The sequence below is a fragment of the Acipenser ruthenus genome, chromosome 49 (assembly GCF_902713425.1).
Source record: "Acipenser ruthenus chromosome 49, fAciRut3.2 maternal haplotype, whole genome shotgun sequence".
Lineage (NCBI taxonomy): Eukaryota > Metazoa > Chordata > Actinopteri > Acipenseriformes > Acipenseridae > Acipenser > Acipenser ruthenus.
The window spans coordinates 4,254,128-4,394,502 of NC_081237.1; the positions used below are offsets into that span (position 1 = coordinate 4,254,128).

A 140,375-nucleotide genomic window follows, 5' to 3' on the forward strand; every position below is an offset into this window, starting at 1 on the left:
TTAGCACTACAATGTACTGTTGAAACTTCGGGCTAGTGTGTCTACAGCCTGCCTCAGACCTATAATGTGGGCTAGATCTGCCAGGTTGATATCAGTATGCACCAGCACCATCTAGTGCATAGCTCATGTATTACAAGCATAACTAAAAGGACATTTGATCCAAAGTGGCCAATCACTAGATGGCGCTGATCCTTGTTTCCATCAAACATGATGGCCGACCTTTATGGCAGGCCACTCAAACTGGAGAGCTTCTCCTGAACTCAGGGCAGAAGAGCTTAAAACAGACTGATCAACAATTCCTATTGAAACCAGTAACACAGGCCTGCCTTTGAATACACACATGTTTCCTAGCCTCAGGGTCGGGTTACAGTCCATACAGTGGGAAGGTGTCAGCACCAGACAAGCTGAGGTGACAGACAGTGAGAGACAAACTAACACAAGCTTAATTACATGGGGTTAAAGAATCAATTAACACAATACACAGATTCACACCAGCTGTGCTGTTGTAAGATGAGATCTGGACAATGGCTGAGGGAAACGTAGGTCTCTACAACAATTAGAAATCTTTTGCACTCTGTTTATTCATTTTTGCCATGCTTTTCCCCTGGTTACACGATGCATTTCCCATAGTTCATTCTGGATTATTAATGTGCTTTACCCTACCTCGTTATTCTTCACAATGCTTGCCTCTGCTTTACCATGCTTTCGCTGTGCTTTATTACACTTGAAGTGCTTTTACTGTGGTACCTCTGTATAAGGGAAGTGGTTCTTGAGATACACTGAAATCAATGTATTAAAAGATAAAGAAAAATAAAACCAATCACAGCAAATACAAGTTCCTTTTCCATTCACCCCCTATATTTTCCTGGGCACATTAATAACTCTTTTTCATCAGTTTTTTTGTTTGGTTTTTAATAATACTATTATTCATAATAAAATAACATACATTCCCCCATTGCACTTGTGGGCTTGATTATCAGAGCAAATTATAGGGCTCTGGACTCCTGACCAGAGGGTTGTAGGTTCAATCCCAGGTGGGGGACACTGCTGCTGTACCCTTGAGCAAGGTACTTTACCTAGATTGCTCCAGTAAAAACCCAACTGTATAAATGGGTAATTGTATGTAAAATTAATGTATAAAAAATAATGTAATTGTATGTAAAAATAATGTGATATCTTGTAACAATTGTAAGTCGCCCTGGATAAGGTCGTCTGCTAAGAAATAAATAATATATAGCGCCATCTGCTGGTTTAAAAAAATACAGGTCATGCACACAAGGGAGTTTGGTGCCATCTAGTGAATCAAAATGGAATGGCACTAATCCTTTGTAAACTGTAATTCCGGATTGCTTGAGCAACATTACGTCATCGAATTCAGTAACTTGCTTTTAATAACTTCAAAACACACAAAGACACAATAATAACAAAACCCACAGAATTAAAATGAAAATTGCAAAAGCATTTCCAATCTGCTCACTTCATCAGAAAAATATTTTTTGTTTTTTACAAGAATATTTTCAATATTATTTGAATGTACAGAAATTGATAGTTGGTCAGTTCTGTACTGTGGTGTACTCTTGAAGTAAAGTAACCCACTTCTTTTATTTTGTGGACTTTTACTAAGTTTCTATTTCAGAACTCAATCCTCTGGTTGCTGAAAAAAACGGAAAGCTTCACTTTCAGGACATTATATAGGGATGGAAATAAAGACTCCTATTGCACAGCAGTCTCAGTCATTCCAGGTTTTAATACATGCTTGATTAGCCCCACTATATAGGTAACAAGCTCAGGTGTGTCTTATTGAATTCATAGTCAAACTAGGAATGGATCAAACTTCAGAGAGTCTCATTTCCATCTCTGTTAAGTATCTGTATGGTATTGTCTAGTTGAGCCTCCACAGTGGACAGGGGCTTGTTATCGGGCTCAGAGCCCTGAGTTCTGGGCCCTGCCCTGCATCAGCTGCTCCAGTAACAAGGGGGACATACTGATAGATCCCTCCTCCTCCTCCTCAATGCCCTGGTCTGGGTCCTTCATATCAGGATACAACAGGCTTTGATAGGTCTTATTGAAGAGGTCTTGGGAGGGGGTTTGGACTCTGAGATCAGGGTTACAGGGTAGGAGGGCAAGCTTAGCTTGGGGTATTTGGGTATACCCGCCCGCGATGCCCATCACAGTGGAGTACTTCACAGAGCCCTGCTCAGCACAACTCCTCCCGGGAGTTTCTCTTACGTAGTCCTCGCCAGTGCAGTGCTGCAGGATCGCTGCGGTGCAGTAGGTTTGGAAGGGAATGGTCACTCCGCCCCCCAGGCTGGCAGGGTCCTGGCACTCTGGCCGGCTCAGCGAGGACAGCGTCTCCTGCACGGTGCCAGGCCGGGGTGCGGAGATGTCAACTTGTGCTTTGAGGCAGCGGTCACCCTGGTAGTCTCTGAAATCCTGAAAGCATGTTTACTTACAGCAGTGTTCTTTAAAAAGAAAAGTTTGTAACAGTGAAAGCACAGCAAAGTGGAATAAAACACACTGACAGCACAGTGACAGCACAGCGATGTCACAGCAAAGTGGAATAAAGCACAGTGACAGCACAGCGATGTCACAGCAAAGTGGAATAAAGCACAGTGACAGCACAGCGATGTCACAGCAAAGTGGAATAAAGCACAGTGACAGCACAGCGATGTCACAGCAAAGTGGAATAAAGCACAGTGACAGCACAGCAATGTCACAGCAAAGTGGAATAAAGCACAGTGACAGCACAGCGATGTCACAGCAAAGTGGAATAAAGCACAGTGACAGCACAGCGATGTCACAGCAAAGTGGAATAAAGCACAGTGACAGCACAGCGATGTCACAGCAAAGTGGAATAAAGCACAGTGACAGCACAGCGATGTCATAGCAAAGTAGAATAAAGCACAGTGATAGCATGGGAAAGCTACAAAATCACTGCAGATTTACTGTGGTAATCTGTTCAAAGGGTAACAGAGTGATGAGATCAAGCACAATCTACATAACAAAAAAAATCTCTCCCCTCTCCCCCCGCCCCCCATCAGGTACATGTTTTTACTATAGTGTGTACATCTTTCATAAATGTGAATGTGCTGGTAATTCACGTTAGCTGTGGTGCATTCCGCAGTTCAGGCAACGGGTTACAGCAAACTGAAGGTTGACATTTTTAAGCATTTAAGCTCAAGGCTGGTTAGACTGTGTTGTTCTTTGCTCACATTGCTTGAAATTGTTATTTGTAATAAGCTGCTTGAAAGCAGCCTGCAGCTCCATTGTGTTAAAAGGGGCCTGTCTGCCTGCCTGCCTGCCCGCCTGCCCGGCTCACAGCGACTGCTCTTACCATCCAGATCTTCTTGGGCATCCAGTTGGCCAGGCTGCTATCCGCAGGGTCTGGAATTGTCGGAAAGAAATGCTTCTTTATCCTGGACAACAGACAAACAAAAAAATCAGAGTCAGGCTGTGTTACTCTAATCTACTGTCCGTGCACAGTGCTCTGAACGCACAATGCTGCTGCTAGCTCTGTGGTTGACTGCATGTTGCTAACCACATAGCGTAGGTACATTCCTGCATTTAGTACGGAGCGGGCAATTTGCCTGCAGTTTGCCCACAGTGGAAGAAATATAGCCCACACAGTCCTTCCAGCCTGGGATGAGACGCGGTGCTGGCTGGCTGGCTAACAGTGGTTATTTACACCAGGGGTGTTCAATGGAGGACTCTGTCAATTCCAGGATTAACAGGTAAAATGAGATAAAGAACTACTTCTGGGTCTGGATGGAGGTTGAATTGGCTCAACAGGGCTGGAACAAAGACCAGGAGTGGAAGGGACCACTTTGGCCAGCGCTGGTTTTGAGGTTTGCTGGCTGGACTGTTGGAGCTGGTTGTGATCACTCTGAACGGTTGACCTTGCTGCCTGGTACCTACGCTTGCCTCTGTTGAACGCAGGCCAGGAGCATGATGATGGAGATCAGGGTGAGAAGAGCGGAGAGAGGGATCACCAGCAGCATGGTACCATCATCACCTGAGAGGGAGGGAGAGGGGGAGGAAGGGAGGGAGAGAGTTAGAGGGAGAAGGGAGAGAGTAGAGTGCACATTATTATTTGTGTTTTTTTCTCTTCTTTTAACACTGCTTGTGAATTTAGTGCTAAAAGAACTGAAGGAAGAAGATATGTCCATACCAAGTCTGGGGCTTACATTGAAAGAGCAGCTCAAGATATAACTAAACACATCTGAGACACAAGCGGACAGAAGCCCTTTGACCACGTCACGGCTGTGTACAGTGATGTCATTCACAGAACACACAGCACAATTCTAGAATTAAGAACCCAGCAGCAGCATGTTAATGCGAGGGCAGTGCTGTGTTATTCACTCGCATCACGGATTCTGTTCCCTGTCGGTGAGATGAGGTTAAAAGCTCTATATCCATGAATGCAGATGAGCCCGGCTCTCGCTCTTTTGCGGGGCGCACCACTTTGCGCCCATCCTCCACACAAAGCAGTTCATGAATCCGCGATGAATTGTAATAAATTACCATGTAAGGTGTCTCAGATGATGGGGGTCTAGTTGCTTGATCTACATACTGCCCTCGTTTAAATGCCGCTACCCCCAGTACTCACGGAGCGTCTGCACGTAGATGCCCGGCCCTGCAGCGCCCCCCTGGTCAGTCGAGGCCACGGCGTGGAGTTTGTACTCCTGGTCCGAGGAGAGACCGTCCAGCCGGAGTTGGTGCACAGAGCCGTTCACCACCACGACTGCAAGACAAGAGGGGCCCGTTACAGCCAATCAGAGCCCAGTACAGCACCTCACTCCGCCCTCTTTCACTGAATCGATTCACGTCCCTCCCCCTCCCCTGATCACAGCCTTATTATTCCAACCACATCTTGTTCAAACTGCCAGGCGATGGGCCCACAAACCAAGTGGAGACTTATATTATACAGTTATAGCCAAACATTTAGCATCACTATGTAGAATAAACAAATATTGCTTCATAAAGTCGAGTGAAACCTGCTGAATAATGTTACGTTGACATATTGAATTACCGCTTTGTAGTTTTCCATATACTTCACGAAAAACTAACAATCGAAACATGAGACATCTAACATGAAATACTGTGCTACTGTTACTTTTGCAATATCACATTGCACTTTCCTTGATTACATAATGTTAAATAAAAGATCTAAATTAATTCATAGTTTTTTTTTTTGTTTTTTTTTAATTATGTCTCAATCCTAAAATTCTAGGTGATGCAAAACATTTTTAGCCACAGTTGCATGTATTATATAGTGCTTGTATTATATATTGACTGACAGTGTTACTCACAGTCCGAGACCCCGCCTTCGCTCTGGTAGAAGATGGTGTAATTCTGGATGAACCCCCGGCGATCGTCCAGCGGGATGGGGTCCCACTCCAGCTGCAACCCAGTCTTCCAGGTGGTCTTGGGACGGAGCAAGGGGCCGCGGGAGGGAGCTGGGGGGGGGGCAGAGAGAGCCAGCATGAGGTACACAGCTGCGGTACAGCGTATGAACACTGTGTTAATGGTATGGGGTGCTTACCACCCTGCCTGGAGTAGGCTTGTACAGACACTGGATCCCCAGCCTCTCCCTCATCCAGCACGTAGGCAGAGACTCTGTATAGACGCTCGGGCTCAATGCTCTCTGAAATGACCGCGTCCCTGGAGTGACGGGGCAGTCGGTGCCAGTGCAGGACGCAGCCCTCCCTCTCGGACAGCACACACCACTCCAGGATGAAGCCGGACACAGAGGGCCTCTCCGGGGGCTTCCACTGGACCAGGAGGCTGTGGTCATCTGCAGGAGACGCGGCCAGGGTTGAGAGACCGGGCAGCGCTGCTTGACCGGCGGCTGAGATGGCGATGCTGGCCTGGGGGGACTGCCCTGCGGAGCTGTACGCAGATAGGGAGAGGACGCAGCGCTCGGCAGACAGAAGGACACTGCATTCAGGGCTGGCTAGAGGAGTGGTGCCGCCGCACTCGCTCAGCTCTGTCTTTTCTGGGGTACCCGGGTGCTGGCGGAATACCCTGTACCCCAGAATCCTGCCGTTGGCTTCGTGTCTTTGCAGCGGCTAAGAGAAGGGGTTAGAAAAGAGATTAGTCTGCAGAATAGCGGGGTTCAGAGGCTCTGATGATGGTCGGATTGGGAAGCCCTACCTTCCATAGGAGTGTGACAAGTCTTTCTCCCTCCGAATCGAGAGGCTCAATGCGTCTCCAAAGCTGGGGCTCTTTTGATGGAGCTGAAAATAAATAACAAAAGCTGTAAACTCTGGCTGTGTAGCCCAGCAGTCACAGTGAGCAGGGTTAGCTGTGTAGCCCAGCAGTCAGTGAGCAGGGTTAGCTGTGTAGCTCAGCAGTCACAGTGAGCAGGGTTAGCTGTGTAGCCCAGCAGTCACAGTGAGCAGGGTTAGCTGTGTAGCCCAGCAGTCACAGTGAGCAGGGTTAGCTGTGTAGCCCAGCAGTCACAGTGAGCAGGGTTAGCTGTGTAGCCCAGCAGTCACAGTGAGCAGGGTTAGCTGTGTAGCCCAGCAGTCACAGTGTGTACAGCTAGCTGTGTAGTTAGCTGCCTCTCTCACCTCTCTCTGGGGTCCTTGCCTCTCCCTTGTTGCTCCACTCACTCCAGTGGCTCATGTCGCTCTTGTATCTGCTCCTCAGTCTGAAAGTGTACTCTGTGAAGGCGGGGAGGTCACACAGCCTCACCGGTACAGGGCTGGCCTCTCTCACATCAATGAGAGACTGCATTAGACAGAGACAGAGGGACTCTCTTAAACATCTGGCAAAGCATGTCACTGTAGCTACTGATTCCATGGAGTGTATAGAATATTGGTTACTCAGAAGTACATGTTCAGATACATCCCTCTCTACCGTTTTCAGAAATGCACGAAAGAAATGCCCAAGAAAAGCTTGCTTTTCAATCTCAGATAAGTTTAGTTTGTTGCAGTAAGTGTGTGGTGCCACCTGTAACAAGCTATGAAAGCGAGCAGTGCTGCCTAACTGTTTAAAGCCAAGTATCTTGTTTTGCTCTGCATCTCCTGTGATTATTTCAAGCCTGCACACTGTGGTTGGGCTCACTTGCTTCCACAGCTTCTCCCCCCTTGCCCTGTACTGCAGCTCATAGAGAGCTGACGAGGCGTCGTATATCTCCGAGTAGTGCAGGTCCCAGATCACCGCCAGACAGTCCTCCCGTCCCGCTACAGCAGACACGCTCACAACCCTCGGGGGAGACAGCTTCACTGTGGGAGCAGAGAAAGAGTGTCAGAGATTGAGACAGCAGGCTGGTCTCGCTGGTAAGAACTGCTATCGGACAGGGAGTTCTTAGTTTTGTCCCAATGGAAATGTAATATTTTTAGCAGAACAGTTTCACTTTGGGGCGACCCTTATAAGTCTGGTTATACTATGCATATTCAATAGTATACCATGTTTTTTTTATATGCTATACCATACCTCTCTGTGCTTTACAATGCTTACCTATGATTGACCATGCTTCATTACACTGTGCTATGCTCTAGATGTATAGCAAACTCGAGGCAAGCAATCCTGTGAATTGATTAAATTAAACTACCAGAATGACACATTTCCCAGCTGTTACTCCGAGTGAAGGGAGTGTGGGGGGGCTCACCTGCATCCATTCCATACAGGCAGAGCACAGGGGAGGTCTGGTTGCCCAGCTCGTTCTCTGCCCTCACCGTCACGTTGTAGGAAGCGTACAGGTTCTTGGCGGGCACTGGGCACGACCTCGCACCCGGGGCAGCCCGGCACTCCAGGGGGTCTTTGAATTTGGAGCCACAGCGTCTCATCACCCTATAGGGACCAGCAAGAAGAAACAAGCTCAGCCTTGGAAGAAAGAGTGGTATCTCTGCAAGATTTCAAACACATGGGACCTCATGCACAAAACCTTTAAGGACTGTATTAAAAGGTGTTGCTTCGGGTTATTTCAATAAAGAACAGCAATCTGTCCAGGTGTGCAAATTCCTTGGTATGTTGGTCCACCGCCTCCCCTTCCATAAACTGAAAACAAGCTCCACTTAAGTCTGTGGTACAAAGGCCAATTAAGCAGTCATGGATCCGGAAGCACCTGCCAACCAAGCCCCAGCTATCCCAGGCCTCTACCGAAGCCGCTACTTGCTGTCCGATCAAGACTGACTTGCAAAAGGGAGTTTGATTACATCAGCTGGTTTGTTGCATCAGATTTCTGTGCAAAGATGCTTCCGCATTATCAGGGAAACTGTTCTAGTCAGATCAAGCCTGCACCCCAGACTCCTCGTACAAGAGATAAACCACAGAGGGTGCAGAGCTTCTCTCAGCCACACAAAGTAGATCAGGAGCACTCAGGTAACAACAGACTGGGGGGGCATGTGCTCAAGAGAGCCATCTCTCATCTCACCTGCTGACAAAACCATTAAAGTGACCGATCTTTCAAATGCTTAGACAGCCTGAACGGTTTAAAAAAAAGGGATCCTACTATAATCCCATTGCATACAGCATTGCTAGTAATGGCAACGCATGACATTTGCACAACTTGCCCAGACAGTGGTCTTGATGCTGCAGCACACTGTCTGTCTGCATTGCCAATGTAGTACCACTGTCTGTCGGCACTGACAACATGCCAACGTAGTGCCACTGTCTGTCTGCATTGGTCTGTAGTGCCACTGAGTCTGCATTGCCAATGACAAGTTGGGCATGGTTTGGTGGCAATGCTAAGCAGTGGTCTGGCAATGGATTACCACCGAGTCGACCATGGCGTTCCTGGACCACACAGAGGAGTGCAGGATACCCAGCCTGCCTGCCCCCTCCCTGCCTACTCACTCCATCACGCTCAGGGTGAAGCTGGTCCTCAGCAGAGTTTCGGGTCCAGGGTCCCAGGAGCAGCTGAGGTTGGCCAGATGAATGGAAATGCAGGACAGGATCTTGGGCTGTGCAGGGGCGGCTGTGAAGGGAGAGAGGAAACAGAGTGAAGAGTGGACAGGGACCTTGAGAGTTAGGGGCTGGGTAATCGGGTCAGAGATGAAGCCCTTAGGTCCAGACCTTACAAAAGCATTCAGGAAAAGACTCCTGAGAAAGACGTCTAGCAGAAGTCATTGAACTTCGATTTCGTTTAGTATTGGATCAAGCTGACAGCATTCAACACTGATGAAGGCACTAGCCGCAACATTTGCCTCCGTTTTGTCTTTTTTGACCTTAGAAAAACTATGGTAATAAGGGGCACATCTAACAATGGTCTTAGCAGACCATTTATATTACATACCAGTGATCTAACATAGTTACCATTGAGAAATCTGCAGACCCCAGAGTTGCAGGTGTTCCTACTGTACAAAATAGCCTCTCTATTAAAGAGTAAATGTCTTTTCTTTCTCATACTGCCTTTCCCTTGTCTTCTTGTGACGTTCAGAGAGTGTGTTCTGCGTTATTATCTCTCTCCTCAACACCTGCCTTTAGCTGGAGAGACTGCCCAGCACTGAACAGACTACCGCAATCCATTCAAACCATGCGACAACGTGACCTTTCAACTCTGCTAGCCCAAACCCACTCTACATAAAGAGGTGGTGAGTGAGTGGGACCAGACAGGTTCAAAGGTCAGCCTGTCACATGATTTGAATGGAACCACCAAGTCTGCTCAATCCTAGCCAGTTAGTATTTCCCAGACAAGCTCACAGACAGACAAAAATGACAATAATTCGCTATTGGATCAACAGGATCCAGAACCACCTGACAAACTGGAATTTCACAGTTGCCCACAATATTGTAAACGGCCACAGCAACTACTGTGCCAGGACCAAAACCACTGCAATGAAAAAAGAAACCAAACCCAAACTACTGTGCAGAGATCAAAACCACTGCAATGAAATAAGAAACCAAACTACTGTGCCGGGACCAAAACAAGATTCAAATAGTCCCTTCTAAACATTTTTACATCAATGTTGCAGTTTCCTCACCCCATGCTTCTCATGGTTAAACTGTGTATGTACCACAGTTTATCTTTTTTTAATATGCTTTACTATACCTCTCTGGGTTTTACAATGCTTTACCGTGCTCTATTACACTTTACTGTTCTTTCACGATGTTTTTATTTAGGTTGCTACTGTACTGCATTACAAACTCACAGGCCACTCTGATCTCTCTGCTCTGAAGCAGCGTGTCGGACCCTCCATAGCGGGCGTGGCAGCTCAGATTGGCCCCAGCCAGGGGGAGGGCTGGCAGGGTCACTGTGGAGACGGTGCTCCCGATAGAGCCGTACTGGTCTCTGGGGACCTCCTCTCCGTCCAGCCTCCACGCGACGTCCGCAGCGTTAACCCCGCGCTCCCGGGCACAGGCAGGGCTCAGCACACAGGACGCGCTCACGGCACTTCCTGGCCTGGCCACAGGGGGGCGCACCGTCAGGGTGCTGCAGTCCTGCCATGACGATTCTGCACCTAAGAAGAGAAACGCTGGGTTTTATTTTAGTGTAGCGCCCTGGGATGCTCGAACTTGAACACTATATATATGAAATTGGTACAGCATGGCATGGTAGAACCTTTGACTGTATGAGGTTCGCAATTCTATAAAAAATTGTTGCATGATTCGGTTATATTCTGTTTTTCTGAAAACAGAACACATAAAATGCGTTAACATCATGTTCTAGAACTTCAAAAGTACCACTCCGGAATGCCCCAACATTTCAATTAGACGTTATTTAAAAACTCAATCGCAATTGTAGAACTAATAATGACTAACCCTGTTGTCATCACTTTTTCGAAATTTTTCGTTGTGGTTTGTGGCACATTTCTCTCCCCTTCGTGAACCAATAGCATAGTCGTGATGCTAATCTGTGAATGTGCCAAGCACAGCAGCGATGCTAATCAGATGCCAGGGAGCCACCCCACACTGCAGCCTGATCAGCAGCTAGATAGGCAGAGTGAACCACAGAAAGGAACGAAGCACTGCAAGCGGGTCGGAACACAGCGCGGCACAGGAAGCTGTGTGTCAGCGCGGCTGAGGGAAGGTGTCGATACTACTTAAAACGTGAACTTTAATAATATTAGAACTGCAATTTTCAATTGCGTCAATTCACTGCAATCATGCAGATATTTCAAATCCAACGTGAACGTGACACCCTTCCCGTAGGTCTGGATAATAATCTGTTTCAACCGAAAGTCACTTTTTTTTATTGAATTTCTAAAATTTGCCACCCTTTGGTGTTTTATTTTATTTTATTTTTTAGTTATGGGTCAAATATATTTCAGGTCGGTTCACATGTCGATGGCCGATACCGAGCTATGGCCAAAGGTTTTGCATCACCGAATGAACAAATTTAACGTTATAAAGTTTAATAAAACCTGGTGAATAATGTTATCATATAGAATTATATACTGCTTTGCAGTTTCCAATATATTACGAAAAAACTGACATTTGAAAAACGTGACCTTTCAAAATTTAACATGAAATATACTATTATGGCTTCCGGTAGACTTTTGCGATACATTTTGTAAGTTAATTTGATTACACGATGTTAAATAAAAGATCTCAATTATATTAATACATTTTTTAATGTTGTATCAATCCTAAAGCTGCTTGATGAGATTCTGGGATCAATAAGCTACTAACAACCTAACGAGCAAGATGGGCCGAATGGCCTCCTCTCGTTTGTAAACTTTCTTATGTTCTTAACTGTAATTTCACACATTTTCAATAGGTGGACGTTTGAGTGTCTTAAAGTAATGATGGGATTTTAAAATGATTGCCGTTAAGCAAAAAAAAAAAAAAAAGGTTGTCCTGTTCTCATGTGTACTCAATAAAGGAGTTCCTTTTTGAATTATGGAACTTCATTTCACATTCTCTTCAGCTCCACAAAAACAATTCAGGACTGAAAGGGTTAATGATGGCGGTCCACGCTGCCCCCACGCAGTGATCTGTTACTGGTCACCTGGCCACTGGCTGGCTGCTTACTTGGTGTACAAGCTGCCTCACCTGCTTTCAAAGTGAGCCACAGCAGCGGGTAGAGCCAGCCTCTCTCCCAGTGTTTCTGCACAGACACCATCCTCTCAGTCACACTGGCCAAGCCTGGGGGAGAAACGCACACAGGGATCACCAAGCGCTCGCTGCTTCCCACTGATAAATTAATTCTATAAAAATTCAAGGAGAGGGACACCTGCTCCCAGTCCAGGTCAGATAAACAGAAGACAGCAGAAAACAAGTTTAGTGAACTGGAGTGTTATTCCACAGCATTAATAAAACCACATGTTCCTGGATATGCATTTTCATTCTGAGTGTTTGGCAGTGCTGCTGATTCATAGCAGACTCTGTTTAGCAATGTTCTTTTTTCTTGGTTGGGTTCTGAGTAAGAACTCCCCAGTGAGTTCTCTGTGTTGCTCTTAAACAACAGAGCAGGAGACAGAGAGATTGATTCCTGTTTAAGAACCGGCTCCACAAAGGAACACTCTACCATTTATTAAAACACCATCTTTGTGCGCCATACGATGCATGAAACAATTTGGGGCAACACCTTATATGAAGTGTCTTACTGTGGATTTACATAGTAAACACATGTGTGCTTGCACAGAATCACAATGTTATTATGCATAGTTACAATGCACTTAACGGGTCCATCTTTGCATGATATATGCAAGCACACAATTGCATCAGAAACGGGTTCGGGATATATCGTGCACAAAGATTTGCACATGAAGTACATTGTAGCTATGCATAATAACATTGCTATTATGTGGAAGCACACGTGTATCTACTAAGTAACTGCTATGTAAATACATAGTAATTACCGAGACACTTAATGTTACCCAATTTTGTATTTGCTCATTGTTTTGATTTGTCACAGAACTACAGAATGATCATGCTTTTCCCATGGTTATATTTACCATAGTTTACCCTGGTTTGTTTATTAATATGCTTTACAGTAAGCCTTTACCATACCTCTGCGCTTCAGCTAACCTGTGCTTAACCATGCTTTCCATATGCTTTATTACACTAAGCTATGACTTTGGGAAACTTTTATTCGGGATAACCTCAAGATATTGCACAAGCATGAATACCAAATGTAATAGAATCATAGAACACAGCAGAGCTTTAAATTCTGGTCCTGTAAGCCAAAAAAAGAGTCACACAAACACAATACGACAGCCCTATTAGATTGGAGGTCATCAGCACGTGTACCCTGGCAAATATGAAGCCTGTATCTCAGATAGTTTCTGAGCTGCATTTACTAAACCAGATCAGCATCTTGCACAATAAAGAGACACTTAAATAACACACGAAAGAACTCTGTTTTGAGAGATAAAAATCAGTTTTTTTCAAAAGGAAATCGTTTTTTTTTTTATATATATATATTTTGAAGGAAGTGGGAGGGCAGGGCACATTTCATCTGCTTTGATCGCACGTTCGGGGTGAATGTGCCTGAAATGTCAAGCCACAGCTGCCAGTAAAGTCTTTAAAAAGGTGCCAAATGCCTATATGATCAAGACTCCAAATAACACAGGGAAGGAAATAAGACTCCCATTGCATAGCAGTTTGATCCATTCCTGGTTTTACTACAAGTTTAATAAGACACACCTGAGTTTGCTAACTATACACTCTGGCTAATCAAGCTCGTATTAACACCTGGCATGGATGAAACTGCTATGCAATAGGAGTCTTATTTCCATCCCTGTATTATATACAGTTTCAGCTTTGGATATCCATTCTGAGGTGAGCTGCACTCAATTAAATACACATATTGAATCATTTCATAGACTTGTAAAATGCAGTACGTGGGAGAATTTAAAGTTGTTTTTTTTTTAATGCAAACTAAACTCAAAATGATCCGTCTTCAGGGGTGAACGTTCACAGTGATGTCACAATGGAAGCCTGTTTTTTTTTTTTTTTTTTAAATATATGCACCGTAGGGATGATAAGATGATTTATTGTAACCGGTCACCGCCATCACATCACACAGCTGGCAGTCCAATACAATCAGATACAACACAGGATGATCTGCAGCTCTGCAGTGTAGGATTCTCATTGAACTGTCATCTCTGGCTGCTCAAAGCAAATTGGCATCTCTCTTCCAATACAGACACTAAGCATGACGCATTCCTATTTAAATCATAAACACAAAGACTGTATTCAATAGAATTCAACCAGAACCATTCCAAGTTAACTGGCATTTATTAATATCGAGGCCTGTAACCAATTTCATGTCCTATTACTTAGAGAAAGGGAATACAGTATACTAAACACAAACTGAATGCAAAGTTACAATATGGAAAATGACCTGCGTGGGCTACCTGTCATCCCTTAAAAGGTTCCCATAGTAAAAGCATAGCAACGTGTAATAAAACGCTGTGAAAGCATGCTAGCAAGGCAAGCATTGTAAAAGCCGTATAGGCTGGTAAAGTGGATTAAGAAACATGGCAAATCATGGTAAACTATGGTAGCATTGCCATGCCAACATCACGAGGAGGAAACTGACCATTCGGATGACCAGATCCCACCGGTCAGTACATTTTAAACCCTGATCCGTGCACCTCATCGCAAAACTGAGAAGGCTAGTGTTGTATTTATCTGTGGAACACACATGTCCTTGTGCCTTACAAGGTTAAAAGGAAAGGTCTATTGTTATACCAGCTCAGTCTCTGCTCTGTGACAATGTGTTTCTGTAAAGCTTTCAATGGCAGGAAGCTGATGGCAGACATTGCTCGCTGTGTTAGATTTTGCTGCGCTGCTGTGATTCTCAGTACAGTAGAGCTAGAAGTGCATGAGAAATCCCCATGTACTCCACATGTGAATGGGAATATCAGGTCACTCCATTACAGTACTAGCCAGGGTTTTACCATTCATTATCCAACACCTTCCCTTGGAAAACATACCCCTTTACATTTGCATGGTATTCTATGCAGTTTCTCCCATGTTTTTCCCCCCATGGTTTTACTATGCATAGTTTACCCATGAAGTACCAGTTGAGTTTTTCTTTGAACAAAAATCAGAACGCAAGCTGTATTTATGTAATTTGATACATTTAGACTTTTGCAATTAACACAATTAGAGTTATCATAAAAATATAGTTCAAGAGAAAATTAAAATAAAAATGCTCCAAAGAATTACAAAAGTAGCCTGTCCTCAATTAAGGACAATGACACTTAAAGGGTTAATATGCTTTCCCATACCTCTCTGGGCTTTACAATGCTTACCTGTGCTTTAGCATGCTTTCACTGTGCGAAGGAAACAGTGGCATTCCTCTTATAAACGCATACTGTGTTATACCACAGCAAAAGCTTAGTTAAAGGAAGGTAAACCACAAAACTATGTGCAAATTGAGCACAATAAACATTTTATTTATACAGCAAACAGCAGGGGCTACATTTCCATATTAGATGAATGCAATTGGCAGCGATGATGATATTTATGAACAAGCTGTTATTTCACACAAAGAGGCAGCTTCAGTCGTTGTCCCTTCCAGCGTTTCAGGAGCAACGTGAAACATGAACAAAGCAATGAGCCTGGCCCGGTGCACAGCGCATTATATTATATTCAGATAACACACAATGTATTGTGTTCCCGGGAGAAGTGAACAGCTGTCTTACATGCATGTCCACAGGTCAGGAACCTGTTGTGCCCTAAAGCTGAAGAACACGGTAAGGGACACAGCACCGCATACATTTACTGCGTCTGTGATACTGACAAGGAAAAAAAAAGACCTAGTCTAGGCTACTTGCTCCTTTAATCAATGAGTGCTTCGCTTTATACTGTCATGATAAATATGTATTTCACCGGCTCAGGAATGAATTCATTAGCCACATCAACAGCCGTAGTCTTGATTTTAATTTGCCCTGAGGGGTGAAGCCGTGGGTATGATAATCCCACTTGATAAGGAGGTCATTTCCTAGGCAGAAAATAATACCAGGGTTCTGGGAAGTGGCACAGAACACATGCAAGAGAACACTTTGAACCCTGGCTTGCATGTACAGCAAGCAGGAAACAGAGGAGCTGTATTCTGCTGTTATTTATTTTGCTGTTGTTTATAATCTCTGATAACGGATATAGTCCGTCTGTCTTTTCAGGTGTGTTTTTTATGTCAGTTTCACCAATTGTATGGGGCTGCTATGCTTTCACAACACAGTTATTACACACTTTTTCCATTGTGGTTTGTTTTTTTCTTGCTATTGTTTATAAGCACTTATAACCATAACAGATCCCTAAATGAAAGTGTTACAGATTATCATTGCTTAGAATGGACCTTTAAACCAAAACCCAGAGGTGTCTACTAACCACAAACCTGTATGGTAACTTTTAGATAAATATAGACTTGTGAAATATTAACTGGTATCCTCAGATGTGAGTGTGCAGGTTTCCCGTAGCTTATCACCATATTTGCAAGAATTTACTGTGCTTTACCATGCTTATCTGTGATCTGCAATGCGTGCCTGTGGTTTATCACAAAGCCTTGCACTTTTACATTACTTCCATAACATGGTAAGCATTCAAAAGCAGAATCAGTGAAGCATTAATAAGACCGTGCAGACTGGGTGGGGCCAATTCCTGTTCCTTCATTCCAATTCCATTCCAATTCCTGTTCCTTCATTCCAATTCCATTCCAATTCCTGTTCCTTCATTCCAATTCCATTCCAATTCCAATTCCAATTCCATTCTAATTCCATTCCAATTCCCATTCCCTTTCATTCAACACATCACTGAACACCATTGCAATCAGCAATATTCTGTTAAAAGGTGCTTCTCTCAGTTAAATGACTTGAATTGAAGTCACTGTTAGTCAATTAAACTGGCTTCAAATGAACCCAATCTTGGCTGTAGATGTTGGGTATGTCCGAATACATTGATTCGAGTGAAAAAGACTAATTCTTAACGAAAAATAATTTATTTTAACAAACTGCTTCCATCATTCTTATATATTAGGTTTTCTCTTCACATTTTTTAGAAAGCGAAAAAACACAAACAAAATCTCAATGCGTTTCTACAGTCTTAATCATGAGTAGATTTAATTTGATAAATACGAGCGGTCTTTATTTTCTCAAGGGAATATCTGAATAAAACTGAAAAATCTGCGACTGTGTTAGAAGTGTGGATACTGCAGTAGGGGAGACCAGGGACAGTTGTAACAGTTTTTACATTCCGCGTCACTACTCAGAAACGAGGGTGGCCACACACACACACACACACACACACACACAAGGTGAACACATGTAAGGGAGCAGGCGTGGACACAAAAGACAAGCAAACACAACACACGCGTGTAACCGCACACACACGAAACAACACAATAAACGAGTCCAAAAATAAACTGTACAAGTCCCGCAAGGCCTGATGGGAATCTAGCCCCCTGCTTCTACTTAAACTATTTACGTTTGAATGTTCAACTAACTTAAAGTGGATGAGTGTTATGAATACAATTTGAATTGAAGTTAATGTAACTTGATTTAATTTATTTAGAATGACGTTGCGGACTCCAGAACACAAATCTGCAGCCTTCAGTAGCTAGTCTGCCCTTCTCCCCCCTGCTCCTCAGTGAAGACTCGAGTTGCACCAGCCTGTCAGGTAGTTTTCTAGATCCTTCCCCAGCTAACTTCTGGCCTTACAAAATCTGGACAATGTTACATGGCAAATATCAAATGATTTTTCCAGATCGCACTGGCTTTCCCTCATTCTGCACTCGGATGCCTTGTCATGGTACGCTCTCACTTGTCTAACTCTTAGCATACGGAAAGCAAAATAATATATACAGTAACGAGCTAGTGTTGTATGGAGTCAATTGCAACATTTGTTACAACTGGCCCCAACCCTGGGAGCCATTATTAAACGTCATGTTTTGACAAGAAACGACACAGCTAACATCAATCAACGCTGTCAATTATAAGTACACAGATTCATGTTAAATATATATGTATATATAGGTTTGGATTCGTGAACTCGGGAATATATCACAAAAATAAAGTCAGTGATAAAAATGTACTTCCCTACCTCAAAAATCGTTTTTTTTTTATAACATCTTATGATTTAAGCACAGGTAATTTCTTTACTAGAGTCAGGTAGGGTACCTAACAGAGCATGCGCACAGTGAGTTTCATCACTAGCTGGTTTCAGATTGGAGAAATTTGAAGTGTTACAATTGAACCCGTGTTACAACTCTCCCCGGTCTCCCCTACTGATAAAGTTTGTTGAAACACACCATGATAACACATACATACATACATACATACATACATACATACATACATACATAACAACGACAGTGAAATCACAGTGATGCGCAGGCATGGTCAATCTCAAGCTTCAGGTAAAGAATTGTGTACATCGTGGCAAGACAAAATACAATGGAAAACTCCAGGCTTATTTTGTAAAACTATAATGCTAAACATTAAACAGTGTCTTCTGCGATGCGCTTCACTATAGTTTTTACCGTTTGAGTAATAAACAGACACACTCACAGGTACACCGCAGACGCACATTTCTATACATTTTACCTTTGCGTTGGGTGGAGCGATATATCGCAGGGGATGAGAGAAAGAAAAGTCTTCTTCTTCTTCTTCTTCTTCTTCTTCTTCTTCTTCTTCTTCTTCTTCTTCTTCTTCTTCTTCTTCTTCTATCAATTAAGTTTTCATACTACGCTACAGCCAGGGAAACTATAATACATCCTTCCCCGCCTGCTATTTACGAGTGTGCTGCTCGGTGAGAGAACGGGAGGTGAGCGGCTGTTTTAAAGAGGAGGGGGGTGGAGGTGCTAGCCAATGGCTGGTCGGATTCTGTTTAGGAGACCCAAAAGGAAAATGCTGTGAATAATTCTGTGGTCTGAACTTGGGGAGTGGTATTTCAAAGTGATGTGTACACACGCTAACTGTCATGAAACCAGGTAGGATTAACTGAATACACTCCAGCACTATAGTAATCCTACCGCAGTTTACAATTATGTACGAAGGCTTTTTATGCACGATGATACACAATTTTACAGTGATGTTTTATCATTCGTTTAGGGTTCATAGCTTTACCGCGTCAGGCATACACGGGGCCAAAAACTATAGACATCTTAAAGGTGTTTCTTTCGAAGGAGCAGCGTTAGTATTGTAGCACTTATAGTAAGGAATTATAAGGAACAACACGTCGATGGTTGACAGTATCGCTGTTGGTTGCGCAATATCAGTCTGGATACACAGTGCTGTAATTAAATTCGGTTCACGCCTCCTAATCCAACACAGTCCAATGTATGTATATAATGTATGTGTTTTATAGAAATGGTTACAAATTGTGCCTACAGGGGTTACTGGGAAGGTAGCTCTCTATTAAGATTTAAGACTTAACTATTATCGTTTGGTTCATCCCCATATCACAATCCACTGTTTCATTATTTTGTTTATAGAATTGTACATCTTGATAGAGAAAAGTCACACATCCCCGTTTGAACTGTAACTTATGCGTCCAGATATGAAGTTACTGCAATTACAGTAATGTAATGTGTTAATATATCGTTTAGCCCTAGCAGATTAGTAAGCATTCCGATTTTGTGCTAATAATTACAGGTTTTATAAAATCGTTTAGAAAATCTGTATTTTTGACCATACCCTCCCAGCACAGCCGATCTGATTGAGATCAGTCGATTCAATGGGACGTTATCAAGCAAAAATCATCCCATAGGAATGGGCCAGTAGGTACCTACTAGCCTATTAACCCCTTAATCTACCCCCTACCCCTAAACCTAATGTCTACATTTAACCTAATCTCAACTCCTAAACCTATCTGTGTTACTACAGTATTAAAGTCATTTTTTACTATTATTTCAACACTGCTTTTTAGCGCCCTCTAGCGGCTACTGTGTCCGACGTCCATTAAAGCGCTTGATCCATATACTCGACCTGTTGGTTTATTACTCACTCGTTCGGGTAACAGAAATGCTCCTGTAATATAATTTTCTGATTTATTCCAGGGAAATTAATCAGTGTGTGAGTCAGGAGCAACAATGACATCTGTAGATAAAAAATACACTGGCAAGGTTTCGTTGTTTTGAAGGAGAGAGCGCTACACTCCTGCTTCACAGACTTATCTTCTGTTTCTTTTAATTCATAAATTTATTTTTTTAATACCAGTGGTTCGCTCTGCTGAATAAATAACACAATATCGCCTGGTGTAAAAACAAATGACAGATGGGATTATTCTCACCAAACTGGCCTCGCGTCTCAGCTGTAACCAGTAGCAGCGTCTGTACAGAGGCACAGGAGCAATGTGTCTTGAGGGGTAGCGCAACCTGCATTCAGCGCTGACGTCTAAAGAGGACTGTGAAATGAAAACCCTCAGTTTAATAAAAGTGACTCCCAATACAATTACTGTGTGATGACTGCCACGGTGCCATTATTGCTCGACGATTATTAGGCTGTAAGAGAAACCTCACTCGCGCGGAGTGTTTAAATTATCTTCACCCCCGTATTACCCCCCCGTTGAATTTTTCTACACTTTATAAGTTTCAACAAACACAAAACAATATATAATACATTTATTACAAAATAAAATAAAAAAAACTTAGAACTAGCGAAGACACAGCAGCTAATTACAGATATCAGGCTTAAAGAGCATGGAAAGCAATAGAGAACAGGTGTCTTGAGAGCTGATTTAAAGCGAGCGATGGTGGGAGCATCACGCAGCAAGGCCGGGAGAGAGTTCCAGAGAGTCGGGGACATGAAGCTAAACGAGCGCTCTCCGAGTGTGGTGTGCTTTTGGGATAACAAGCAGGCCAGAGTCGGAGGACCTCAGCTTGCGGGCGGGACACAGCGGGTCAGCAAGCTGAGGAGGTACTCGGGACCTGTGTGATGAAGGGCATTGTAGGTGAGCAGGAGAGTTTTGAAAGTATTCCTGAACTTTACAGGTAGCCAGTGCAGCTGGGCAAGACAGGGGGTGATGTGTTGTTGTTTTTACAATGATTGCCACAATTAAGCTGTTGACCAAGGAAGTGCAACACTGGCCGAAAACATGACTTGCAAACTGAGGCCTCTAATCTAGTGTACTACCAGATATCATTTTAAAAAAATCAAATTGCTGTTGCTATGAATGTGTTAAAAACCTTGGGGACCCATATACAGAATGGATGTGCAATGGATAAAGATTTATGAGATTATTTTGTTCGCTACAACTTTTTAATTGGATTCTATCCTCTAGCTGTTAGAATTAGAGGTAAATATGGAACAAGTAATGAATGCGGAAGCCAGCCCCCTTCCCTTCAATTACAATTGCGGCTAATTCAACAATATTAGATTTTCTTTTTCATTCCACTAATGAGCTTTAGAGAACTTCACCAGCTCTCTGTATTTCATGCGCGCTTCAGCGTGAGTATTTGAATATGAATTGAGAAGCGCGTAATTCTCACAGGCAGCCTCTATGCTTTGCTGCGATCACTTTCTTTAGGACTGCTTTGAGTACAGTTCTACTTTTCATTCAGAGATTTGAATCAGATGACTCAGTACTACTATGTGATTCAAAACCGTACTGAGACTGAGAAATAGAGACCAACGGGATTGGGATGGAGGTCCTTAGACAAAACTCATTTGAAAATCGTTTTTGTTATAGTGCAGTAAAGCGCGGCTAAGGCGTTCTGCTATCTTCCTACTTAGCATAATAAAGGTCACGAACTGTCATCTCAGCTATTAGGTTTAAACTTCCACTATTATCCATTTCTTAATATATACAAGCTTATACATGGCCTTCATGGAGCGCTGTGTTTATTTCACTCATTAGTATGGCTGCGAACAACTCTCTCGACCCGCTTCGGGGAGCTGTGGAAGATCGGCTCGTCCTCATTGGTGGAACCGCAGTGTTCCATGATCACGTGGCTCCCTCTTAATCCCGCCATTAGGACATTATTACCTGCCACAGGAAGTGAATCTGGAGTGTGGCGTCAGGATAAACGGGCGTATCATGATCCCAGTGGAAATGAAGTCTACAGGGAAAAAAATATGGTAAGCGAGTAAAGTTGTGCTGAAAAGGTTTAAGAACATGTTCGGTTCGTCCGTGCCCCTTTGAGAGCGGTTCTAGGGGAGAGTCAGTACCCTCCACAGTAAAAGGAACTCTCCGAGTTTGTTGTTATTTTACCCTCTGTTCTTTTAGAAAAAAAGCTGCTGTTTTTTATCACGGCATTTTTTTTCCTGCTATAATACATTGTGAAAGGGTAGCGTCGTGGGCCCAGATGTTATTCGGCAGGCAAAGAGACTCAGAGGCAAGGAAACTGCAGTTGAAGCGCTGCTGCGCGGTTTAATCAATAAACAGAAAATAAAAATACAAGATAAAACACTGCTCACCGATCAGAAATAAAAGGGCAAACAAAAACAAATCTCACACACAGTAAACACTCACAAAATAACCAGCGCAAGGGCCAAAACAAAAGTTTAAACAAAACTGTTCAGGCTGGGCAGAGCCTTCCCTGAACCTCGTACTTTGTACTTTGTCAAACAAAACATGCAGAAACACCGTGACAAACTGTAAACCCCCTCACCCCCTCACCCCCTCACCCCCTCACCCCCTCACCCCCTCACCCCCTCACCCCCTCACCCCCTCACCCCCTCCCACAAAATCCCACCACCAAACAAAGGATTTTCTCTTTTTATACCATGTGGCTGGAGCCTAATTATCAATTACTCAATTAGCTCCAGCCACATTCTCACATGTATTTTGGCAGGGATAGGAAATTAACCCCATCCCCGCCAACCACCACCAAAATCACCACACAATATTATTCTTTACAGGCAGGGCCCTGCCCTGCCACATACATACAGGGTAGCTTCTTGGGAAAGAAATGCCCTTGTAATGGAAATGCATGCATGTGTTACGGGCAGTGTTGTGTGATTCACTGTCCTAATGTCTTCTGTCCGGTGAGGTGAGATGAGGTTAACAGCTCTGGGTCTGCCTCTATAATCATCAACATGCCGCTGACTCATTTATGTTCAATGAAAGTGCTGGCTAACTCTCCTTTTCAGTTGAGGGTTTCTATTCGTATATGTTAAGAAGTATTTAACTCTGATTCGAGTGCGATTAACCAGTTAACCTTGTTATTATAAAATACAAATAAAACTACAGTATACTATTGTAACGACCCCGGGGTCTGCTGTGACCGCGTTCGGGAAGGTTCTGTGACACAGAGTCAAGTTCAACTGCAGCAGAGATGTCAGAGACGGGAGAATCGCCACCAATCAGAAGCTCGGCTTGTCTTGCGAGCGGGATCGATGTAACAATGAGGGGGTCGAGAGCGGGAAGCCGTGCATGCTTGGGATTGGTGGCTGGTGCACCGGGGGCGTGGCCTGGACGTTGGGATAAGTAGCGGGCTGCTGAGACGAACGAGGTGGCGTGAGACGACAGACTGCTGAAGAACAGAGAGACAATAGGAGAAGAAACAGCAAAAGAGCCAGAGAAAAGCAGGAATAAATGAACCAGAAAGAGAAACCGGAGACCTCACTTAGCTGGCTGTAACACGAGGCCAAAACAGCGTGCTGGACTTTTTTTTCTTTTCTTATTTTGTCACAGTCTCCGGAACACGGCTGTGGCTGTACCACTGGTTAAGTATAGATTTCCTGGTTAATAAATATCTGTGAGCCTGCTAGCATCACTATAATATTAACAGCGCCTTTTTTCTTACTTCTTCCTCCCACCTTCCTGGACAAAGCTGCTGCGTTCCCTCCGAGAGCGCTTCACAAGACGGATCGCAGACTGAGCTGCCCACATTGTTCCCTCTTGACTGAATGTTAAAACAATAACTCAGGTGCAACAGCCTTCAATAGGTAGCGGGAGGCATTGTGACGTTGAGAGGGAACGCCTCAAATGAAGAAAAGGAGCACCCACGCGACATTCTGCACGTAACACACACGCAGGCACAACTGAAGAGGAGTTATAGTTTGAAAACTGGCCAGCAAGCGTCGTGACTTTTGTGTTTCACAAATTGAAATGACAGCAGCAAGAAGTGAAAACAAAAGCCCAAAGGAGACAATACACTGCAAAACAGAAATAGGCCTATCTATACTGTAACAAAGGGCTGGCGCTGGGTCTTTGTGTGCGCGTCTGTGCTTGCACTGAACTATTCCGCTTTGTAGAGCTAAGTTGCACGGTCTGCAACGGTGCTTCCCGCGCGTAGGAGCCGTTTACCCTGCTGCAGACACCGTACCCCTGTACTGGACTTTTGGGACAGCCTTGCACCAGCACTGACCCCTACCAAGCGCGGGAAAGGGCTCCCGGGATCATTAGTGCACCTGGCAGGAGGCAGGGGGAGTGGGGCGGCTGATAGCGGACACTGATTGGTCGGGGTTAACCTACACTGTTGTAAGGGTTGTGGGATAAAGCGGCAGTCTGCGTGCTGTGGGGGTGGAGAGTGGGAGAAGTACCCGTGTAACCTGCATTGCTGACCTGCGTATCCGGGGCTTATGCAAAGTAAAAGTGATTGCTGCTTTTGAAGAACTCCTGTTCCACCCTTCCGTTCTGACCAAGGCGTTGCAATATCTATTAACAACAGGTTCCCGCTATAGTGCGCTAGCTGTTTGGTTTACGGGGTGTGTTTTCTATGTGTTTTTTGGGGGAAAGCTTTGTTATAATAATCTGCAATTCTACTTTGCGTTTCGTTGCCCCATAATGAATGCATATGCATATTTTCAAATGAATTCAACAAGTCGATTACCAGTTATAAGACTCACAAGCTTTTATAGAAACAAACGCCCAATAATAATAATAATAATAATAATAATAATAATAATAATATGACGCCTGCCAAATAAGTAATAATAATAATAATGAGCAGTTTAAAATGATTATAATTATAAACGGACTCTGACATTAGAGTCCCAAGATCATTTTACACGGAATTTGGAGACAGTTTGAAAAGCAGTTGCTCTGCATTCTGAATCACCCTAGAAGAATTTCCCCACTGATGTTTTATTGCTGCCACCAAGTGGCGAAAACGTGGAATTGCATAAAGAATCAGTCACTGTGCATACAGGAGGCCCATTCGACTGCTCAGTGTGTGACAAAACTGCATAAATGCATCTTTATTTACACAGAAAGTGCTTGAACTAAACAGCAGCAGCAACATATTAGATGCACAGATGCTCACACAAGACAAAATGGCAAGATGCAGTAATTATGTTTAATACTATTAATGATGCTTATAAATGTCATGCCATGCGTTACAGTATTTATGCAATAACATTGAATTCATTAAAACAAACAAAGTTTAATAATGCTAAGCACATTTCAGTCATTATCAGTCACATTTCAACACCCCAAGTGCTTTTAAATGTTTAATATCACGCTCATATACGAATGCATTTCCAAATCCAAATACTATTGATTCAATAATATTCAAGAGATGCAGATTTTTAAATTCAAAAAGGAATTCGTGCACGATTACATAAGAATCCATTTTGATTGTAGAATGAATCCATAAATAAAAAAGACTGCCAAAAGAATGCATTGTGAATACAGCAACAGGGTTCGTGTTTTGAAACAAAGTGATGATGGTGGAGGCGAATGTAGCCACGGCACTGTCAAAAACGTGGGTGTAATTCCGGACGGTGTTTCTGCGTGGCTCAGTCCATTTGGAAGCGCAGTGGAGACTGTCATCGCCATTTGCTTTTCATCTCAATGAGAACAGAAGTTACAGCTGTTCCCGGAAAGTCAGCTACGGAATCCTCAGGGCTGGATGAACTGCGGTTGTGATTGGTTGGCTGCCTGGCTTATGATAGTGTAGTTCATGCTGGTGCCTCTAGGTGGCACATCACCCGGAACAGGCGAATTTGAATCAGTCCATTCTTTTGAGAAGCTGACCTATAAAACAGGAAAATATTTATACAATGAAATAAAAAAAATATATATGAAGCATTTCAACTTTTATGTCACAATAATCCTAAATTACATTTAATTGTTAGTCAATGTACTTCGTTCTCTCTCATGTATATTTTTTTCATAGTGTGATGTAAAGAAAAGCAATACGATGAGGCATGAGGATCAGTATAACAACAGGACTCATTCACACACATGTATTTACTGGTATCAGCAGAGCAGCTCCAGAGAGGATCTTTGTTCTGTTTAATGAATCCACTGGCAGAACCATGCTGTCACATGACTGCTCTTCTCTCACTCTGCAGGAAGGGCCATTTGGGTCTCCTGACCATCCCTAGATAAGGTCAGGGCCAGACAGGTGCTGAACCAGTGATACCAGTATACCAGTGCACCCACCAGCTTCAGAAACAGCGTCTCCTGCTCCTCCGACAGCAGCGGCAGGCCGCTGAGCCGTTGCCACGGCGACTCGTAGCGTTCCACCCTGAGAGGGCTGCGCGGGAAACTGGCATCCTGGGGCTCCGGACTCGAAGCCACCAGCAGAGTGGCGCCCACACCCTGCAGCGTCTGCAAGAGAGACAGCAGAGATCCTCATAGTATACTGGGCAGCCTTCATCACAGACTGGGCTCCATTCAGATTAACCCTCATCACCTTTTGGACCCCCAGCAGTACAATTGTATGCTGCCATTTTTTAATTTTTCATTTCTCACAATTTGCTCCTCTGACTTTGTCAGAAACTATGTCTGCAATGTTCTTACAGAAAGTTATGATTCAATTTATTTTTAAGGAATTCATATTAATTGGGTCCAAGATTTTCTGCTTTCTCCGCCATGCATGCTGCTTTACTATTCTTAGATTTTTTTCCCCCAAAACAGAGACTGAAACTACAAAGGTGATTTCCTGAAAATCTGTTGGGCTTCTGCAATAAAAACAAGCTTGATTCATGAGTAGTCTCCTATAGGTCATCAACATGGCAACACGTCGATATTCAAGATATACAACAGCAGATGTTCTGCAGAGGATTCGAAATGATAAAAGTATAAAGTATCTTGAGATTCCTAAGATTTGACAACAAACAGACAAGACAGGAGAGAAGAGGAACTGATAAACGAGCAGCAATCCGTGACGTCTGAAAAATGTTTGCCTGCAGGCTCAAGAAGGCGTCCTTTCAGACAGTAAACTTGCAAAGTATGGCATCAAAATATGGTGGAACCACGATGCAGCTATTAGTGTTCGTCTGCAAAACCCAAGGAGTATTCGTCAGCCGGGAGTGAAGCCTGCCCTGGAAGGATGTTGGCCAGCAGGCAGCGACCCCCAGTCTGGTTGAACGAAAAAGATGTTGTGTTCAAGTGGATCCCAAAGAGACTCCCACACCACCGTCACTTGAGTTAATGTTGGTTTTCATAACCTTGCAGCAAAATGCAAAAACTATGTTAACTGCACTGTGCTGTATATATAAAACAAAAAGGTTAGGATTGAATCGTGACAGAAGCGTTGGCATTTCAAATCCAGTTCAGCACTACCCAGTCCCCCTTACCAGCTGTCTGACCCTGGGCTTGCTTAATCCAACGTGAGCGGTGCTGTATATTGGGCTGTGTGGCTTCCCTTTCTGCAAAAGCTTAGAAACACTAAAAGAAGCTTCAAAGCCAAGCGTTTCAAAGACTTTCTCCATTTCTCCAAAGTCACCGTGCAGATTTACCGTCAAACTTTTCTAAGGGTATTACTGAGAAGATGTCAATCGTCATATTATGCATGCATGTTAAAAAAAAAACACACACAACGCAAGCATTGTAAAGATGAGCAAGGTATGGTAAAGCATATTTTTTAAAAAAAACATGACAAACCAGGTCAGGCACATGCTTAGTATAACCATGGAACCAGCATGAGGGGTAACTGCGTATTTGTTGCGCTCACCGTGTTGTCGCGGGGGGTGAGCGGCTCTTGCCTGGCCAGAAGCAGCGTCCTCTTCTTGTCCTTACACCGCTTGTTCTGGAACCAGACGCGGACGACGCGGTGGCTGAGGCCGGTCACCTTGACCAGCTGCTCCTTGGCCAGCGCGTCAGGACGCGGGTTCATCGCGTAGCAGGACCGCAGTGCCAGCAGCTGCGGCTCGCTCAGGACAGTGCGCACACGGGCAAGTCTCTCCCCGCCGCGGAGCACCCGACCCTCGCACGGGCTCCCTGAGAATAAACAGCCGGGGAGAGAGGGGAAAGAAAGAGCAACAGCACGGTCAACTTACGACTGTGTACAAGGATCAGTTGAGTTCAATGGAATTAATATTAAACACTGTCATTTAGTTAAAATGAGAAAGGTGTGGATTCAGTACAAAAATGTAGCGCTGCCTTGTACATGTAGATACATGCACACTATATATATATATGGTTTGTTTGTTCAAAGTCAGTTTTTATGAATGAAATCAAGTTTGTTGCTGTCTTCCCATTGAAACAGTGAAAGAAGGTTCCTGAACATCAGACTTTAATTTGTTCACAGAAAAACAAACTTTGAAAAAAAAAAAAAAAAAAACATATTCTTTGAATAACTCAGTTAAAGCTTTGTGAATAATCCTTATCAAATTTTACTACTGTATTTTTGCGTGGTATTTTTGCACAGCATTTTTGCACAGTATTTTTGCACAGTATTTTTGCATGGCATTTTTGCACAGCATTTTTGCACGGCATTTTTGCACGGCATTTTTGCACAGTATTTTTGCACAGTATTTTTGCACGGTATTTTTGCACAGCATTTTTGCACAGCATTTTTGCACAGTATTTTTGCATGGTATTTTTGCACAGTATTTTTGCAGTTTTCCCATGTTTTTCCCTTGGTTGTATTATTGCATTTACCACAGTTTACTGGTAACATTTTAGTCTAGGGATCCGTTATAAGGAATTATAAACAACAGCAAAATATAAAGACAGACAGACAGGCATAGAAGGACAAAAAGAACGGAAAAGGGAGACAGACAGACAGACAGATAGACTATGGGCTGGTTTCACAGACCATGATTAGCACTAATCTTGGATTACCTCATGTAACCTTAGGTAACATAGTCCAAAATTAGTGCTTATCAGGGTCTGTGAACCCAGCCCTATAGCCGTCATAACTATAAACAATAGCAAAACAAAACAATGGCAAAAGTGTATAAAATAATGTTATTATTTCTAATCAAATTCTATAATTGTTAATAGCATAATTAATAACATGTTTATAATCACTATTAACTGACCTCTAAACTAAAGTGTTACAAGTTTACCTTGGTTTGCCATGTTTATTAATAATCTTTACCATACCTCGTTATTCTTTACAATGCTTACCTATGCTTTATTACACATTGCTTTTACTGTGCTTTACCATGCTTAAACTGTGTGTATTACACTTTGCTGTGCTTTTACTTGGGAAACTCGTATAGGGATCGGACCCCTGTTGTGAGCTGTATTTCTCTTCTCTCAAGGGCACAGCCTGTGAGTTTCTGAGTCCCTTCTCTTGCTGAACATGCTCACCTGTTAGCCCTGGCTGTGGGCTGCCAGAGCCCCCCTCCTCTGGGCTCTCGGGGATCGGCTGCTCAGTCTGGCAGTGCAGCCCTCCTGGCTGCAGAGTGAACTGGTCTCCAGGCAGGAGCTGCCGAGCGCAGACCACGCAGCGGAAGCAGTGCCGGTGATAGACACGCCCCCTGGCCTTCAGAACCAGGTCCGAGGGGAGGATGGACCCCCCGCACTGGGCACACCTCGCTGTGAACATCCTGGAACACAGCACAACACACACCGGTACACTGAGCACACCAGGGCAATGCTTCCAGGACTCACCGCTGCCAAGCACAGGGGATAATCTCCCAAACAGCTGCTAAACCCCAACACAAACATACAGCACTGTATAGACAACAAACAAAGGACCAGGATCAGAAATCACGACAGTAATATGACTTAGAATACATAGTGAGAAGTAGGGAACTCATGCTGTGCCTATGCTCCTTGATGTCTGAATGCCTGCATCTCCGCGTTCCAGTGTGTTTGTGGGATTTCATATCTTTGTGTCTCTATGCCCTGTGTTCCTGTGGCCCTTTGTCCCTGTATGCCTGTGTGTGTGTGTATTCCTGTGTGTCTGTATGCATGTTTATGTACGCCTGCTCCTACCTGAGGTAGTCCTCTCTGCAGAATGTCCTGCCTTCTCTCAGGAAGCAGCTGTCCCTGTCCTCCAGTCTGCAGTGGCACTCGGAGCAGCGCAGGCAGGACGCGTGCCACTCCAGATTGGGGGAGACGTGCAGGATGAAGGGGTCCCGAATCTGCAGACCGCAGCCCGCACACACCGCCCCTGTGCCACAGAAACAGGCTTACTGCACACACAGCCCTCGTTCTCTGATTGAGAACCTCACTGACGGGTAGACGACCAACAGGGTAAAGTGCATCAGTGCTCGGTGCAAAACACATGTTTAGAAGCTGTATGGGGAACGAGAAGCTGCCCTGCCAAGACTTACATATTGAAATATAGATTTACTTTAAACCATTAACATTAACAATTACACAAACAGTGATCAATGGGGAAACAGTACTTTAGTGCTGTTTAAAAACATTTCCTATAATACACTATAGTATGTACGTTAGTGTTAGGATAGTCGAGAATTTGCAGCTTTTAAATCGGTCACTTTACCCATAGTGTGGTACAGTGCCACAAACACAGTCAGCTAGACAAACACTAGGAAAACACTGGGCTGTACTGTAATGATGGAAACAGCAAACTTTACAGCGAGATCTGTCTTTGTAAACGTGACCCTTGTATCATATATTAATAATAATAATAATAATAATAATAATAATAATAATAATAATAATAATAAATAATAATAATAAATAATGAGAAGAATCATAAATAATAATACTAAAACTAGTACTATAACACAGTATGCTTACTGAAAAATAATGAACTCACTTTCTGTTGAATCTGCAGCCTCTCCCATTGATCCCAGCTGTCTTCCTCCCCTCCCAGACTCAGCTACAGAGCTGCAAAGCCTGTACAATGTTGCGTTTCTTTGCTGTTTGCCGGGACGGGGATAGAGCTAGACAGTAACCCGTTCCAACAGAGAGCTGATCCAGACTTTGTGATGTGAGTCACTTTTATACCTCTGGCCCCCTCCCGACACACACTCTCACACACGCACTGCCTTGCCACCTAATCTATTAGGGAAATGACAGTGGCGACCAGCTCCCCACCCCCTCATTAGGGAAACAAAAGGAATGCAGCCCGCCCACCAAGTTATTAAAATTAAAACTAATTTGTCCAGCTGCTTGTCGGGTGCAATACAGAGTGACAGCAAGGACTCGGAGGAATTATTATCAAAGCATCCACCCTGTTTAGGGCTTGGCTCAAAACAAGCGTGTTCTTGAATCAGATCATACTCCAGTAACAGCGCCAGGGGAATAATAAGCACTGGTTTTGTTGGCTGTGTGTCTGCGTGGTTAATTGAACTGATTTTAAAGAATATATTGACTCAAAATATTCTATAAGAGTCCTGTGGCACTGTTTGGTAAAATGAAAAGTGAGGTATGAAATAAGTATGGGAAACCACGATAGTTTATGGTAAATTCATGCTAAGCTGCACAATTACTTTGCAAATATACTATTGATCAGCTCATCTAGTAGTGTCAACTCAATGCACACTGTTTTGCTCCATACAACATTTTGATTGATGCATTTATGATGGCACATACCTCTGCAGCCGTCCTCTTCCCCAGTCTGCCGCTAGCCACTTTCAACCAGCATGCTTGCTTATCGGTAGAGGAAATTGCATACCCATTTTATTCCTTAAAAAAATCTGCATTAAAATGTTTGAAGTTATGTGTGTTATTATTTTTTATCATTCAGTTTCTAAACTCAGATTTTCCGATTTGGAATTTCCGGGTTGTCTCGGAAAACCCCTGTCCCTTTTTTGTCAACAGTGTGCGAACCTGTTCTAGAATCCAGAGGTGGGTTGGGGACAGGGATGCGCGCCAATGTTTCCCATGAGACACAAATCACGAGAATTTCCCCCCCAGCAGCCGTGGTGTGCGTGAGTGTCTGTGTGAGACAGTAACGTGAGCACAGTGCATAAATCAGACCCCTGTGCCCTTCAGACTGCAGATGAATTGCCCATCCAGAGCCCCGCTCCGTCTGCCTGGGCAGGAGGTCAGCAGATTTACGAAGGGAGAGGGGATCCTAGCGAGACCCGCACAGTCCGTCACAGGGAAAATGGACACAGATTACCAGCCCCCCCAGCCCAATCTCTCTTTCCTGCTTTCACCTGAAGAAGAGACTGTTGAGATCTTGAAAGCTTCTGATTATTGTTTAGTTAGTCCAGTAAAAGATATCACCTCTCCTTCTCTTTGTCTATCATCTCTGGACTGATACAGCTCCCATTTCATCTATCATGCAATACTAAAAGAAACTTAAATTGAAATGAGTGATGTTTCGGCTTTTTATAATGTCTGATTAAAACTGTTTCAACACAGAAGACATTGAAAAAAAAAGTTGAAATGTTTACCATTGAATTTATGTTTAAGTCGCTCTTAGTATTTTTAAATTTAGCACTATTGGGTGTTTTATATATTTATTTTTTTTATGCTTATGCTATTTGCTTTACTGCAACGTTAAATACGTTTCACATGTTTGCTTTTGCTTTCAATTCTGCTTTCTGACACTTAGGGTCAATTGAAACAGTAGTCTAATAATTCCAGGTCACTGTTTTCCTTTCGAATTGCTGAGATTGATTCTGGTCTGAGACACTGTCCCCTGTCCCGTTGAGTATTGCTGGTTCCGGGTCTCAGCCTTCCCCACCTCACTGTAGAGTGTGAGAGTAATGGGCCGCGTCGTGTGATGCACCTCCTCTGACCCCCGCAGGAAAGACGAGGTTACAGACTCTAGAGCTGCTCTCACAAAGCAGCCTCGCTCTTTTGTACAGCGGTTAAGAAGCTTGTGTGGGGAGTGTGCAGTTGTGGCCAGTATCTGCTACAGTGCTTCACATACATGCACCCTCACCCCACGCTGATCAGCTGCATCCCAGCACCTACAGTGCCTTAACCCCTGTACAAAGCTATGTTTTAGCTTGCTTTTGGACTGTATACTGCTTGAGGTGGATGCCACGAAAGACTCTAAACTCATATCACTTGGGTTGTACTGTTACTCACACTCGTAATTGCCTAAAAGAAGCATTTACCGGCAGGTATTAAACCATTCACTACTGTGTTGATTTCAAAACAGGAAAAGCTGTCCTCCCCTCACCTTTACAATTGAGCACCACTCACTGATAATTAACTTCTGCACTGAGTGATTTAAAAGCCGATTGGAAGCGGATTTTCCACTGACATTTTTACGTCGGTTACACTTTCCTCCTCTAGAGAGGTGCACAGGGGATGTGTTTTTCGGATAGAGAGACACAAGGTACAATGGAATCTGGCTATAGAAGAAGGATCTGTTAAAGTTACAATGAATGTTCTTGACACGACACCCCAAAAACACAAAGAAAACCTGTAATATTCCAAGGGGGCTGGTTTCAGTTCTCAAATCTATCTGTCCTGCCCCATCTACCCTGGCTTCCACAGAGCTGGGTAAGAAAGCCAGCTGCCGTCCAGTTTCCTATAACAGGAAGGGTTCATTCATCACTGCCAGCACATTTACATCCCGTGTTTAATTTTTCTCTCCCGCATGCGATATAGTGTTATTGTTGTTATGATTTCAGGGGGGCTGAGAGCTGATCAGCGTTTGCAAATAAGAAAAATGTAAATCACCTAGCTGTACAGACGTTGACTTTCACTCTCTGTGATCGAAGAAGGAGGCCTGCATCTCCTGCAGCCACTGGAGCCGTGATTAATATACATACCTAATGCAGGGTTTTTTTATATGCCTCACAAAATTAAAACACATGCCTCTTCATTTTCACCCCCCTGTTTATATTAGGCAAAGTGAGGAGGGAAGGGCTAGGAGCCTTGGAGCCAGCAGAGTAAATTGCTGGGCGTGTTTCCCTGCCTGATCAGCATATATATTTATCACTTGGCCGCGGCGCCATTGGGCTGCTTTTAATTACTAGCAATGTGAAGTGTTGGGACGGAGCTGTTAGGAGCGTGGGGGGGGGGGGGGGGGCACGTCCTCTGCTTGTTACAGACCTGTCACCGAATATTAAATCAATTTCATTAGGGCCGGGGGTAATTTGGAAACCGAATAGATTAAAGCCCTGAAAGTTTGAAAAGAGAAAATTAAGAAACTTCGGATAGAGGATCCACGCAAGGTCAAACGCAAGAGTGTGAGTGTGGAGGGGGGGGGGGGGGGGTGGATTAAAAGAACAGCTTATTCAAATAAGGGACAAGTATGGAACAAGGATCTGTTCCTAGAGATATGGGCAAGTCCTGCAGCCTTGGACCAGATCTCGCCAGATCTGGGAAGCTGCGCTGGGTTGACCCTAGTTAGTAATTGGATAGGGGTCTGTGATCTGGTGATCTGATATTAACATGGGCCATACGCGTGTCAGTCTTGACTATTCTAAAATCAATGTACCAGCAGTGGTCTCCTATCTGAATCTCAGTGCTGTAGACCTGTGCTCCTGTGTAATGTACCGGCACCTCCTGGGTATCCACACCCTTGCACCCGCTCACCAGCAGCTGCTGTAATATTCAACAGTCGCTTGCTTTGTTTATCTGTCTGTTTATTTGTCTGTCTGTCTGTCCATAAATGTGTCCATCTCTACGTCAGCCTTACATTCTTGCAAATATCGTGAACATTGCTGCTTATTAAATTATGATGAAACTTGGTATTTACATGGTTAGTTGGTCTTACAGTAACTAAAAAGATTTGATTTGTGTGTGTGCATGTGTTTGTGCATGTTTGTTTGTGTGTGCATATGTTTGTGTTTGTGTGTGTGTGTGTCTGTGTGCGTGTGTTTGTGCATGTGTGCCTAGCACCGATACTCTCCAGGTCCAGTAATCAGATGAAACATTGTCACCAGCGACAGCACAATCTCTTTTCCTGCTGGGCTACTTTACCATTCCCTTATCTAGCAGTATCAGAGGCGGCTGTTTGGACTAGTTTAGGGGGTGATGATATGACCACACACAAAGAGTATGAAGAGTCTCCCACTTCAGAGAGGCTGATCAGTCCAGTGGAAAGCATCTGCTTCTACTTCGAATGAGCCATGGTCCTGGAGATAAGGATCCGATAACCCTCAGACACACAAACTGTACAGAGCTTACAACCCCCTGGCCTGTGGGAGTCGTATACATTCTGCTGAGGTGCACCATAGCATGCATATTAAAAGCACAGTAACTACAAAGCTATTATTATTATTTGTTTATTTAGCAGACGCCTTTATCCAAGGCGACTTACAGAGACTAGGGTGAACTATGCATCAGCTGCAGAGTCACTTACAAATACATCTCACCCGAAAGACAGAGCACAAGGAGGTTAAGTGACTTGCTCAGGGTCACACAATGAGTCAGTGGCTGAGGTGGGATTTGAACCGGGGACCTGGTTACAAGCCCTTTTCTTTAACCACTGGACCACACAGCCTCCAGAGGCAAGCATGGTTTAAAACAAGCACGGTGAATTGCCATTCCGTTGTGATATGAAAATCTAACATCCTTTAATAATGTTAGCGTTTCAGAACTTTAGAGAATGCATTTTATATACCAGACTCTTTCTACTTAAGACATAATAGGTAATGAAACCAAATTACTGTAAATATCAGATAGTAAATTGTCAAATTCTTTTCGTTTGATAGTAACTTAACACAAACTTCTAAGGTGCATTCGGGTTCAAAAGAATGTAGGTAACCGCACCTGTCACATGACCGGGGTCTGGCAGCAGCAAAGTCATCCAGGGAACCTGCGAATTCTTTGTGTTGCCAAGCAACAGTGTCTCGCGTCCACAGTTACCCAGCGACGGGGAGAGTTTTCTGCAGAGCGGTGTATCGGCACGGGAGAGCAAAGGTAAACACAGGTACTGTACCTAAACAAATAAAACACGCCTTTGGTTCGTAAATCCTTTAATTGCATTATCTGCAAATTAAACATTAGCTTGAATACTATGCAAAGTGATAACGTGCTTCACAACAATGCGGTGCCTCGCTATCATCAGATATTTCTTAGCTAATGGGTAATGTAGGCCTATTTATAAAATATAGCTTATGTGTTACTACTTTATAGTACGTTAGTGCAAGTAAAACATGTTATTAATCAATGTAGAATTGTATTTGTACAATTAATTAATTCTGTAATTTGTATTGATTTAATTAAACATTTTTGCACTGTACTCGTGCTGTATTCGAGAAAGTACAGAAATTGTGTACAGTATTTATCATAAAAATCTCTGACAAATACATGTATATTTCTCATTATGCAATAATAATAATAATAATAATAATAATAATAATAATAATAATATTGTAACTGATTTTCCAGATTAATTCGTAATGGAAACTCGGATAGATGTTTTGGCCAAGCCCAAAAAGAATTTCCTGAAATTCCCAGACAGGTAAAAAAAAAAAAATCGAGAGAGAGAGAGAGAGAGAGAGAGAGAGATTTTGCGTGGGAAGTTGGCTCTTTTGAGCAAAGTCTTGTCTTTATAATCATATACATGTTTAAGATGCATATCTCTATAAACTTACATAAGGTGCATTGTACTTTATATTTAAAACTCAGGAACTTTTCCTCACTTTCAATAAACTGATTATATTTGTGAACTGCACATTTTAAACCAGTTTCCAATGGATCACAGATTACCCATCTGTGCACAGTTGACTTGGTTTACTGTACAGTTAGTTTACATTCGCTCAGTGGTAGATTTAGTTGTAGATTGGAACCCAAATTCTCCTGCAATTGAAACCCACTTCTTTACTTTGTAATACAATTGGCATGGCCCAGCATTTAATTGCAGTGATATTTTTTACTCTGTTATAGCACAAGAATTGCCTGTTTTTAAATGCATGTCTTTGTTGACAGTGATCTCCCTTAAACAAGTTTACCATAGTGAAAGCATGGTAGAGCATAGTTACGCATTGGGAAGCCCAGAGCATAATATTTTTAAAGCATGGCAAACCATAGTAAACTATGTTAAATGCACAGTGTAGCCAATGGGGAAAACTACAAACCTACTGTGGTAATCCTTTCGAAGGATAACGCTGTCCTGTAAGCTTGTTTTACAGTGTGTGTGCTTTCTTTGCAGGCATTCTGTATACTGGCTGGATAACATGCCTTCACAGAGGGCTGCAACTACCAGTGGTAAGGAGGCTGGCACAACGCAGTAGTGGGTTGCAGACTGGCATGCCTCATTTTAGCAACTTTCTGGCCTCAGTTTTAGCAGCCATGCTCTTAAAACCCATATAAAAGTGAACCACAATTAAAGCACAGCAAAGGGTAATAAAGCTAAGGGAAAGCATGGTAAAGCACAGGTAAGCATTGTAAAGACCAGCGAGGTATGGTAAAGTATATTAATAAACATGCCACAGCAGGGTAAACTATGGTAAATGCAGAGTATAAGCATGGGAACAGCATGGAAAAAGTACACAAATACAGTGGTAAACTTTTATAAGGGAAGAGAGGGAATGACAATGCATTTAAAGAGAAAGTCGCTTTTAACTTTCAGTAAAGCTCATCATGTTTGCTGTCATTCCTAGTGGTTCTGATTGCATTTGCTTAAATACTAAGGGGCAGATGTAAGTGGGACTTTAGCGGTCGCTAAAGGTGCGGCTTATATAAAGAATGTTTTTCACCTGGCGTTCTGCACCCGCTGTCAGATTAGCACTTTGCCATCATTAATCCATTTAAATGATATTGAAATGTATTCAGTGAAGAAAAAAGCATGCAATTGGGTGGGGATCTGGAATACTAACCGGGCACAAACATTGCAGTGAGATGTAAGGATTTTGCCTTGCACTTGGGCAATTGCTCACCCTGCAAAAACTTTGCACCTCCTCTGACAAGGTGCAAACCATTGTAGAAGCAAGTAATTAAGAGCTGCATAAAACCACACACCTTCAGAGACCTGTAATTGGCTTCAGGATGGCTGCTGTCTGTGGTCCTGATGCGGCGACGCTTGGCTCTTGTTGAGGACAGGCAGGAAAACCTTCGGAGGAGAAGGGCAAGGCGGAGATGCCAGGGTCACTTTGTTTGGGATGGGTTGTCCTCTCCGCTTGCCTCTCCAGCGGTGATGCCCTCCTCCTGTTCCTGCTGCAGGCCTGTGCTGCGTTGCGAGTTTCGCTCTTGTTTGCCACCGCCGGTCCTGCCACCTTTTCATCACCTGGTCCTCCAGGCAACACTGACAGCATTGACTTTCTCCACTGTAGAGGACTATATGGCCTCTTTGGTAGCATAACTGATGTTGGCTTTTCCTAATAACTCAGCTGTAATGACACTCAGCTCCTCCTCTGAATACTTTTCTCTTCCGTGCACCAACAGGACTTTGCTGCCATTCCTCTGACATATTTTTTTGTTTGGTTTGATTTTCGTGCTCCACAAATCGCATCCAGCGCCTGCTGCTCTCTGCACTCCTAACTCCCCTCAAGTCTGGGCTGTAAGTGCGGCCGCTAAATACCCCGCTGCACAGGCGGCGCTCATTGAGACCCTCATTATCATGATTGCAGCTCTTCATTTACACGTGTTGAGTAATTTGCATTGTTCTTAAGTTTACATAGGCCACAGTGCAAAATAATTGCCTGGCCTCCATTGTTGTCATAGCGCCTATCCTTATATCAGCCCCTAAGTCTTTTATTTTGTTGATGTTTTGTCTGTGCTCAATTGCATCTTACGCTAGATCCACCGAAGTGTCTTCATAGAACTAAGAGGTCTAGGGATCGGACACTTTGACTCATGTTTCCTTTATTTATTTTTTTATTTTATATTTATATTTTTGGCAATAGATAGCTTTAGGTCATGCTGGTGCTTATTAACATAAATTATTACTAATATAAAGAATAGTGATTTATTTATTTAATAATCTCAATAGATGGGACACCCCAAATTAAAAAATCTATACAACATATACATGATTCACAATGTGTTAATCAAATCAAAATATACTGTGTGTATATATATATATATATATATATATATATATATATATATATATATATGTGTGTGTGTGTGTGTGTGTGTGTTTTTTATAGAGTAAATTGAACAGGGTACAATGGTAGTCAATATTGTCATCCCCTCTCCCCAGTGGTCCAAATAGGTTCTCCTCTACCCTAATAAAGTGTAATACCATCCCTTTAAAAGGATCCTGCTCTCCTTCCTTTTTCAGTATTAACACCTAGACTGTCTGAATTGAGCCAGTTCAAAGCGCTGAATACGAAGTACAGCGAGGATAGGTGAGCCTTTAGATGATTATTATATATATATATATATATATGTGTGTGTATATATATATATATATATATATATATATATATGTGTGTATATATATATATATATATGTGTGTGTGTGTGTGTGTGTATATATATATAATATAATATATATATATACCTTACTTTTAATTATTTAGTTTTTCCTGCTGTCTATAAAGCAAATAGGCTTGGTTATGAAAGAAGATGTTAAATGTCAGGTTATTGGTTTTGTATTTTTTAACAAGAGGGTAATGGAATGAATATATGGGGGTGTGACAGGATGGCGTCACGGCCCAGGCTGGCTACCGGCAGGAATTACACCAAGAGACAGAAAGCTGCAGGTTTGAGTGCGTACGCGCACGTTTATTTAACAAAATAACACAAAACACAGGAACAAAATAAACACGGCATGAGGGACAAAATAAAAGGTTTAAACAAAAGAATAACTATGTGTAGCCTTCACTACCACGCTAATAAACAATACAAAAATCACAGCACAAACACTCAGGCTTTCTGGATCTTTATATACATGTGGCCACTCCTCAATTATCTAACTGTTGAATGGCCAAACCTGTGATGCTGGCAGGGACAGATTTAACCCTGTCAAGCTTACATTCCCCCACACAAACTATTTACAGCAGCAGGGCTTCTGCCGCAGGGGGCCGTTGTGCCCTGCCGTCTCAAGATCTGGTTTATTGGTGGAGAGTTAGACTCTCTACCCAGGGAGCGCGTGCTCTTCCAAATGACCTGTATAGCACCTAAACACTGCAATTCCAAAGCGTATTAAAGGACTCCGATTTTCTTCAGTCTTAGTTTCCATAGTCTGACCTTTGCAACCGTCTCAGCTTTTGATGTTATAGCATCGGTTTGTCTTTACATTTTATAGTAAATTGGCCTTTGCAGCTGTTTTGTTGCCTGTGTTTTATATAAAGGTATCAAGTTTTTTTTCAAAACGGAAAGCGCTTAAAAATTGGAAAATTGTTGTTGTTTTTTTTTTTCACCTGTTAGACGCTCTCCCATATGGACAGTGAGTGCAGCTGCTCTTAAATCCACGGCTACCAAAAGACTGGAGGAGCTAGCCCAGCCCAAAGCAGTCAGCCAGGAGTGGGAGCCACAGCGCTTTGTTTACTCAGTAGTAAGTAACAGTCCCACTTATACGACCATGATTCCCCCTTCTAAAACTTCACCACTGTAAACCACCATTGTTATCTTGCAGTTATCCTCCATGCTTTCCTCATGGTTTTGCATTCATCATACTTTGCCATGTTTTTTAGTATGCTTTATCAGGGATGGAAATAAGACTCCCATTGCATAGCAGTTTGATCCATTCCTGGTTTTGCTGTGAGTTTAATAAGACTGAGCTCGTTACCTATAGTCAGTGGCTAATCAAGCTCATAACAAAACCTGGAATACGTGAAACTGCAGGTGAGCGAGGCTGTGAAGAGTGCAGTCCCCAGCCCACGCATTCTCCAGCTGGCCCGGCCCAAGAGACGATACCCCCCTGTGGCTCGTGATTCTCTGATCTGGAGTCCGGAGCAGGGAATCAGCATTGTCACTGAGGCAGCGTGCAGCGCCGTTGCCACTCCCCGGCTCCAGGACCTAGCAAGTAAGCCATCATTGCGTTAACTACTGACTTTTTTTCCTTTACAGTAAAAGTGAATTCAGCCCTTGTTTTTCTGCTATTTGTTTTTTCTCTGTTTAGCAAGTGCAAATGCAAAGACCATTTCTTCCTTTTTTTCTTGGAAAGAAATAAAAACAATCTGAGCAGTATAAAGCAAAAGAAGAGTTGCTCAGAGCAACCAAAAAAAAAACACCAGCTCTTTGCTGTAACTAAATCGTTCCTTGCTGGTTTCATGCACTCGTTGCTTTAATATACGGCTTTAAAGTCATCTGGATGAGATGATTGGAGGAGGTATTCAAAGTGATTCTCAACAGCAAGAACATCACGCTAGTTAAGATAACCGTTACAGTTGATGCATATTTCATACCCACACACCAGGTTATTTTGATGTTGTTGCTTGAACTCATCATGTGGTAAGATTTGCTGTAAAATTGCCCCTGCAACGGCTGTAGTTACTTGAAAAAGTAACACAAAAAGCTTGTGGGTCGGTATCATGGCCCCTGGTCACCTGCCCAAATCCATCCGGCGCTTCCTTCTTCTTTTCCTCCAGCGGCCAAAAAAGTGCACCCCCTGTTCCTCCCGGAAAAGCCCACGGCATGGCCGGTCCCTGAAAGCGCCATGAAGGTCGTGGCTAGCGATCGCGTCCACATGCTGGCCAAACCCAAAGTACGGAAGGGAATCTTTGAGGGTTACGACCCCTACCTAGTGACAGAGACCGCCAAGCAGGCCCAGGCGTCTCTGAGGGTCCTGGAGCTCTCCACGCCACTCCCACGGAAAGTGCGGCACAAGAAGATCTAGGAAAGCACCCGGGAAGAGGCAGATTCAGTCGCTGGTTTTTACAATAAATTTCTGTGTATGAAATGCCAGGTGTCCAGGCTGTCTTACCTCATGACTGTGCTACACAGTGCTTTAGTTCGGTTTCACAGGGCCCCAGTTAGCACTAATATTGGACTACCTTGTGTTATTTTAGGGGTCTGTGAAACCAATCACTAATGTCTGATATTAGTGGTAATCATGACTGTGTGAAACCAGCAGTTCAGCTTCAACTAACATTAGAATTGACTTATTCTCTAATAAAACATCTCTATTTTTCCAGCAGAAATGTTTAGTATGAATGTTTGTTAAGCAAAGTGACAGCTCTGACAGTGTAAGCCTTTTCTCTGCTCTTTCATAATTTTGATACTGTAAAAAAAAAAAAAAAAAAAAGTTTGATGGGTAAACAATTCGTTGTATTAGCCTGGTAAAACAAAGGAAGCCCAGAGAGGTATGGCAAAGCATATTTAAAGAATGGCAAAACAGGGGAAACTATGTTACATACATAGTACAACTATGGGAAAACTGCTAAATTACTGTGCAAATTAATTTTTATAACGGGGGGCTCTCGATAAGCAGCACAAGTACAACACGACGATAAGGGAGCCGTGAACATGGTATTGCACAGAGGTCTATTCTTAACCCTCATGGTTTAAACCTTTCACCTGTTTTTATTTTTTCAGGATTTTTTTTCCAAAGCCCACAGCATCAATCTCAGTGTCATTATTATTTCATATTCAAATATTAAATACAACCTTATTGATCTGATCTGCCCATACATACTAGAATATATTAAATATGATGCATTCCAACTGAACCTGAGAATTCGAGGCTACATCGTTTTTTTATTTATTTTTATTTATTAATTATTATTATTATTATTATTATTATTATTATTATTATTATTAATAAATACAACCTCAAGGATTGTTTATGATGTGCTATTACGAACTTCTTAAAAAAAAAAAAAGAGTGAAGTAGAGGTACCCTATAAAAACCGAGTCAAATTAAAATGTGTACCTAGACAAATAATATTATTGTTGTTATTTATTTTTCTCTTAAAAGTAATATGTACCCCGTCCTTTCGCCACACCCTGTAGTGGAACATCCTATGCTACATTATTATAACATTAGTTATCAGCCAGAAACATCAACGCCTATTGTAGCTCTCTGCTACATCCGGGCATTCCACTCAGCCTGCGTAGAACGGAATGGCGGAGGTAAGTGAGCCAAAGGGCTGGGGGTGAATAATAATCATATATTTTTTTCTAAAACCGCCGCGTCTTGCTGCGTCTCAACCGGCACAGACTGTCAATTAGATGTTTCTCTCTCGGCTTCGAGGGTTCCGGGCGGTCATTTCGGCTTCAGCTCGGCTATTAAAATGAGTAAAGATGGGGTGTTCGCAACGCTGTCCTCGGGTCTGGTTTCTCGGCGTTCTTTAACATACACACAGCCATCCCCGAGCTGCCAGATAGTGAGCCATAGGAATAGCGGCGACTCGGCTTCGCGGCGCTGCTCAAAAGTGTCCAAGGTGCGCCTCGATAAGCATGCGCCTTTAAATGACTGGATTGTTTGTAAACTAACTTGACTCATTTGGCAGAGCCAATGCAAAGAGCTACGGTCTAGAGCCAAGCATCTTTGCAGCCGTTATGTCATTTAATATGGCTTTATATGAAATTTCAGCACTAAGACGCTTGGGATAGCATCAGTAGCTGAATGCATACACCACGTAATGACCAAGACAGCGAGAAAGTTAAGGAGTTGCCAGCGGCTTTATTATTATTATTATTATTATTATTATTATTATTATTATTATTATTATTATTATTATTATTATTATTATTATTATTATTGCTGGTGTTGTTATTTTTATCACGTATGCTATATTAATACAGCTTTATTTTTTCTGAGTATGAAACATTAAAAATATTGTAGTTTTAAAATACGTGAAAGAATTTGCTTCAGGTTTGATCAGCTCTACTGTACAGTCTGTATGACAGAAACTACACTGTCTTGTCAGTCAGGAGACACTAGCGCTACCGCTGCAGGTACAGGTGCTGTACTAGCTGTCCGAGTGAAGTAAACGCATTCTAACGTTATCATCGTGGTAAACGGTGAGTTAGTTTTCTCCGCTGTTGTTTCTTTTTTAGAGACCAGAAGTTATGTCCCCTTGAGTCGTACTGAAAGGTAGAGTAATACTAGCAGTGAATGTGTGTGAAGCATTGTAAGTACCAACACATACCCCTTCCGTTGCTAGTAAAGGGGGGGAGGGGGCTGTGGAGTTAGTTTTCATAGTATTTCCCTACTTTTGTCGTTTTAATGTCAACCCTAACTGATGCAAAGAAAATATATATATATATATATATATAAAGGAAGAGTGTAAATACAAAGAGAGAAGATAGATTTTAGAAGATAGATTTCAGCAGTATGAAACACTGGTCCCTGTTATTATCAGATGTTCTGTGTTTAAAGTGTATGGCTACGGAGGGCCACTGCAGTGATTGAACTGTAAGAGAAAGCATGTGATGCAGACTGCTTTATAGACAGTTGACCACTTTGGAATGCTGCAGCAGAGAAAACAATGACAGCATTCCAATCATTTGAAAGATGCCACTCCTCCAAAGGTGGGAGTTTGTCCCTGTGAGAGTGCTTCTGTCTGCTGTCTGTAATGATATCTGAATGACAGAGCCCTACTTTGAGACACATTGAGCAGGTAATGCAGATATACATACACAGCATGGCTCTTTGTGATCCCTGGTGGTAGTTAGCTGATAATACTGTTGTTGTTTTTCAATTTTCAGTCTTGATCTTGATCTTGGTCTGGTGGAATGCAGGGGTTCCAGAGCTGGCGGGGGCAGTGGGGCCATGGCCCCCCACTCTGTGGGGAGTCTCATGCTCTGACATTATGTGCTTTCTCCTTTGTGTCTCCCCTAAAGACCTCCGTCCGAAGACAGAGCCCCAGGGTAGCGTTGTATCGAACCCGCAATCCATGTCCTGTACAGAACGGCCTTCAGACTGCAGGAGGTACCGCCCCTTTTACTGATCTTCATAAACCGTGACGTCATCGCCGGCCAATCCAGCGCCTGGGTTGTCTGCGCTACACTGTCGGAACCCACTTTAGAACAGGATGTGTTCAATTGATCTAAAGGGTGTCGGATCTTAATACGACCGCCAATGAAATCATACTGTAGGGGCGTCACGATTCACTAATCTCACGATACCTATCGTGATATGCAGGTTGCGATACAATATGCATCGCGATACATGCAATGGTCTGATGGGGCTGCCTGTATGATGCATAATAAGATCAAACGATCCTCTAATGACGGGCTATAATGTTAAGACAAACATGAAATGGGATAGGGAGAGTATGTATCCATACCACTTATAAAAACCCTCTTATTCTTCACTCAAGAGCACCTTGGTGAACTACAGTGAGCTCTGTTGTGGTCTTGTGATATTAAAATCCACCACTGTTAAGATCAATTGGGGAGAACCCCTTGAGTTTTAAAGTCCCATTCCGTTATGGCACCCTAAAAGTTACTGCTAGCGGAGCAGAATCGTGGATTATAATTGGGGCTTGAATTTTTCGTTTTTTAGAGTTTGGGGGTGTTTTTTTATTATGATTTGTCAAAATCGGTTATTCTCTGTTATTAAAAATAAACGACACTCAAACGCATCAGTTTTCAGTTTCAATAATACCTTGCGTGTATGTTTTACTAATGCATATACACATGTTAACTTACTGTGTTGAAGTGAGGACGTCCACGTTAGCATTCAGGAGAACTCGGGATGCATTCTGAATCAGAATTGTGAGAAGTATTTCATTTTGCGCTGCAGTCCCGCCCGCGTGTCTATCACACTGTAATGTTGGGGTTCGGATGTGCTGAAGTTTCATTACTACAGCACACACATACACATTGCTTTCCAACTTCTCAGCTCGCTTCCAGGTTTATCAATAAAGCTTACTGATCACAAGTGAGTTTATACAAGCAGTTAGAAGGCAAACACTAATACACCACTGCAAAGCAATACTGAAAAACAAGCTTAAAGTTAACAGGAGAGTTTAACCAATTGACTCATTAGCCTTTTAATAAAAATGATTATTGTATTAATCGTAATACTGATGCTGTTTTTATTCATTTCAGTAAGTCTTTGCACACTGCCGAGATTAAATTGAACTCAATAGCTTTTTAATGCACTACTGTTGAATACGTGTACATGGTTACTTTAGATGATATGGGATAAGAAAGTGTGAAAAGCGTGGTGGGACAGTTCTACCAAACCTGCTACCTTACCTGCTTGCAAAGGAGTCTCAAACGTCCTTCGCTAGAGCAGATTGCAGACGTTGATCTCCGGGCCTCACAGTCATGTTTTTTCTCCGCTAGCTGGCTCAATGGGCTCCGATGAACACGGATTCAATCTAGCCGAGATCCTGTCGCACAGCTATGGCTCCCGGGAGCACCAGGAGGAGTGTGAAGCTCAGAAATCCCTAGACGAGCTGGAGAAGAGCCTCCACGGCTCGGAGGTACTGTGCTGCCACCCCTATTGCTTTTAGCAGCAAGCTGCAAGAGAGCTGCGTGAGACCGCAGCCACTTCCACTCATCTGGAAGGCAAGCTTTTCAGCAGCTGATAGGAGACCTGCTGAATTTGGGGAGACCATAAAGGACAGAAGGTACCGGACCAGAATCTGTAACTCTGGAACAAGCGTTACGATTACATTGCAGTGGATCATTAACCTGCACTGGGTCCCGCTCTGTATCTTTATAACAAACCTGAGCAAACACAGTTCCTTTAGCCACACAGGTTTTATATTTTTTAAGATACACAAGCGTTTCTCTCTTGTTCCAGCGCTTGCAATACAGTGTGTTTCGACCCATGTATGGAAATAACTCCTATTGCATAGCAGTTTCACCCTTTCCAGGTTTTACTACGAGCTTGATAAGCCACAGTGTACAGATACCAAACTCAGGTGTGTCTTATTAAACTCATGGTAAAACCAGGACTGGATCAAACTGCAGTGCAATGGGAGTGTTCTTCCCTCCCTGGTTCCGTCCCGTTGTTTATTAACCCCCTCTGGCTGTGCTTGCTCCGCAGGGAAGCGAGATGCCTCTGGAGGAGCTGCTGGCTCTGTACGGGTACGAGGCCTCAGACCCCATCTCCGAACACGACAGCGAGGGTCACGACCTCCCGCACAGCCTGCCCGACATGACGCTGGACAAGGTGAGCCTGCCGGAGAAGCGCTCCCGTCCGCACTGTCGGGTATCGCGTCGCACGCAGGGTCATGGATAACAGAGATCTCTGCAGTTAGAGGAGAGAGGTCCGAATCGGCAACACAATGCTGAGCTGTATTAATAAACACCCTGCACGTCCTGGGACGTCTTCTTAAAATGAAGAAAGGTTTTTATTGAAGGTTTAAGGCATTGGAAAACAAGGCATAATGTATTAATACTTTTAAACGTGTGTTCAGTGTACAGGATGATGTCTCCATGCAGGATAAGATGCACTGAAATATTGACAAGTCTAACTGTGGTTGATTTCTGATACATGGTTTATAACGTGGAGCAAGGCTGCTATAGGTGCCATTTAGGGTAATTTTAGGCTCATATCTGAAAAGTTAAATTCAAGTCAGTTTTACTGTGTGGTTTAGGTGACACAGCAGAACTAATCTATACATTTTGACTAGTTAAACTCGCACAGTAAGACCTTCAATGAAAACCTTTCTTCATTTTAAGAAGGCGTCCCAGGGTCAACACATGGTAACATATGTCTCTTGTATTGATTTTTGGTAGGAGCAGATTGCTAAGGACCTGCTGTCTGGAGAGGAGGAGGAGGAAGCCCAGTCCTCCGCAGACGACCTCACTCCGTCCGTCACATCCCACGATGCATCTGACCTCTTCCCACATCCGCTGCACGGTACGTTTTGTACACAGGGGTTTGATAAAGGAGGTAGCTCCTAACATCAGATGATCGCACGCAATATACATAGCAGAACTAAAGATCTGCTTTTATCATTTAGACTATATAATAGTATGACCTCTATAAGAAATTGTAAAGACGACTAATATGTGAATATTAGTATCAATATTAAAATGTAATACTGTTTATTAGTCAGCGATCTTTGTGCTTGATCACAATCTGTTACTCGGTGTCAGTGCGTTGACTGAATGTTTTCCTGGTTCATGTGAATTAAGAAGAACTGGAAACTTGTTTTCTAGCAAACTCCATCGTGGACGAGGATAAAGATTCGTCCTCCAGCTCCTCAGAGGAAGAGTCTGAGGACGATTCAGTTCCCTCGAACGAGTGCAGGAAGGTGGGTGGAGCTGTCGAGCGTGTTTTTCAGATGGACTCTAATGCCTTGTGTGTTCCTACAGGACCGCTTGACCTTTCCCCATTTCAAAACCTTTACGATTTGAAAGCAGCATGCATCACAAAGCGGTCAGTTAAGCCTTATTTTCTGTTTTAGGACATTATGGTGGGACCTCAGTACCAGGCAATGATACCTCCACTCATCCTGTACACGCACCAAGAAAGAGGTAAGGCAGTGCAGGGCAACACGCTAATGATGTGATTCACTGAGCTGGTATTTGTAAAGGCAACTGGCCTAGATCATTAAGTGACCAAGTGATGATCCATTCACAGAGCCCGGGTATGGTTTCTTTAACTCTCTTCTCTCCTGCTCTGGATGCAGTTGCGGTGGCATTACCTGTCGTGGGCGGGTTTACCTGGTGTGGGCGGAGTTACCCAGAGCAGGCAGGGCTACCTGGTGTGGGCGGGGTTAACCAGAGCAGGCGGGGCTACCTGGTGTGGGCGGGGTTACTCAGAGCGGGCGGGGCTACCTGGTGTGGGCGGGGTTACCCAGAGCAGATGGGACTACCTGATGTGGGCAGGGTTAACCAGAGCAGGCGGCGCTACCTGGTGTGGGTGGGGTTACCCAGAGCAGATGGGGCTACCTGGTGTGGGCAGGGTTAACCAGAGCAGGCAGGGTTACTCGGTGTGGGCGGGGTTCCTCAGTGCAGGCGGGGTGACCCGGAGTGGGTGGGGCTACTCGTAGGCAGGGTTTGTCGGCGTGGGCAGGGTTATCTGGTTCTGAGTGCTTGTTTCTCCTCCGGCCAGCGTACGAGAGCGAGGACCAGCTGCTGTGGGACCCCCACGTGCTGCCGGAGGGGGAGGTGGAGCGATTCCTGCGCAGGGCGGAGAGGAGGTCCTGTGAGGAGGCCAGTTTGGAGAGCCTGCAGGAGGAAATGCTGGTCAGGGACAACGAGCAGGTGAGGAGGGGAAGAGGAGAGAGAAGAGGGGACGGGGTGGAAGGAGGGAGGAGAAGGGAAGGTGAGGGGGAGGGAGAACGGGGAAGAGAGGAAGTAACTTTCTAAATCCGACTACACCACCCAGGGTAAACTCAGTGCTAGGACACTTTATCAATAGAGTGCACTACACTGAAACTCCTATTCTATGCAGGCATTTCAGTGTTACAAACGTGCGCCATCATTCCTGAAAGCATCCTGAATTGAAGCCCCTGTTGCTTTGCTCCCTCGTTTGTTTTTTGCTGTATTAATATAAGGGTGGTTTACTGTGAACTAATAGCCGTGCTCATTAAATAGAACGTCCTTGAGTTGCTGTAGACTTCCGCTGCCCGCGTGCTCTTTGATGAGAACATTCCACTCCACAGGCCCTGTACGAGCTGGTGAAATGTCATTTTAACACTGAAGAAGCGCTGAGAAGACTGCGGTTCAATGTGAAAGTAATAAGAGGTAACACCTCGCTCTCTTTTTTTTCAGCCATCGTTTAAAAGTTAAAGAAACCAAGTCAAGCAGACAAACGTTTTGGCTAGTGCCTTGTTCGCTGAATACTGAACACAAAAAAGTTTGTCTGCTTGACTTGGTTTTCCGTATAGTTTTACCTTTGAAATTGTGAAGTTGATTCAGTGGACTAAAAGCTGACCCATCTCTCTCTCTCTCCCATCCTCTCTGTCTCTCTCTGTCTCCCCCTCCTCTCTTTTTCTCTCTCCCCCTCCTCTCTCTCTCTCCCCCTCCTCTCTCTCTCTCCCCCTCCTCTCTCTCCCTCCTCTCTCTCCCCTTCTCTCCCCTCCTCTCTCTCTCCCCCTCCTCTCTCCCTCCTCTCTCTCCCCTTCTCTCCCCTCCTCTCTCTCTCCCCCTCCTCTCTCCCTCCTATCTCTCCCCCTTCTCTCCCCTCCTCTCTCTAACTCCCCTCCTCTCTCTCTTTCTCTCTCTCCCCCCTCTCCCCCCCCCCCCCACTCTGTTCAGACGAGTTGTGTGCATGGAGCGAGGATGAGTGTCGGAACTTCGAGCACGGCTACCGGGTTCACGGCAAGAACTTCCACCTCATACAGGCCAACAAAGTAGGTTGCCTTTCATCACAGAAAAGCTGTTCAGACCACAGTCGCATTCGCATATTTCCCCAGATGACCTCGGGTAGAAAAACGTGCGTTGAATGAGCATTGGTTTTCATAAAACCGTGTCTAGCAGGTCAGGTTTTCTCAGACTGTTTGTTTTACAACCAGTCATAGAGACCTCCAACTGAAAACTGTGGAAAAATGCAAAGAGCAAACAAGAAGGAAGAACTGTATCACTGTTACTCTACACAAGTTTCAAACATATTCTGGGGACCGCCTGGGGGTGATGCACAGTGCTGGAGATGCATATTATAGCAGGAATGCCAGCCGTTTTGATGCATACTGCACCAGGTTAAGCCTTGCACACGGCAGAGCCCTACCTGACCCTCTCTCTGGCTCCCCAGGTGCGGACTCGCTCGGTGGGAGAGTGCGTGGAATATTACTACATGTGGAAGAAGTCAGATCGGTATGAGTATTTCACTCAACAGACAAGATTCGGGAGGAAAAAGTTCAGCCTACACCCAGAGACAATGTAAGTAATACTGCAAGCAGTGCCCACGTTGCACGCATACGCCCTGCCAGTGGTGTGATGCTTCAGTAATACTTTGCACTGACATAGATGTAACCCCATATAATCAAAAATATTCGTTTCTGTGATTTATTCTTCGATTATTATACTGAACAGGACCAGTTTTCTTTATACAGTAGGAGGCTGTATTAACTTCTGATTAAGTCTAAAGAAAAAGAAAACTCCTAAACGGCATTGCATTTTTAAACATAGATTTACAGCATTACTTATAATAATAATAATAATAATAATAATAATAATAATAATAATAATAATAACATGAACTTGGTGTTCTGTAAGTCCCAGTACAGGGACAATGGTAACTACTTTATCCTGGCGTTCAATCAGTTAAGACAGAGATCACACATTAGTCTTGTGACCACCAGGAGACGGTCGTGCAGCATGACCAGCCGGAGCTCTGAGGACCAGTGTCCCTTGGATCACCAGCCAGCCACACCACTAGAAAGAATAGAAATTGCCCTCAACACTTGTCTGTCTCCCACCCTGACCCCTGCTCTGTTGTCCTCACAGAGACGATGGTGATCAGGACATGGACTCGGGCGAGGGGGACGGCGCAAACCACTCGCGGAGCTCCCCCTCAACCACAGTGCCCTCCACCACCAGCCAACTGGACTCCCAGTTCCTCCAGGACCCTCTCCACCTGGGGGCCACAGGTAAGGGCCGCTGTGCCTGTTGTCAGGGTGCCGGGAGCACAGGGACCTCGATCAGCTGGCTCCAGAGCTGAAGTGGCAGCTCCCTGACCACGCTGATAATTATTCAGGACGTTAGCCTGGCTGTTCCTTACCCTACACTGCAGCTCCCTCCACGCACACAGGTTAGAGATCCCACCAGTGTAAGACCCACGCTTTAGCCTTGGGCTTTTGGGATTTAAACTCACAGCCGTCAGGCTCTGCTAGGTAAGGTAAGGGAGTAGCTCTGGCAGCTCTCACTAAATTCAGTTTAGGGACAAAAAAACACAGTAACTATGGAGTCTGTAGCCAGCGTCTCCCCGTTACCGTTAAAGAAAGTTGCGCTATCCATCACAACGGTTCAGCGTTACCTTCCAGTGCACAGTGAGTGGGGCAGGGAGAACCGCAGGTGCTGGGGTACGGGAACAACCCATTGCAGAAACGTTTAAGCCGCTGTCCACACTCCATGTGCGCATGCAATAATGAACACGCAGGGGTTGCCAGCAACGGGGAAAAGTGTGTGAGTTTGAATTTATTTCGGTTTATCATTGGATTCCATCTTCAAATGGTTTTAGTTTCCTTTTAGAATTTGTGTTTAAGCATTGTGTAGTGATTGTTTTGTTTCATGTGTATATGTGTGTGTGTGTTTTTTTTTGCCATTTATTTTTGTTTTTATGCATTTCATTTATTCAACCAGCAGAAGAATCCTTGAGCTATACATCTCATGTCCAAGGGGGTCGTAGCGGGAGGCGACAAACACGCATACAGTTAAAACCGTAACGACACAGTTGAGCTTTAGACGCATACAGGTAAACCACACGCTACAATTACATGCAGGAGCGATCTGACTAATGCTTTATGAAGGTTAACAGTGACCATGCAGGAGCGATCTGACTAATGCTTTATGAAGGTTAACAGTGACCATGCAGGAGCGATCTGACTAATGCTTTATGAAGGTTAACAGTGACCATGCAGGAGCGATCTGACTAATGCTTTATGAAGGTTAACAGTGACCATGCAGGAGCGATCTGACTAATGCTTTATGAAGGTTAACAGTGACCATGCAGGAGCGATCTGACTAATGCTTTATGAAGGTTAACAGTGACCATGCAGGAGCGATCTGACTAATGCTTTATGAAGGTTAACAGTGACCATGCAGGAGCGATCTGACTAATGCTTTATGAAGGTTAACAGTGACCATGCAGGAGCGATCTGACTAATGCTTTATGAAGGTTAACAGTGACCATGCAGGAGCGATCTGACTAATGCTTTATGAAGGTTAACAGTGACCATGCAGGAGCGATCTGACTAATGCTTTATGAAGGTTAACAGTGACCATGCAGGATCGATCTGACTAATGCTTCATGAAGAACAGCCAGCAGAAACGAATACAAATATCTCTGCTCTGCGTTTTTAATTTCATTTTATTGTCTAACGCAAAGTGCTGGGATGAAAATAGGGGGGTTTTCATTTTAGAACATTCTTTTAAAATTCGAAACGCATGTTCAGATATTCTGCTGGAATTAACTGGAAAACCAGAACCCCCATCAAATGACCTGCTATAAAGACAGGAGAGGAACACTCCGCACTCCAGTAAAATATATGTTACTTATTTTGGATGCTGTTCATGCAGTTGGTTTACTTTTGCGTGATATCTGTTTGATCCAGTCATTGGTCAATCCTGTTTTATGAACGGATACAAACTTTGTACTTTTTGCCACCAAATACATTTCAAGCACTGTTTGTTTGAATATTCCAACTTTTGTCCCAGCACCAGGGATGGAAATTAGACTCCTATTGCATAGTGGTTAGATCCAGTCCTGGTTTTACTATGAAAATATTAAACATAACTGAAAAAACAAACATTTGAAGTAGTTTTGGACACGTAATAAATATATTATTCAAAGCTAACCCACTATCTCCTCACGTGAGGTCATCATGCGTTTGCGTCTTCCATGTGTCTCTATATAAAGACTAGAAGAGAGGTTTTTTTTTATTCAACCCCACATGAGGTCGCCATGCAATTTGATCCATTCCTGGTTTTACTATGAGTTTAATTAGACACAACTGAGCTTGTTACCTAGACACTGTTAAAACCTGGAATGGGTGAAACTGCTATGCAGTCGGAGTCTTATTTCCATCTCTGTAGCACTGTAATGTAATACATGTTGTTAATATGGTTGGAGTCTGGTACCAGCAGAACCACGGCCTACCTATTCCTGTCTCGAAGATGTAAAGTCTTATCTGTGTTCCCAGACGAAGAGAGGCAGGAGAGCAGAGAGTTCATCATCGAGGGGAACGCGAGTGAGACCAACAACGAGGAGGAGGAGGAGGAGGAGGAGGAGGAGAGGGAGCCCCTGTACCGACTCAGCCAGCCTCCCTCCGCATCCTCCAGCACAGACTGTCCGTACAGCAGCCCGACCACGGAGCCCTCTGCTGGGCAGCCCTCCAGGAGCCCTGCCTCCACCAGCCAGGAACTGAACCTGCCAGACAGCGTGTTCTACCAGCTGCAGCTGGACCCCTTCGCCACGCACACACCCGAGCCGCCCACAGACCTCGCCGCCGCCGCCAAGAGGTTACAGGTCGGGTTTAGCCTCCCTGAAAGTTTCCCCGCAGAGCCGTCCCGGCCCGTCTCCCCGGCAACGACGACGGGGCAGGTGTCCGTATCCTTGACTACCGACTTTGGACCAATCAGTGTTAGCGATGTAAATAGTTTTCTCAGTGGCCAGATGCCCATGTGCCCCCCCAGCACAGTGCAGCAGTCTGAACCTTTATCTCAATGAAATCAAAACTTAAAATATATATATATAAAAAAAAGCTGAGCAAACAGTATTGCAGGGCTGGAAATAAGACTCCCATTGCACAGCAGTTTGATCCATTCCTGGTTTTACTATGAGTTTGATAAGACACACCTGAGTTTGTTACCTATAAACTGTGGCTATTCAAGCTCCTAGTAAAACCTGGAACGGGTGAAACTGCTATGCAGTAGGAGTCTTATTTCCATCCCTGTATTGGTTGTGTTAGTCTTTGCGTCCCACATGAAATCACAAGCAATAGGTTCTTCTCAACGCGCTGCACGTCTGTCAGACAAATACCGTGTTACCATGCGTTTAACTAAATCAAGTAACTTTTATAGCAGTTGAAACACAAGAGTTTGAGCAACCTGCTACTATTGACTACAGTAACACAACGCTAACGTCTTTAAATGACGATAACGGACAGTAGGTGTAAGAAACCTAAATGAAGCAGACAAACGTTTCGGCCGCCGCTTTCTTCAGTGTGATTCTGAAGAAGTCGCTCGCTTGACCGTTTCTCTTTCTTGCAGCTTCAACTCGTTATTCTGAGCGTTTTGCACGTGTCGGTGACGACAGGAAGCAAATCGAACGTAGGTGGCTGGCAAACCGTAGACCTCGGGCGATGTTTTGAGATGGGTCTGTGTTGTGAAAGGAATGATGGTCAAGAGCACTCCGTTCTCGCACCCTGGGTTCAGAAAGGGCATTTGTTTTGGGTCGGCAGCTCACCCCTCTCACAATACAGCAAGGTACGGTGCTTCCCTTTTATAAGGAGGCCCTTTATACTGTGGAACCGGTTATACGGTGGTGTGGTCATGGCTCCCACACTAGTATTCTCGTTATAAGGTGGAACACAAAAAACACGGTCTCTTAACTACGGCTCCCGTCTACAGCGTTATAAAGGGGGAGCACTGTGCCTAGAAATGCAGAACGACCCCCCTGGGTTTTAGTTTAGGGTGTAGCTCCCAAAAACTTTTCTCTCTACTGCAAGTTTGGGGGATGCACAGGCCCCCCAAGAAACTGAAAGCCGCCGTGCTGTACTCTCTGTGTGGTGTGGTTTTTTTTAATTACATTTTTTTATATGCATTTTATTTTTTTTCGTCTGGCAGAACTGCATTCAGCCCGAGGTGTGATTATTCTACCTGATTGTAGCAGGTTTATTTGTGATCATCAGACTTTTTGTGTGAGCCTATATTATTATCTATATGTTTGAAGTCACAGAAACACTTTTATATACAGTGTATATTTGTACTTTTATATATTTTTTTTGTAAAAAAAACAAAGAAGAAAATATATGAAAAACAAGAGGCATTTCCCCCCCAACCTTTTTGCTCACTTCCAGCGCTCCAGACTACATCGCTGTGGACCAAAGCACTTTGAGAAACAGAAATTTTGTCTTACCAGAAGCAAATACCAGACGCTTCCAAATTGTTTCTATAGAGGGCGCCACCAGTGTGTTGTGTCATGCTGGACAGCCTGGCCATGTGTGCTACACACCACAAGGGGGCAGTCTTACTACGTCACACACTGAGAATGAAAGCACGGGACAGGCTAGGATTATACAACACGGCAGAGATTTTATAAAATATATTTTTTAGGGACAAACCCTTGGGGTGGGTGGGAGGGGTGCATGATCATTTTACTCTCTTAACATTGAACCACTTGTTCCAAAATGTAAAACAAAAAATGACGTTATGATACAGGTTAAGGTTAAGTGCAGGTCGTGGTAGATTGTAACGGATTTAGTTCCTCTCCCACTACATCATTATTGCAGTACAGCTTTGAGAGACCACAGCAGTATAAGGACCAGCGGCCAGTTGCTATAAAACACCTGCAGTTCAGATTCCCAGTGGCTTGTGCCGAACCCCCGATTTAACAAGAACAACTCGGGCATTTTTACACAGTCAGCTCGTTAATGCTATTGTTGTGTTGAAACGTATGTAGTGAATTACTCGATTATTAAAACCAAGAAAAGCACAACGTTCTGCTGCGGTAACCGTGTCCGTGTTGAGCAGCTGGACTGTGCCGCTATTCCCAGTCGACCCCCCCTGGCCCTTGTAGAGTGTATGACCTTTATTAACGTGACTTTGCATTTGGTATTTGACCGTACAGTCGTGTGTGTGTGGGTAGGTGGGTGGCTGTGGGTGTGTGTGTGAACCACACCAAACCCAGCTCGGATATTGTACTTTGGCTCCCATGCTCCGTTTTGTCGACGCAGCCCCAGTCTGTGTTTCCCCTGCTGGGTAGAACTGTGCTCAGATGTGTGCTCCGTTGCTTCCAATTCCAAGCTAGGATGCTTTCAAGCACAAACCCCTTAATCCTGGGGGGAAAGAAAGTTGCGCTGGGTGTTGTATAGGCGGTAGATGTCGTGTTGCAGTGCCTACCCACGTGTGGCGTCTTTTCCTCCTGTGTGCCGGCTCAGCCCGCATTGGGAACACTTTGCTAACTCGCTGCAGGGAGGAGCGTTATCCGGAGGGGGGGGAGCCGGAGAGCGTGGAGCGCAGTGGAAACGCAGCTCTGTGGGAATTTCAAAACTACCACAGTGTTTGCTCAGCTTCTTTTACAAAACCTATTTATTTATTATTATTATTATTATTATTATTATTATTATTATTATTATTATTATTATTATTATTATTATGGTTTCATTTTAACAGTTTCTCAGATGTGGCATCGGTGATGTCTCCTATTTATTTATTTTTCAGCGCAATCTTTTTTTTTTTCATTTTTACTGAATAGTTTTATGAAGAAGAAAAAAAATATTTTTGTTTACAATTTCTGAGGGGATTTTAAAGGGGGGAGGATCTGGGTATATATTCTGTTTCTTTACTCCACAAAGAAACCTTTTGTAAATATTTTTGTTTTTTTTGTATTATAAAAACAGTATATTGAGCCATTTATTGACACTGGACTATTTCACACACACACACACACACACACTGCGATATCATCTTCTCAAGGACAATAAACTTGTAAATCTTTGTTAATACTTGTGAGTCTAATGTGTCTGTTATTTATTGATGAGCAGAAAAAAGATCGCTGTGGATTACTGCGGTGTCCCACGGTAAAAACAGGGATAGAAACAAGACTCCCATTGCTTAGCAGTTTGATCCATTCCTGGTTTTCCTATGAGTTTAATCAGACACCTGAGCTTGTTACCTGTACACTGTGGCTAATCAAGCTTGTAGAAAATTTTGAAAGTTGCCATTGCAGTATTAGCCACCAGGGGGCAGTACTAGTATGATAGTCAATCAATCAATCTTTATTTTATATAGCATACAGTACCATACAGTAGCATCTTTCATCTCCATGCCAACGAGAGGCAGAGGATGTCTTCTATTCCTTTACTGTAACCCTGAAAGCGTCCTGTTCATTTAATCTAGTTTCTCATTCTCACGTGGATCTCTACAGTAAACGCTTGCTATGCTGCTCAATGCATGCAGCTAGAAAGCTTGACAGCAGACATGAGATAGTCTTCTTCTCCCCCGATACTGGTCTCGCCTTGCATCTACACCACATCCAGATTGCTAGTGTCCGTTTGATTTGTTTCCCCCAAGCTTCCCTCCAGTTGCCAGGAATGGGAATGTGGTTCCTGGCACGCTCCGGCCTTTTCCGCGATTCATGAACGCTGTGCACGGAGCTGGAATTCACCTTGGACTTCCCCCACTCGCACAGACTCACAATGAAAGTCTGGGAGCTGCCTGGTTTCTCTTTCAGCTTATCGACCAGCAGGAGTATCCAGGCTGCACCTTTTCTCTGGTCACAATTCTTCATGAATATCGCCAAGTGAGCCGGGCAAGGAGCTGGGTCATTGTCGAGGGGCAAACAACCTTTCCTGACAGTCCTCGACCACACTAAAGCAGGCACTGAACTGTGCGGCACATTAATGTTCTCTGTGGGGGCTAGTTTGAGACCCCCCAAACTCATTTCTTTTGAGCCAGATTCAAACCCTGCAGGGTAAGTGTAGGGCACGCTGGGTTATCCAGCCGCCTCCCCTTGATTTTGCAGAAACTGCTTTGTGTGTAAGCTGATTGTGTGGACTGCATGCAAGCGCGCCTGGGCTGAGAAATGGTAGAGATAAAACAGTCTGCTGAAATTCAGACGAGCGTGGAGGCCCTGCATGACGGCACGCAGACAGCGCAACAGTCAAGATGAGAGGATAGCAGGAGGAAGAATTACACCAGATTACTGTTGTGTGTGTGTTTTCCATAATATGATACCAGGCGAATAGCATTGAATTGATACAGCGCTCGTCGTGTGGTGCACTGTTCCATCTTTCCTGCTCTGTATTCGACGCACACTCTGTTGACGGTCCAGTTTGTTAACAAGTAGTTCAAGTCACGTTTCTTCCCCCTCCTTGGATCCTGCTTGGCACGCTTGTCCTACGATCAGGCACGCTGCCACAGCTACAGTATTTACAGCTGGCTTCAAAATAACCTCTACGCTCATGAACAAAATCGGGTTTTGAACAAAACAGGAAAGGGATTTCATTTTTCCTACTAGTGTTTTTGTTTAACAGGAAATGTTTTTTTTTTTTTTTTGTTATTTTCGATTTTTTTTTGTTTTTTTAAATCCCCCGTGTTGGTGACATCACTGTTGAAAAATGCCACTTTTGGCCCAGGTCCACTCCAATAATATCCACTTGGTGAGATTCCCATGTTCCTGTGCCACGCGTCAGTCTCATGTGGCTCTGTAATAAGAGGGACGCAGGTTCTGTTTAACAACACAGTCCTGCTTGTTAATAACATTTCCACAGCATGTTGCACACGGCACTGCTGTCCAGGGGTGGTCATGCTATCCAAAGGCTAACACTACAACTGAACCCCTGCCTCTGCTTCCCTGTGCTTTACCATGCCTTCACAATGCGTGTCAACTCTTTCCATGCCTTTGCTATGGTAAATCAGTACAACAGCAAACATTTCTAAGGACAGTAAAAGACAAGCGTCTATAAAATTTTGCTTACAAGTGATGACAAAATCTGTAATATTTACTACGTTGTTGTTTATGGTATAGTGGGCCCACAAAGAAGTTCATTTATTCAGGTATAGGTAGTTCTAAGGCGAAACAACTTCCCCAGTAAATGTTGCATTTGTGGTTGTTAAAAGTCCCATCTTGGAGACCCTTGTCCTTGGCAGTAGTATTGCGAAAGTAAAGGGGGGATTAAAGCCGTTTCTTGCAGTTGAAACCTGCAGACATGCTGGGCACTCTGGTCTGCATGTATCTGCAGTGACGCTCCCGTCATGGGCGATGCAGTGTACGATAGCGAGTCCGATCGTGCCGTTTCAATCTGCTCCAAGTTTAAAGGATGTAATTATGTTCATTTAATGGGCATTCCACTGGCTCCCTTCCCAGAATAACTTGTTTCTGAAACGTGTTGATGTTGGACTCCTAGCTTCTCCTGCCCGCTTTCCTAAACGAGTCGGCCAGTCCCACTGGTTGTGATGCAGGAGTGGCAATGCGCCGTTAGGGGAAAAGTATTTGTCGGGGGGGGGGGCTCCTTCAATAACATTCCCAAGTGCTGAAGCACACAAAACAGAACTGAAAACAAAGTGAAGATTTGTAGTATTCGGATCTAAGTTTACGAGCGAGAGGCCATTTCACCCATCAGTGCTCGTCCGGTTCCTAGCAGCAGATTCATCCTAAAATGTTGTCAAGTTGGGTGTTAATGGATCCCCATGATTCAGCATCAGCAACAAGGCTAGATAACTCATTCTATACCCTGTCCCTCTGTGAAGAAGTGTCTCCTTCCCTCTGTCTCCACTTCCATCAAGAGGTTTGATACAGCAAAGTTGCCTCAAACTAGGTCTCCTGGAGCCAGGTTTCAAGCCACTATTCCTGAAAAAAGTGACTTTGTCTTCCCTTGGCTTTATAAGGGGTCCCAACTTGAAGGAAGTAGAAACTTAGCAGTAACTTTTTGTAGCTACACTTTTTAAATCCAGCAGTTGCCATGCAGCGGATGGAATTGTGCCCTCCTCCTGGCGGAGCTGGCTCCAGTTGGACTGTTCTAAGCAGGATGCTCTACAGGTTGAGCAGCGTCGATGAGCTGATAGCGAGCCTCTGTTTCTCTGTGGGGTCTTGGCTTCAGAAACCTTGCTGGCATCTTTGAGAGCGTTCGGTCGTCCTCGCTGCGAAAAAATCCATATGGTCTCCAAGTCAAAACAACATCTCTTTGAAATAGAAAAGAAAACAAATTTTTATCTTGCCTCGATGTTGGATAAGGTCTCTTGTTTTTGGGTTTAAATGGATTATTTATATATATATAGTATATAGTTGTTGTTTTGAAGAAAGAAAACTCTTGTTAAGCAATATTATCAGCCACCATAGTGTTTGTTTTTGCTTAACTGACTGTACTGTGAGATTCGAGGAAATGGAAACAATCCATCAGAACTGTGGTGTGTGTGCATGTGTGTGTGTATATGCGTGTGTGTATGCGTGTGTATGTGTGTGTTAGTGAGGGCATGTGTGTGTGTATATGAGTGTGTGTGTGTGGAGACTTGTACTCAGTTAAAGGATGCTTGTACTGAGTTAAGGGATGCTGTTTAAGTCAATACAGAATGTGATTTGCCTGTTCACTTCCAGGAATTCGCTCTTATCGGACGTTGAACTTGCTTTGAGCTTGTCTGGACTGAACAGCCTTCCTCATTCCATTTAAATCACGTAACAATGTGACCAAATCCTCGACATTTACAGAAGAACAGAAGAAAGTTTACGAACGAGAGGAGGCCCTTCAGCCCATCAGTGCTCGTCCGGTTCAGAGCAGCTGATTGATCTCAGAACTTTGTCAAAGGATCCCTGTGATTCAGCATCCACAGCATGACTTCACCTCTGGCCAAAAATTCTATCAGGGGGTGGTGCTGTGTGCGTGTCCTTTTAACCATACATGTGCGTGACGTTCCCTGCGACCGTGACTCCACTCCAGCTCACTTTCCTAAACCGTGCCGTGCCGTTCCTCACCTTCCCAGTTTCTGATGACTCTCGCTTCAGATGCGTGGCTGGCCCGCAAGATCAGAGCCTGGGCAGGAAGTCTTTAGGAAGCCTGGCTGTGTGAGTCACAGTCCGACCTTTCCAAGAACAAGGGAGAACCTCTCGGCCCGCAGGCTTGACCTGCTCCTGGGTTTGCATCTGACTCCTCAGGAAACCAGAGAAGGTTACTGGTATCCTGAAGTGTAATTCACTTTAACTGAGCCACCAGGCAGAGTGTAATCAGAAAACCAAACGACACACAGTTCAGCTGGAACGGATTTCAGCTTTTGTGCATTTGAGCAGGGGATGAAAAACGGAAAGGATTTTTTTACTTTTCTGGCATCGCTCCCGACCTTTGTTTTGACAAGGACAAGCCGGCTGTTTTTATTGGCCCCAAAAGTATTACCCACCTTTATCCAAACAAGCCCTCTGTTAAAGCGAGGCTGCGGGGCGGCCATACTGACAGGCATGATGGATAGCTCTGTGTGTGTCGCTGGAGCCCTGGACTCTAGTGGGTGGAAAGTTCTGAACCGCTGCAAACTTCTTCTGTTTCGTGAGTCTTGTGAATCGTGGTGCTCATACAGAGCGGCTCCCCACATTATTTCTTCATGGTATTTTTGCAGTTTTGCCATGCTGTTTCCCATAGTTTACCCTGGTTTACCATGCTTCTTTTATATATATTTTTTACCATACCTCGCTATTCATTCCAAAGCTTGTCTATGCTTTGTTCTGCTTTATTACACTTTGCTATGCGTTTACTATGGGAAACTTTTATAAGGGAAACACGGTGGGTAATGCACAGCGAGTAGGGGAAGACATAAACACAGCGAGCCGCGGGCAAAAAAACACACCATGATGATAGAATGGAATAGGTCATTTATTTTTACAGATTAAACATTGCTGCCGCCACGAGGAGCTCTGAATTCAAACCTTGCCCTTGTGACGTCACGCTGATACAAGATGGCTGTTGAAATATAAACTATAAACACGCTTTGGACTATGCGAAGTAGAGCAGGTGAGGGACAAATCACTACCCCTCACAGCTCTGCAGCCTCTCGAGTCCTGACCTGAACTGCCCCTCAGTACGTCCTGTCTGCCACCAATGTTACCCACGCTGTGGTTCTTTCTGCTCTACCAACAGCAGCCTCGTCCCGATACAGCTGCCCATGTGCTGCTTCAGTGCAGAGCCATGCTGCTAAAGATGCAGTGCTCGGGGCTCAGCCTCTCCCCCCCTCTCAAATTCAAATTCAAATTCAAATATAACTTCTCTCCCTCTCTCTCTCCTCTCTCTCTGTGTCTCTCTCCTCTCTCTCTCTCTGTGTCTCTGTGTGTGTGTCTCTCTCTCTTCTCTCTCTCCCTCTCTGTGTCTCTCTCTATGTCTGTGTGTGTGTCTCTCTCTCTCCTCTCTCTCCTCTCTCTCTCTGTCTCTCTCTCTGTGTCTCTCTCTATGTCTGTGTGTCTCTGTGTGTCTCTCTCTCTCTCCCTCTCTTTCTCTGTGTCTGTGTGTGTCTCTCTCTCCTCCCTCTCTCTCTCTGTGTCTCTCTATGTCTGTGTGTCTCCTCTCTCTCTCTCTCTCTCTCTCTCTCTCTCTCTCATTCTCTCTCTCTCTCTCTCTGAGGTACATGCTATGGATGAAAACCTCTATACATGTTTTTTCTGTTATACATTTACATGTTTTGAATACTACTTGTGTTATGTGCCTGTAAGGCCTAACATATTTTTTGTTATGGTCTATGATAATTGTACCCTTTAGAGGACACACATTTCCTCTCTCCCTCTCAATTCAATTCAATTTCAATTCAAAGTGCTTTACTGGAATGACTGACTCTCTCTCTCTCTCTCTCTCCAGAGCAGTGTTGTCGTGTGCTGTCCCACTCGGCTCTATCTGTGTTTGTTCAGCCCTGGTCGTGAGAGGCCCCTCTGACCAGCAGTCCCAGCGTGCCTCTAATCCTGCTCAGATTAGCCTGCCCCGCCCACCCCAAACCTCTGTATGCTGGGAGTATTTTGGATGCTGTGACGTAGATGAGATTTTGTACTGTAGAGTCACAAACCCCGCAAGGTACAGAGAACATCTAGATGACAGGCAGTGTATTATTTTCACACTGTACTACTATAGCAGTGTGTTATTACATCAGGAGGGTCTGATAGAGAAATAACAACAATGATCATTGTCTTTAAAACCTTTGATTGTGTATATCTCAAAAGACGCTGTGTTACGTAGCAGAGAGAGCCCAGTCGATGCCATGCGTGGTGGAGATGCAGTCAGCAACATGAATAGAGAGAGATGCGCTTTATAGATGCTTCATAGACGATTCAGAGCAAGCTAGAAACTTCAGCAACTGTTTTTGATTTACTGTGGGCTTCGACAATCACATTGAATTCCATTTCATAATGGTTTGCCGGTCATAAACAGGATTGACGACAGTGGAAATAAAAGAAAACCCTAACATTGCCCACGCTATTCCCGCAGTGTGCAGAGCTCAGAGCCCAGGAAGCACCCAAGTGCTCCGCTCACAGCATTCCTGAACGTGTCAGGCAATTAAATGGAAATCCACGGCAGAAATGATTTCACAAGCGCAGTTCACTACAGTCTTTGGCTGCCAGTAAATCACAGCGATTCTTCAGCAAAGGAAATATTGTTATTTTGTTTCCTAAATATATAATTCTAGGATCTACGGGCCAGACCTCAGAAGCTTCCATTTGCTCCCTGTGTTCCGGTTTGTGTCTCTCCGTTCCCGCAGGAGCAGTGCTGGGATTTGATTTCCGCTCCGTGCAGCAGAGCTCCTGCCCAGGGCTCGGACAGGTCAGAGGTCGTCAGAATGCAGGTCTACTAGACTTAGTTTCTTTACCTTAGCATTTTTACATTGTGGGTTATTCTACACTGCAGAACATATAATCATATGTATATATAGTGTAATAAAACAGGCATGTTTGTAAATATATGTCTAATCCTGTAAACTCTGGAAAGAGACGTGATCTGGTTTTCCTCTCTGCTAACCAAAGCCAGATGCTTGCTTTACCCTGCAATACCACTTATCAGAGAATTAAAGGGTTCTGCTTGAGATTTGCACAGCCAGCATTTAAAACAAAACAAAAACTATATAAAAAAGAAAAGCATTCACTTTCCGTCTGTACATCTTCCCATCTGTACTTCACGTTTCAGATATTGTGGAAGACGTTTGAAATTGTGCTGAAACTTGCAGTTCGCAGTGTTTAGCAGAAGTATCAGGTGGCGGGAGGCCGGAAGAGCTCCCTTCTCGTTAAGACAGAGCCGCAGTGTCTCTGTCTACAGAGGTCCTGAATCTGGAGCACACCTGGGAGGGAGCGATAGCTCCTTCACAGTAACATTTTCCACCGTGCTGCAGCCTCCTCTGAAAGGACATTGTTCCTCTGCCTCCCGAAGAGCCAAGGCTGTTTATTTTCACGGCAAATGAAAGCGCCGGCCGCCATTCCTTGGATGTCTGCGACGTGACCTTTTGAAAATTCCTCTTTGTACCGAATTGATTCTGTGTAAATAAACAGCGGGGCGAGGGGGGGTAGGAGCAGTGAAAAGACTTTCTTCATCTCCAAGAAGGCCTGCGGGCGCGATCGGATCAGGACGGTTCTGTTGCTGGGCCCGGCCAGATGTGGCGTCCGCACAGGTGTTGAACGCAAAGCATGACTGGACGCTCAACCCCGCGCTGTGAAGCATGTTGAGAACATCTTGTGGCTTAGTTTTGATGAGCCAAGACGAGCTCGTGGAAGAGTAACTCTGTGTACAGGACTTGTCACCATGATGTTATTACCCTGAAGAAGTGTGGTGTAGACTAGAATTCAATCATTACAAAGGAATGGATTCCTTTATCTCATCTGGCTTACAGATGTCATCCCATGCATAGAACACTGCCGCACGATTCTAAGGTTAGCACCTCTGTGTTTAATAGTAGATCATGAGTACTTGGAGACCTGGGCTTATCTATGAAACTGAAGGATCTGCAGTATTTTCTCAAAAATCTTACTGTTATTATTTATTTCTTAGCAGACGCCCTTATCCAGGGCGACCTACAATTGTTACAAGATATCACATTATTTCACATTATACAGATATCACTCTTTTTTTTTTTACATACAATTACCCATTTATACAGTTGGGTTTTTACTGGAGCAATCTAGCAGTGTCCCCCACCTGGGATTGAACCCACGACCCTCCAGTCAAGAGTCCAGCACCCTAACCACTACTCCACACTGCTGCCCAAGTATAGGCGCATGCGTATATAATGCGTGATTATAGAGTACTGCTCTTGATCTAAAGTAGCATCGATGGGGTCAGCTGTATCTTGCTCCATCAGTAGACTGTGCCCCAGAGTCCTGGCGTCTGCTCATCTCAGCGAGTAAGCATTTCTCTTTCACTGTGGAGCTCACAGCTTTGTACCACTGATCTTATCTTTCTATTGACTCCCGGCAACTAGACACAGAAAGGTTAGATTGCATCAGCATTCGGATGAACGCATGGGGTATTTCAATGAGAGGCAATGGACAGCAAAAGCACGCTCTCGTCAGCTTGGAGACATGGAATAAAGTACAGCAGAACGTGAATCAGATTCTGAGCCGAGAACTCATTTGACCAACTTGAGAGTACGTTCCCTGTTCTCTAACCTTGTTACCCCATAGCTACAAGGTCACCCCCAATTGCATTAAATACACTACATTTCCAAATAATGACATGGTCGTTTCTATGTAGCATATGCCCTGCAACTGAAAGGCTTTTTCCAAAGTGCAGCTCTGGATCCCTCTTCACTACAGCTGCGTCACTACATCTCTAGTAAGCACGCAGCGTGCAAAGTCTGATGGAAATCCAGAATGACTCAGCAGGTTTAACAAGCAAACTGAAATATCTGCCAGATGTTTACACAGAGTGTGTGGAGGTGGTGTGGGGGAGGTTCCTGTCGTTCTGAACATATGGAATCGCTTAACCCACAGAATCTATTTCCACTTTGGTATTTTGCCTTCGGCGCAGCAATCCGTTTGCATTTTTGCCGGGTCACTGACTGTAGGGTACATTCCTGAGAAGCTGCGGCCCCTGCGAATGGAGCTCCAGTCTGGGGAAGGCTAAAGCACCGACTGTTATAAAGCCAAGAGAGGCACGTCTGCACACTTCGTTCTCCATTCGACTGCCGGAGAGACTTGGTTGTTCCGTGAAATTATTCTGGGAGATGGTTTTGAGTTTTAGGATTTCGCCCCTTGTAATTTTCTCTGCAGGTCATTGGAAACTTGTAATAAGTAGCCTTACAAAGTGACCACACACTGACTAGATGCAGAGCAGGATAGACAGAGTTTAGGTGTGTGTGTCACGCCGAGCACACTGTTTACTGCTGTAACAGAGAAGACACCAGGAAACAGATGGGATGCGATCTCCAGTGACTGAGTCACCAGCAGTGAGGTGCGATGTACTGGCAGGGGGGCGGGTTTAGTGACCGACACGGCTCTAACCTGCGCCCCCTTTACAACATGACCCAGATAGGGAGACGGGAAAAGGGGGGCGAGGACCGATTACTCATCTCCCCAGGGAAAGAATTAGGAAAGACGTCCCGAGCCACAGACCGCATCTGGAACAGGAAGTTGGAGTTTGTATCATTTAGGAGAAACTTGCTGGCATTCTGGGAACTTGTCTCTCTTGTCTATTTTGCTCACTTTATTCGTATCTTTTTAAATGGAAATAGTTTGCCCCAGCAAGTGGTGGCTTTACTCAGCTCTTAACCCTAGACCTAATGTCACTTTTACCATATTGGGAGCCACAGCATTTCAATTTAGAAACTTTGTGAATATCAGAGACTCTTATTGTAAAAAGGTTGAGAAATACTGAATTCAATCAAATGAAATGCGTATGGGACACAGAATAGACTTCCAATTGCATCCAGTTAGATACAAGGCACCTCACAGGTATGCTTAAGATAGTTTTAAACATTCAATAATCATGCAAAATATTATTAGAGCTCCTGTCTGTGTTCCAAGGTACAATAAGAGACTCCTCCTAGCAAACTAATGACCTACTCAACTGACTCAAGTCTTAACTAAACAACGCAATCCACAGCGAATGGAAAAATAAAAAAAACACAGACGTGAGTTTAGAATTGGTTTCTCAAGCTGGCCTGTCATTTTTTTTTTTTTTTACAAGGCTTTTTTTTACACACTCATATTTCATTTTGCAGAGTATACACTCAGACATGCAGAACTTATTTTTCTAGTCTACTCTAAAAACAATCCTTCACCATTGCTTTAAGTATATTGTCCAAACTTTAAACAAGATAAGATTTACACTGCTGTCTATACGCTCTTTGGTCAATGTGTGCATTATTAGACTATGCCAAGTTTCCTAGCAACACTGTACTTTATAATGCATATCTGTTTTTCTGGTGAACATAGAGTTCACATAAAACGTTAAAAAAAATCCAAAAATGACCGATAAGGGTTGCGTGTTGCCCTTGATATTTTAACAAGCATGCTTTAGCAGAACATCTGTAGAACCACTTGTTCTTCCAGCCTGTGATTTTACAAAACAAATAAATAGAAGAATGACTATGTGTATATTTAGAAAAGCTGTGCTTTTGAAATGCTTCTTATGGAAACGCCATCCATGCTTTGACGCGAGGGCACTGAAACCACGGGCAGATTCCCAGAAACCACCAAGGGATAGACTGTGCCGGGCGCCTGGGGCTTTGAGTCTGTCCCGGGTTAGTGCTTCTGCCCTGATGATGTCTGATGATCCTTCCTCAGTGTTCATCACCAACTAATCAAAACGGGACATCCTAACGGAACCAGCAAAGCTAAAGGGAGGCGGCATCACACTGTAACGCTGGGCAGGCTGGTTCAGTCTAATCCAGGCCAGAAGGCAGTATAGAGAGTCCAGACTCAGATTGCAGGTACAAGCACATTCATTTTAGCAGTCAGTTGTTTCAGAACATCCACAGCCTAGTCCCACAGTGCCAGTCTATAGCATGTTCCTATAATTAAGTGCAGATAGACGTAGGCCAGAGGGAAGGAGACCCTTCACACAGAGAGTGGTGAAGGTAGGGAATGGGCTACTTCGTCATGTTGTTGTGGCAGAATCACTTGGATCCTTTAAGATCCAAGTTGACAAAGTTCTGAGATCAATCAGCTGTTAGGAACCGGACAAGCTTAGATGGGCTGAATGGCCTCCTCTCGTTCGTACATTTTCTTACGTTCTTATACATTATTCAGCCTGCTAGTTAACCCACGTTACTCCAGATACATCCATGGCACGTCTACACAGCTCTCCGCCCTCCTCGCGACTGAGAGACATTCAACCCAGTAGGTGGCGCTAAAGACCCGTATCTGTTACTTAAAGGTACAGTAACCAGTTTGTAAAGGATAATTATAAAAACATTTTTAAATGTATTTATTTACCTAAGCACTTTATGAAATTTCCCCCGGCCCTTGATTTAACGTGTTGGCTTCAGTTCAGAGAATAAAAACGTCTGATCATAACAGGGTGGAGGCTGGGAGCGTGAACCAGCAACCCCCGGCTCTTTCGCATTCATAGTTTTAGAGCGTTTAACCTCATCTCATCTCACCGACAGGGAACAAAATCCGTAATGCGAGTGAATCACACAACACAAGTATACTCTCAGCTCATGACTGGGAGCTAAGTGGAGGTGGTAAATGGTCTGTTGATCAGGCCTCTCTGGTAGATGATAAACAGCCCTTTATATTCTTCTTTGGAGAAATGTGATCTGAGGGCAGGGCGGTTCAGATTGCTAACATGCTTTCCCAAACACATGCCCTTCTCCTTCCTCCTGGGCAGCCCAGCCAAACAGTCCTCTAATTGACTAAGTTTCCTGGAAGATTTTTTTAATGTTTGCCAGCGTTTTTGCTTGCTTTGTTTGGTTTTTTTTGCGATTCGATCATAGGAGTGTGCTGCAAAAGGTGAACCCAGGTCACATAATAAAACAGGGGCGGGGTCCTGCTTCAGACCATTAATAAAGCCCCCCATTGCACACCTGCTAGCGAAAGTCTCCCCCTCTGGAGAAAGTGTAAAGAGACACACAGCTTGTCCTTCAGAGAATGGCTCTGTGTGTTTACTTGTTGGATTCACTGTGAAAAGGATCCTCAATCAAATCCTTCATTGAACCAAGGAGCCCCAACTGAGATCAGACTCTCCTTTAGAGGTGGCATGAGGAACACTAAATAAATAAGAATAATTAAGAACATTAAATAATTGAGAATAACCCTGACCTGAGTCTTATCTGAAAGAGTGCTTCAGGATCTGTGTAGGCAGTGGAGTTGCAGTCTGTTTTAAATATTCTCTCCGACGGCCTTCCAAAACCTGTAGGTTTGTTCCACCCTACCCATAACAATCGAGTTTCTACCCTCATGGGTCATGCAGTGCCTGTACAGAGAAGGCCAGTCCATTAGTGCTAAACAGGATACTGTCCGACTACGCCACCTGATTTTATGAGATCTTCTAGAATTTCTTGCTTTATTTAGACTGATGAGTGACAAGTCCTGACACACTACTGCAGTGGACTAGGAGGAGGGGAGGAGGGCACCTGTCGAACCTTCATTCCTTCTGGGTCAATACACACAGGGGATTTCGGATGGAGAGGAAAGCACAGAATTGGTCAGAATGCAGCATCTTCAAAGGGAATCCACCAGGTGGCATCTTTTCAATTTGGTAAGTCAATCAGCAGCAGAGCCTAACTGCATTGGATAGTGGAAGGAAACCGAGTCCCATTTTAGGATGAACCCAAGCTGTGCTCTGTTCAGGTCTTCAGACTCCCAGGGGCAGGAACACAGCCTTCCAATCTGGGAACACAGGAGTGGATGAGGCACAAAAAACAAATAACAGAGCAGAACAGCAAAGCTGCCCAAAGCCATACCAGCTTGCTAGCTAGATGAAAGCTTGACTCTTTAGGGTGTTTGCTATTTTTAGTTATTTGAGAAGGTTCCGCACGTCTATTTGTATATAAAACCTCTCTGATCGACGTCAGTAAGCTAGCAGGCACTGGGGGTACTTCTCCGATTTTGAGAAATTGTAGTCCGAGAAATGCACACACTGTTCCTTGCATTTTTATTTTTGTCTTCTAGATATAAATTCCAGTGAACATAGGGAGCCCTTCTAAATGACCTTCTGTGGCAGTGTAAGCATTAGCATTAACATGGCAATGCAATGCTTCTGTGCATTCTGCACAAAGACAGCTACAATGGGAAGAGCCATTTGTAGAAAGATACCTGGATTGGTGAGGGAGGGAGCAGTCCAGTCTCCATGCCTCAAGCCTACCCTGGACTGGAGGGAGCACCCTTTCTCTTAGGGGGTGAAGGAGAGAGCAGTTCAGTCTCCATGCCTCAAGCCTGTCCTGGACTGCAGGGAGCACCCTTTCTCTTAGGGGGTGAGGGAGGGAGCAGTTCAGTGTATATATTTGTGCAAACTGTGCACTGAAGCAAATGCTTTGTAGATCAGACCCATTGAAACTTAAACTGTATAATAGGAAGCTGGATCAATAGCAGTGTGTGGGAGAAGCGAGGTCAGGGTCTCATCCTGACTCCTCTCTCTCTTTGTTTCCCATTGCATTCCAGCCCTGTGATGTCACAGCCAACGCAGACAGCTCTGCAAGGGGGCGGGGAATCCCTGAACATAAATCTCAAATCTGCAAATAGATTCCCATGCTTTTCGAATGCGTTGACCTGAATTTATCAAACATTAGAGCCCCACATTTAGGGTATTTGTAATTTGTTCAAACAACAGTAGGAAAAATAATAATTAAGTTACTGAATCATAAAACCATCCAGCCAATCTAAAAACTTGATGTGATGCCTTTCTAGGCTTGGTGGTCCAGTGGTTACAGAAAGGGTCTTGTTACCAGGAGGTTTCAGGTTCCATCCCAGCTCAGCCACTGACTCACTGCATGTGTGTGACCCTGAGCAAGTCACTTAACCTCTTTGTGCTCCATTCCTTCGTATGAGACGTAAAACCAAGGTCACATTGTAAGTGACTCTGCAGCAGCAGCTGGGATGCCAGTTCACCCCCAATCTCTGTTAAATGACTAAATTCAATTCAATTCAATTCGAACCTTTATTTAACCAGATAAAGACACTGAGAACAAGTTCTCATTTAAAATGCCGACCTGGCCAAGAGGCAACATAAATACAACAGATAACAATACATAGACAAAGACATTACAATAATATGAAATCAATACAAAAAAAAACTAATAAAATCAGTGTCTGCTCTGACAAGCACATGAAACAGGGAACAAAGCTTCAAGTCTAGAAAAGAAAGCACCCTCTGAGATAAAACCAGGGAGTTTAAGCCTTGATTGTAACTCATTCCAATCGTGAGCAGCTACATATTGGAATGAGTTATGGCCAACAGCAGTAAAAACACGAGGGACAATTAAACTAATCAAATTGCTGAATCGAAGGTTGGAATAGGAGACTGATATAGTCAACAATTCGCTTAAATAGAGGGGTGATTTCCCGATTAGGATTTTATAAATGAGTCTGTACCAACGACATAGCCGACGTGTTTGAAGTGAGGGCCAGCCAACCAAAGTGTAGAGATCACAGTGATGAGAGCGGTAGGTTTAACAATACGTTTATAACTTGTGTTTAGCAGGAGGTGTTTTGTTTTAAACTTACTCTTGAGGAATAAAAGCTTTTGAAATTAGCCCCCCATTGTCTCTCCGTCCTTTTTCCATTACCCCCAAGCTATTCCTGGTGTCCAGGCTGGCTCCAGTGACCGGGTCACAGTTACCAGGTGGGGGGAGATAAACAGTGACAGACGAGCCACTCAGACGCGATTCACCGGCTAATCCAAACACGACAAGGGCCAGACAGCTCCGGTTGTGACCCTTGAAACGATAAAAGACCCCTCGAAACTGTCACAGGAAGAAAGAGAAACCGCACCGCACAACGTCATGAAACACTGTGTCAGAGGAGCAGCTTATCTGTGCTGCTTCCTGTTTCCACCTGTTTAGATTAGAGGCGTTCCTCGTGTGGGGTCAAAACACCCCACAAAAATATCTTCATGAAATTCGAGGCTCTGTGTCTCAATCCTAAAATTCTAGGTGCTGCAAAACTTTTGGCCAGAGCTGTTGAGTACAAGTAACACCTACAGGAAGAGGGTGCACAGTATACAATAGGGCCTGTTCTGAGTGTATCCAGAATATAAAGGGTTAACAGGGTCAGCTCTTCTCAAAAGTCTAGGGGCGGAACACATCGGGTTCTAGAGCTTTGAACTGAGGTGTTCTTTGTGTTCCAGCGCTATGAAAATCCAGCACCTACCAGTGCATGGTGGGTTTTATGGTTTAAGTAACGTCAGCATTGTACAGCCTGGAGCAGTGTTATCACCGCTGTTCTGAGTATTACTTATCCCTGGAGCCCCGTCTGTTACACTGCCTTCCTGATGCAGCCTGCCTTTCTCCTGAACCAGTGCAGGCGGCTGATAGGGGCTGATGCAGGCTCCTGTTTTAATTCACCACAGTGCCTGCTAATCACCAGCAAGATAAGAATTCCTATCGTACCAATTCACATGTCATTTGTAATCTATTTGTAGTGCAATTCACGGCTATTTTTAGTTGGTCTAGTACAGCCACAGTCATACCAGCAGCGTTGAGGAATCTAAATTGCTCTGTACATGTAGACAGGAACTCAACGGTTAACATCCTTACCATTGGGACTCTGACCGTAGAGCTTTGACTCGGTGGAACTTGCTTTGTCCCTTTCTCAAGGTCCCGGAATACTGAACTGAACTTCTGACAAGGTCCTGGACTGGACAGGATTGATAGAGACACCCATTATCAGTAGCCTATAAAAATGTCACGAATGTACCACTTTATACAACAAACAGTCCTGTGGTTATTCTCTACAACCACCTACTCGTCCAGTTATCCAGCTCTCCTCAGACCTGGAATACCTACAGGACTCAATGAACGCTCATGGGGTAACGTTGTATTCCTGTACATAACTCACGGGTTGAGGCTTTCAGCAGTGAGCAGGGGCCAGTACTGTAACTACAATGAGTTACAGGAGTCTAACCGCTCTCTGTTTTCAAAGAGGGAGGGTGTGGTCAAGTGCCCGTTCCGCCACGTGGTTTAGATGCCTCTGCCCCCTCTCAGGGTCTCTTGTGCTTGTACTTTTTAAAAAATGTTTTCTTGGATGCTCTTGAGCTCGCTGGGATTTGTAGTGTCAAAGCTGCTTCCTGCCGCCCTCCGAGTCACTTCACGAGGGATCAGCCCGGATCACCGAGGGTATTTCCTGTTGTGTTCGGTGGGAATTCAGCGAGGAGCAACACTGGATTCGAAGCCAGGGTTAAAGAAAAAAAACACATCTGTTAATCCTCTGCTAAGCAGAACGCTTTGCAACCTGTCTTTGCTGTGGGACTCACTGGCCAGACACTTCCCAGTAGCCCTGGACAGGGAAGCACCTCTAAGGGCAGAGTTGGAACCACTGCTCCTGCCTGGTTCAGCGGGTCATCGATGAGAAGCAGACCCATGAGGAGAGCAGTTGTCAAACCCCCCTCATCTGGAGATCATCTGAAAAGATCCAGCATGCGGAGATCCTTTGGCATGAGGTTACTGTCAGCCAATAACAACTCGATTCTCTCAAGGAAAGAAAACCGTGCAGCGGAAATAAATATTTAGTCAAGTGTGCTGTTCTTCTTGAAGGCACCTCCTAGCCTCGGCTGCACAATGAACAATGCTTTCATTCTTACAGTGTTGCCCAAATGTTGGCATTGTCTGTCCCTACCAGTGATAACAATGACCTCCTGCCAACAGACTGAGAACATCAGGAGAAATGCCCTCCCAATGATCTGATTCTCTCTGTGTAGCATGAGGCACCCTGCAAGAAGCTTACACGACAAGTCAATGACAGAGCGACTCAGCTTCGCTTTGCCAGCCTTTTGCCACCCAAAGTGCTCACGAGAGGACACTGTCCTACCATAAGAGACACAGGGCTCGATTCTCAAAGCTATTAGCTCCTAATCGTCATTAGCGCAATTAGAATGAGAGACCATTTCAGCCCCTGAATTAAAAGTCTCAGTTGTTTATTTCTGGTTTGGTAACTTTATTGGGTGGGTTTCTCCTTTCTGCAAAAAAATGGTGCTAATGACGGATTAGGTCAACCGCACACTATCGAGTTTGTAATCAGTTTGCAGTCTAGCCTGCACGGGACGACACTTCTGAATATTCTGAAAGCTGGCGTTTTGATTGGTTGACTGTGACGTTATATGTAACGTTACTGTGGCTATGATTGCAGTTAGGCATAGTATAGCAGTAGCACAAGTAAATAAGCAGTAGTTTCCAGTAGAGGGTTTAAATATCCCTAGTTCTGTAATGGCAGATACTGTTCTTAACTTGCTTTTCCTCTCCCAGTGACAGTGGTTGGTTCTTCAAGTATCTCGCTTCTAATTTCCTCACCTCTTTGCTGATAAGACCTCCCAGCCACAAAGCACACGTGTGTTCGTTTGTCATGGAAGCTGGGACCATTACAGTTTTCAAGTCAAGACTAAAAAGCGTTTTGTGATGGTGGTCCACTATGAAAGGCGCTATATAAAAAATAAAGATAAAAACGCACTTTTATAAAATGGCTTATCTTAGTGGGTTTTAATGTAACTTTAAATTTGCTGCTTTTGTATTATGTGTATACTGTGAAATCTGTATTTCAATGGAGTGTGGCAGTCATATGTGTGACATGCTATACAAATGTATTGTGGTTTGTTCTTTTTTTCTGCTATGTACTGTACAGTGCTTTGTGATTCATTTGTATAAAAAGCGCTATGTAAATGCAATAAATAAATAAAATAAATATAAAGATGGGGCTCACGTTAAGGAATGGGGCAAAGGAACATAGAAAATTAGCACAATTGCACGAGCGGGCCGTTAAATAAAGATAAATCCACATTGTGCACAAAGAAAGAAAGAAAGAGCAGTTATAATACTAGAATGTGCCATGCAAACATTGTACCAGTCCCTTGGGCAAGGGCAATTATGTCCATCAAAGTTTAGTAAACATTCCAAGTGGCTGTACATTCCCCATGCAATAAAGCACTCAGACTGTGGATCTGTTTATTATTACATCGTGACACTCCGCTGGGAAAGACTGCAGAAAAGAACGTATGCAAAAAAGAGTTTGAAACAAAAACATGTATTGGTGTGTCAGTGTGGGAAGATCGTTCCGGGAGATTACTGTACATGCAGACTGAGAAATGGAAGCCAGGGCCCAGGCTATAATTATCCCAAGAACCAGGGTCTGTGGGCTTTGCAGGAATTCAGGCTCGCTCAGGCTGGGTGAACATGCCCCGTGATTGCGATCCCTTATAAAAGTTTACTACAGTAAATTTGCAGTTTCTGCCCATCCTTTTCCCATGGTTGTACAATACATTTAGTTTACCGTGCTTCACACTGTTTTGAATATGCTTTACCATACCTCTCTGGGCTCTGCAATGCTTGCCTCTGCTTTATCATGCCTTCTCTGTGCTTCATTGCACTTTGCTGTGTTTTAACTGTAGCACATCTTTGTAAGAGTTGCCATGGGTTTGGTTTGGTGCCAGATGTTTGTTTATTGTGTAGAGGGTGAATGGTGGGAAAGGGGCGATGAAACAGCCAAGAGGTGACTGGAAATCTTCAGCCTCTCTGTCCCACGGAGCTGAATGATCTTCCTTCCCTGTCATTTCCCACCATCTCTGACTCTGTTTATAGCAGCAGACGACAGACAGACAGACAGACAGACAGACAGGCGGACGGACAGACAGACAGACACCAGGCTCTTTCTAGCCACATAGTTTAAAATCTCTCCTCTCTCCTTTAAGCTCTGTGACTTTGAAACAGTGTTTTCGTTTGTTAATATGCTGGTTTTTATTATTATTTATTATTATTATTTATTTCTTAGCAGACGCCCTTATCCAGGGCGACTTACAATCGTAAGCAAATACATTTCAAGTGTTACAATACAAGTAATACAATAAGAGCAAGAAATACAATAACTTTTGTTCAAGTGTGACAAACCACAATTCAATAATACAGCAGATAATAGTGATAGTTACATCAGGATATGATTAAATAGTGATAGTTACATCAGGATGTGATTAAATACAAAGTACTACAGGTTAAACACTTGGCAGATTACAGTATTCTGAAGTACAGGATTACATGCAGTAAAATAGGGGGCAGATAAGAGCAAAATAAAGCACATTTACATGAAGGTTTTTTTTTTTTTGGTGTGCTGGTATATGTATGGAGGCTATGGTGGTCAGGTGGTTAAAGAAAAGGGCTTGTAACCAGGAGGTCCCCGGTTCAAATCCCAGCTCACTCACTGTGTGACTCTGAGCAAGTCACTTAACCTCCTTGTGCTCCATCTTTCAGGTGAGACGTAGTTGTAAGTGACTCTGCAGCTGATGCATAGTTCACACACCCTAGTCTCTGTAAGTCGCTTTGGATAAAGGCATCTGCTAAATATACAAATAATAATAATTATAATAATAATAATAATAATAATAATAATAATAATAATAATATGTGACATGTGCAGTAACTGTAAAGCCCTGGTAAAGGATATTATAAAGCCAACCATGGTAAACTATGGTAAATGCATGGTATAACCATGGGAAAACTGCAAAATGACCTTGCAAATTTAGTGTGGTAAACTTTTTAAAAGGACTACCTGTTATCAAATATAACATACAGTACCTAAGGCCAGCTGTAGCAGTTTCTCTGTCAGTGCTAGGAGTGGATCCTTGTGTATGGATCCTTGTGTATCCTAGATGTGATTTATAGTTGGTATGAATACACGATCGCCCTTAACCTCTAATAGTCCATCATCGCTGTGCCCTTATAAAAGTTTACTACGCTATCTTTGCTCAGCGTGTTTGCTTTTTTCCCATGCTTTTCCTGCTCTTATACTCTGCATTTACCGTAGTTTATCCTGGTTTATTAATATGCTTTACCGTACCTTGCTGTTCTTTACAATGCTTCCCTATGCTTTACAATGCTTTCACTGTGCTTTATTACACTTTGCTGTGCTTTTACTATGGGGACCTTTCATAAGGGTATTACCAGCATGCACATGTTTATGAATGGATTCATTTGAATATGAAAGTGCTATATATTTTGTCTCATTCTGATTGGTGCGTGGTTAAACTGGAAGCAGTGGTAGCGTCTGCACTGCTGCACCAATCTGTCCTGGAGCGGGTACGGCTCTCACCACAACGGAAGGAAATGCTTTCTGAATAAAACGATCTGCCTCTCTGGAAATAACTGAAGCTCTGATTGTTTAGTGAGTGTGTGGGGGTGTTAGGTGGGAGGTGAGGGGTGTGCTACAAAGTTTGCATGCAGTCCATTGTTTCCGCCAGTAAATAAAGTAACCTACATTTGTTTTCCAGCTGATCTCTAAACCAGTACATCACAATTGTCCACTTCCTGTGTTACAGGTAATAGGGTCCCCCCTGAGCCTTACACTCACATTCTGCGTTGCAAAGGAAATCGATCAGAGGCGGGGTCCTATTTAGCGGAGACACAGGAAGGAAGTGAACGGGGCGAGAAGACGTTCGATAGTTTATACAGTTGGTTTCACCTGCCATCATAAGGGTACATTAGGTAATAAGGTACAACTATTAGAAACGAAGTAAGCATACTAAGTCCTAAAGCACACTTCGTCTCTTGCAGAGTCATCTTAGAATTCTGACTGAGCCATCTGAAGTTATAAATAATATTAGCTGATCCAAGATCAGTGTTAAACGGGATAAGTGAGGAACCAGCTGATGGTTTAGAAAAACAGGTTTGGCTCAAGGTGGCAAAACTGGAAAATGAAACAGAGTATGCTAACGAGCATGGAGAAAACGCCTCTAACTGTAAAGTGTGCAAGTCCCAGCATGATGGGGAAAGTCATGCCAACACTCACCTCTACAAAGAGCAGCTGCAGAGGTGTCTTTACCCAGAGGGCAGACCCGTAGCGCATGACACGGAGGTAACCCTAGCCACCAGCTTACATACTGTTTGTAGAAGCTCTATAACAGACTATAGTATGTACTACAGTACTATAAACAACTGTAGTCCCTATAGTGATATTTTTTATATAGGGGGCTAGAAGAACAGTGGAGGTGAGGACAAGACAGCTGAGCAATGCAAACGCACACATGGCAATGCATTTGAGGCAATGCCAATGCAGGGGTTCTGTAGTGCATGGTTGCCAGTGGGGGACTGTGCCACTGTGGTAATGTTTGCCTATGTAATACATTGCACTACTCTGTTTGTAGCTCTGCTGAATTTGTCTTAGCAATCCATTGTTGCTATAGCTGGCAATGCTGTGGTCTGCCTCCCTTAAAAAAGTTTCTCATGTGTATTAATATCTTTACCATACCTTGCTATTCTTTACTCTGCTTTCACTGTGCTTTATTGCACTTTGCTATGCCTTTCCTATGGTGAACTTCTAGAAGGGCTGTGGTATTATAAGAGGATCCCAATGGCAAAGGGAAGGGGCTTAGCTGACCTGTAATTGAAATTCACAATGTATTCCTGCTTTGAGTTTTGCTGCTGATAAATGTTCTGTGCTTGACATTGGCCGATTTATACTCTGGAATCCAGTAAACAACGGAATCCTGCAATTAGGCAATTATAACCCTTAGCAAACAAGGTCAGGAAACAGACGTCACGCCAAACCATCTCTTATACTGGGCGATTATGGCGTGGGGCTCGTCCAGCTGGTTTGTGGACTGCATTGTACGTGGGTTTGAATTATTTTAATGGTCACAAAAGCAACAATAACAACAAAATAACTTAAATGGACGGAAACGCATGAAGTAACTCAGAGACAGGTTAACTGCTCACAGCAGACAGAGTGCCTTTTCAAAAGCACTAATGCCAGCTGCTTCTCCTTCTAGTAATCGGTGCTCACGATTAGCATGTAGGTAAAAGGTCTGACACACCCCCATGTGGGAATACACGGCCGAGGGTTTAGCGATGGGAACTGCTTGTTTGATTCGATCTAAACAGTTTACATTCGTGACGAATGACAGTGATTATTTATGTATTGAAGCCTGACTCAGCCGAGCAAGTCACAGCGAAGAAATGCTTCCTGGGAAATCCCTTCCAGCGGAAAGCGTTTTTTTTTAACCTTTAACCTGTTAAGGGTGGCAGTGGTGGTCCGCGCTGGCATCTATCCTGGCAGGATCGCTGGCGAGGGTGGCTGCGCTTTGACTGTGTGGTTCTGTCTCAAGGAGCAGCTGCTGTTCCTCTTCTCTCATCTCCTTCATCGTCCAGACCGCTGCACAGAAATCCATTGTGCTGATTGCTCTGTAGATCCCTGAAGTCTGGTCCCTCGTTCAGTTCTTTTAGAGATACTGTTAGACTAAGACACATTCAAGTCACAGTGGCATCTTGAGTTTATACTAAATTCTTAAATGATTTTGTCTTACCCCTTGAAGTTTTCTTTTTCTAATATAGCTCATCTGTATTCACCACTTCTCTGATTGAACTTCAACAACTGTTTTAGAGAATGTTTTTTAAGGACTTTTTTTTTTTCAAGAGTGTTTATAAACCTTCTGTTAGGTTAAACAGAACTTTGAAAAAAATGTGTAGAGACTAATAACTTCTTCAAAGCCGCTAAAAGGGGGGTTTTCTGAACTGCAAACTTGATTTCAAGAATTAAAATGGACTTTACCGAAAACAGTCCTTGATAGAGCGTTCCTTATAGTTTTGGGAACAGGGACTGTTTTTCTTCTTGCATGAAATTAGTACTGCAAGCAAAAGTACAGGAAGTTCAGAAACAAAAGCTCCAGACACACACTGTTCTGCATCGTTACAGGGTGAGGTTTTAGTGACTCTGCAGGTATTAAACAGCACCTCTGATGCACACCCTGATAAACTCAGTAACACTGTTGACCTGCCTGACTGACAGGCTGCAGTGTGCTCAGCATGCTGGCCCCTGCTTGAACACAGATTTGATTTCGAGGGGCCTTGACCTGATCTGGGTACGCTGGTCTGCTGTGTACCCAGGAGCACCTGTTTGCAAAGTGCACTCAGCTGCTTGTGCATGAAATGCTTTCGAATAATGCGGTCTATTGCGTTGCACTGCACTGCGTTGCGTTGTATTGTATTAGTGTGCAGTGCATTGACCACGTTAACCCGAGCCAATACTTTAAGCACAGCACAGAATCCAGGAGGAGAGGACACAACATGGAAATGAAGTGGTGATTTAGGACAGAATCCAGGAGGAGAGGACACAGCGTGGAAATGAAGTGGTGATTTAGGACAGAAGGCAAGAGACGTGTCTTCACAGAGAGAGTGGGGAGGGGATGGAATGGGCTACAGAGCCAGGTTGTTGTTAATGCCAGGATCCATCAAGACCAGACTTGGCAAAGTGTTGAGATCAATCAGTTATTTTTGCAGTTTTCCCATGGTTATACTTTGCCTGTACCATAGTTTACCGTACTTTGTTATCATTTGCAATGCTTACCTATGCTTTACCATGCTTTCACTATGATTTATTACACTGCTATGCTTTAGCCAAGGTAAACTTTTATAAGGGATGACTAAACTGCCCTTTAATGCATATCATGAAAGACGCTGTGTGATACGATGCTGCTCCGTCTCTTACTCACACGGGTTCTTCAGCCCCGGTCTGGGGGTGACCCAGTGGAAACTTAACTATGACACTGTGCGGCAGCTATCAGGGCACCAGGGTGTCAGGGTACCAGGGGCGGCTTAGCCTGTGGGGAGTGGAGCCAAGGAGAACAAGGGTTAATAAGCTCTGACAAGCCAGAGCAACCTCATGTTTGCTGCTGTAGCGGTTGTTATCTCTGAAGTCATGACAGAGCTATATTATAAATACATGCATTGCTAATGTAGCAGATCCTGTATATTGTGCTGTGTTCGTGTGAGTGTTTTATATGAGCAAGAACTTTAATCAACACAGGCAAAGTTATGCCACTCAAGCTACACACGCGAAATAAAACGACAGCATTTGTTTTACACCAAAACTAAATAAAGAATAAAACACATTTGTTGTGTTTAAAAGTGTTTTTCAAAAAAGCTGCCTGATGCCTGATTTGAAGTGTTGAGTAATAAAACTTAATTTAAAACCAATTGGGTGGTGGCTCTTCAGAACAATGAAATATAATAATAAGCTTTGGGTCAAAGTGTTATTTATACATTGCATCCATTCCAATAATCAGTTTTCAGAACATTTCTGCAGTAAATGTCCACTAATACTGCCAAAAACATAAGGTGTAATTTCAGTAAGTCCTCCAGCACTAAGGAGTTACACTACCCTAGGATAATTAGATAAACAGTATCCATGCTGAAAAAATGTTAACTGCCATAGATATATGCACAGTATATTATCATCAGTTTACTGCAATGTTATTTTTCCCCAGACCTGTATAGAGTGTTGAAATAGTTCAAACAAAATAACTCGCCTTGGGGCCATTGATGCAAACTGTGCTGCATTCATGCTGGCCCTGGAATCAAAAATACAAAATGTTTTTGCATTTTCAACCGAGATGAATGTACGGCTACTGCTGTCACTTTAAACAAGAAAAGTATACACTTGACTTGCCTACATCGTTCAAAACGGCAATCTACCTGTACAGTGCATCACACACACACACACACACACACTGGTTACAAATCTGATTCGCTACTTAAACAAAATGCAAATTATACATATAAAAAAACACCAGATCACGAAGCTGAAAGAAATCTAAAAGTAAACTGATGTATATGAATTTATACCGTTGCGTCTGATCCATTGATTTATCTACATCCCGAAGATGTAGGCGCCCGCACGCTGAATTTGAACCGGAGTTTTTTCACGCTGGTGTCACAGCCTAATGCGCTCACCTCCGGCTAACCATCATAAAATAAACTTCATGTGAGTGAGAATGAGCCTGGGTGAAATTTATCCGGGGGGTGAGCATGGATGTGAGCCCTCTCGTTGGGTACTGGTGACGACGTTAGAACAGTTACACGTGTTACACATTACCAGAGAGAAACAAACACTGCTCTCTCTCTCTCTATTGAAAAATATAAAGTAATATATTACAAAATATATCATACAATACATGCCAATATAGTGAAATATATTTTCGTGCCACAAGGGTGGCTAGCCTGTAATCGGAACTAACAGTGAAGCTGTGTGCAGTGACAGTGCAGATTAGTCAAAGAGGAGTGGATTATATTGTCATGTTGGTTGTTCAGGACCGCCCCTGAACCGCGCAGGTTTGGGATGGTTTGGCTCCTAACGGCCTGAGAGACACTTCCCAGGGTTTAGCATTCTGAGGCAAGTCGAATATCTCGTTCTGTTAGTTTCACGCCCAGTTTGTGTTTCCATTGGGTGAAAAAAAAGTCGAGAAGGCCAAACATCACTACACAACATCCCGAATAGGATCTGCTGCAGACCACCCAAGTGACGCGCATTCCACATTTAAAACCCGCAAAATAAAACTCTGAACATCACTGTCTGGGTGATGTCAAAAAAATACTAATAAATGTCATTATCAGCATTGCATGTACGGTGCACTTCCTTCTGTGATGGGTTGCACATTACAGCATTTTCAGATTCGCCAGTGCTGTTGTTTTCTTTTTGTTTTGCTGTTTCTAAATGTATTTGTAATAATTTAGATCGGATTCATCTTTGTCCAATCTCTGATTGGTGGAATGGCTTGGTAGTCCGAGATGGCCACGCCTCCCGACTCCTCCCACACCAGCGAAATACTGGACAAAGTTTGGGAAAGTTTGACAGAGCGAGTCGGGACAGTGGGAAGGGAAGGACATGTATGAGCGTCTGCATTAGCACATGAAGAACGACACCGTTATCTTTAAACATTCACGGAAAATGAAGCATTGCGGGAAGGAATATACTTAACCAACCAAGCAAAAACCTTTCTGGAAAGAATACAGAAAGAAACTTTTTTTTTTGTTTTAAGGAAACATATTGGAAATAAATATTACACAAAAGCAGGTATGTATATGATTACGATTCCTTTTATTATTATTATTATTATTATTATTATTATTATTATTATTATTATTATTATTACGTTTCTCATTTGTATTTGAACACATATTATTATATGTTCAAATACTAGGATACAGAGACGAACTGTTGTTTGTTTAATAATTAATAGAGTACATCACATATCAGCAAAGTAAGTGAGCAAATATCATAGTGTACAGTTAAAAGTGTGAAGATGCTGTTAAACCCAGATTAGGTGGTTTGCGGTAGGTTGTGTATACCATGGTGAAGTATAACGAGGCGTATGGTTAAACGAGAAGGAAGCGTAAGGGAATGGCACGGGGAAACGTGTTTGAGCAGAGCGCGTAAAATATATAAACGATGGTAGAACATGGAGTCTAGGAATGGGAAAAAAAAACACCGGGGAATTAGGTTTGCAAAAAACTGTTGTTTTTGTACGTGGTCCAATTAATCTCTCTATGTATCATAGATAACATCGTTATGAACGCGTGTGTCGTGTTGTGATTAATAGAATGCGTATGCCGTTTGCAGAGATACCTCTGTTTTCTTTGTTTCTACAGAACCTGCTGTTATTACTGTGTTTTTGGGGGTTAATAATTATTTAACGCGCCTAATTCCAGTGCAGTCAAGCTTGTATTAATCCATCGGAGTGGAAGGACAGCCTAGAAAAGGTCCCCATAGTATTTCAAGTTAGCTGTAACATTTTATCAGCAATTCTGGTTTTACGTGGTATTTTTTTTTTTTCAGTTTTCTCATGGTTATACTGTGGATTTACCACAGGTCACCCTGGTGTGCTATATTAGTATTTCACATACCTCACTAATCTTTACAACACTTTCCTGTGCTTTACCGTGCTTTCACTCTGCCTGATTACGCTTGGCTGTGCTTTTGCTATTGGAAGGGAAGGGCAAACAAGATGGTCTGAGCTCCTGATAGCTTGAGCTCTAAAGACAAGTTAAGATAATCAGATTATCAGCCTGGAAGAGAGACGGGTTAGGCTGAGGGTAAGGGCTACGTTTAGGGTTAGGGCTGTAGAAACCCAAACGCTGTTCCCAAGTCAACTGCTTCAGTACACAGTGTGGGGTCACAGGATGCAAATGAAATCCGAGGTTCAGAATAGAAAGTAGGGAGGAAGCAGTTTTATTTGTACTGGGAATGCATGGTAGTTCTTCACTACCAGGTGAATGCATTACAAAGAAACAGTTAGATTCTGCCCTGTGCATTTAGGTGGGTAAGGGCTGGTAAGAGACAGGTTACTGCATAGGTCAGGTGAGAGCAGGGGTGGCCAAAGTTGGCCCTTCCTCTCCTGGTCTTTGTTCCAGCCCTGTTCTAAATTGTTTAATTGAACCAATCCAGACCCTGAAGTAGTTCATTGTCTAATTTTACCTGTTAAACCTGGAGTGGAACTGCCCTCCAGGACCGGATTGGACAGCCCTGACAAAGCTGGTGTTTTTATTCCATTTCTGCCTTTTTGATGCATTCTGTGTATTACAGAGAATTCAGTTTTATTCTGTACTGACTCGCTGTTTTTTTTTTGTTTTATTTTTTATTCTTACAGATAAGCTCCTGAAAAGTTTTACCGCATTGCAACATGTGGACTTCTTAGAAAAAGTTTCGCATCAGTGTGTCAAGTGCGCCCTCGTGTGTATGAGAACGGGACTGTGCTTCGAAAAAAAAAAAAGGTGTGGAAAGTTATGGACTGAACAGAGCAGAGCTGGAGCTGCAGAATGGAAGGGTACGATAACCAGAGCCGCATGGAGATCGGCATGGACCCCACCATCGTCCTCCACTACAACAGCTCGGGGAAGTGGGGTCGGCAGAAGGGCATTGACACGGGCAAGACTGTAGTGCTGCTAGTCATCTGCTCCTTCATCCTGCTGGAGAACGTCATGGTGCTCCTCGCCGTGTGGAAGAACAAGAAGTTCCACAACCGCATGTACTACTTCATCGGGAACCTGGCCCTGTCTGACCTCCTGGCCGGCGTGGCCTACGTGGTCAATATCTTCAGTTCTGGGCGGCGTACCTTCTTCCTGACCCCCATGCAGTGGTTCATGAGGGAGGGCAGCATGTTCGTGGCCCTGAGCGCCTCCACGTTCAGCCTGCTGGCCATCGGCATTGAGAGACACATGACCATGGTCAACATGAAGCCCTACGGCGCCACCAAGAGGTACCGGCTCTTCGTGTTGCTGGGCTCTTGCTGGCTGGTCTCCATCTTCCTCAGCGCTCTGCCCAGCCTGGGCTGGAACTGCATGGGGAACCTGCCTTCATGCTCCACCGTCCTGCCCCTGTACTCCAAGAGCTACCTGGCCATCTGCATCACCATCTTCACTGGCATCCTCCTGGCCATCGTGATCCTGTACGTGCGCATCTACCGGCTGGTCAACTCCAGCAGCCAGCGGGTCACCTCCAGGCAGCAGGGACGCTTCTCCGAGCGCTCCATGGCGCTGCTGCGGACCGTGGCGATCGTCCTGGGGGTGTTCATCATCTGCTGGGGGCCCCTCTTCGTGCTGCTCATGCTGGACGTGGCCTGCAGCCCCCAGGAGTGCCCGTTTCTCTACAAAGTGGACTGGTCCATCGCCCTGGCCGTCCTGAACTCGGCCCTCAACCCTCTCATCTACACCCTGTCCAGCCGGGAGATGAGGAGCGCCTTCTTCAAGCTGCTGTGCTGCTGCGAGCTCAGAGCGAAGGAGGTCAAGAACGTGACCCTCACCCCGACTGTGGACAAGAGCCACAGCAAATCCAGCAGCGGCGGTAGCCCCCCGAAACCACGGGAGGACACGGACCCCCCCCCTGCCGTCGTGCTCATATCGGCCGTGCTCGTCAAAGCCAGCGGGATTTCCCCCCAAAAGGACAAATTCTGACGGGACGTACAGTGTCGTACTAACGAATAAACTTGTATTGAAAGAGTGTGCAGCCCAGCCAGGCTACTTACTTGTGAGATATAAAACTGCCTGGGATTATCTGATATTCAGAGGGACCTGTGATCAAATGGATTACAAATTCGTCCCTTTCGTTTTGGTGATGTCATACTGCTCTAACAGTGTGGTTTTTCTTACAGATAAAGTTTATTTTTACTTTTTAAGCCCAAATAACTATTTCAAAATACTGTGCCTCTGAAAAGAGTGGACCGCGTTGCTATAATCTTTTTGTCTTTACAAATCAGTGTAACCCTTTATACTGCCTGTACATATTGGCAGATTATCGTGACTTTGATTTTGAATTGGGATCCACGCATGTATATAAGCTGTACATATGAATGTAAAAGTGATTTGTTTTTATCGAGTTGTAATTTATTTTCCAACAGAAGAACCAGCCGCAGTATTACTGTTCTGAACATTTTGAGACTGAATTATTGGGCTGCAAGACAGTCAGGTGATGGAATTATGCATGAAAATGGATCTTAAAACATTGGTTAGCACTTATTTAAAATGCCATTGGAATGAAATTACATAAACATATTGCAGTTAAAAAAAATAATACAGAGCACTCTAGCAGAAATTATTTTTGTAAAATAAACGGAGAAAAAATGGGGATATTTTAATCAGAGAAGACAGTGTTTTAAATAAAAAACAATGATCTGTCATGTATGACCGCAGCATCTTTTTGTGTTGTTATCACACTAGTCTACATTGACATCTGTGTACTGTACATATATCTTTCCAAATAGAGCACTTTAACAAAAAAACAATGTGACAGAAATACAAATTACAATATTGTGTGGATGTGCTCGTTGCTTCTGTGTGTTTTTTTTTTCTGACTTCACAGGGTCAGTTTACAGCTCGACTTGCATTGCAATGCATTCTGGTACTTGTAGTCCTGCTTCTCTTGGAGTCCCAAAGGAACCTCAGTGCATTCTGGTACTTGTAGTCCTACTTCTCTTAGAGTCCCAAAGTAACCTCAATGCATTTGAGATGCAAGTTAAAAAAAATAAGAACTGCCCCAGTGAAGGTGTATATCAGCCTAGCACAGAGGTCTCCTGGTTTCCACTCCACCCGAGTTCTCAATTACTTAATTGAACCAATTATTTTTTTAATTGGTCAACACTAACATTTTTTCCAGCTATTGAAGATACTCAGAAAACCTGCAGGATTGTGGCTCTCCAGGACCAGGGCTGACCACCTCTGGCCTAGCACATTCGTTAATGCTGGCGAGTTTCCCAGACAGTGATTTTGCCAGCACTGTAAAACACGGTACGCAGCCAATTAAAACATTAGGTAATATCTAAGGGAAAGTCACATCAAAACAACTCCCATTTGGGGAGTGTGTTTTTGAATCCACACTGGGAACACAAGCAGTCCTGTATGGGCAGATTTAATTGATGTTTAATTATAAACTGGTGAGGCTTCCAGCCCTGCAGCTGTGCACCCGAGCCTGGAGTTCCAGCCTCCGCTCCGGAGTCGAAGTCCTGGGTAGACATGGGTCTGAATGCACCCGAGCCTGGAGCTCCAGCCTCCACTCCGGAGTCGAGGTCCTGGGTAGACATGGGTCTGAATGCACCCGAGCCTGGAGCTCCAGCCTCCGCTCTGGAGCCGAGGTCCTGGGTAGACATGGGTCTGAATGCACCCGAGCCTGGAGTTCCAGCCTCCGCTCCGGAGTCGAGATCCTGGGCAGACATGGGTCTGAATGCACCCGAGCCTGGAGCTCCAGCCTCCGCTCCGGAGTCGAGGTCCTGGGTAGACATGGGTCTGAATGCACCCGAGCCTGGAGTTCCAGCCTCCGCTCCGGAGTCGAGGTCCTGGGTAGACATGGGTCTGAATGCACCCGAGCCTGGAGTTCCAGCCTCCGCTCCGGAGTCGAGGTCCTGGGTAGACATGGGTCTGAATGCACCCGAGCCTGGAGTTCCAGCCTCCGCTCCGGAGTCGAGGTCCTGGGTAGACATGGGTCTGAATGCACCCGAGCCTGGAGTTCCAGCCTCTGCTCCGGAGTCGAGGTCCTGGGCAGACATGGGTCTGAATGCACCCGAGCCTGGAGCTCCAGCCTCCGCTCCGGAGTCGAAGTCCTGGGTAGACATGGGTCTGAATGCACCCGAGCCTGGAGTTCCAGCCTCCACTCCGGAGTCGAGGTCCTGGGTAGACATGGGTCTGAATGCACCCGAGCCTGGAGCTCCAGCCTCCACTCCGGCGTCGAGGTCCTGGGCAGACATGGGTCTGAATGCACCCAAGCCTGGAGCTCCAGCCTCCACTCCGGAGTCGAGGTCCTGGGCAGACATGGGTCTGAATGCACCCGAGCCTGGAGCTCCAGCCTATGCTTTACCATACCTGTCTGGACTTCTCAATGCTTACCTAATCTTTACCATGCTTTAAGTGTGCTTTGTCACACTTTGCTATGCTTTTACCCTGGAAAACTACAATATACTTACTGAACATAATAACTGTAATTATTATATGACTCACTATATATAATAATCACATATATAGATATATATATATAGTGTGTTAGCATTGTCTTAAAAAAACATTTACTTAGAAAAGTGGATAACAGTGACAGTTTCACTGCCACCCTAATCATTGTGCATTGAAACTTTTTTTTTCAGAGTGTTGTGTCTTCAGCGACATTTCTAAGTGAAGTCCATAGTTAATAATAATGAATTACTTAATAATTAAAAAGTCTTTTAATTTGTTTTACATGCATGCCTGTGTGAGAGTGCATTAGACGAATAGCCTCATTATCATTCGCTCTGTTCTCCAGTCTAGCCCGGGGCACGGCTCCCCCTTCAATAATGCAGCGTCGCTCGGCAGAGGGATGGAAGCATGCTGCCTGTGAACCTGCTCTCTGTTGTGTCTGCTTGAGATGGGCAGACACCCTGGAGCCACTTGAGGAACACTGGTTACAAAATGTTTGAATCCACTGCGAGGGGAAATGGTTGTAAATATCAAATAGTCGCTAGGTGCCTGACCTTCATATCCTATTCCAGGGTGTCCAGTCACGGTCCTGGAGGGTCATTCCACTCCAGGCTTAACCGGTAAAATGATATAATGAACTACTTCAGGGTCTGGATGGAGGTTTAATTGGTTCAGACTGGTTCAGACTAGCAGAGAGACAAAGTTCAGTAAAGGGGCTGAACCTTGCTGGCTGTTTCAAGCTGTAATAAACAAGTTTTCAGAATGATTCTCTCACCTCTGATTTTAGTATAATATCATTCATTTTGCAGAAGATTAGTTTAAGTTTTCCATGTGTTATTTTCACTTTGGCTCAAGTCAATTTATACTGACATCACAGACTAAATGCACTTCCTGCGCAACAGGCAAATGGACCCCCACACCAAGTGACTTATTAGTTATGTTTTACTGTATTGCGTTGCCTGCTTATGAGTCTGAGGTACATTGTTACCCACAAGAATCCTGCTACACTCACCTGCCACAGGACAGTAAACTGGGAAAAACATTCTTAAAAAATAAAAATAAATGAAAAATGTCATTTTGAATGACAAAAAACGGCCAATCTGTCTTTTGACAAGCGCTATATATATATATATATATATATATATATATATATATATATATATATATATATATATATATATATATATATATATATATATATATATATATATATATATATATATATATATATATATATATAATGTGGGCAGCAGTGTGGAGTAGTGGTTAGGGCACTGGACTCTTGACCGGAGGGTTGTGGGTTCAATCCCCAGTGGGGGACACTGCTGTTGTACCTTTGAGCAAGGTACTTTACCTAGATTGCTCCAGTAAAAACCCAACTGTATAAATGGGCAATTGTATGTAAAAATAATGTGATAACTGTATAATGTGAAATAATGTATAATGTGATATCTTGTAACAATTGTAAGTCGCCCTGGATAAGGACGTCTGCTAAGAAATTAATAATAATAATAATATATGTATTTGAGAAATGGTGGGTGTAGGTATTCCCTGTAAATTATATGTGTTACAAAAACAGAGGGGGGAGGGATGACTCACCCAGCACTCCAATTAAACAATCCGACAGCCGGAAGGAGTTTGTTTGCTGTTATCGATTGTCATGTTTATGTAATAGTTAAGTGTGAACTGAAATATTGCAGTAGACTCTTATCGTTTCAATCTGCCCCCAGACAAACAAAAAAACAGCTCACCACTCTGTGTCTGTCAGCCCATTTTTATGTGGAGTAGTCTTGCGGTTGCTTTTTCACATGCATACCTGTTATTTCACCATGCTTATTTCCATAGTACCCAGAGAGTCACTCTTTACTGTGCGTTACCACACTTTTACAAGGCTTTATTAGTTTGATCGCAGTAAACTTTAATGGAGATTGCCTCTTTTTAGATTTATATTATCTTAGCGTATATAAATTCCAAACTACAGTAATATAGGCATTGCAACACACGCCAATGTGAAATCCAGACCAAATAAACATCAATTACAAAAATACTACAGACTGCTTAAATTGAAGTAGAATTGAGTCTCACGCACTATACCTGAACTGCAGGGGAGCCGAAGGGCGCTGCGTGACGTGGTCACGTGACGTTCTTAACCGTCACTGCCTCGGACTGAGAGACGCGGCTCAGGTAGCTCTGATAATATCTTGGGAAACTTAAAAGCGCTGTGGGAAGTATTGTGAAATAAAAGATTTTTTTTCTCCGACTTCAGGTTTTGTTAACTCAGAACTCAGCACAGTCACTTTTCTTTATACCCTTTCCTGACGGGACTAAAAGTTACAGAGACACGGTAAGAAGGTGTTTGTGTGTGTGTGTGCGCGTTTACATCGATTATTTATATTGGAAATTCGAGCAAGGACGGGAGACCCATCAGACTCCGACTCGCTCAGCGCCACAGGTTTTTATAGTTTTCTTTATATATATATATATATATATATATACCACAGTACGTTTGTTTAAACTAAAGCAGCACGTCGTTTGTTTCTGGAATTAAATGTGTAATTTTTTTAAAATGCAGCTATTCTTTTAACTGAAAGCGCAAAGGTCAAGCGAGAATCATTTGAAACATTTCATAATCGTAATTTCGTAATCTTTATGTTGCCTTAGTGGGAGTATTTTCTATTGTAAAATTACAGTCAGTGTCTGCAAACAGTGCCGCTTATTCGTTATCATTGGACCATTTAATCATTAATGTTTATTTATGACTACATTCATCGTAATCATAATCTTATCGAAGTCAGTGTTTTTTTTAAAATTTGTTTTATTATTACGTATAATTATTTATTCTGAAAGTAGTTATGTTTATTAATGTGAGTATATCTTTCTATTATAGGGATGAATTAAATAAATTCGCAACCGAGGTTCAAAAGCGCTTATCTGAATATCGTCATGTGTGTATTTTAGTCAGCCACACTTTGATTTTTACTGACATTTGCGAGTCAGTTTTGCAGACCACGTTAATCTTTCTAGCCAGATTATTTAAATTGAAATCCCAGACCTCTACACAATCTCTGAAAACAGTGTAGTTTTCAAACTTAATTTAAGTGTTTTCTTTGTGTGGCAAATTACACCATAAGGTGTATATATAAGGTTGAACCTCTCAGTAATTATTTAAGTGATGTGTTTTAAAAAAAAAAGTACTCTATGGAACCTGAAACTGTCAGATCAAGTATGCATTTGTTGGAAACGTCATGTTTCGAAGGAGAACCCCTCAGTTTTTATTTGTTTTGTGTCTCTGAGCTGCAGTGGCAGTGGGGCTTGTGGCATGTATACCTCTTGCAGCTGCAGTTGGTAGCAGGGGCCTCCGTAGTTCAGAGGGTGACCAAAAAGGCTTCAAGGACATGTAAACAAACTGGAGAGTCAACCAGGCCTGGTTGGTTCTGCAATAAACATTAACCATGAAATCCTATCTTAGTTTAAATTGAAGTGCATGTAGGACACCACAGCTTACCCGTATACTCGGGTTCTGTGTGTTTGCAAACCTTTTTTTTCTTCTTAAGAAGTATATCACTCTCCTTGCCTGTTTACTGTAGGTGCTTAGTCATCCTAGTTGTCATGCTATCATTTTAGGGTTTTCAGTCTTGCCAGGGCACGTTTGCTTGAATTCATTTTAGAAACCAGCAAAGATGAGCAGATTTCTACACTGGGTGTGTTAGGAGTAGTTTATGATTCTACCTTTGTGACTTTTCTATTTTCTTTGTAAAAGTTTGTTTTAGTACAATAAGGACTGGCTGCATTATCAAAACTTGCATCAATAAAGACATTTTACTGTACACAAGACCAGCATTTCAACTTACCCAGAGAGAAATGTACGAGATGTAACAGTGAATGCAATTTTTACTTTGAATGGACTGGCCCAAAAGTTGTGCTTTTCTCTTGGTTAAAGTTGTTTTATTAAAATGTAACATACACTCTACAGGTTAATTTGAAAGACTTGGTGCAAAGTGAGTTGGACATACCAGTCTTAGCAGTCGTCCTAGGGACAGGTTGTATTTATGAAGTGTCTGGAGTTCACAAAGAAACTACTGAAATGGATCTTGCTTTTTTTTTTGGTCATCTCTGTAAATCATTGAACAAGCTGTCCGCTATCGTAAGCACTCTTTTTTTTCTTTTTCTTCCCACAGAGTGTAAGCAGACATGGAATATATTAACCACTGGACCTGTGAACGGTAGCAAAATGTTTGAAGACTTGCCTCCAGTCTGTCTAAAAGGTCAGTGACTGGTAAAAGTGGTGTTTCTGCTGTTCTTTATCAGCCCTAAATGTGAACACAGTGCAGGTGTATCTCATTAGTCCTGTACAGTAAGATCAAACAAACAAACCTTTGATAAATACAATCTCCCCCCCTGCCCCCCCCGAGGCCCGTTTTTCCTTTCTGATATTGTCTTCCGGTTTGCTGTTCAGTGTGTATACGTCCCTAGCAGCTGTTCCGGGTGAGTTCTGGTTTCACATTTTCATATTTAAAGCAAGGCAACCAAGAACCATATTCTATAGTTCAGGACAACACTACAGTTAGCCTCCAGCGGGTGAAAAGATATGCACTTTGCATTAAAATGTGTGGCAATCGAGACCTGGATTTTTAGTTTTTGAAATTACAGCCAGCTGCAAAGGAGGAGGTGAAAGGCAGACAACAAGGTTACTGTAACAGGCTCCTGGCCACCCTGCACCGCTCTAATAGAAGTTCTCTGAAAGCAGCACAGCCTGTGGTGGGCATCTTCTTTGGCCCAGTTGCTGACGGCATTAGCCTGTGACGCACATATCTGAGTTGTTAGCCTGTAGGACGGTGAACACTGCAGAATGCACAGGGATGCATTGGGTTGCTGTTTCACAAGATGGCCAAGTTTCCTAAATATCACAAACTCAAAAAGGTTTTGGGATCCCTTATCAAAGTGAATCGGGTAAGAACAAATGCACGTTCCTGAGTGAAACAGATTTTTTTTAACATTTATTTAATTATACAATTGGACACCTTTTAATATGCTGTGCCTGTGCTATCAAAATACTGTCATGTTTGATTATAACTACTTGCTGTTTTTGCTTGATTGCTGCTAGCTCCAATTGTTATGTTAAATGGTGGCAACTGTTCACAGCTTGATGGCGCATAAGCAACACCTTGTTGGTGTTTTTTTAATGCAAGAGGAAATTCCAGAGACATTTAGCACATCGGCCGAAGACACAGTTCCTATTTACAATGATACACAGTAATGGTGCTGTAAAGACTGAGTAATCAACATGTCTTTTGTTGTTTTTGAAAACCTGCAAATGTATTCAAGCGTTGAACAATCTGGCTTTTATTCCCGTCTCTCACTGCTGTAGTAAGATATTGATGGAAAGAGATGAGGAGCACCTGCAGAATGGCCCATCAAAAACCACTGAGCCTGATTTACTAAGCGTCTCCTGAGTCATAGACTCCTGTCTGCGTGTCAGTTGGTACTAATTTCGAAAAACAATTTAACATAGAAAACTTTGCACTGAAGCAAAAGCTTACTGCAGTCGAACCTCAAAGTTACGCAGGCATCAGGACCGGAGGGTATTCATAAAGCTGCAAATGTTTATTACTCTGAAACCTTTTAATATTTGTAATGATATCACTTGTAGTATTGGTACTGTCTTTAATATTAAAACTGAGAAATAATAACAGCAGGACAAAAAAAGAATAAGCTAGGAGAGATGTATTTAATTGTGCTCCTCAAGTCTTTAACAGTAGGCAGGAGCCCTGTTTCTAGTTTCAGTTGGTGTGTTCGGGTAATCGCAACAGAGAGTAATTGAGGGGTTTGCATCTTTGATGTTCTACTGTAAATCCGTCCCATAGTGGCTTTGCAATACAAGGGATTGCTTTTGTTTGTCAGCAGTGGTATAAGCTACCAGATCAAAACAACTTGGGTTGTGACGGAAATAAAACTGGAATGTGGAATACAACTGTGACACCTTGCTGCCTCCCTCTCTTACTACTACTGAGCACATTAAGACAACAACATTATTATTGCAAACACCACAGCTAGGGGCCAGGCCGTTTGAACTCGCAGCAGCTTCTGGTCTTAAAATACCGAAGGAACTCTTGGAATCATTGGCATGGCACTGATAAGGATGTGGTGTTGAGCTGCTAGACTTGTCACCCTGCGTGGGGCCATTTGGTGACGCATGAGGTGCTAAACAAACGGTGTCTGCTAGGGAGGGGAGGCAGGGATTTTAACTGCACCTCGTTTCCATCTCACAAACCGCACAGAAGATTTATATAATCTGTATAATCAAAATGCTATCCTTTAGTACATTCTTCTGTAGCCTTCATCCATAAGTATAAAACACTCAGTAGTTGGATATGTAGTAGTAATACTCAAAGATTGTTTTGCAAAGTCTCTTTTATTCACTATACTACGACTCCACTGTGACGTTGCAATCAGGGAGCAGACAATATTTTACATTCCTTTAGCCGCAGGGAGCCTGGTTCGCTTGCCCTTTCCTGTGAAACCTGCTTGCCATTTGAAATGGTCCCTCAACTAAAGCTTCCAATCTACTACAGGCTCTGTTGTTTTTAAACAAGACTATTGCATCTTTTTTGTTTGCCAATAACATTTTGTAGGAAATACCTGTGAGCTCAGATTGGGCCAACAACATCTAATAACTCCAGCCTACATTTAAAGCATGCATGGCAGCAGGAGTCATTCCAAGTTTTACTGCAAGCTTAATTAATTGCACCTGAACCTGTAACTTGTTTTTTTTCCTTAATGTCAGGTGTAACTAATAAGCACAGCTTGTAAAACCTGAAATTTCTCTGCAGTGGGAGTCTCTTTCCCTGTGTCAACCTTTTTAATAATGTTCAACAAATTGTTCAGGTTAAGGATCCTATCAGAGGTTTTGTTGCTGTCCTTTGCTCTTTTTGAATTTTAGTACAAATGGAATATTCAGCACAGCTGAAGCAAGTACCAGTGTGTTTTCCAGCAGCCCTTTCCCTTCTCTGTGATACTTCAGCTTATAACTGTTAGCAACCACGCCTGTGGAGCTGCTCTTTGCTCATCCAATAACATAACATGGAGCGACAACATTGTTCACTTAGGGATTTATTATTGTGCTTCATTAGTTAAGTCAGGTTTGTACATTTCCAATAGCATGTGATACAGGTTGATGAGTTGTGCATTATTTGTAAATGTATGATCTTTGTGAAAATGCCTTAAAGTTAAGGTCTGTGCCCCCCCCCCCCAAACTATTTGAATGTGTGTCTATTATTCATCATAGGCAAATGACCAAAGTCATTTGCATGGTTTTGATTGATTTTATTTTAGAAGAACTGCAGACAGCAAAGGAGACTGCCTGCTGACTTTTCAGTGGTAAAGTTCAGTAGCCGTAAAGTTAGTCTGTTGATCTGAAAACCCGGTAAATCATTTGAAACACTGTAGTTTTAGTCTTAGTAGCAATTCATGATCATTGCACTGGATCATCTCATCCTTTTCCCGACTGATCTGATTCTGTGTTTCAGTTATAACGAGCAACAGGTTATAAGACAGTATGGTCCCATTTGCCCTTGCAATGACCCTACACTAGCGCCTGTGTTTTCTTTCGTTAGGCAGAACACAAATTGCACAGTTACCTATGGCTCCTGACTGCAGCATTATAAGGGGGAGCGCTCTAATCGAATGGCAAAGCCATTGTTGGCTTAGCACTGACAGACATACACAAAAGAAGAGAGAGTTTTTCCATGACTAGTGGCTATTTGTAATTCGTCATTAAGCTTCCATTGGACCTCTGTGTGGATTATGCAGATGGCTTCGATTTTCTGGGGTGTGGTTGTATCTCCTGGCACTAATCTGTCTCCTCGAGTTTTTGCATGCTGAGATTTGCAGTGTCTTGTTTGTAGATTAAGGTAGATGTCTTGTTTGAAGATCCTCTTGCCTTGCAGTAAGCACGCCACCTTATTTGAAATCTAAGTGTTTTATTGTGTACATTTAATTTTGATTCAGTCTTTTGAGTTTTCTCCAGCCCTAAGTATAGCATCAGACAGCTTGAAAACCATTTATTGCATTCAGATCTGACTGATGTTGGAAGCATGATCTGTGCCCCACTCTTTTGTAACTGCTGAATTTTTCTTCCCTGGTTTTAGAATTTGAACAGTAGAAAGCGTTTTAACCAATCAGTGAAATATTTAGGAAAGTGTAATGGCAACCGTGACTCATTAATGTTAATGTTGTAGACATTGCCACTTAAATTGTATGCACTGAATACACAGTATACAGTGGCAAGTCTAGATAAGTATGTGATCTCCCAGATATGAATGAGTTTTTGTGCCTTCTCAGGCTCTCTGAATTAAGTGTTTTATCTTTTCCGTTACAGTTTCCCACACAATCTTGTCTTCAAGCCCATTTGTTAAAATTAACTTACTACTGGTTGTGCAGTGTATTTGTTTTTGACCGTACTGTAGCATAGACTACGGGCTCCACTTGCATAGCTGTTCAGTCTTTGTTAAGCTTAATATGTGTGAATGTAACTACGTTAGTCGCACCTGAATGTGTTGACTCTTGAAGATGTCTGATTTACCTTCAATGGGAGTGCAATCTGACTCCTACTACAAGCTGTTTTTGTCTCCTAGAAAATACTTTTTTGGCTGTTGCACAATTATTAATATATTTAAAAAATCTTAGAGCTGCCCTGAAAAACAAATCTGAGATCTGTGCAAAACCTCGGATCCTGACTTGTTGAAGCTTGTTGTTGAAGGGCTGTCTGGCTCAACAGGATTTTCAGATTCTGAAACGGTGTTTACTGACAGACAGTTCAGTACTGGAGGTGTGTTAAGAAAGACTAAACGTTTGTCTGCTGTGTAAAAGTGTTCTTTAATAAACACTTCCTTTTCTCCAAATTGTCGTTGGTGCAATTTCTGCGTGAAAGGAGAAAACACTAAAATGAATAAGAAACCACTGGAGACTACCTACAAGCCCCTAAGTTAAATGTCTAATTAACTTGTTTAATTCTAGTTTAGGAACTTTATTGGGTGCGTTTTTACTTAAGAAAATGTGCTGCTGGTGATTTGGAGTAAAAGCTATGAAAATCTATCCCTGTGTGCATTAATGTGTGGAAAATCACTTTTCTTTGCTTTACTTTGTGTACGTCTTTTACTGTGTCATCCCTTTCTCTCAAGCTTATATAGTAGTAAATGCCATTGACTGAGTCTGAAACTAGTATTTTAATAAGCAGATGGTCTTTCACTTAGTTTTTTTTTTTTTTTACAGGGTATATAACCTTACTTGTAGTGTTGAAGATGACATATCTGTGCAATACTGTAGTGAATCAGTGTGAGCACACGTGATAAGGACTGTAACGCACTGAAATCCCCTCCGTTTCTGACATTACCAACCTACATGTACAATACAGACTTTGTTATTGTGTATGTAATAGATCTCGAGTAGAGTATATTTTAAGCCTGAAATACATGAATAAGGAAACAAAATGTACTGACCTGTGAGGGGCATTGTTTAGGGTCTGGGTCCCGGGTAGTGCAGGGGTGGTAGGGGTTCGCTGGGCATGTGCACTCTCTGTGAACTTGCAGCGTTTCTCTGTATAAATAAGGTGACTATATGGCTCAGTGTTCACCGGGACAGTTTGGGACAGTTCAAGCTTTTCAACTCACAACCGAATGCATTCTGGTACGTTTTACCTGGCACAGGTACCATTCTTTCCTTTAAGAGAAGCAGGACCGCCTGCCAGAATGCATTGGGTTGTGAATTGAAAAGCCTGAACTGTGCCGGTGAACCCGGAGCCATATGGTCACCTTATGTATAAATGAAGAACCAACAAGTAAATAACAAAGATTCAATTAAATAAACGTTATTGGAAAGCCTTGGGGAAGAAAATATGACAAAGTACAGCTATGAAACTTGAAACCATTTGCTTTTACTTACTTGCTGCGTGCTCTGTGTGTAGCCAGTACACTGTAAGGGCGGGCGCGTGTGTCATGCATGCCATTTCACAGAATAGCAGGGACGTGCCTAATGTTAGTCTATGGAGAGGGAAGCTGAAATGGTGAAGGGTGTTAGTTGCCTAAAGAGTACCTATCCAGGACAGTCTGAATGCAGATATTGTGTAGATCTGTAAATGGTGCGTTTTTATAAGTTGATGGTTTTAAATCTGTTTGGTAAATGATTGTATATGTTTGTATGAAATAGTATATTCCAGGGGAGGGGCTAGGAGGTGGGGTGTATATATACCTGATCCTTGACCTCGCTCAAAAAGAAAGGGAGAGTTAGAGGAAGTTAGCTCTTATAATAGCAGAAAGGGACTGTGGTAAAATACCTCTAGCAGTCGGCAGCTACTTTTAATGGTTATTGATATGATTTACTATTTCTCCTGTGTCATCACTTCCTCCTTGCACTGCAACATCTTGTGCACGGGTCGCTCACAAGGACATTGACTCATCGACTCCCAACTGGTTCATAATCAAAAGTCAACAAGTATTCTGGCTTATCTGTAAATTTAAGTGAAAATGAAACTGCCCTGTGGTACAGTAAACACAATGCATTTTGGCTTGTTGCCTGCAAGGAAAGCTATATTCTGTTGAAGCCTTGCAGAACCTGTTGAGATTGTATTGCCTCGTACAGTGAGAATTAAGTTTTTATTGAGAAAAGAAGATAGACATGTTATACATTCCCTGTTAGTACATTCCTACTTCTGTATACAAATACAATACCTGATATAAATCACTTCAATTAGCCAACAAAAGGTGTTTATCTAGCTCTGCTGCAAACCTATAGTTAAAGGGGAAAAATCCACTCCCTAAAATGTATATCACCAATTTACAGTGCCAGGAGCTTTTCACCTATACTTTCCCTAAGCAGGTATGCATCAGCAGATGCTTTTGTCCAGCTTTTCTTAGGAAAACTGCAATGCATTCTGGGTAGAGAAAATGGCAGTGAAATAATTCAGGCTTTCTGCACTACGGAAGTACAGTACAGTGTTTAGTACCTTCTGCAGGTGTTTTACATAAAGTTGTGTTTTAACCTGAGGATTTCTGTTGCAGCTGTAGAGTCTGGTACAGACAGTGATGCTTTCAGAACCAGTATGTAGCTACAATGATGTGTGGTGGCAAGTCAAGGTTTAACAAAACACGTCTCAAACAACATGAGCCAAACGCAGAAACAAAATAACCGGCTCAAGGGCCAAAATAAAGGACAAAATACTAAACAGCTGTAGGCTGGGCATTAGCCTTCACGACACAGTTTCAATATAATAACAGCAAACACTCACAGTGTACACACACCCAACTCCCTACTTCCAAACAAAGGATTTCCCCATCCTTAAATACCATGTGGCTGGAGCCTAATTAACCATTAATCATTCAAGTAAGGCTCCAGCCACATTCTCACAGGGATAGGAAATTAACCCCATCCCTGCCAACCACCTCCAGTACCCAAACCACACTGTTTACAAGCAGGGCCCTTTTACCTTTCACTTTACCTTTTTATGTAGGCCCTAAATGTTACCTGGAGCTTTATCGTGACGTTTCTTTTAATGCAGGAAAAGCATACTCTATTTTGAGCAAGATATTGCAAGAGACAACCAGTGAGCATATATGACAGCATGTTTACACACTAAACTAGGTATGAGCTGCACGTAATGGTTATTTTAATACACTGTGTTTTGTTGTGCATACAAAATATCCAGTGTATTTTATTATACAGTACATACTTCTCTGTATGGCAGAGCAGCTATAGGGTGTAAAACTTGAAGCCAGACCACCTTGTAGTCAGATCTTGGCTCACGTAAGTTAAGCTGCATTGGCCTGATCATGCTGTGTATGTCATGGCTAAATCAGTTTATAGATATAGATACGATAGATATGCTGCCTCTTTTCCCCATGAAGGACCTCAAATATCTCTTTGCACATTGTGAGGTGCCTGCAAGTGCCAGGTTCAGTTGCTTCCTGATGAAGTGGTATTTCTGCTGGTATTAAACATTTATTACATAGTGCTGTTTGTGTGCAACAGTGCTAACTCCTATTATTTCTCAAACAAAATAATGATGCTGGTGGTGGTGTTAATGTTACCTTTCTGTTTTTAGCACAGGACTGATCTGACTTCTCTCTCTGCTATAGCTTAAGAGTAATTCTAAGTTGGAGGTGAATATGTGTTGGGAGCCTATATTTTAAAAAGGTTGTTGTCTGCCAGATAATCTTTATAGAGGGCAAGCTGAAAGTGTAGCTAAGTCTGTGAATGTTTGTCTTGGCATGGGCAAGGGTAAAGTAATTCGTTCTGGAAGATTAATGTGTCTTTGCCAAGTGAAAAAATAAATAAATGGTTGCCTTTCTTATTTCTTTAAGAAGTCATTAGACAGTTTACAGTTGGTTTAAAAACGCATATCTGTGTCAACATGCCCAGCCCCTGTGTTGTGACAGTGTTCGCTGTATTTGCTCAAATCTGTGTTGGCATCCCTGTTTAAAATCACACAACGTGCAGGGGTGCAGGTAGGCCAGGTTTCTCACTATCCCAAAGCGGGGTGTGAAGGGACCTAGGTACACCTCCCTCCTGAGCTACTGCAGTCTACACAAGCCCTTAACTACAAGCTATCAAACGGTTCTGCAAGTCACCTGCCTTCAGAGCTGTCCATTGAGATGCTGGGAGTCTTTTGTTTTTGTACGTCAAATTCCCAACTCCTTTTTTTTTTTTTTTTTTATGTTTTATTTTTGTATGTTGTAACTTTCATCCCTGTATAATCTCACCTGTGCATTCCAATATAATGTTGTTTTAAAGTATCACATCGGTCATGAAATATGCCTGTAGTATTTCTCATAGTGTAATCTCTTTATATATATATATATATATATGTATGTCTTTGTTACTTTATATTACTGTAATTATATATATATTTTACTTTTGTTTTTCTGATATACTTTATTTAATTTGTTCATACTGTGTTGTATTTTGATTGAATTTGTATCCGTTCATTTCCTTTCTTTTATTTGTAAAATGTAAAAACAATAAAAAATAATTGTTCACAAAAAAAGACAGCTTCCGAACGTTTCGGTATGTTTAATACCTTTGTCAAGGGAAAGTGTGTTTGGGCTTTTGAGGCCACAGTAACTACACTCACTTATTTCCATTTAAATCTATTAATGTATAAATATATATATTCTTTTTCAGATAATGGCTGCAGGGATCTTGCACCAGCTTGTACTTTTTAAAACAAGAAGTCTTCTATCCCGGCTCTAAATGTGTGGCACTACTGCGATGGATTTTCAGAAGAGGTTTTCAAGAGGTTGCAGGCCTCTGCACTGGAGACTCACTCCGACCTAAGACTCATTAACTGGGGTGGGGGAAACTGACAAGAGCCACTTTTTTTTAGCATGCTTGCCAGTGCTGGTACTTCATCTGATTTTAACTTTTTTAAAGTGTACATAAAGACCTGAAACTTGAGAATGTTTGGCAATACTGCGATGGCAGCTTTGCTCTGCTTGCTGCTGTGTGGATTGAACCGAAGGCTCGACGCCTCTATGTTAAACTGCATCCCCAGGAAAAGTGTGCTCCACCAAAGTAAGGGCTTCTCTTGTTTTATTTACATAATCTGTCAGCAATAGTGTACTTTACTGAACAGAAATGTTTGAAACTGCAGTGGTAGCTTAGTTCTGACCTCACCTTTTGTTGTTGGGATTACCAATTTCCCTTTTAAAATTCCACTAACAAAAGATGATAATGATGGTGTTAAAACTGGGACTTTCCCAGGTGAGATGGGGAAAGAAAACCAACAAATTATTACTGCTTACATATACTAGAGACATTTCATAGTGTTTTTAATTTTAAATTATTAGTTAAACATATGTTCTACAATAATGAAGAGTGTAAACTCTACAAGGTTTGAAACTTAATGTATAACTTAGAACTTATATATACAGTTATATATTTTGTAAATGTATTTATGTATTTATTTGTTGATTGATTTATTTATTGCTTGTAGATGGCAGCATTAAAACTTTCAAAGAGGAAGGATTCTTCAATTATTCAACCATGCTGGTTAGAGAAGACATTAACACTCTGTTTGTGGGAGCCAGGGAAGCCGTCTATGCCCTTAACATGGAGGACATATCGGAGAGACTATCTACTGTAAGTCTAAAACAAAACCATGTTTATTTTTTGTTTTGTTTTTGCTGTAATCATGTAGTCAGTGTTCAGGTATGACTTTGTTTCTAATTCTTTTTTGTTTTCACCAGGCTGAATTGCAGGTGTAAAGATCATTGTGTTTCTAGGTAACGCAGAAAGAATGGGACTAATTTAGCCTGCAAAAACATGTGTGATTTGAAAAGCGTTGAAGTCCGGGACTATGTGGCATTTTCAGTTTACTCTGTCCTTACTCACTTGCCTTTTATTTTTGTGTTGCAGGTTTACTGGACAGTTCCGGAGAGCAAACAGCGTGAATGCACCAACAAAGGAAAAAACAAAGATGTGTGTTTTTACGTTGTTCTTTTTACCAACCTGAGTTCTTTTTAAACATCGTAGAGCTTGACCTCAAACTTGTTGACACTGGCTTGGCAGTAGTTACCTGTTTTAAAAGCTGATGAAGTTTGCAGTGAAAGTATTAATGTATGTATGTTTTGCGTTTTCAGACAGAATGTCGGAACTACATTCGTACCCTACACAAAATAGATGATGCCAAAATGTATGTTTGTGGGACAAATGCCTTCAGTCCTACCTGTGCCTATATGGTAAGTTGTAATAAGTATTTCTAGTTATATAATACATAACTATTAACTATTTCTATGAAGCAGGGATGGCAATAAGACTCCCATTGCATAGCAGTTTGATCCATTCTTGGTTTTCCTTTGAGTTTAGTAAGACACACCTGAGCTTGTTACCTACACACAGTGACTAATCAAGCTCATAGTAAAACCTGCTATGTAATATGAGTCTTATTTCTATCCTTGCTGTTAACTAAAGTGAACTGCATTTTATAAAACTAAATCTTGTGTGTGTTTTTATTTTAAATAGACTTTCAATAAAGGACAACTGCTGCTTGAAAACAATTTTGAAGAGGGTAAGGGCAAGTGTCCTTTTGACCCCTTCCAGAGGTACGCCTCAGTTCTGGTTGGTATGTACAGTATCAGTTTTTATCTTCTTTTCTTTTTTTTAGACCCAAGATAAATCAGGCCTGTTTGATGGGTTGCCCGAATGCATATTCCCATATTCATAAACCATTAGCACATTGTGTATTAGCTGCAGTGCCGCATTGATTGGGGGCTATTTCACAGCACCCTTTTCCGCTGTAAATGTCTTCAAATACCTGCAGGCTGTAGGAAAGTGAACTTGCAGGTTAGCAGAATGTGTGCTCCCCTGTATCTGCCCTGGTTGGTCTATCTAGCCATTAATACATACACACCAAATGCAGATTTATTAGAAAAAAAGATAGTCGGCACAAGTAAGTATTTAATGGGCTTATTGTAACAAAGAAACATGCATGTTCTGTATCACTTTGTATATAAGTTCATTAGTTGTATATAAATTCATAGCATTTATGGGTAATGCTCATGAAATGTGTTTTTTTTTCTTTCTGGCAATGGTGCAAAATAGAAATGAGGCATGTTTTTTAAATTATAAGTTATCATAATTGAGTGTATGCGGACTCTCCTCTGTTCACCTCTGTACATGCTCCCTCCACTCCCTGAAGTTATCTTAATTGAGTGTATGTGGACTCTCCTCTGTACATGCTCCCTCCACTCCCTCCTCAGCTGATAAGGAGCAGAGTCAGCCGTGCACTGTGGACTGATGAGGGAGCGGCGTTGGAGTGCCTGTAAAGAGTGGGGGCAGGGATTGTATTACTGCCTGACCAAGGTTTTCTTTTTTTCTTTTTTTTTCTTGTCAATACTTAGCTGTTTGTTTTTATCCAAGTGTTAACTCTGCGTTCAATTGCAGAAGATCATCTCTACGCTGCGACTTCCATCAATTTCCTGGGATCGGAACCAGCGGTCATACGCAATTCAGGAAACTTCCTCCGGACCGAATTCAAGGCCTCCTGGCTCAATGGTCAGCACTGTTCTTCACAGGCACTGTTATTATGACTTTGTTTTTTATATATGTATTTGTGTACCCCTGTTTCTTATCAAGTCACACAGACTGCCTTAAGTTTTTTTTTTTTTTTTTTTCAGAACCCAACTTCATTTACATGGACATGGTGGAGGAGAGCCAGAACAACGCAGATGGAGACGATGATAAAGTGTACCTGTTCTTCAGTGAAACTGCTGTGGAGTACGACTTCTACAACAAGCTGCTGGTGTCCAGGATTGCTCGTGTGTGCAAGGTTGGTTTCACAGGAACAAAGCAGCGTTAAAGAATAACGGTGGAAGTAGAAAGCTTGTCTTCTGGAGGAAAATTATATTTTAAATCTAACTTGTGAGTTATCAGTCTCGCAAATGCTGTAAGTGGCTTGAACGGCCGCCATAGACCTGATGTTTCATGTGCCAAGGTGTCAAACCCTGAATTTGTGGTACCTAGTCAGAACAGTCTGGTAACTCCTAACTCAAGTGCAGCCTCTACATAAACTTGAATTGCATAAAATGTGGTACTTGTCAAATTTGCACTGGTAGATTTAATAAGAACATAAGAAAATGTACAAACAAGAGGAGGCCATTAGGCCCATCTAAACCCGTCAGGTTCTTAGCAGCTGTTTGATCTCAGAACTTTGTCAAGTTGGGTCTTAAAAGATCCAAGTCATTCTGTCTAAACAACATGACTGCGTAGCCCATTCCATACCCTCATCGCTCTGTGTGGAGAAGTGTCTCCTTCCCTCTGTCCTAAGTCTATCTCCACTTAGTTTCCAACTGTGTTCTCTGGTCCTGGTTTCTGTACTGTGCTTAAAGTATTTGTTCAGGTTAACTATGTCAATTCCTTTAAGATTTGAAAGACTTGCTGTAATTCCAGGCCACAAAAAAGAATACCTAACACAGTGTTTTTATTGCTGCTGTTTGAGAAGTGCATTTTATTTTGTTTCTCCTTGTAACTTACAATTAAACAGGGTGATCTAGGAGGCCAGAGGACGCTGCAGAAGAAATGGACGACCTTCTTAAAAGCCAGCCTGGTCTGTTCTGTCCCAGAGCTGAACGTACAGCTCATCGTCCAGGACGTGTTTGTATTGAAGTCGGAGGACTGGAGAGAGAACATCTTCTACGCCGTGTTCATCCCGCAGTCGTGAGTAGACTTCGAATACTGAAGTGAAAGTACCTTACAAAAATGCGGTCTCTTGCTACCACTGATTGGGTTACAAATGTAGAAGCGGCTTTCTCAGTTGCACAGGCACTTGGTTTGTTTTTATGGTGTGAAATATCAGTAAAAAAATGATTATTTCAAGGGAAACATCAACCACGGTTTGACATGTAACCTATTTATTAAGTACACATTTCAACTTTCAAGAAATTTAAAATTGATATTTTGAAAAAAAAAAAGTAACAGTAACTGTTAAGGAGGTGTTAGCATTTTTGTTTTTATGTATTTTAAGAGGAATACGTAAAAATGTGATGCCAGCGTGTAAAGCAGTGTGTCGTAACTTGTTTTTGTCGATTTTGTCGTAGGGGGGCGCTGGATATCTCTGCAGTGTGTGCGTACAGCATGACCGCGGTTCAGGATGTTTTCTCAGAGGGGAAATACAAAGCTCCCGTCACAGTGGAGTCCTCTCATGTGAAGTGGGTGATGTACAGTGGAGAGGTGCCTGTGCCCAGGCCTGGGGCTGTGAGTATTTCTAACCAATCAGATTTCAGTAGTGTATGAAATGGAACTAGTCCAGCTGGGGGACAAAAATAATTTTATTTATTTATTTATTTATGTATGTTAGCGCTGGGACAAATATCCAATGTTCGTATTCGCTAGAAATGACAAAAATACCTTGCACTTATTTACCGCCTCACCAGAATTTGCGTGACAGTTTCAAAAATGGCAAATGAAAAAGAGCTCTGTGTGATATGTGAGATTTAATGTATAAAAACTAACACAGGATCAATACAGCAGCTCAAGCCTCTATTTAAAAGTTTTTTAGACAGCAAAAAGTAAGCAAACCAGATTATGCGCGCATGCATAGTGATCTCTATGGAAGGCCATCTGGGTCAAAAACGCGTTGTGCTGCTTTAGAGCGAGTCAGTCTCATGGGACAGAAAAAAAGGCAAGCACTTCATTCTGAAATGCCTCGCTTATACAGTACCCAACTTGCTGGAAATTTTGTGTAGTGATTTTTTTATATAGATTTTATATAGTCTATATTGCGACTTATGTAATAAACGAGAACCAAAACGGTGAGTTTTTTCCCCCTTTGTTTTACAACGCCATTTCCACGTTTGTTTTATTCAAAGTGTTTAAAGTTAAATTTCAGTTTACATTTGCTTCATCTGCAAAAAGGTACAAGTTAACCTCATATTATTACTTTATGAAAATGTGTCTATGCCCGCTGTTTACTGTGAAGAACGGCGATGGCAAGGAATGAAACAATTCTTTACTCCTGGGATATTTTTCTGCTTTAACGTGTTACACATTGTAACGTCTTGCTGTAAAATAAAGACACACACACACGGGCCACGCCCCCCTGCTATGCTGTCGCTACCTGCGTTCAGAGCAAGATAATGGCTTTTATTACTATTTAAATTATGAGCAAATATTCAAACATGGAAACCCCGTGTTTGTCCCAGCACTAATATGTATTGCTTAACCCCAGCATGGTTTCATATTTCAGCTTTGCATATTTCATTTTGAAATGGTGATGCAACCTTGGTAATTTCCTTGTACTGACCTGTAATAAATAAGGTGGTAAAAGTGGCTGACATTGATTTAAAAACAAAAGCAATAGTTTTATTGATGCATGTTGAAACTAATCGTGTCACTATTTTGTCCAGTATATTTGCATTAAATTCATACAATAAACAAAGACAAGTGTTGGCGTTGTGCAGCAGTTTGTATACCCAAACGTGCTTTTAAAATGATTATTTTAAACACTGCCAATAAAATACATCATTTCTGCATCTAGCACATATGCAAATGTTTTTTTTGTTTGTTTTTTTTAATAGTGTATTAATAACCAAGCAAGAGCTATGGGTATCAACCGCTCCCTCGACCTGCCTGACAAAACGCTGCAGTTTGTGAGAGACCATCCTTTGATGGATGATTCAGTGACCCCCATCGGTGGCCAGCCCAGACTGGTGAAGAGGGGGTCCCGGTTCAGCAGGATCGTGGTGGACAGAATCACAGCGCTGGACGGCAAACCATACGACGTCATGTTCATCGGAACAGGTGTGAGCCTCCTGTTTACATGAGCTCTGTCTGGGTCATTGATCTGGGCATGCTTTCTACTATTCTCTCATTAAAGATCGGTTACAGGTGGTGTCCAGTGAACCTTATTTATATTGTTATTTCTGCTTGACAGAGAATGGGTTCCTGCAGAAAGCTGTGAACTTCGACGGGGAGATGTTTATTATTGAGGAGGTCCAGCTTTTTCAACCACCTGAGCCAGTCCAGAGTCTTACTCTGTCTTCAAAAAAGGTAACCTTTTATATCAATTCAAATGCTAAAGTGAACCAACCTTCACTTTCTATTCATTATACCTTTTATTAATACATTAAAACATTGAATTATTCAAAAACATAATAGAAAATGCGCTGACCAGCCCAATATCTTTGGTATTTACAGAACAGTGCAGTACTGTATGTTCTGTATTTAAGTGGGTTGAATTGTACTATTTTTAAGAGGTTTCTTGATTGGGGAAAGTCAAATAAACCATTTCACAGTTGTAATCAAATTATCCGAACACGACCTAGACCAAATTAGAAATTAACAGTGTGTTTCCCCCCACCCCACTAATTTGGGTATCTTTAGGACAAGTAGCCTTTTTTGCCATATCATTTATAACATGAGCAGGGATGGGAATGAGACTCCCCTTGCATAACAGTTTGATCCATTCCTGGTTTTAGTATGACTAAGACACACCTGAGCTTGTCACCTACACACCTGGGCTAATCAAGCACATATTACACCCTGGAATGGGTGAAACTGCTATGCAGTAGGAGTCTTACTTGCATGAGGATTGGATTTCTTTTTGCCCTGTGGGTTTCTTTCTCGTCCTTAACGTAAGTGATTTTGTGTGTGATAGATGGTCCTTGTTTGTTGTGTGTTGATGCCAGGGTCAGGTCTATGCCGGGTCCCCGTCCCGCGTAGTGCAAATGTCTTTCTCCGTGTGCAGACGGTACGAGACGTGTCTGGATTGCGTGCTAGCAAGGGATCCATACTGTGCATGGGACCTGGCTGTGAATCGGTGTGCTGCTACCGCTGATAGGACTGCTGATCCACAGTAAGCATTTCGTTGTTTTTTAATTTTTTTATAATAATATATCTTTTCCCTTATAGTTCCTATTTTACATTACAGACTAGTGTTTGGTTTTGATCCAAAACGTTGTTTTTTCCTCCTTACAGGAACTTGATCCAGAGTGTAGGCAAAGGAGATGCCTCTAGCTGCCCAGATCTCGGTATGTGATTTTGATTTTAGTTGTAAAAAAAGTTAGCATTTAAAAAATTCACTGGGAGGCAAACTCTAAATTCCACCTTGCATGTGGTAAAATAATACAAAACCATTAAAAGCAAAACAATTGATAAAAAATTACAAATACAATTGCATTCTTGCAGTCTTTTTATAATCTTGTTTTTTTCTTTAAAATATTTAAAGAACAAAGGAGCCACCTTCCCATATTAAATATGTTATTTTTCCCCCAGGAAACATCAAAACAAAAAAGCGCACATTTATTCCTGGGAATAACATTCAGCTCAGATGCAGTCCCATCTCAAACCTGGCGCAAATCCACTGGACTCTGAATGGCAGCTCCATTCAGCTGAGCAACCCCAAATACCACACCTACAACGGTGGGATTCTTCTGTTCAATGTGTCGGTGGCGGACACGGGACAGTACACCTGTCAGTCTGTGGAGCAAGCGAACGGGAAGCAATACCTGCTGACAATGGCCGTTTACAATCTACAGCCAGAGCAGAGCCAGGGGCAGAACACGGAGAATGCAGTGACCACGCAGTCCCCGGGGACCACACAGTCCCCTGGAAACACCAGATTCACACCCACGCCGCCAATAGTTCCAGGCGAATGGAACCCGAAAATAATGCTGCAGACGGATGACAAAAGGGTGCTGGTCTTGCAAATTTTAGTCGGCATTTTAGCATGCCTGCTGGTTTGTTTGCTGACTTGGAACTTGTACAAGCGGCACTTGCCGCTGCCTTGCGTGAAGCCAAAGGTGAAGGAGCCGACGAGGAAGGTGCTGATCGACGGCGTGGACACCACCGCGCACCAGGTCTCCTTCAATGCTAGAGGACACTTTGAGGCATCCCCCCTGGTTAACAACTGCCAGACGGGAACGACTGTGAACAGCAGGATTACCAACAACAATAACGCTGCTCGACAATGCAAGGACCATGACTCTTTCATTATACCTTCGATGTTACTGGGAGCGGACGACTTCAAATATATTGATGAGGAATCTGAAATTTGATATATATATATATATATATATATTTTTTTTTTTAAACTGAGGCAGCTAACTTTTTTCCCTTGATTTTTCTTATTTGTTACTTCCCAAAAGTGTGTTCTCTTTTTTTTTTTTTAAATGTAAATGAACTTGATTGACCTGTACTTTTTTTTTGTTTTTTTTGTTCAATGTTTTTAAATTCTGTTGTCTGTCCAAGCGATATTGTTGCTGGTTTTAATATTAGAGAATGAAAAGGAATCTGATCGCTTGCAGACAGCGACTGTTTGTTTGCACAGTTTTCGTTCAGGAACCTTTCTTTGGATTGAGTCTCAGATTTTTTTCCAGCTGTGGTATTCTCTTAACAAGTGCACTCAATGTTGGGCCTGTGGATGATTGAATAGCTTTCTAGTTTCATTGCTGTTGTCTCTTACTTTACAAAACCACTTTACATTTCCAAGTATTTTGTAATTATATGTACATAGTTGAAACAATCTGAAACTAATATTGAATTGCTGTTAAAACTAGTATAGTCACATTTTTAAGAATGTACCTTTTTTAAAAAAAAAAAAATAAGCTAAAAGCAAGTTTTGAACAAAAATGTGCAGTGCTGGAGATGAAATAAAATTCTAGGGATTTATTTTTTATTTTTTTCAGATTTTCAGTTGTAAAAAAAAATTGTTTTGGTACTGTCAGTGATCCTTGTTTTAACTTTTAAAATAAATTTTAAAAAAAAGAAATCACTTCCTCTTTGTTGTAGTATGGATAATTTACATTGAGAACACCATCTACCTGTTCTCCTAATCCTTCTTGAATTCTCTATCAGATACCGTTTGGAAATTATTTGTTTTGCCCATTTGCGGTACAAGATTCTCTACATTTTATCCCAAATATCTTGATTGTCGGGGTGTAAAAACCTAGTTACTTCAGCACACCCATACCAGTGGTATCTACACTCCCCCCCCACAATACCACATGCCTGCTTGTGTACGTCAGGCTGCTTACTTGTGGCTCTATAGCTCTGCTATAGCATTCCTCTTGCCAGCTATCGGTTTTTGCTGTGGATCCAGAGGTGAGGCTGGGAGGCTGTCATCCCTACATACTTAAAATCATGGCAATGCCACTTGATAAACAACTAGAGCTGTTGAATTTCATGAACCCAGCTTTTCACGAGCAGTAAGGATACAACAAGAATTGTACACTGCTCTGAAAAGTGAAGGTATATTCAGATGTGTACCTTTTTATATTAAGCATGTGTATACAGCACCCATTGGTACTCCTTTCTGACACACCAGGCCTGTGTTGGTGTATGTGGTTATCAGGGAGGGCAATGGGAACCTATTTCCCTACACAGACTGCAGTGCATTTGCACATTGTGGCCCGTTTCTGCTTTGGGGGTTAAGTTGGGTCTTTTAGAACGCTTAACATAGCCCTCTGAATATCTCGTAATAGTTTGGAGCAGTCTATTACATTTCTGTAATTGTCATTTTTGTCTCGAACCCTTTTTATTCTGGTTTGCTCAGTAGCTGTGATGCAGGGGTGGCCAAAGTTGGCCCGTCCAGTCGTGGTCTTTGTTTCAGCCCTGTGCTAAATTGTTTAATTGGAAGAATTAAACTGCCATCCAGACCCTGAAGTAATTCCGTACCGTATTCCTTCGAATTTAAGATGCGTGTATTAAAATCTGCAACAAAAAGACTTGACTGCCCGAATACACAAGAAGCAACGTGACTGACTGCTGACAAGACAACCAAAATGTTACTGCCCGATCTCGAATCATCCATGACACACAGACAGCCATTTTCAAAGAAGCTTCATTAGCTTCCTGAGGAATTCAAAGAGAAGCTTTTACAATTTCAGCATTTCTAACAAACAGGACCAGCTTGGACAGATCGGAACTGCTGATCAGACCCCCGTATTTTTTCGACATGCCAAGCAATACCACAGTTCAGAAAACTGAGAGAAAAACAGGTGTGGGTAATCCGGACTAGAAATGAGAAGCAGCACATCACTGTAATGCTCTGTGTGGCAGCAGACGACAGCAAACTGCCTCCATGTGCGTAATTGAGGTTGTATCTTTGTAAATGAATATTTGATTTATGCATATTTATCCTCAAATTGAGGGTGGGAAATTTGGAGTGGAATGTGACACCCCTGCTGTAGTGTGTCTTATTTCCATAATCGTAATACTTGTAGGTGTGCATCTTGATTCAAGGACAAATAGCTACACTTACTATTTACTGGCCACAAAGCAGGCGGAATCCAGAGTATCACCTGATTTCAAGAACCAGGAACAATGAGGCAAAACAACATGGGCCTGCAAGCAAGTTGGCAGCCAGCTCGATTGAGCAATAGCAGGGAAAAAATGGATAGCAATGAATCTCGGTGTTAGAGCCAACGGAGCGCTGAACCATTCAGAAAGCATGCCAGCATGACAAAAAGAAAATAAGATTACATTAAATTAAATTAAAACTGGAATTTATGGAACTACCGAAGAGAAATGAAAGACTGCTAATAAGAAAGTGGAGGTCAGAACCTCAACACAAGCCTGTGCGCAACAGCAGAATTTAAACCACCAACTGCAACTGAACGGATAGGAATTTGTATTTTTTTTTTCTGTTGAACCGTAGAAGTTCAAAGGATCGCGGTGTAGGAATCCTTTAATGCAAGATGCTGGAGGACCAGGAAATACATAATTAATGAGATCCTGCTGGTTAAATATCTAATACATGATTTGTGTGTCTCTTCTGGGTGCATCATTCAAGGCATTTAATGTACAATAAACAAGGAGGACATAAAAGGGTTTCAGAATGAAATGTGACACTTGTGTTTCTGTACTGCACACGTTTCCACGGGTAGCAACAGTACAAAATGGGTTGCTCTTCAAACGCTATTTCAAGTCAATCCACTAGGTGGAGCCCTTGTATACAATTCTATACCATGCTGTACTTATAAGCAAGTAGTTTTACTCTTGTTATTTTAAATCAGCTTTCTGCTTTCTAGTAACATTAAATATCATTCATGGATCCTGTGACTAGAAACTTAATTATATTACAAATTCAGAATAATCTGTTACCAAAAACTAGTTCAGGGACCTAAACTCTGCTTTGAGGAGTTTTAAATGTCATGTATTCACAAGACGGTGTGACAAAACAAAGATTATTTAGTTCTTTTTATTAATAAAAAAAAAAGTCCAATAATGCTCTGAAAAAAACTGTACAGCCTTACATCTGACCAGACAGATCACAATATGAAAAGCGTGATTCTCTATTCTGAGATGGCATCAGTTTCTGATGCAAAAGAACATCAAATCACTGCTTCAGATCCTGAGTTAAATCAGAAGTCAGCAACAACCGTGGATGAAATGTGAATATCTACCCCCTCTCACCCCCCACAAAACCCCAGCAGTTCCCCCGCGGAGTCCACGCAGACGCCCCCGTCTATCTCCTGTAGCGGTACCTCTTGAAGTGGAACCAGAGCTGGAAGATCCCGTTGGCAAACTGGCAGCGGAATCCGTGGCGGTGCGAGTACTCCCACTCGCGGTTGACGATCTTGAACGCGATGTCCTCGTAGGGGGGCCCCGCGTGGAAGCGCAGCACCCCGAAGTCGCGGTTGTCCTGGGAGGGCTCCAGGAAGTACTGCGGCGTGGAGCGCTTGTCGATCAGGTCGGGGTAGAAGATGTTGAACTTGTAGCCCTGCACGATCTTGGGCGGCGGGTTGTCGAAGTCGTAGTGGGTCTGGTTGTACTTGTTCCACTCGAAGCCCGTGTGGACCCGGTTGAAGAAGCGCGGCTTGCGGGGCCGGTACTTGTCGGCCCACAGGTACACCTTCCCCGTCAGGGGCATCTCCACGCTGAACTGGGCCTCGTCTCCGCCCATGCCCTGCCGCGCCCTGCGCACAAACGCATCCTCCGCGCTCTCGCTGGCATCGCCTGTGTGTCGGGGAGAGAGAAGAGCACACCTCCGTCACACATCACAGACCCCCCATGTGCCCCCTCCGCTGCCCACTATACCAGTGGCACGCCATCCATACAAAGCATTTGCAGTTAGGTATGTATGCATTTTAAGTTTTCATATTTTTTCCATAACTGTTCATATATCTCTTTAAGCAAAAAAGAAAGAGTTCAAATAATTTTGATGTGTGGCCTCCCAATTTCACTTAACATGCCAATCCAAATTATATATGATATTGCCTATGATGCCTGGCTTATGACGTGCCCTGTAAATATATAAATAGATGTATATATTTTAGCAATGGCTTTCCTTTATTGCACAAGGGAGTGGAACCGATCAAACTACAAAAAGTGAACCCCCCTCTCAGAGCGAGTGTGCGTTGCCCCACGACACAACCCCACAGTGAAAAGCCGCCTCGCTCACCTGTGACATGCATCTGGTTGCGGGCCACCTGCAGCCTGGTCAGGTCCTCTTCGGGCTCCACCAGGTGCGTGTCGAGGGGCAGGTCCGAGTTCTGCAGGAGACTCGGGCTGTAGCGCCCGGAGTCATAGTCATCTAGACTCTGCTGGATCAGGTCCTCCTCTGTGAGCACAGCCTCTCCCTGCCCCTCAGCCGGCTTCTCCTCCTGGTTCTCTCCCTGTCCCTCGTCCTGCTTCTCCTCCTGATTCTCTCCCTGTCCCTCCTGCTGGTTCTCTCCCTGCCCCTCACTCGGTCCCTCTCCCCCAGCCCCCTCTCCTTCCTGCCCTCTGGTGGAAGAGGAGGTGCCTGGCACCTCTGCCGATTCCCCGTCACTGCAGGACCTGGAACACAGACACACACGCTGTACATACAGTAGTCCTGCACATCACCTTCGATACAGAGCTCAACAAATTCCAGCTGCCCTTCTCCCCAGATAAGTTATATTCACATGTCCCTTCACCCTGGTTAGGAAAGTCACTGAGCCCCCCATACTAATTCAATACCATCTCTGTGCAAAACGTGGCTTTGCACTTGCTTAAAAATACTTTCATCTCAAACCAGACCATTTCTTGGATGCTCAGTCGGCACTCACTGTGACTGTGGGGAATGGGGCTCCTGCTTCACGATGGGGAACAGGGGCTCGCTCTCCACCCCCTGCTCCTGCTTCAGCTTGTACAGCTTCTGCCTCAGCACATCCTGGTGCCTCTCCCGCAGCCTGGAGAAGAGACGATACAGGAGTCAGCACAGGACAGATTAGTGTAGCACCGCAGAGCAGTGTAGCACAGCACAGTATAGCACCGCAGAGCAGTGTAGCACAGCACAGTATAGCACCACAGAGCAGTGTAGCACAGCACAGTATAGCACCACAGAGCAGTGTAGCACAGCACAGTATAGCACCGCAGAGTAGTGTAGCACAGCACAGCGCCTGTCCACCAGACTGAAGAAGCAAACAGATTGTGTATCTCGCACAGCAAGAGGCTGGCAGGCTCCGACAGGCTCCCCCTCCCCAGACGCACCTCGCCCGGGCCATGTAGACCTTGACCTGCTGCATCAGGGACTCCCAGTATCCGATGTCCAGATTGGAGCCGCCGCCGCGGATCTTGCCCTCGATGTTCTGGTGCAGAGCCTGCAGCTGGTTGTAGGTCTTTCCCTTGAAGACGGTCTGGACGTCGGTGCTGACCGAGGTGTTGATGCCCTCCCGACGGTCCCCTGCGCCAGCCGACGAAGGATTATTATTATTATAACCACAGCGTCATCGGAACCATAACTTCAAAGCACCCAGTCAGAATTCTTAAAGGGTGAAACTATAAGAAACTAAGTCAACGAGTCCATCAGTTTGTATTCCTACGTATATGAGCGTAGCTTTTGCTTCACAAGCATGTAGGGGAGAACTGGGATGGAAATAAGACTCCTATTGCATAGCAGTGTCGCCCATTCCAGGTTTTACTACAATCTTGATTAGCCACAGTGTCTAGGTAACAAGCTCAAGTGTGTCTTATTAAACTCATTGTAAAACCAGGAATGGATCAAACTGCTGTGCAATGGGAGTCTTTCTTCCATCCCAGGGCAACTTCAACCCCGGTTCACCAAAAAAATCTACCGAAGGGCATATGTAGCACAGATGTTGTATTTTTCCGAGGCCTGTTCTCTGTGCAGCGCTGTGGGGAGTGCAGTCTCTTACCAGGCCCCCTGCCCGATGCCTCCAGCTTGCGCAGCTTGCTGATCTCGTCCTCGGTGATGATGGTCATGTCCCTCCAGAAATCCCCGTTCTTCCCCTGCTCCAGCTCCATGTACACCTGCAGAGGAGGGGCATCGTAATCCAGGTCAGAAACACAGCAAAACAGACAGAGGAGTGCACAGTGTTAGCGCTGCTAGAAACTCGCCTTCTTTTGCGTCTCACCCCCAAAGAAAATGCTTTTAAAACTCCAGCCATGAAGCAGAAAACTTTGTTACTATTTTTTTCCCCCACCGTTACTGAAAAAGTTTAACATTTTCACCCCCTTGTAAACGAGTGCTCGGTGTCAATGTGTATATCTCCTGGTTTAATAAATAACAGCACCCCTGCCCCCCTGCCCCCCTGCCCCCCCTGGGCTGTTCTCCGTGTCCCCGGACCCTACCTTGATGTCCTCCAGCAGGTCGTCCATGTCGTAGACGGTCAGCCCGTTGAGGAAGGTGTACGGCTCGTGCATCTCCACAGCCAGGTCATCGTCCTCCGCGCTGATGTACTTGGCCAGCAGGTCGATGGGCTTGGCCCGTCCGTCCCGGATCCGGATCTTCGAGCTGCAGGCGCACAGGAGGTGGGTTACAGACAGCAGGGCTCGGACACAGCCAGACCCAGGGATGGAGAGAAGACTCCCACTGCATAGCGGTTTGACTCCTGGTTCTACTACGAGTTTAATCAGACACTCCTGAGCTCGTTACCTATACTCACTGTGGCTAATCAAGCTAGTATTAAAACCTGGAATGGGGGAAACTGATGTGCAATAGAAACCACTTGCATACACATTTCATCTCCACCCCTCCCCCCCACAGAGTTTACTAGCTCAAAAGCCCACAGTTACATGCAATATAAAATGGGTTAACTTTGTTAACTAATGCAACTCCAACCACTGGGTGGCAGCAGTGTGTTTTCCCCGGGGTCCCAACGTCTCTCACCGCAGCTTGGCCTGGTGGAGGTGGAAGTTGTCCTCTTGCTCCGCCCACGTCTTGAAATGCTCCGCCTCCTTCTCACGCTGCAGCATTTCCAGTTCCTGTTCCCGCATGGCCTTCTCGCGCTCACGCTCCAGACGCAGCTGCTTCACCTGCAGGGGGCGCCAGAGAAACACACACGTTCAACGCCAAAAACAGCACTAAGTGTCAGAAACAATGCTTCTGAAACAGCGTGCACTTGAATCCCATTAAACCACTTGCCGATTGCAGTTTGAAATTGGTTTACATGTAGAATATATATATATATATATATGAGAGAGAGAGAGAGAGAGAGAGAGAGAGAGAGAGAGAGAGAGAGATTTGTGAATCAACTCCTCAAACAGGTAGCTGGAATCCCATTCAGCTGTGTCTATAAATGAGCCACACATTCAGCACTATTTTCATCACTATCCTTCGGTTTCACAGACTCCAATGAAGCCTAATCTTAGCCTACGTATATTATATTCTACTGCTATGTTAGGTAAGGTAGTGGAGATCAGTGTTAATCAGGTTGTGTGAAACCACGCCTTGGTTTCTCTCAGCAACTTTACAGAAAGGTATAGTTTCTGAAGAGCGATCATTCCCCGACTAGGGTGTGAATACTTTACAGTTTAAATGTTACATGTTCTGAATACTGTCTAAATTTGTGTGAAATATAAATGCTGTCACTGTACAGCACGAGGTAATGTATTTGCTCACAGTCTATTCCTCATACACAGAAGTGCTGGGTAACGTTGCTCGCTCTCGCCCCCTCTGGCCACTTACTTTCTGCAGCTCCCGGCGGTTTTCCTCCTGGATGCGCTTGTTCCGTTCCTTCAGGTCCTTCTCCCCCAGGTGCCCGATCCCCTTGAGCTCCAGAGCCTGCCGGCAAAAAAACACAGGCAGCCGGGTTACACACAGAGCCAAGAGAAACCAGAGAGAAACGGGGCTCATCAGAACGATCAACACCAAGCGAAATCCAATCAGAAATACACTGAAATCACAAATTCAAAAGAAAAAACTTACAGCAAAGGAATTGTATGCCGACGAAGGCGTGAAATCACAAATATAAAAGTAAACTTCTCCTTGATTTAGTTATCTTCAAATGATTTTTAAATATTTGCCTGTAAAAATTTTTTTAAAAAAAACACACCGAACTGAATAAACGCTAATCGGTTCTCAATTCAGGGAGCCCCAAGTTTTCACCTTCTGCCACTTGAAGGTGCCCAGCAGGTTGTTGTCTCCGAAGGGGTTGTCTGCGTTGGTGTAGCCCATGTACTCCTCGCTCCAGCCCATCTTCTCCCTCTTCTTGCGCTCCTTGGCCTCCTTCTTGGCCAGGCGGCGGGCGCGCTTCTCCTCGGGCGTCTCCATCGCTTTCAGTATGTCCTCCCGAGCGTGGCGCTCCAGCCGAACCGAGCGAGGGTCCTTGGCTCTGGCCTCCTGCTTTCTCTGCTGCCGCCCCCTGCTGCTGCTGCTGCTGCTGCCCCCGGGGCTGCGAGACTGGGAGTCAGAGGAGCCCGACGTAACCGAGGACCCAGACGGAGAGCTCCTGCCTCCTCCTCTCTTCTTCTTCTTCCTCCCCCTCTCCGAGTGTTCTTTCTCCCTCTCGCTGCTGTCACTGCTCCCACTTTCCTTCTTCCCTCTCTCCCTGTCACTGCTGTCACCTCTCCCTGCTTCCCTCCTCCCTCTCTCCCTGTCACTGCTGTCACCTCTCCCCGCTTCCCTCCTCCCTCTCTCCCTGTCACTGCTGTCACCTCTCCCTGCTTCCCTCCTCCCTCTCTCCCTGTCACTGCTGTCACCTCTCCCGGCTTCCTTCCTCTCCAGGCTTTCTCTCTCGCTGCTGTCGCTGCTCCCCCTTTCCTTCCTCCCTCTCTTCTGTCTTTTTGGACTCTCTCTCACACTCCTCTCTCCATCTCTCTTCTCCTTCCTCTTGCGGTTCTGCTCGTGGCTCTCCCTCTCCTTTCTCTCTCTCTCCCTGCTTTCTGTTTCTTTCCTCAGCCTCTCGATGTTCTCTCTCTCCCTCTTCTCCCTTCCCTCTCGCTCCTTCTCTCTGCTTTCTGTTTCTTTCCTCAGCCTCTCACTGCTCTCTCTCTCCCTCTTCTCCTTCTCCCTTCCCTCTCGCTCCTTCTCTCTGCTTTCTGTTTCTTTCCTCAGCCTCTCGATGTTCTCTCTCTCCCTCTTCTCCCTCTCCCTTCCCTCTCGCTCCTTCTCTCTGCTTTCTGTTTCTTTCCTCAGCCTCTCACTGCTCTCTCTCTCCCTCTTCTCCTTCTCCCTTCCCTCTCGCTCCTTCTCTCTGCTTTCTGTTTCTTTCCTCAGCCTCTCACTGTTCTCTCTCTCCCTCTCCCCTCTCTCCTTCTCCCTTCCCTCTCTCCTCCGGTTCTCTCTCTCGGAGTCTGAGCTCCCAGACCGACGGCTCCTGGTCTCTCTCTTCTTCTCACTTCTGTGCTTTCTCGCTTTCCTCTTATGCCGTCTGTCTCCAGATCCAGATCTATATACAGAAACCAAAGAAAGGTTTTATCAGTTGTTTTTTTTTCTCACTGCCCGGGTAACAATCCTGCGTCGTGTGAAACCACATACCTGGGTCGCACCCGGGTTGACCTGGGTCTCAGCGACCCACCTCAGGATGTGGGTCGACACAGTCTGACCCGGCTTGAGCGAGACTAAATACATGATGGCCGTTCGTAAGCTGACGAAATAACAAACAGCCACTCCTGCGTGAAGGTTTCACTTGCGCAAGGAACATTTCTGTTTATTCTGTTTATCCATATTTTTGTTGATTGCGACACAGCATGAGCCAGGTGGCAGCAGGGATGTAGAAACATTTGCTCTAATCAACACGTGGCCGACGGTTTGAGGGTCTGACCTGGGTAGAGCACGCCAGTGTGAACGGGGCTAAAAAGTGATATAAACAATACAGCCTCTCTATCGCAAATCATCGATACAAGGACATATGCAAAGCTGACCCTGTTTCCACATGCGTCTGTTTTACTTTTGTTACCGTGTATTTAAAACGCCTACTGGTGGAAGAACGGAGTAAACAGACTGATAGGAATTATTAATCAGGGGGGAAATATAGGCAGGTGTTACTGTACCAGTCTGAGATTTTACTGGCAGTAAGACACCTGATTTCGCTGTTGCCAGTAGCTGCACAGAACACATTTTTAGCAGCAGTCTTTGCGGGCTTCCTTACTGGCAGTAGAACGTGTACTGGTAATAAAAACGCTCAAAGGCTGCCGCCAGTAGATTTTTCTACCGGTTCTATCACTCTGGAAACTGAATGCGGTACTGTCTGGTCACACAGACGGGCTTACCGGCGTCTTTCTCGGGCCGGAGAGGCTTTCTTTCGCTCCCGTCTCCAGGAACGGCTTCCCTCGCTCTTCCCTGAATCAGAATCGGATTGGGACCCGGAACGTACACTCGAACTGGACCGAGATTGGGAGCGTTTAGCTGGACTGTCTCTTGATTTGGATCTGCTTCTCCTGAGAGCGTCTCTAGATCGAGACCGGGAACTGGACCGCGACTTCCTCGCAGAACTAGATCCGGACCGTCTCCTTGAAACCGAACGGGACGTGGACCTCCTCAAACCAGCGGAACCCGAACGGGAACGAACCTGCCTTCTCGCGGCTCTGCTTCCTAACCCCGTTCCGGGTCGGTGTCTGGACCCGGACCGGCTCCGCTCTCGTCGTTTCTTCCGCTCCTGTGAGCGGCTCCTCCTGGACCCGTGCCGGTCCCAGGTCTGGTTCCGATCCCGGGACACCGACCTGGACCTCCTCCGCGATTTCGAGTCCATGTCGTGTTGACCAATGTTCTCAGATTGAGATTAGGACCTTCCACTATCTTCGTCGCATATATAGGTGGCCTTAATAATTTACTGTATTAAATATGTCTACATGTGTTTTTATTAAATGTCTTGGGTGCACTGGCGTTGTAAAGTATACGTTATCAAGAAAAAAACGTAAATGTAATGAAATGTAGGGTAAAAGACTTGGGTACATATTAAGTTGTTTGGTTTGTTTTTAGGCAGCGATAAAGACACTCTGTTTTGTCTTCTTACCGGTGGGCGCTTTTATTTTGCGTCGCAGGTTAGAAATATCACGTGACTTGGGCAGCCCTCCGAGTCACGTGGGTTGTTGTACAGTATTCAAAATACTAACGAGCGCTGGCGTTCCCTTATTTATTTGAGTTTTTTTCTCATTTATATTATTTTTTTTGTTTTTGTGGGTTTCTTTCATTTGAGATACACGCCTACTGTAGTGATCCAGCAATGGGGTTACTAAATATAGGACCCCGGGTGGTCAAAATTTTGGATCCAAACGCAGCCCTCGATCTTCCCCTGTATGAAAGAGGAGGCCGTGCAGAGTTTGGTTGCACTGGCTCCTGCAGGGTCCGAATGTGTAAAGGACACACAGACAGACAGACTTTCTTCTTTATATATTAAGATTGTACCTGTATGCCTTGGGTTCTGTGTATTTCTCTGACTTTTACTCTAGATAATCTGCAGTTGCAGCACTGTAAGCCAGTCCCCCCCTTACTGTTGCGACCACCACACTGTTCTGCAGCAAAAAAAATAAAGTTGCATCTGCTTGTGAGCACAGCACAGAAACCAGGTCCAGAGGACCCAGTTGAAAATGAAATTGAGACTTCAGGAGAGCAGGGAAGGGACACTGCTTTACACACACAGAGTGCTGAGGGCATGGAACCGGTGACCTGCTCATGTTGTTCATACTGAATCACTGGGATCCTTTACTGAGTCTGGAGAGCAATCGACTACTAGAACCAGACAAGGTCTTTTAACTTTTTTTTTTTTTTTTTCTGTCGATAGCCATAATAACACAGCGAGAGTCTATGATGCTGAGACAAAGGAATGTTTATTAAGTGTAGATCCAGTATAGTCAGTCAACAACACAATTTAACTCAACAATCCCACCTTAATGCAGATTAAGAAAATACAATATAACACTGTCAAGGCTCAAGTTAAAAAACACAAAAATGGAAATGTCAGTTATATATAGAATAAATAACAGCAAGCAGAGAGAGGTGGCTAGTTTCTAATCTGTACTTCTCTTATGTAGCAGGTACTGGAATGCACTGTGGATATTAAACATTTAAAAAAAATGAATCCTCCTTTATTTGCTGGGTACTGCCAAAGTTTACTATTTAGTGTGTACTTCTTGTATCGTTGTTATAATAGTGTTTTAGCACACTAAGCAGGAGTTAAGCAGCACATTATGGCGAGGAGATTTGCAGTTTATGGGTCGGAGACGCAGCCCAAATCAATTTAGAGAGGCACCATCAAAGGTATAATCACAAGGCTCATATCACTCCACTGTGTTACACTGCTTAAATTAAGACAAGTGACGAAGGCACATGTAGTCAAGACCAACACCTGATCAATTCAGTCATGTCATAAAGGAACTAAAATCGCTCACACTAAATCTGTCTATCTAAGATGATATGAACTAATGCTAGGGATGGAAAAAAGAATTTAGTTCCTGGAACCAGACGTGACCAGGGGGTTTGCATGCGAAGCACATGATTGTCTAATTAGGCGTAATTAAGTGCAATTGTCATTAACTCAAGCGCCTGGGAGGCACCAGAGCTGCTCAAAACGGTTCGCAATGCCATTCTGATTTCCACCCTTTTATTCACGCAAAGATTTCAGCACATCAGCCAACTAAAAAAAAAAAAGAAAAGAAAGCTCTCCAAGCAGATGAGAGTCACGTTTTCAGCGCTGCAAAAACAAAACCGGTTCTGGTTTCTGCACCACCCTGCCTTCTTTTACAGGGATTTAAACCAGTACAGTGTGGACTCTGCAAAGCACTGTACAAACCAGTCTGGTCCCTTCCTTATCCACCTCGTGTCTCTAGGAGAGGGGAGGTTGGAGGAGTGTTAAGAAGGGGGCTGTACCTTCATTCCCAATAATTCACTACAATAAGAATGCCGTTCAAGCTGCTGGGAGCTTTGATTTCCTTCAACAGCCCAGTAAGACACTAATAGGAGTCTATTTTAATGATCTGGACAGGGATGGAAATAAGACTCCCACTGCATAGCAGTCTGATCCACTCCTGGTTTTGCTGAGTTTAATAAGACCCGCCTGCGCTATTTACTCACTGTGGCTTGTTAAGCGCATAGTAAAACCTGGAATGGGTGAAACTGCTATGCAACAGGAGTCTTATTTCCATGCCTGCGCCTGATCAAAATACGTGCTAGTGTTTTCCAACTGTGTGATTTATTACAATCAATATACAGCTGAGAGTGATCTGTGTTACTATATTAAGCTCCACTGCTGTTCAAACCACTGACATGTTTATATCTGTAGAAAAAAAAAAACAATTTGTATGCAGAGCAATGTTTTACTGTTTTATCTAGAATATCCCACACCCAGAATCAGACAGCTCCGTTGTATAAAGCACACAGATATCTCTTTTGGGGAGAGCAGTTTGGCTCTGGGGATGGGATATAAACATGGCAGTTGTAGACAGAACTGTTCTCTGGATATGACTGCATTAGGTCCCCTTTAAAACAGAGCTGCATAATACAGTGTAACTGGTCCCGTTGCATTCTTGCAAAAGAAATCTAGCAAGGATTTTAAAAAGTAAAAAAAAAATAGCTGGTAGCAATTGCAGTTTACATTAGAAAATGAGAAGCTGACGGAGCACGCATCTCCAGTTCTGTGATATGAAATGTAAACCATTTGGAAAGAAGGTTATCCACCTGAATTAAAAACAATGCCACTTTCTGTTATATATATATAAAAAAAAATCAAAAAATCAAACTATCCAGGTATCCAGGTAATAGATTACTGTTGCATGGCATTGGAGCCATTCCAGACTTCCCTGGAAACGCATGCCCTGTTCATGCCACCCAAATACTGCCCAACCCCCCACGCTGAAAACGGAGCATGAAGTGAATGGTGACGAACATGCCTTCTGTAGACACTGTGGACAGGGTCTGAGTTGCAGCTCCAATATGTGTAATGCAGCTCAGGCATGACGACGCTCATTGTAATGTCTTTAAACAGCTAGCAGTCTGACAGCTGCTTTCAGACCCTGATTCGAACTAATCTCGGGCTGTCTTGTCTAATCTAACATCACGCAGTCTAAGTCTAGTACAAATCAGGGGCTGTCAAACTGGTCCTGTATCTCTTACCCCACTGCTGGGCCTGTAGATTTCTGTTTTGTTTGGTTTTTTGCAGATACAGCCCCCCTCGGTCCGGTTCTGGGAAGGTAAAGCCCATGAAACACCAGGGCAACTTTCTTCTTGCAGCTCAGCAAGCGATTTTCTTCTTCCTGTTCTGTTAGTGCTTTTCGTTTTTTACGAAGGATGTTAATTATATGTCGTCTTTGCTGCAGTTTGGGGATTTCTTGGCCAGGTCACTCATTTTAAAAATTGAGAATTATTTCTGTTATTATTTTTTTTACCTGGTTAAATAGAGGAATTGATCGATCGATCGACTGATTAAACTGATTATATTTTCACCGGATTATAAAATAATCTCAATTTGGGTCGTAAGTGAAAAGTGCTTAAAAACGGCCCCTTTTCAGGAAGCTGCAAGAAAGCGTTTGTGTGCGAGTCTGGTGGTTCATGGGGTGCAGGGAGGGGGCGCGGGTGTTTAGGACCAGTGCTCATCACTGGGGTAGCTCGGGACGGGAGTGGGATACTGGGGCAGGGTGTTCCCCGCCCCGGACACGGCATGGAACCCGGCCTCGCGGACTCGCTCGTTCTTCCACGCGCCGCTGCTCCACTCCTCCTGCGCCTTGTGGAAGCTTCCGCCCCCTCCACGATACATCCTGTGCACCTGGAGGAGTAACAGAGAGGTGAGACACGGACAGGGAATGGGTGGAACTGCTATTCAATGGGAGTAGAATCTCCATCCCTGCAAAATGAGACTTACCCTAAACAGCGCCACGCCCATCATGACGGTAACCACGGTGAACATGATGGCTGACACGAGCATCACCACGGCTGCGCCGATATTGGAGCTGAAAAACATGACTGCAGCGATCCACCCGCTGAGAAGAGAGAGGAGAGGAGGAGAGAGAAGGGAGAGGGGGAGAGGAGAAAGAAGGGAGAGGGGGAGAAGAGGAGAGAAGGGAGAGGAGAAGGGAGAGGGAGAGGAGAAAGAAGGGAGGGGGAGAGGAGAGGGAGAGGGAGAGGAGAAAGGGAGAAGGAGAGGAGATGAGGAGAGAGAAGGGAGAGGAGGAGAGGGGAGAGAAGGGAGAGGAGAGAGAAGGGAGAGGAGGACAGAAGGGATAGAGGAGGGAGAGAGGAGAGCGTGTCAGTATATCTGAACCATAATGCAGGTTGCTAACAGGGTTGGGTCAATTCCTGTTTTTCAATTCCAATTCCTTTTTAAAATCAATTCCGTGGTTTGGATCTGTGGGGTCATTCTGTAGTTGGATTTGAATGCAAGGTACTGTAGATCCCAAAGTGAAATCAATTAAAAAAACGAATCTTACTCTGCAGCATTGACTACGAAGAATGTACCCGAAGCTTTCAACACTTGTATAAACAGCTTTAAACTCTGCTTCGAAGTGGACAGGGCGATGACTACCCCGGGCTGGCTCACACACACACTCACCAGGCTCCCCAGCCAGAGATCCCCAGAGCCTGGATCCCCACCAGCACGAACTGCGCCCCGAAGATAAAGAAGAAGGCCATGAAGTTAAAGGAGCTGTCAGTCCTGCAAAGAACAGCAACGAAAACTACACTCAAGAAGTAAAAAAACATCAGACCTCTACATACAGAAAGACATGTAGGGCTGTGGTGTTATTTACTTATACTTATATCAATTATCCTTGTATTCATTGATAGTTATTTAATGTGAATGAAACGACTTTCCAAACGTCTTCAAGATATCTGTAAAATACCAATGCACTTGTATCCTTATTGCTGAGGATTTGCATCTGAAGTGAAGGATACTTTAGCAGGGATCAGACCTTGAAGTAAAATGTTCTAAACATGGACAGATCTGACTTGTGTGCATCTGGAGAAATGTTTGCCTACAGCATCAGTTTAATTTTGTTTTTTGTTTTTTTAATTAGGAAAAAAAAAAAACAGCACTCACTTCAAAGCCTTATAGAGGGGCCGGAACCAGCAGACATAACTGCAGGGGCTGAACAGGATCAGCCACACGAACGCCAACCCGAAATTAGCTCCACTCCCACCCCCGATCCACCAGGCAAGGCAGGCGATGAGATTCACGGCCAGCGTGATTGAATACACTGCCAGGGAGAGAGACAGAGAGGGAGGGAGAGAGAGAGAGAGAGGGAGGGAGAGAGACAGAGAGGGAGGGGGAGAGAGAGAGGGAGGGGGAGAGAGAGAGGGAGAGGAAGAGGGAGAGACAGAGAGGGAGGGAGAGAGAGAGAGGGAGAGGAAGAGGGAGAGAGAGGGAGGGAGGGAGGGAGGGAGGGAGGGAGGGAGAGAGGGAGAGGGAGGGGGAGAGACAGAGGGAGAGAGGGAGGGAGAGAGGGAGGGAGACAGAGAGAGAGAGAGAGACAGAGAGGGAGAGAGAGAGGGAGAGACAGAGGGAGAGAGGGAGGGAGAGAGAGGGGGAGAGGGAGGAAGAGAGGGAGAGAGAGTGTTTAAGATGCAACATAGGGACAGAAATAAGACTCCTATTGCATAGCAGTTTCACCCATGCCTGGTTTTACAAAGAGTTTAATAAGACACACCTGAGCTTGTTACATACACACTGTGGCTAATCTGTGACGTACTTCCATCCCTGCTGTTCCCAGCCGGTGCAGCACTGGTTAGGAATGGAGCTCTGACTGCCTTGCGGGGTGCACTTACATATCCAGAGGTAATACACTCTCCTGACCAGCTGCTGGTGGGCTGCAGGGATGTCCTCCTCAAAGTCCTGATAGAAACAGGGCTTCAGCGGGATAAACTTGGGCAGCGGGGGGAAGTTGTTAACCCTTTCTGCGGGAGCAGGTACAAAAACGAGAAATGAGAAGCCAAACAGGGGTGGACATGAGACCCCCCCCCCCCCATTGCATAAGCTCGTGGAATGGGTGTAACTGCTATGCAAAAGGAGACTCATCTCCATCCCTGTCATATACAGTATTCAGCAAAATGATCATTATTGTAGCAGAGTTGTGTGTATATATATATAAATATATATATTTACATATTTGTCTGTTATGACTATTGTTGTTCAGATATATACTCGTTACATTGAAAACTGTATGTGTGATCGCACCCGTTAAATACAGGCAATCCCATATAATCCCACACTCTCTTATACTCTTAATAACGCATCAGTCCAAGGAACCCTCCTACCCTTCTTAACGCCGGGGATTGATTGGGATTAAGACAGGATTCACACCCCCAGAGGTGTCGGGTTTTACCAGTTTTGTGACCCCGTGTATTTGCATTGCAATCTCCGTCCATTCTAGTGCTGCTCACCCGTCATTTCTGTGAACTCTGCTCCCTTCCGTCAGTCACACTCCGTTCTCCAGCTGCTAAAATAAATAAATAAATAGGATTTTAAAAACACACTCAAACGATCTCACCTTGTGATACCCGTCTGCGTGGCTTGAAACTCACACCAGTCCCGGGGTTTCAGCACTACTTTCAATGAAGCACATTATTGAAGTATCCAGGCGCGTAATGTTAAATACATTGTCCGTCCATTATAGTAGGCTGCACGAATAACTAACACCAGTAAACCTGCAGGCTCGGGTGCGACTTGTCATGCTGTGATGAGACGTGTGATCAGTTCAAAGCAGATTAACCAGCGGCCTGATTCCTCAAACTCCTCGCACCTGTTGATTCAATAATAAGCACAGCTAGAGAAGTTATAAAGTCCTGACTAGGGCGAGAAGAAACTATCGTGCAGTCCAGTACGTGTACCGTCCATGTATACAATACTACAGTAATGTGCTGAGCAAGACACTGACCGACTTCTGAACTTTTTGGGCAGCTTGTGATTACCGGTACAAACAACGATTTTAAATAACAGCAGACTAATTGTGTTAATAAAGCAAACAAAAACCGTGTTGTTTTATTTATTTCGTTACCTGAAAACCGCTACGCGCAGTTCTAGATGAGCAGAGTCCAGCCCCTGTAACCAGGAAGCTTGTCGTGGAGGGTTCTGGGAGCTGTAGTTCTCGTGACGCACCGTGCCACGTTTAGTCAAGCAACAGCCGCGGCATTCTAGACTACAAACCCCAGAGGGAGGTTCGTGAGGGCGAGTGGTCGGCATGTGATGTCCAAAAATGATGTCCAAGAACGACTCCGACGCTGTGGACAGTAATAAGAGAACAGACTGCGCAGCTGTTGCTGTTGTGTTGCGTGACCAGATGGATCCAGAGTCATAACAATGCCACTTTTTGTTGATTGAATATAATTATTAATACAGCGCCTTTGAACAGGATGGGGGTGGTATACGCATCATACACATGGGAGGGGTCATGCTTAAAAAAACACTAATAGACGTGTCCTCTCAACTCAACACCGCACGACCAGCATGACAGTAAACATAGACACAATGAAGCGACGGATGAAACACATCACAACTCTTTACAATAAAATACATTTTAAAAAATGCATTTGCGTCTTCTATATGTCCCCATATAAAGACTAGGAGATAGTTAGGTGTTTTTTTTATTTTTATCAGTCCTCTTCTGAGGTCACCAAAAAAACATAACATGGTGTCTGAATAAACCAGAGAGAGAGAGAGAGACCTGCAGAGACAGAGAGGTTTGCATTGTGAGGGTACAGGTCAGGTCAGTCACTTGCCCATACACACAACCTTCAGCGGGGTCAATCTCAGAAAATGCCCCCTAGGGTAGCCTTGTCTGGGACTTGATGGCAATCCGTCTCTGGTACATTTGCATATCCTCCTCCTCCATGCACACCCCAGTTTTTGCGATGCCCGGCCATGTTGCACGAATTATGAATCACCCTGTAGGCTAGTAACTTGGCTTACAAAAAAAAAATATGCCTATGTAGTTTTAAGAAGGGCTGTTAAACTGAGTCTTGAGTTTTAATGCTGATAAGTAATATTTGGCAGTAGTGAGTTTGAGAGTCGATGACCCAGGAGAAACATGACAGTCATTACAGACCTGCAGCTAGTAATCAATACTCAATATTGATACCTCTGGGGCTCTCTGATTCATTTCTTCATTGTCTTGTCAGAGCTCCGTCGCTGGGCTGATCATTATAACAGGCCTGTGTGGTTCAGTTCAGCTTAACTGGGTGCCTCTTATAAAAGCTTCCCATAGTAAAAGCACAGCAAAGTGTAACAAAGCACAGTGACAGCATGGCAACGCATAGGGAAGCATTGTAATGCACAGAGAGGTATGGTGAAGTATATTAATAAACATGGCAAACCAGGGTAAACTGTGGTAAATGCAGAGTAGAACCATGGGGAAAGCATGGGACAAGTGCCAGAATACTCTGGTGAGCTCTTGTAAGGATGCTTGTGCTCATGTGCCTGGGTGTTGGCGTCCATGCAAGACTAGGATTCGGAAAGGGGATGCTGCAGCTTCAGGTTAGTTTTGTTGTCAGGCGTGTTACACTTACATGAACAGAACATTCTTACACACACATGCATGTGACACACAGCCAGGACTCCTTCAGACTGGCATTGCCTGTTCAAGGAGATTGTACAGACCACCTGCCTGCAGTGCCACACACTGGTCACTAGATGGCACACTCCTGACCCACGACAATCCATCACAGCACATTATTCATACCCAATTTTCTATAAAGAAAAATGATTTTATTACATTCTTAAAACCACATACTGTATTTTCAATATACAACAATATGCACATGTTTTTAAACTCATTAAACCATAATAATAATAATATATTATATCATATTTTCCTTGTTTTATTAAAAATCCAGATTAGTTTTATTTTTTATTTTTTATTTATCCACTTTCCATTTTCTGTCTGGTCAACTTCAGCATCATCATAGAATCATTTTTTTTGTTCTTTTTTAAAAAAATAGAATTACAATTTTACAAGACAAAAAAAAAACATTGGGAAAAGAAAACACATTGAAACGAAGGCTAGCATTCTAAAAATAACACCCATCAACATTTTTTTTTAACTTTCATATACGCTTATTAGCTTTTTTACATTTACAGACAAAAAAAATAACATATATCTGTGTATAGCTTTTTAGAGTTCTTTTCTCCTCTCGCAACATTCACAAGAACATCTATTGCACACCGTGATGCAGGTTTTCAGAATGCTACTCTGAGCAAGACTCCGCTAACGACACGCTTCTCCCAACGCTGGCAGAGTTCAGCTCTCACCCTGAGTGTTCACCAGCGTGAGCAGGAATCAAAGCAGAGATCACTGACAAACCATGTGGTACAAGCAGATAGACTAGCAAATAAACCTTGGACCTTCCAGTCCAGGTCTTTGTCCCAACCATGTCCTTGATTACTAAATAAACTTCAATCCAGATCCTACAAAAGTAACAAATACTGTATTAAACATCATTTTTTATGATGTTAACCCATTTTCAGGAGTTTTTGTTTTGGCAATCCCTAATCATTCCACTAGAGGGGGCTAGTGATCTGTCTTTTTTTTTTAAATACAGAATGTATTCCATGCCCGGTGACGACTGCCCAGATAAACTGATAGTGTTCCCTTGTATAGCCTGCCTGTCCGCCCCCCGCAGTGCCACACTCCCGTCACTAGATAGCGCACTCCTGAGTATTGCACAAGCCCACGACAAGATTTTTACAAGCGACACTATTGCTTTTGTCAAATATCTGCATCAAATACTGCAAAATAGTGTAGGGTGTTGTAGTGCAATCTGCATCCCTCTGTATGGTCCTGCCCTCACGTGTGGCATTGTGTCCCAGTCAAAGGTAGATCGCTAATAAGTTCATTTAGTAAATCATGGCTTGAATGCATCTCCTATCCCTTCATGTTTGCGGACAAGTCAAATGGAAACAGCAGTATTGTCGGTCAGCACCAATGTACAAAAAAAGACGACAATACTGACCTTTCTATTTACAGAGAGAGCTTCGAACAAAACAAGTTATTATTTATTTATGTATTTATTTAATTTTCAGAGGCCCGGGTACAAGCCTGGAGGTGGCAGTCTGAGCTGTCCTGCTTGGACCACACTGAGAGACTCCCTCCAACAGTGGGGACAACTTTCTGATTTTTTTTCATTTCAAATATATATTTTAAAAGTCCAGCAGGTGGCACACTTTCTTTACTCTTTTGCTAGAGACCGGATCGTTACCATGGCTACGCAATGCCAGACCGGGCTGAGCTTTCTAACTAGAAGGAGGGTCAGTATTGTACAGCACTGTCAATATCTCAATATTGGCAGTTTTGTCAGGTAGCCCACACGGCAATCTGAGGGGGCAACCTCCCCCTCCCCCCCCCCACCACCACCATTCCCGTCTTGAAAAAAGTCAGACAACTGGTGGCTATCAGGCCTGGCCTTACCAGAACATATATACTATTTATATATAAAATTTAAAAAGCATGTTTAAAAGTCTCCCTAATTCTATCCCGTGCGGGTGTGCAAGGAACAGCGGTGTCTGGGTTGAGTGTGAGTGTGCGTTGTGGGGATGGAGGATGGAGGCAGGCTGGGGAGATGGGGGATTGCTCCATCTGGGGTTGCCCTCTTCGTTTCCTTGGTCCCTTTTGTTTGTTCCTTAAGAAAACTCTTAGAAGGGTTGGGCTACAGCTCAGCTTGGCTCTCCCCTCCGCTGTCTCTCAAGTGCACTGTTCTACACATTCTCCGGGCTGGAGCAGCTTGTCGGTTGGGTAGGTCCTTGGTGGATTGTCCAAGGAGTGGTACATTCAGTCACTCAAATGCTTTCTATGTTGGGGTTCGGGGCCGGGGGAAACGCTGCGTCAGTGGATTTTCCTGGGGGACCCCCTGGCTTAGCGCTCGCTGGAATCGGGGCACTGCACCTCGCTGCCGAAGACCTCGCGGTACAAGGGGGGGAAGCTGTAGGCTGTGTCGGGGTGCACGAGGCTGAAGAACTCCAGCTTGTCCATGTGCAGGTTACAGATTGACTTCATCAGAGGCAGCTTGGAGACCATCTGGGTGAACGAGGGAGAGAGAGGGGGGTTAGGGTCTCGGTCTGCAAAAGTGCTCCAACTCTGCCATACACACAGTGCTGTTTCATTTGACAGTGTATTTTTTCAAATGCTATATTTTCCTGTCTTCCTTCGCTATGTTTTCAGTGTTTCAGTGACTACTGTATATTAAACAGGCTGCTATCCCACTTCTCCACCCTCGCAGACAGACAGACAGACAGACGGACGGGTTGCGGGTACCTTGGTGAGTTTCTCCTTGCTGGTGGGGCTCCTCTGCAGGCAGCTCTGCAGGGCCAGGTAGACACGCTCCTGCAGCCTCTGCACCTTCTGAGTGTCCGTCAGCCAGGGCCGGTCTGGAGGGGAGGGAGGGGGAGAGGGAGTTAGTGAGCGGGGGTAGCGCCAGGGTGAGGGTGGGGAGGGGGTGTGCAGCGTGAACTCACCCGGTGACAGCAGCACAGCGGCGCTGAAGAGAGCCATCTCCTCCTCCGTCAGCTGCAGGCGGCTCAGCCCCTTCGCCAGCTCGAACACGGCGTTGATGAGGTCATCACAGCCTGTGCGCGCAAGAGGAGGAGTGTCAATCGATGGCCGACCGCTTCACTCGCTGTCGCTCGCTCTATCATTCTCCCACTTTCTTCCCTCGCTCACACTTTTCCTAACTCTCTCACTCTGTGACTCGCTCTCCAACTCGCATTCTCCAGCTCACTCACACTTTCACTCTAATTCACTCGTGCTTTCCCTCTCTCTCACCGAGGGATTTGAAGACCGGAGTCCCTGCGTACTTGCTGTCGAAGAGCAGCGTGTTGTTGACGGGGTTGAAGGCGCGGCACGAGCGAATCAGCAGCACCTCCAGGCACCCTGAGCGAGAGGAGAGGAGAGGAGAGGAGAGGAGAGGAGAGGAGAGGAGTGGAGAGGAGAGGAGAGGGGAGGAGAGGAGTAGATAGGAGAGGAGAGGAGAGGAGAAGAGAGGAGAGGAGAGGAGAGGAGGGCTCCACCATCCCGGGACAGACACGAAAAACAAATTGAATTCCAAAACAAGCAACACAAAAAAAAAGGATTTGAAACGTTTTCATTGAAATCCATGTTTTGGACATTTTTAAACAGAACATATTGAGAAGATATGTAGGGAGGAGGAAGGGAGACAAAAAGACAAGAAGACCAAACGTTAGAGCGAGCATTGCTTTGGTATTTCAAACAGGTTTTCAAACGAACATTCAGGCTGATCAATCAGTTTCATTTATTATTATTTGTATTATTTATAAGATGCAATTCCTAACTCAAGTGCCACACAAACTCGGCACAAGATAGCAAAATCGATTTGGCCAACGACTTGTAAAAATGTAATAAGTACTAACAGATTTAAAATGCTACGGGTGGCATTGGGCATGTCTTACACTGTGAGTCAGTGGTGGTTACCATCAGATATCAGATGTTTAAGCCAGCTAATGTGTCATACTGTGAGTGAGTTTGGGAATGCGGAATGCTACTGTCACACAAAACTGTTCCCTATTTGACTGCAGCGCTGCTGGCTGTGATACTGACCCGCTTTCAGCAGAATGATCTGGTCGTTCTGGCAGAGCTCCATGAAGCCGGTGATGCGCTTGGCAAACTCCACGACGTACTGGATGGCATTAGTGAGCTGGTGAGCGCAATGCTGCCACATAGCTTCCGTGGACTGAGGGGGTGGGGAGACAGGTGGGGGTTAGACACTGCCAGCAATATACCCGCTAACACACCTACTGAAGTGACTAGACCCTGTAGAATCCTGCTGATAATTATGGGGGGGTACGGGTCCTGGGAGGGGGGGGGGGGGTGGAGGGTAGGGGTCGTGGGGGGGTTACCTTGCTCTGCAGGGTCCGGATCTCCTCTTGTGTGTACAGAGTCCAGGTGAGTCTCTTCAGCTCCTCCGCTGTGTACCGACACGTCTCCAAGTGAGACTTGACAATGTTCTGCGAGACCCGCTCTGAGACAGAGAGAAGAGAGACGGTCAGAAACCTGCTCGCTACAGTGCAGACCCTTCTAAAAGCTCTCAGTCTATTCAATTGATCCAAACAGCTAAGCAAAAGAACACAAGAAAGGTTTTAAGAGAAGGTTAAGCAGTGCTGATCGCTGGGTTAGAAGCCCCGTCACTCAGGGTGCTGTTGGCTGATCGCAGCTAATCCCAGTGTAGCCTCTCTCTCGCGGCTGTACGGGCTTTCCAGGGCAATCCACTCAGAGCTTTCCTTTCATGCAATTTACCCCGAAACCTCTCTGTGAATCGACAGCACTTCAACTGCGTTTTATAACCAATTTGGATTCCACCAGCACCCCCTGCAATTAAATCCCAGCCTTCCCCTGTCGCTGCCAGCTCCCAGCCGCGGTAATTACAGATGACCTTTCCTGTGAGTGCTCTGCTGGGAGAGCGGACAGCACAAAGGCTGCATGGGAACCGGGGCCCGGAGCTCCAAGCAGCTCTTCATCACTGTCATTGATCAGCTTAATGCAAAGGGGTAAGTGTTAGGTAATCTGCTTGTTTTTAATTTCTCATCTGTTTGATGGTTGTGTGTGTGCGTACTCTGTGATTCCCTATAGTTTATTTCTGCTTGGTTTATTTGCTTGCTAACTATTCCAACTCGGAATGCTTCTGAAAAGACTCCCCGTGGCTGATTGCTGGGATATGCCAGTGCCACACAAAGCTTCACCCAGGGGTTTCTGCGCACATAGTAACGCCAACATGAACCACAAGATTAACCCTTCTGGAAAAAAGTCAGGTTTGTGAGCTGCTTTTTTATCACTCTGAATGTAATGTGGAGATATCAGCTTTCATGGTAGAGCTCACAGTAAATGCAAGGTCTGCATAACACTAGCTATACCTTCCTGTGATAGTCTGAGTGAGTGAGTGTGTGCAAGTGGGAGCACAGACTTGGGATCCTTCAAGAGCAGACAAATTTGTATCATTTATCAGCTGCTAGGAACCGGACGAGCACTGATGTTCTCGTGTGTGTGTGTGTGTGCTTGTGCAGAGATGGAAATAAGACTCCTGTAGCATAGCAGTTTCACCCATTCCAGGTTTTAATAGCAGCTTGATTAGCCACAGTGAACAGGTAACAAAAAACCCACAGTAAATGGATCAAACAGCTATGAGCCTCACTTCCACCCCTGTTGCGTGCATGCGAGCGCTCACCGATCTCCAGCACGGAGGTGCCCTCTGGCAGGGGAGACAAGAGGCTGGGCTCGTACTCCTGCTTGATGAGCCTGGCGTCCGAGAGCTCCACGCTGCACTGCTCCGGGGAGGACTGTGCCGAGGCCGGCAGCTCCGCGCTGTAGTAGCCGGCCCCCTCGGGGGTCAGGGGGAGGTCGAAGAGCAGCCCGTCCGGCAGGGCGCTGATGTCATCGAGGTCGCTCAGCCCCGCGCTGGAGCTGTTGCTGTAGTGGCTGTGGCTCTCGGGCTCCTCCTTGGGGGCCGCCTGCTCCTGGCTCTGCTGGTGCTTCTGGACCTCCGCGTACAGGCTGTCCCGCTGTTTCTTGGACATGCGACCGAACTTCACCGCTGTTCGGGGAGACAAGGAGGGGCGCCGGTCACACTCCGGGACCGTCCATACATCATACATGCATGCATGTATACATGCCTACATACATACATGCATGCATGCAACCTTTATTTAATCAGGATTAAGATTATATTCTCTTTTTCCAAGGGAGATCCGATCAAGAAAGTCAATACAAGAGAGTAGCGGCCAAAACAAAAACACATTTCATATAGATGTCCATTTTTATTTAATTTTTTTGTTTTGTTTGTTTGAACTCCTTCAAAGGTCTCAAGACAGTAGGTGTCAGTTCGTCTTGAAGTTTATTTCCAAGACCACGGAGCTAGAAAAAAACGGAATGTTTTTGTTTTGTTCGCTGCCCCCTAAATTGTTTCTTGCGATTTTAATGAACCAGTTTGTGCGTCTTATTAGTAAATCCAGGAACGGATCAAGCGCTATGCAGTGGGAGTCTGGTGTCCTCCCCTGGGACTCACCATCCCGTGACATGCCCAGGGACAGGCACTTCTGCAGGCGGCAGTGCTGGCAGCGGTTTCGGTTGGTCCGGTCGATCAGGCAGTTGCGCTGGCGAGAGCAGGAGTACAGGGCGTTGTTTTGCTGACTGCGTCGGAAAAAACCCTGGAACCACAAAACAAGGCAGCCGGGTGAAATAACAGCACGCAAAACACACAGCGCCAGATTCTCACAGCTATCCCCATCGTCACTGGCACCTTTTTCAGTTTCTTGTATCAGAAAGGAGAAACGCACCCAATAAAGTCACCAGACCAGAAATAAAAGTCGTTTAATTCAGGGGTTTGAACAGAGCGTTAAGTTTGCTTTTTGTGTTCATTCAAAAAAAAAAGTGCGCTAATGACTTGGTATGTAGCTTTGAGAATCCAGCCTGCTGATGAAATTCAACACACTGCTTGATCCAGCTCTTGTCCCATTTTACTACTGCAATTATTTAGCAGAGAATGTAAGACACATGTGTGAGCTTTCTGGATACTCGGATTCAAAACGAAACTGCTGTTTTCTTATAGGAAATCCCTTCTAAAAAAAATAAAATGACCACAGCAATTTATGCACGACTTGCCTGCATGCTTTTCCCTTGGTTATGCTATGGGAATCCTTTTAAAAGAGGGAACTAAGCTGCCTCTCGGCTGTCATTAAAGATGCTGTGTGGTATGACGCTGCCCCCTTGTGGCCCACGCTCACCTTGCAGCCCTCGCAGGTGATGACGCCATAATGTATCCCTGAGGACTTGTCCCCGCAGATTTTACACGGTATCACTTCGATTTGAGCTGGGAAGCAAACCGAGAGGAGAGAAAGAAGACATCCATTAATCCCAGCACAGGATCTCAAAAAACAAGAGGTTCTGTACAGCGCACTACCACGGTGGGGAAAGAACCAGTTCATGTAAGTGTGACAATAAGTGAACAAGCCTCCTAGCTGCCCCTAATAAAAGTTTCCCCTAGTAAAAGCACAGCAGCATGTAATAAAGCATATGACGTGGTAAATGGGAAAACACTGTTGTGCGCATTTACTGCGGCAAACCTTTACAAGCATACAGTATGTACAATGGTGCTTCGATTCAACCCACATGTATCAATGCAAAATGCACAAGTCATGTAGCAGTGCTGTAATGTATCTCATTTGCAGCTCTGTCGTTTCTCTGGCTTGAATGCATGACTACAAAAACTCTTCTGACGTCAACTGTGAGTCATCAGGGCAAGTCGCTGCCATGGAAAATAATGTCTGTACATGCTGTATTAGAACTATAACAAAGCCTTCTGGTTACACCCTTGTGAAAGACTGACATGGTACATGTCCACAATATACAGCATGCCTTTACCAAGCTTTACCATACCTCTGTATGTCTGTGCCATGCTTCACTGCTTTACCATGCTAGCCGCTGCACTTTGCTTTACAAGCTAAGCTTTTTCCACGGTATACAACAGTTGCATTTAAGTGAAATGCATTGCCTATGTTTATTTTTTTAATTGCATCTTGTCTTGCATTTATACCAATCCAGCTCCACACCGACTGGGGCAAATCGCGCTTTTCAAGTCCGAATCTGATTTAAGGAAAGCAAGTCTCTGGATTGTGCAGTTCAAGATCATGCTTTCTTATCCATACACTGTACTGGTTATACAGAAAGGAATACTCCACGACCCTGGAGTGCTTGCAGTGCTGCCTGAGCATGCCTCTCTCTCTCTACATAGAGGATTCACCATGAATATTCATAGAGGACAAGTTACTCCACGACTGAGGTCAGATGAATAGCCCCCGAGCCACCCTCATGAAAGAAACGGCCACTTCACTTTAACCCCTTGTTTTAAATCTACATTTAACAGCTGCTCTCTGAATTTCCTGCTGAGCAACGCAGCGTCGTTTGGAACAGAGCAGTTAGCCCTGTCCTCCTGTCACTGCACTTGAATGAATACAACACGGCTTCTAAAATGAGATCTGGTTTGAAAAGCGCTCTCAGGACCAGCGGGTATGAAGAAGTTGCTGGCTCTCTCAATGCTTGTTGTATTTACACAAATCTCTAGGAGACCGAAGAGACAGCGGTGACCAGGTGCACGATTCTTGTTCTGTGTATCCCTGTACTTGATCAAGCACTTGACTAAATATAGGTTCTGTGGTTTCATTCAATGCTCAACATTATATTTAAAAAAAAAAAAAAAAAAAAACCATCAAAGCAAGCTCTTAGAAGCTCGGGGCAGGGAGATTACGTTTGAAAAAAAAAATGTTTTTGTGCATTTTTACAATCTTTTTTTTTTTTCTTTGCAGAATAAATTAAAAACCCACAGAACAGGGTTGCGCACGTAGCAACCGTCCTCAGACTCTCTTCATCGAGGAGGCTTTTTCATTTTCACATTATCCTGGTTGCTTTCACCAGTCCCCTGCCCCAGGTTTGTGGATAGCTTTGTGCAGCTCGTCCTCATTCAGCACAGTGCTGCGCGACGCTCAATCCCACACGCTGCCTCCTATTATTATCTGCAGCCTTGGCAGCCCTTGTTTGTTTTGAATTGGTTTTACATGATTGCATGATGTTATTCTTGTATGTACTCAGTGAGAAAGACACTTCATTTATTCTGGAAAAAAAAACAGCTGTTGGGTTCATGGTTTGCTGACAAACAGGTTTCAATACGGGAATGTGGTTCCCCACACCTAGAACAAACCGTGGCACATGTAACCAAACCGGACTGTCAACATGCTTCCCAAATGAATAACATTTATTTGATTGTATAACCATTGAAACTGCTTTAAAAGCCATGTACGTACTCTTAAACGCAAACGAAATGCCAAGTGGTCTTTAATTTTAAATTTTATTTATTTATTTATTTATTTATTTTTAGAAACTACAGGATGAGGTGCGACATTAAACCTCAGCAACGCCGTTTCAACCCCGACAAGAACAGCACCTTATTACATTAGAATAGGGGAAGGCGTTCTCAGAAAAACATTTTAATTTTCCATGCGATATGGAATTAAAGGCTGTGGCGGAACTGCTGAAGGTAATTGAGTTTTCACAGACACTTCTCACCTCCAGGCCTGTGTGAGTCACCGGCACACTGACGTTACCCGGGCTCTATTACACACATTAGGAAATGGAGCTTGGCCAAATTGCTCAAAAGTGCCAACTTCTCAACGTTTCAGTGTGTTTAACTGCCTTTGTCAAGGGAAAGCGTGCTTGAAACAAACAGTGGAGGTACTTCTTATAGTCCTTTGATGCCCTGGTAATGGTCATTCATGTTCTGTGTTGAACTGCTGGTTCATTTTCTTTTTGTATTTGTCCTGTTTGAGAGGTGATTCTGCACTCTATTATATAATACCTGTCTCTCCTACAGATTTTTTGATTTTCCTACATTTTTGGTTACTACATACAAGGTTGCTAGTTTTGCATGACGGGTTTCTTGTAATAATCAGTTTATCAATTTTCCTCGTTAAGTATTTCTAGTGATGATTGAGCATCCTGTTGGATCCTGACTCTCCTTGCATAGAGAGCTGCTTGCTGTTTTTTGAATTCTCAGTACCATGCTATATCCATATATAAAATACACTGTCCGGTATCACACACATTGCTTTAGTGTCCTATGCTTAGTATTTGTGGGCACCCTACAGAGTATAAATCCAGTATCACAGCTGACACTTTGGGCTGGACACTTCCTACACAAAGAAACATCTGATTATGACATCACCTTAGCAAAGCAGCACCCGCCCCGCCTGCACTCACTGCTCCACTCCCATTGGTTCACGGGCCCTGTTTATTTACTATTCGGGTGAATCGATTGGCTGAGAACCCCACCGCTGGTTTGGATCACGCTGTGTCATTTTGGACTAGCGGGGTTTGGATTAGCGAGAAGTCTACTCTATATACAAAGAGAAAACCTCTGCTAGGCGTGTCTGTGGAGTGCACGGCGAAAGCCTTTGAAATGATTTAGTGTTTCATCTTCCCTTTACATTTATTAAAATGAAACTGACTGTCAATCAGTAATCTGGCACAAGGGAATAGCTGTCCGTGGCTGAATTCGACAGAATGTTTTCCTTCAAAAGACTGGGCTTGCCTGACCTGAGCACCATGTCACTGGATTCTCAGATAATGCCCTATCCTTGCACTCTGACTGTGTAGATACTAGTATGTCGTTGTAGATGCTAGACTGTATTTAAATATTGTTTTTGCATTGTAACCCTGTACTGCCCTGCAACACCTGTAAGTCGCCTTGGATAAAGGTGTCTGCCAAATAAACTGATAATACATGCAATGGCCATGACGGCTGGGTTAATGTTCACAGTGCATGTGGAATTTGCCCTGCTGGTCTGCTGTTTCTGGTGCAGAGTTAGGCACACTGTCGCTCACTCAGCACACAGCCTGGTTTGTTTAGCGCGGCTCAAAGGTTAGCTGTAGCATTGCATTATGCAACACACTGCTGTATATTTAACCTTCATATGCCATACACTTGGGAGTTCTGATTTTCAGCTCTTGAATTGCACTGGGAAAAAACTTTGTACTCAATTCTGTTTAATAGTTCTTATACA

The 140,375-nt window shown here is 43.8% G+C and overlaps 9 protein-coding genes across 19 annotated transcripts in view; 4 read left to right on the forward strand and 5 right to left on the reverse strand.

Moving 5' to 3' along the window:
- Positions 1-1,011: 1,011 nt before the first annotated feature.
- LOC117966339 (interleukin-6 receptor subunit beta-like) lies at positions 1,012-22,433 on the reverse strand. 3 transcript variants are annotated; one of them, XM_059015174.1, is made up of 14 exons: positions 22,254-22,433; positions 11,941-12,033; positions 10,098-10,421; positions 8,803-8,923; positions 7,616-7,797; positions 7,069-7,229; positions 6,573-6,732; positions 6,154-6,236; positions 5,543-6,068; positions 5,310-5,456; positions 4,607-4,741; positions 3,916-4,012; positions 3,335-3,416; positions 1,012-2,433 (listed from the first exon to the last, which is right to left on the reverse strand). In XM_059015174.1, the coding sequence occupies exons 2-14, from the start codon at positions 12,008-12,010 to the stop codon at positions 1,924-1,926; spliced, it is 2,598 nt and encodes an 865-aa protein (XP_058871157.1). In that variant the 5' UTR covers positions 12,011-12,033; positions 22,254-22,433; the 3' UTR covers positions 1,012-1,923. The 3 variants fall into 3 exon arrangements, with proteins under 3 accessions (XP_058871157.1, XP_058871158.1, XP_034768122.2); XM_059015175.1 differs by lacking the exon at positions 22,254-22,433 and adding an exon at positions 18,441-18,571; XM_034912231.2 differs by lacking the exon at positions 22,254-22,433 and adding an exon at positions 18,441-18,633 and having other exon boundaries at positions 1,017-2,433; positions 10,098-10,406.
- Positions 22,434-27,628: 5,195 nt separating this feature from the next.
- On the reverse strand, positions 27,629-30,722 carry LOC131721831 (insulin gene enhancer protein ISL-3-like). The gene is made up of 4 exons (XM_059014822.1): positions 30,695-30,722; positions 29,902-30,079; positions 29,327-29,510; positions 27,629-28,000 (listed from the first exon to the last, which is right to left on the reverse strand). Exons 1-4 carry the CDS (start codon positions 30,720-30,722, stop codon positions 27,632-27,634), a joined length of 759 nt encoding a protein of 252 aa, XP_058870805.1. The 3' UTR covers positions 27,629-27,631.
- A 4,933-nt stretch (positions 30,723-35,655) lies between these two features.
- On the forward strand, positions 35,656-41,871 carry LOC117428885 (testicular haploid expressed gene protein-like). 2 transcript variants are annotated; one of them, XM_034047871.3, is made up of 7 exons: positions 35,656-35,725; positions 36,187-36,259; positions 36,950-37,005; positions 39,023-39,089; positions 40,114-40,240; positions 40,531-40,711; positions 41,277-41,871. In XM_034047871.3, exons 2-7 carry the CDS (start codon positions 36,198-36,200, stop codon positions 41,522-41,524), a joined length of 741 nt encoding a protein of 246 aa, XP_033903762.3. In that variant the 5' UTR covers positions 35,656-35,725; positions 36,187-36,197; the 3' UTR covers positions 41,525-41,871. The 2 variants fall into 2 exon arrangements, with proteins under 2 accessions (XP_033903762.3, XP_058871248.1); XM_059015265.1 differs by having other exon boundaries at positions 35,669-35,715.
- Positions 41,872-42,627: 756 nt separating this feature from the next.
- On the forward strand, positions 42,628-55,546 carry LOC117428882 (mesoderm induction early response protein 2-like). Of its 3 annotated transcripts, none has more exons than XM_034047864.3 (13): positions 42,672-42,759; positions 44,476-44,563; positions 45,928-46,067; positions 46,637-46,762; positions 47,332-47,455; positions 47,758-47,852; positions 48,006-48,075; positions 48,656-48,807; positions 49,209-49,290; positions 49,804-49,898; positions 50,297-50,424; positions 50,992-51,134; positions 53,406-55,546. In XM_034047864.3, the coding sequence occupies exons 1-13, from the start codon at positions 42,751-42,753 to the stop codon at positions 53,930-53,932; spliced, it is 1,779 nt and encodes a 592-aa protein (XP_033903755.3). In that variant the 5' UTR covers positions 42,672-42,750; the 3' UTR covers positions 53,933-55,546. The 3 variants fall into 3 exon arrangements, with proteins under 3 accessions (XP_058871052.1, XP_033903755.3, XP_058871053.1); XM_059015070.1 differs by lacking the exon at positions 42,672-42,759 and adding an exon at positions 43,443-43,653; XM_059015069.1 differs by lacking the exon at positions 44,476-44,563 and having other exon boundaries at positions 42,628-42,759.
- Positions 55,547-82,635: 27,089 nt separating this feature from the next.
- Positions 82,636-86,451, forward strand: LOC117428884 (sphingosine 1-phosphate receptor 3-like). The gene is made up of 2 exons (XM_034047870.3): positions 82,636-82,855; positions 84,429-86,451. Exon 2 carries the CDS (start codon positions 84,598-84,600, stop codon positions 85,729-85,731), a length of 1,134 nt encoding a protein of 377 aa, XP_033903761.3. The 5' UTR covers positions 82,636-82,855; positions 84,429-84,597; the 3' UTR covers positions 85,732-86,451.
- A 3,841-nt stretch (positions 86,452-90,292) lies between these two features.
- On the forward strand, positions 90,293-110,467 carry LOC117428881 (semaphorin-4E-like). 3 transcript variants are annotated; one of them, XM_059015240.1, is made up of 17 exons: positions 90,293-90,396; positions 90,479-90,556; positions 92,391-92,477; positions 101,386-101,775; positions 102,197-102,342; positions 102,619-102,681; positions 102,843-102,941; positions 103,225-103,324; positions 104,146-104,256; positions 104,379-104,530; positions 105,245-105,417; positions 105,798-105,954; positions 107,277-107,499; positions 107,633-107,748; positions 108,387-108,553; positions 108,676-108,728; positions 108,973-110,467. In XM_059015240.1, the coding sequence occupies exons 4-17, from the start codon at positions 101,661-101,663 to the stop codon at positions 109,752-109,754; spliced, it is 2,457 nt and encodes an 818-aa protein (XP_058871223.1). In that variant the 5' UTR covers positions 90,293-90,396; positions 90,479-90,556; positions 92,391-92,477; positions 101,386-101,660; the 3' UTR covers positions 109,755-110,467. The 3 variants fall into 3 exon arrangements, with proteins under 3 accessions (XP_058871223.1, XP_033903754.3, XP_058871225.1); XM_034047863.3 differs by having other exon boundaries at positions 90,293-90,556; XM_059015242.1 differs by lacking the exon at positions 90,479-90,556.
- A 1,890-nt stretch (positions 110,468-112,357) lies between these two features.
- Positions 112,358-120,839, reverse strand: LOC117428853 (splicing factor Cactin-like). Its single transcript, XM_059015243.1, has 10 exons — positions 120,115-120,839; positions 118,010-119,291; positions 117,590-117,685; positions 116,792-116,937; positions 116,254-116,416; positions 115,818-115,932; positions 115,153-115,345; positions 114,729-114,851; positions 114,101-114,477; positions 112,358-113,655 (listed from the first exon to the last, which is right to left on the reverse strand). Exons 1-10 carry the CDS (start codon positions 120,591-120,593, stop codon positions 113,165-113,167), a joined length of 3,465 nt encoding a protein of 1,154 aa, XP_058871226.1. The 5' UTR covers positions 120,594-120,839; the 3' UTR covers positions 112,358-113,164.
- Positions 120,840-121,652: 813 nt separating this feature from the next.
- LOC117401237 (secretory carrier-associated membrane protein 4-like) lies at positions 121,653-127,929 on the reverse strand. Of its 4 annotated transcripts, none has more exons than XM_034001781.3 (7): positions 127,825-127,929; positions 127,211-127,266; positions 126,596-126,724; positions 125,871-126,027; positions 125,385-125,486; positions 124,698-124,815; positions 121,653-124,601 (listed from the first exon to the last, which is right to left on the reverse strand). In XM_034001781.3, the coding sequence occupies exons 2-7, from the start codon at positions 127,215-127,217 to the stop codon at positions 124,416-124,418; spliced, it is 699 nt and encodes a 232-aa protein (XP_033857672.1). In that variant the 5' UTR covers positions 127,218-127,266; positions 127,825-127,929; the 3' UTR covers positions 121,653-124,415. The 4 variants fall into 4 exon arrangements, with proteins under 4 accessions (XP_033857672.1, XP_058871228.1, XP_058871229.1 ...); XM_059015245.1 differs by lacking the exon at positions 127,825-127,929 and adding an exon at positions 127,705-127,816; XM_059015246.1 differs by lacking the exon at positions 127,825-127,929 and adding an exon at positions 127,475-127,640.
- Positions 127,930-129,517: 1,588 nt separating this feature from the next.
- The window catches only part of LOC117401200 (nuclear receptor ROR-beta-like), a 14,390-nt gene continuing 3,532 nt past the window's right edge, over positions 129,518-140,375 (reverse strand). The window contains exons 2-10 of the mRNA XM_034001697.3: positions 136,548-136,633; positions 135,830-135,971; positions 134,993-135,358; positions 133,671-133,792; positions 133,372-133,504; positions 132,580-132,687; positions 132,273-132,383; positions 132,073-132,185; positions 129,518-131,835 (exon numbers count right to left, since the gene is read on the reverse strand). Coding sequence (XP_033857588.3) covers positions 131,674-131,835; positions 132,073-132,185; positions 132,273-132,383; positions 132,580-132,687; positions 133,372-133,504; positions 133,671-133,792; positions 134,993-135,358; positions 135,830-135,971; positions 136,548-136,633 — 1,343 coding nt within the window. The 3' untranslated portion in view covers positions 129,518-131,673. The remainder of the gene's footprint in view (positions 131,836-132,072; positions 132,186-132,272; positions 132,384-132,579; positions 132,688-133,371; positions 133,505-133,670; positions 133,793-134,992; positions 135,359-135,829; positions 135,972-136,547; positions 136,634-140,375) is intronic.

Excerpts from the sequence above, each read along its gene's own strand:
- LOC117401237 (XM_034001781.3), bottom strand. Across the intron at positions 124,816-125,384 it reads ATCTCTGGCTGGGGAGCCTG|CGGGTGGATCGCTGCAGTCA; the intron begins GTGAGTGTGTGT and ends CTCTCTTCTCAG. Across the intron at positions 124,602-124,697 it reads TGGGCGTGGCGCTGTTTAGG|GTGCACAGGATGTATCGTGG; the intron begins GTAAGTCTCATT and ends TTACTCCTCCAG.
- LOC131721831 (XM_059014822.1), bottom strand. The coding sequence starts at position 30,722 with ATGGGAGAGGCTGCAGATTCAACAGAAA. Across the intron at positions 30,080-30,694 it reads GGCTGCAGATTCAACAGAAA|GGGCGGTGTGTGCGGGCTGC; the intron begins GTGAGTTCATTA and ends TCTGTGGCACAG. Across the intron at positions 29,511-29,901 it reads TGCAGAGAGGACTACCTCAG|GATGTTCACAGCGAGGTGTG; the intron begins GTAGGAGCAGGC and ends GCTGTGTTCCAG.
- LOC117428884 (XM_034047870.3), top strand. The coding sequence starts at position 84,598 with ATGGAAGGGTACGATAACCAGAGCCGCATGGAGATCGGCATGGACCCC.
- LOC117428885 (XM_034047871.3), top strand. The coding sequence starts at position 36,198 with ATGGAAACTCGGATAGATGTTTTGGCCAAGCCCAAAAAGAATTTCCTG. Across the intron at positions 36,260-36,949 it reads TTCCTGAAATTCCCAGACAG|GCATTCTGTATACTGGCTGG; the intron begins GTAAAAAAAAAA and ends CTTTCTTTGCAG. Across the intron at positions 37,006-39,022 it reads GAGGGCTGCAACTACCAGTG|TATTAACACCTAGACTGTCT; the intron begins GTAAGGAGGCTG and ends TTCCTTTTTCAG.
- LOC117428881 (XM_034047863.3), top strand. The coding sequence starts at position 101,661 with ATGTTTGGCAATACTGCGATGGCAGCTTTGCTCTGCTTGCTGCTGTGT. Across the intron at positions 102,942-103,224 it reads GTCCTACCTGTGCCTATATG|ACTTTCAATAAAGGACAACT; the intron begins GTAAGTTGTAAT and ends TATTTTAAATAG. Across the intron at positions 108,729-108,972 it reads CTCTAGCTGCCCAGATCTCG|GAAACATCAAAACAAAAAAG; the intron begins GTATGTGATTTT and ends TTTTTCCCCCAG.
- LOC117428853 (XM_059015243.1), bottom strand. The coding sequence starts at position 120,593 with ATGGACTCGAAATCGCGGAGGAGGTCCAGGTCGGTGTCCCGGGATCGG. Across the intron at positions 117,686-118,009 it reads GCACCTTCAAGTGGCAGAAG|GCTCTGGAGCTCAAGGGGAT; the intron begins GTGAAAACTTGG and ends TTTTGCCGGCAG. Across the intron at positions 114,478-114,728 it reads CCCCATTCCCCACAGTCACA|GTCCTGCAGTGACGGGGAAT; the intron begins GTGAGTGCCGAC and ends TCTGTGTTCCAG.
- LOC117966339 (XM_059015174.1), bottom strand. The coding sequence starts at position 12,010 with ATGGTGTCTGTGCAGAAACACTGGGAGAGAGGCTGGCTCTACCCGCTG. Across the intron at positions 7,230-7,615 it reads CCTGTATGGAATGGATGCAG|TGAAGCTGTCTCCCCCGAGG; the intron begins GTGAGCCCCCCC and ends CTGCTCCCACAG. Across the intron at positions 4,013-4,606 it reads CATCTACGTGCAGACGCTCC|GTGATGATGGTACCATGCTG; the intron begins GTGAGTACTGGG and ends CCTCCCTCTCAG.
- LOC117428882 (XM_059015069.1), top strand. The coding sequence starts at position 42,651 with ATGCTACATTATTATAACATTAGTTATCAGCCAGAAACATCAACGCCT. Across the intron at positions 46,763-47,331 it reads CCGACATGACGCTGGACAAG|GAGCAGATTGCTAAGGACCT; the intron begins GTGAGCCTGCCG and ends GATTTTTGGTAG. Across the intron at positions 49,291-49,803 it reads CAATGTGAAAGTAATAAGAG|ACGAGTTGTGTGCATGGAGC; the intron begins GTAACACCTCGC and ends CACTCTGTTCAG.